The 143,678-nt window shown below is 54.3% G+C and overlaps 2 protein-coding genes across 5 annotated transcripts in view; both read right to left on the reverse strand.

Annotated features, from left to right (window-relative positions):
- Positions 1-31,335, reverse strand: part of TTC7B (tetratricopeptide repeat domain 7B) — a 127,460-nt gene extending 96,125 nt beyond the window's left edge. For all 4 annotated transcript variants that reach the window (XM_075330195.1, XM_075330194.1, XM_075330193.1 and 1 more), the window contains exons 1-3: positions 31,126-31,335; positions 23,171-23,328; positions 214-382 (exon numbers count right to left, since the gene is read on the reverse strand). In XM_075330195.1, the coding sequence (XP_075186310.1) occupies positions 214-382; positions 23,171-23,328; positions 31,126-31,246 (448 nt within the window). In that variant the 5' untranslated portion in view covers positions 31,247-31,335. The remainder of the gene's footprint in view (positions 1-213; positions 383-23,170; positions 23,329-31,125) is intronic.
- Positions 31,336-52,733: 21,398 nt separating this feature from the next.
- RPS6KA5 (ribosomal protein S6 kinase A5) lies at positions 52,734-115,454 on the reverse strand. Its single transcript, XM_075330594.1, has 17 exons — positions 115,275-115,454; positions 95,142-95,213; positions 92,070-92,288; positions 88,716-88,831; positions 86,897-87,004; positions 85,913-85,996; positions 80,679-80,782; positions 80,208-80,358; positions 78,051-78,212; positions 64,175-64,300; positions 62,868-63,001; positions 61,957-62,050; positions 60,895-61,065; positions 60,009-60,200; positions 58,631-58,790; positions 58,288-58,451; positions 52,734-56,436 (listed from the first exon to the last, which is right to left on the reverse strand). The coding sequence occupies exons 1-17, from the start codon at positions 115,330-115,332 to the stop codon at positions 56,203-56,205; spliced, it is 2,349 nt and encodes a 782-aa protein (XP_075186709.1). The 5' UTR covers positions 115,333-115,454; the 3' UTR covers positions 52,734-56,202.
- Between the last annotated feature and the right edge of the window lie 28,224 nt (positions 115,455-143,678).

Genomic DNA, 143,678 nt, shown 5'->3' on the forward strand with positions numbered 1-143,678 from the left:
GAACAATTGATCCCTGCGGCCGGGGAAAGGGTTAATTTAGTCCTGGTGCTAAACAATTCAGCATTTCTATTCAGATAATAAAGCGGCTGCAGAGCTGGAATCATGCACTGGAATGTGGATCAGACTCTCAATGATCTTTTAGTGGCAAAAGAGCAAAAAAAAAAAAAGAAAAAAAAAAAAAAACGTTTTAAAGAGACAGCATAATATTTCTACCTTTGGTTGAGTAAGCTTCAGCGATCATCCGTAACTTGTAAGGAGGAGCCGCCACCAACTGAATGTCATCCAGAGCGACGAGAGCGTAAATACCTAGAGCCTCCTTATACTCGCCCTCCACATAGTCCAGTTTGGCCATTATCATATTGGCTTCTTGAATCAGGTCTGACTGTAAATAAAAGAAAAAATACTTTAATTCAGCCGACAAGATCAACTCTAAAGCACTAACATTGTAGTATACAACTACAAGTATTATACTCCAGAGCTGCACTCACTATTCTGCTGGTGCAGTCACTGTGTACATACATTACTGATCCTGAGTTACCTCCTGTATTATACTCCAGAGCTGCACTCACTATTCTGCTGGTGCAGTCACTGTGTACATACATTACTGCTCCTGAGTTACCTCCTGTATTATACTCCAGAGCTGCACTCACTATTCTGCTGCTGCAGTCACTGTGTACATACATTACTGATCCTGAGTTACCTCCTGTATTATACTCCAGAGCTGCACTCACTATTCTGCTGGTGCAGTCACTGTGTACATACATTACATTACTGATCCTGAGTTACTTCCTGTATTATACTCCAGAGCTGCACTCACTATTCTGCTGGTGCAGTCACTGTGTACATACATTACTGATCCTGAGTTACCTCCTGTATTATACTCCAGAGCTGCACTCACTATTCTGCTGGTGCAGTCACTGTGTACATACATTACTGATCCTGAGTTACCTCCTGTATTATACTCCAGAGCTGCACTCACTATTCTGCTGGAGCAGTCACTGTATACATACATTACTGATCCTGAGTTACCTCCTGTATTATACTCCAGAGCTGCACTCACTATTCTGCTGGTGCAGTCACTGTATACATACATTACATTACTGATCCTGAGTTACCTCCTGTATTATACTCCAGAGCTGCACTCACTATTCTGCTGGTGCAGTCACTGTGTACATACATTACTGATCCTGAGTTACCTCCTGTATTATACTCCAGAGCTGCACTCACTATTCTGCTGATTGCTATTGGAAACAGTCAGTCTTCTTTACACGTCCTGTATATTAGCCGGCTGAGCTTTTGCCTCAGAGCTGTCATTTTCTCTCTACATGTGATGATTTTACCATCTCTGATGATTACACTGGTCACACAGAACTCTCATCAGTAGGTGATGTGTGTTGTATGGAGTGTGATGCGCGGATTCCATACATCTGCTCGGTTTCGCTCTATCGCATAAAGCTTCGGAGATGGAAGTATTTTTGTTATTTCTGCATTCTCATTGTGTGTGGATTTTCCGGTAATTCCCATTTCTTTGCTTGTCTTACGTAATTGTGAATTTTCTTACAGGGACATCAGTAAAGGATTTAGTGAGTTTTATGGGACGTTTTATTGACAGCGCGGTCAGCCAATGACTTTTTTTTGTCAAACTGAAAGGCTTTTCTACAAAAAACAAACACAAGATTAATTACCCTGAATGTGAATCTGCGAGTAGGCCAGCTCCACATGATGGGACCCTGCCGTTTCTTGCACCACCGCTGTCTGGATTGTATGAAAATGAAGTAGAATATGAGGACTCTGGAGGTGAAGCTACCGACGAATACATGGAGACCTCAAGTCACGATGAGTCCGTACCTGATGGAGCAGCCAGAACGCTTTACTCAGCATCAATGATCTCATCCGAGACCTTTCATTGTCAGAAGATAAAGCTGAACTTGAAACAGAAGACTCTTCTTCATGATGTAGTCAAAGTGTGTTATTACCGAAACAGAAGTAACACTTTCACACAATTTTTCACAGTTGATGGAGCAATGGTGCACTGCAACTATGTGAATGGCCTCTTTGAAGAACTGAATCAAGAGTATCTTTTTTGCAGATTGGAATTTGTTTATTGACTTATCCCAGAGAAGTGTGTGAAAGCCGTGTTACTTCACAATGGAAATATCAAACCATCAATCCCTATTGCTCACTCCTGTCATCTAAAGGAAAGTGAGGGAAATCTGACAGTTGTTTTGGATGCGATGCAATATGGGATATGTGTGGAGATGCGACAGTGATTGCTCTGCTAATGGCAATGTGAGGAGGTTTCACACAATATTGCTGCTTCTTATGGGACAGTAGAAATCCAGTAGAGCTTTGTGTCCCTCGTGATCGGGGACAGAGGAACGTCTCTGCTCCAGGTACAGACGATCTGCAGCACAATCCTTTATTGCTCCAACAATCATTTTTCTTCCTCCGCTACAGAGAAAGTTGGGCTTGATTAAAACTTTGTGAAATCCAAAGACAAATCCACAAAATTCCAGAACAATTCAAAGATATTCTTCAGCAAAGGTTTTGTTTCTATTTTGCGTCTATAAAACCTGTTTGTTAGGTGAGGCCTCGTCTTCTGATCTGTGGATCACGGTTTTCTTAAAGTCGCCAGTATATCTCCTATACCGTATAATAACGACGCTGCTCCATGGACACGATCCGCGCTGCAGAGAATCTCTACACATGAAATCCGGACAAAGAGAGGATTCAGAAAAGCAGAGTCACCGGCGAGGAATCCAAAAATAGATTTTATTGTAGATAATATAAGAATATTTATTAATTTATATAGCGCTATTAATTCCGCAGCGCTTTACGTACATCAGCAATACTGTCCCCATTGGGGCTCACAATTCTAAATTCCCCTATCTGTATGTTTTTGTAGTGTGGGAGGAAACCGGAGAACCCGGAGGAAACCCGAGCAAACACGGGGAGAACATACAAACTCCTTGCAGATGTTGTCCTCAGTGGGACTAGAACCCAGGACCCCAGCGCTGCAAGGCTGCAGTGCTAACCACTGAGCCACCACAAGACTGCAGTGCTAACCACTGAGCCACCACAAGACTGCAGTGCTAACCACTGAGCCACCACAAGACTGCAGTGCTAACCACTGAGCCACAACAAGACTGCAGTGCTAACCACTGAGCCACCACAAGACTGCAGTGCTAACCACTGAGCCACCACAAGACTGCAGTGCTAACCACTGAGCCACCACAAGACTGCAGTGCTAACCACTGAGCCACCACAAGACTGCAGTGCTAACCACTGAGCTACCACAAGACTGCAGTGCTAACCACTGAGCCACCACAAGACTGCAGTGCTCACCACTGAGCCACCGCGTCGCCCGATCTTTGTTATTTGACTTTACCTAGAATGCAAATATCCAGAGCCTGGAGTTTTGTGCAGACACTGGCCATTCAGGGAATGCTGGGAGATTTCTGCTCTGCAGCATGCTACATTCTGACATGTGGGTCAGTAATAAATAACCCCTTTCTGCCGATATTATAAGTGCAGGATACAGGTTATTTATTCTTTTCTTCGTGTAACTCTTTCATGGTCAGGAAGGGGTTAACAGGCGGCAGCAGAAGTGCAGGAACAATTAGATTAATGAGTCTGTGATTTGGGCTGCGGCCAGTTGTTTAATACCATAATGACTGCGGACAGATGGCAGCTCTGAGGCTCCAGACCCCGGGATTATACCCCCTATACCACATCTGTGCACAGCCAATCACAAGGAAGACCAGTGACCATGTGACCTCAGGTGTGCCCTTTACCTCCCTCACCTGTAGAGCCCCATTCACACTCACCAGGACTTCCATGTCTGTCATTTGTCGCTGTTCATGACTGAACAAAAAGCTGAAAACAACGTCAGCAGAGAGCTCAGAAACAAGCATGTGCGGCCGCAACAACAGCTTGCTGACTGTTTCCAGGTAGCTGAACTGTGAATAAAGCTCTGGAGCATAAAAGAGGACGTAACTCAGGATTAGCAATATATGTACACAGTGACTGCACCAGCAGAATAGTGAGTGCAGCTCTGGAGTATAATACAGGAGGTAACTCAGGATCAGTAATGTAATGTATGTACACAGTGACTGCACCAGCAGAATAGTGAGTGCAGCTCTGGAGTATAATACAGGAGGTAACTCAGGATCAGTAATGTATGTACACAGTGACTGCAGCAGCAGAATAGTGAGTGCAGCTCTGGAGTATAATACAGGAGGTAACTCACGATCAGTAATGTATGTACACAGTGACTGCACCAGCAGAATAGTGAGTGCAGCTCTGGAGTATAATACAGGAGGTAACTCAGGATCAGTAATGTATGTACACAGTGACTGCACCAGCAGAACAGTGAGTGCAGCTCTAGAATATAATACAGGAGGTAACTCAGGATCAGTAATGTAATGTATGTACACAGTGACTGCACCAGCAGAATAGTGAGTGCAGCTCTAGAATATAATACAGGAGGTGACTCAGGATCAGTAATGTATGTACACAGTGACTGCACCAGCAGAATAGTGAGTGCAGCTCTGGAGTATAATACAGGAGGTAACTCAGGGTAAGTACAGGATATGTAATGAATTATATGAACGGAGTTCAGCTCTGCAGTATAATGGGGCTCTGCAGCGAGTCTTTCCCTCCCGGCTGTGTACGGAGCTGCAGGCTGTGGACTCGGGGCTCTCTATTGTCTCCAGTAGTGATATTTCGGGGGCTCTGGGGCGGAGGCGGCTCATTTTGCTGATCACAGGAGGATCGTTCTGTCGGAAGCCAGAAGATAATAACGACCTCAGCAAATGAGAGAATCTGTCACCAGCAAAGTCATGTGACCGAGCGCAAGATAATGTGGAGCGGCGTCCCCGGAGCTGTATACACTGCAGAAACGTATATCCTCCCTCCAGTGCCGTCCCCGGAGCAGTATACAGTGCAGAAACGTATATCCTCCCTCCAGTGCCGTTCCCGGAGCAGTATACACTGCAGAAACGTATATCCTCCCTCCAGTGCCGTCCCCGGAGCAGTATACACTGCAGAAACGTATATCCTCCCTCCAGTGCCGTCCCCGGAGCAGTATACACTGCAGAAGCGTATATCCTCCCTCCAGTGCCGTCCCCAGAGCAGTATACACTGCAGAAGCGTATATCCTCCCTCCAGTGCCGTCCCCAGAGCAGTATACACTGCAGAAGCGTATATCCTCCCTCCAGTGCCGTCCCCAGAGCAGTATACACTGCAGAAGCGTATATCCTCCCTCCAGTGCCGTCCCCAGAGCAGTATACACTGCAGAAGCGTATATCCTCCCTCCAGTGCCGTCCCCAGAGCAGTATACACTGCAGAAACGTATATCCTCCCTCCAGTGCTGTCCCCGGAGCAGAATACACTGCAGAAGCGTATATCCTCCCTCCAGTGCCGTCCCCGGAGCAGCATACACTGCAGAAGCGTATATCCTCTCTCCAGTGCCGTCCCCGGAGCAGCATACACTGCAGAAGCGTATATCCTCTCTCCAGTGCCGTCCCCGGAGCAGTATACACTGCAGAAGCGTATATCCTCCCTCCAGTGCCGTCCCCAGAGCAGAATACACTGCAGAAACGTATATCCTCCCTCCAGTGCCGTCCTCTGAGCAGTATACACTGCAGAAGCGTATATCCTCCCTCCAGTACCGTCCCCGGAGCAGTATACACTGCAGAAGCGTATATCCTCCCTCCAGTGCCGTCCCCGGAGCAGTATACACTGCAGAAACGTATATCCTCCCTCCAGTGCCGTCCCCAGAGCAGTATACACTGCAGAAGCGTATATCCTCCCTCCAGTGCCGTCCCCAGAGCAGTATACACTGCAGAAACGTATATCCTCCCTCCAGTGCCGTCCCCAGAGCAGTATACACTGCAGAAGCGTATATCCTCCCTCCAGTGCCGTCCCCAGAGCAGTATACACTGCAGAAGCGTATATCCTCCCTCCAGTGCCGTCCTCGGAGCAGTATACACTGCAGAAACGTATATCCTCCCTCCAGTGCCATCCCCGGAGCAGTATACACTGCAGAAGCGTATATCCTCCCTCCAGTGCCGTCCCCGGAGCAGCATACACTGCAGAAGCGTATATCCTCTCTCCAGTGCCGTCCCCGGAGCAGCATACACTGCAGAAGCGTATATCCTCTCTCCAGTGCCGTCCCCGGAGCAGCATACACTGCAGAAGCGTATATCCTCTCTCCAGTGCCGTCCCCGGAGCAGTATACACTGCAGAAGCGTATATCCTCCCTCCAGTGCCGTCCCCAGAGCAGAATACACTGCAGAAACGTATATCCTCCCTCCAGTGCCGTCCTCGGAGCAGTATACACTGCAGAAACGTACATCCTCCCTCCAGTGCCGTCCCCGGAGCAGTATACACTGCAGAAACGTATATCCTCCCTCCAGTGCCGTCCTCTGAGCAGTATACACTGCAGAAGCGTATATCCTCCCTCCAGTGCCGTCCCCGGAGCAGTACACACTGCAGAAATGTATATCCTCTCTCCAGTGCCGTCCTCGGAGCAGTATACAGTGCAGAAACGTATATCCTCCCTCCAGTGCCGTCCCTGGAGCAGTATACACTGCAGAAGCGTATATCCTCCCTCCAGTGCCGTCCTCTGAGCAGTATACACTGCAGAAGCGTATATCCTCCCTCCAGTGCCGTCCCCCGAGCAGTATACACTGCAGAAACGTATATCCTCCCTCCAGTGCCGTCCTCAGAGCAGTATACACTAGAGAAATGTATATCCTCCCTCCAGTGCCGTCCCCGGAGCAGTATACACTGCAGAAACGTATATCCTCCCTCCAGTGCCGTCCCCGGAGCAGTATACACTGCAGAAAATTATATCCTCCCTCCAGTGCCGTCCTCAGAGCAGTATACACTGCAGAAACGTATATCCTCCCTCCAGTGCCGTCCCCGGAGCAGTATACACTGCAGAAACGTATATCCTCCCTCCAGTACCGTCCTTGGAGCAGTATACACTGCAGAAACGTATATCCTCCCTCCAGTGCCGTCCCCGGAGCAGCATACACTGCAGAAGCGTATATCCTCCCTCCAGTGCCGTCCTCAGAGCAGTATACACTGCAGAAACGTATATCCTCCCTCCAGTGCCGTCCCCGGAGCAGTATACACTGCAGAAACGTATATCCTCCCTCCAGTGCCGTCCCCGGAGCAGTATACACTGCAGAAGCGTATATCCTCCCTCCAGTGCCGTCCTCAGAGCAGTATACACTGCAGAAACGTATATCCTCCCTCCAGTGCCGTCTTCAGAGCAGTATACACTGCAGAAACGTATATCCTCCCTCCAGTGCCGTCCCCGGAGCAGTACACACTGCAAAAACGTATATCCTCCCTCCAGTGCCGACCCCGGAGCAGTATACACTGCAGAAACGTATATCCTCCCTCCAGAGCCGTCCTCGGAGCAGTATACACTGCAGAAACGTATATCCTCCCTCCAGTGCCGTCCCCAGAGCAGTATACACTGCAGAAACGTATATCCTCCCTCCAGTGCCGTCCCCGGAACAGTATACACTGCAAAAGCGTATATCCTCCCTCCAGTGCCGTCCTCGGAGCAGAATACACTGCAGAAACGTATATCCTCCCTCCAGTGCCGTCCCCGGAGCAGTATACACTGCAGAAACGTATATCCTCCCTCCAGTGCCGTCCCCGGAGCAGTATACACTGCAGAAACGTATATCTTCCCTCCAGTGCGGTCCCCGGAGCAGTACACACTGCAGAAACGTATATCCTCCCTCCAGTGCTGTCCCCGGAGCAGTACACACTGCAGAAGCGTATATCCTCCCTCCAGTGCCGTCCTCGGAGCAGTATACACTGCAGAAACGTATATCCTCCCTCCAGTGCCGTCCCCGGAGCAGTATACACTGCAGAAACGTATATCCTCCCTCCAGTGCCGTCCCCGGAGCAGTATACACTGCAGAAACGTATATCTTCCCTCCAGTGCTGTCCCCGGAGCAGTACACACTGCAGAAACGTATATCCTCACTCCAGTGCCGTCCTCTGAGCATTATACACTGCAGAAACGTATATCCTCCCTCCAGTGCTGTCCCCGGAGCAGTACACACTGCAGAAGCGTATATCCTCCCTCCAGTGCCGTCCTCGGAGCAGTATACACTGCAGAAACGTATATCCTCCCTCCAGTGCCGTCCCCGGAGCAGTATACACTGCAGAAACGTATATCCTCCCTCCAGTGCCGTCCCCGGAGCAGTATATACTGCAGAAACATATATCATCCCTCCAGTGCCGTCCCCGGAGCTGTATACACTGCAGAAACGTAAATCCTCCCTCCAGTGCCGTCCTCAGAGCAGTATACACTGCAGAAACGTATATCCTCCCTCCAGTGCCGTCCTCGGAGCAGTATACACTGCAGAAACGTATATCCTCCCTCCAGTGCCGTCCCCGGAGCAGTATACACTGCAGAAGCGTATATCCTCCCTCCAGTACCGTCCTTGGAGCAGTATACACTGCAGAAACGTATATCCTTCCTCCAGTGCCGTCCTCGGAGCAGTATACACTGCAGAAACGTATATCCTCCCTCCAGTGCCGTCCCCGGAGCAGTATACACTGCAGAAGCGTATATCCTCCCTCCAGTGCCGTCCCCGGAGCAGTATACACTGCAGAAACGTATATCCTCCCTCCAGTGCCGTCCTCTGAGCAGTATACACTGCAGAAACGTAAATCCTCCCTCCAGTGCCGTCCTTGGAGCAGTATACACTGCAGAAACGTATATCCTCCCTCCAGTGCCGTCCTCGGAGCAGTATACACTGCAGAAACGTATATCCTCCCTCCAGTGCCGTCCTCGGAGCAGTATACACTGCAGATATGTATAGCCTCCCTCCAGTGCTGTCCTCAGAGCAGTATACACTGCAGAAACGTATATCCTCCCTCCAGTGCCGTCCTCAGAGCAGTATACACTGCAGAAACGTATATCCTCCCTCCAGTGCCGTCCTCAGAGCAGTATACACTGCAGAAACGTATATCCTCCCTCCAGTTCCGTCCCCGGAGCAGTATACACTGCAAAAGCGTATATCCTCCCTCCAGTGCCGTCCTCGGAGCAGTATACACTGCAGATATGTATAGCCTCCCTCCAGTGCTGTCCTCGGAGCAGTATACACTGCAGAAACGTATATCCTCCCTCCAGTGCCGTCCTCGGAGCAGTATACACTGCAGAAACATATATCCTCCCTCCAGTGCCGTCCCCGGAGCAGTATACACTGCAAAAGCGTATATCCTCCCTCCAGTGCCGTCCTCGGAGCAGTATACACTGCAGATATGTATAGCCTCCCTCCAGTGCTGTCCTCGGAGCAGTATACACTGCAGAAACGTATATCCTCCCTCCAGTACCGTCCCCGGAGCAGTATACACTGCAGAAACGTATATCATCTCTCCAGTGCCGTCCTCTGAGCAGTATACACTGCAGAAACGTATATCCTCCCTCCAGTGCTGTCCCCGGAGCAGTATACACTGCAGAAACGTATATCCCCCCTCCAGTGCCGTCCCCGGAGCAGTATACACTGCAGAAGCGTATATCCTCCCTCCAGTACCGTCCTTGGAGCAGTATACACTGCAGAAACGTATATCCTCCCTCCAGTGCCGTCCTCGGAGCAGTATACACTGCAGAAACGTATATCCTCCCTCCAGTGCCGTCCCCGGAGCAGTATACACTGCAGAAGCGTATATCCTCCCTCCAGTGCCGTCCCCGGAGCAGTATACACTGCAGAAACGTATATCTTCCCTCCAGTGCTGTCCCCGGAGCAGTACACACTGCAGAAACGTATATCCTCACTCCAGTGCCGTCCTCTGAGCATTATACACTGCAGAAACGTATATCCTCCCTCCAGTGCTGTCCCCGGAGCAGTACACACTGCAGAAGCGTATATCCTCCCTCCAGTGCCGTCCTCGGAGCAGTATACACTGCAGAAACGTATATCCTCCCTCCAGTGCCGTCCCCGGAGCAGTATACACTGCAGAAACGTATATCCTCCCTCCAGTGCCGTCCCCGGAGCAGTATATACTGCAGAAACATATATCATCCCTCCAGTGCCGTCCCCGGAGCTGTATACACTGCAGAAACGTAAATCCTCCCTCCAGTGCCGTCCTCAGAGCAGTATACACTGCAGAAACGTATATCCTCCCTCCAGTGCCGTCCTCGGAGCAGTATACACTGCAGAAACGTATATCCTCCCTCCAGTGCCGTCCCCGGAGCAGTATACACTGCAGAAGCGTATATCCTCCCTCCAGTACCGTCCTTGGAGCAGTATACACTGCAGAAACGTATATCCTCCCTCCAGTGCCGTCCTCGGAGCAGTATACACTGCAGAAACGTATATCCTCCCTCCAGTGCCGTCCCCGGAGCAGTATACACTGCAGAAGCGTATATCCTCCCTCCAGTGCCGTCACCGGAGCAGTATACACTGCAGAAACGTATATCCTTCCTCCAGTGCCGTCCTCTGAGCAGTATACACTGCAGAAACGTAAATCCTCCCTCCAGTGCCGTCCTTGGAGCAGTATACACTGCAGAAACGTATATCCTCCCTCCAGTGCCGTCCTCGGAGCAGTATACACTGCAGAAACGTATATCCTCCCTCCAGTGCCGTCCTCGGAGCAGTATACACTGCAGATATGTATAGCCTCCCTCCAGTGCTGTCCTCAGAGCAGTATACACTGCAGAAACGTATATCCTCCCTCCAGTGCCGTCCTCAGAGCAGTATACACTGCAGAAACGTATATCCTCCCTCCAGTGCCGTCCTCAGAGCAGTATACACTGCAGAAACGTATATCCTCCCTCCAGTTCCGTCCCCGGAGCAGTATACACTGCAAAAGCGTATATCCTCCCTCCAGTGCCGTCCTCGGAGCAGTATACACTGCAGATATGTATAGCCTCCCTCCAGTGCTGTCCTCGGAGCAGTATACACTGCAGAAACGTATATCCTCCCTCCAGTGCCGTCCTCGGAGCAGTATACACTGCAGAAACGTATATCCTCCCTCCAGTGCCGTCCCCGGAGCAGTATACACTGCAAAAGCGTATATCCTCCCTCCAGTGCCGTCCTCGGAGCAGTATACACTGCAGATATGTATAGCCTCCCTCCAGTGCTGTCCTCGGAGCAGTATACACTGCAGAAACGTATATCCTCCCTCCAGTACCGTCCCCGGAGCAGTATACACTGCAGAAACGTATATCATCTCTCCAGTGCCGTACCCGGACCAGTATACCATGCAGAAACGTATATCCTCCCTCCAGTGCTGTCCCCGGAGCAGTATACACTGCAGAAACGTATATCCCCCCTCCAGTGCCGTCCCCGGAGCAGTATACACTGCAGAAACGTATATCCTCTCTCCAGTGCCGTCCCCGGAGCAGTATACACTGCAGAAACGTATATCCTCCCTCCAGTGCCGTCCTCGGAGCACTATACACTGCAGAAACGTATATCCTCCCTCCAGTGCCGTCCCCGAAGCAGTATACACTGCAGAAACGTATATCCTCCCTCCAGTGCCGTCCTCGGAGCAGTATATACTGCAAAAACGTATATCCTCCCTCCAGTGCCATCCTCAGAGCAGTATACACTGCAGAAACGTATATCCTCCCTCCAATGCCGTCCCCGGAGCAGTATACACTGCAGAAACGTATATCCTCCCTCCAGTGCCGTCCCCGGAGCAGTATACACTGCAGAAACGTATATCCTCCCTCCAGTGCCGTCCTCGGAGCAGTATACACTGCAGAAACGTATATCCTCCCTCCAGTGCCGTCCTCGGAGCAGTATACACTGCAGAAACGTATATCCTCCCTCCAGTACCGTCCTTGGAGCAGTATACACTGCAGAAACGTATATCCTCCCTCCAGTGCCGTCCTCGGAGCAGTATACACTGCAGAAACGTATATCCTCCCTCCAGTGCCGTCCCCGGAGGAGTATACACTGCAGAAATGTAAATCCTCCCTCCAGTGCCGTCCTCAGAACAGTATACACTGCAGAAACGTATATCCTCCCTCCAGTGCCGTCCTCGGAGCAGTATACACTGCAGAAACGTATATCCTCCCTCCAGTGCCGTCCCCGGAGCAGTATACACTGCAGAAACGTATATCCTCCCTCCAGTGCTGTCCCCGGAGCAGTATACACTGCAGAAACGTATATCCTCCCTCCAGTGCCGTCCTCGGAGCAGTATACACTGCAGAAACGTATATCCTCCCTCCAGTGCCGTCCCCGGAGCAGTATACACTGCAGAAACGTATATCCTCCCTCCAGTGCCGTCCTCGGAGCAGTATACACTGCAGAAATGTATATCCTCCCTCCAGTGCAGTCCTCGGAGCAGTATACACTGCAGAAACGTATATCCTCCCTCCAGTGCCGTCCTCGGAGCAGTATACACTGCAGAAACGTATATCCTCCCTCCAGTGCAGTCCTCGGAGCAGTATACACTACAGAAACGTATATCCTCCCTCCAGTGCCGTCCTTGGAGCAGTATACACTGCAGAAATGTATATCCTCTCTCCAGTGCCGTACCCAGAGCAGTATACACTGCAGAAACGTATATCGTCCCTCCAGTGCCGTCCCCGGAGCAGTATACACTGCAGAAACGTATATCCTCCCTCCAGTGCCGTCCTCGGAGCAGTATACACTGCAGAAACATATATCCTCCCTCCAGTGCCGTCCTCTGAGCAGTATACACTGCAGAAACGCATATCCTCCCTCCAGTGCCATCAATGGAGCAGTATACACTGCAGAAACATATATCCTCCCTCCAGTGCCGTCCCCAGAGCAGTATACACTGCAGAAACATATATCCTCCCTCCAGTGCCGTCCTCGGAGCAGTATACACTGCAGAAACGTATATCCTCCCTCCAGTGCCGTCCCCGGAGCAGTATACACTGCAGAAACATATATCCTCCCTCCAGTGCCGTCCTCGGAGCAGTATACACTGCAGAAGCGTATATCCTCCCTCCAGTGTCGTCCCCGGAGCAGTATACACTGCAGAAACGTATATCCTCTCTCCAGTGCCATCCCCGGAGCAGTATACACTGCAGAAGCGTATATCCTCCCTCCAGTGCCATCAACGGAGCAGTATACACTGCAGAAGCGTATATCCTCCCTCCAGTGCCATCCCCGGAGCAGTATACACTGCAGAAGCGTATATCCTCCCTCCAGTCCCGTCCCCGGAGCAGTATACACTGCAGAAACGTATATCCTCCCTCCAGTCCCGTCCCCGGAGCAGTATACACTGCAGAAACGTATATCCTCCCTCCAGTGCCGTCCCCGGAGCAGTATACACTGCAGAAACGTATATCCTCCCTCCAGTCCCGTCCCCGGAGCAGTATACACTGCAGAAACGTATATCCTCCCTCCAGTGCCGTCCCCAGAGCAGTATACACTGCAGAAACGTATATCCTCCCTCCAGTGCCGTCCTCGGAGCAGTATACACTGCAGAAACGTATATCCTCCCTCCAGTGCCGTCCCCGGAGCAGTATACACTGCAGAAACGTATATCCTCCCTCCAGTGCCGTCCCCAGAGCAGAATACACTGCAGAAACGTATATCCTCCCTCCAGTGCCGTCCCTGGAGCAGTATACACTGCAGAAACATATATCCTCCCTCCAGTGCCGTCCTCGGAGCAGTATACACTGCAGAAACGTATATCCTCCCTCCAGTGCCATCAACGGAGCAGTATACACTGCAGAAACGTATATCCTCTCTCCAGTGCCGTCCCCAGAGCAGAATACACTGCAGAAACGTATATCCTCCCTCCAGTGCCGTCCTCGGAGCAGTATACACTGCAGAAACGTATATCCTCCCTCCAGTGCCATCCCCGGAGCAGTATACACTGCAGAAACGTATATCCTCCCTCCAGTGCCGTCCCCGGAGCAGTATACACTGCAGAAACGTATATCCTCCCTCCAGTGCCGTCCCCAGAGCAGTATACACTGCAGAAACGTATATCCTCCCTCCAGTGCCGTCCCCGGAGCAGTATACACTGCGGAAACGTATATCCTCCCTCCAGTGCCGTCCCCGGAGCAGTATACACTGCAGAAGCGTATATCCTCCCTCCAGTGCCGTCCCCGGAGCAGTATACACTGCAGAAACGTATATCCTCCCTCCAGTGCCGTCCCCGGAGCAGTATACACTGCAGAAACGTATATCCTTCCTCCAGTGCCGTCCCCAAAGCAGTATACACTGCAGAAACGTATATCCTCCCTCCAGTGCCGTCCCCGGAGCAGTATACACTGCGGAAACGTATATCCTCCCTCCAGTGCCGTCCCTGGAGCAGTATACACTGCAGAAGCGTATATCCTCCCTCCAGTGCCGTCCCTGGAGCAGTATACACTGCAGAAGCGTATATCCTCCCTCCAGTGCCGTCCTCAGAGCAGTATACACTGCAAAAACGTATATCCTCCCTCCAGTGCCGTCCTCGGAGCAGTATACACTGCAGAAACGTATATCCTCCCTCCAGTGCCGTCCTCGGAGCAGTATACACTGCAGAAGCGTATATCCTCCCTCCAGTGCGGTCCCCGGAGCAGTACACACTGCAGAAGCGTATATCCTCCCTCCAGTGCTGTCCCCGGAGCAGTATACACTGCAGAAACGTATATCCTCCCTCCAGTGCCGTCCCCGGAGCAGTATACACTGCAGAAACGTATATCCTCCCTCCAGTGCCGTCCCTGGAGCAGTATACACTGCAGAAACGTATATCCTCCCTCCAGTGCCGTCCCTGGAGCAGTACACACTGCAGAAACGTATATCCCCCCTCAAGTGCCATCAACGGAGCAGTTTACACTGCAGAAGCGTATATCCTCCCTCCAGTGCCGTTCCCGGAGCAGTATACACTGCAGAAGCGTATATCCTCCCTCCAGTGCCGTCCCCGGAGCAGTATACACTGCAGAAACGTATATCCTCACTCCAGTGCTGTCCCCGGAGCAGTATACACTGCAGAAACGTATATCCTCTCTCCAGTGCTGTCCCCGGAGCAGTATACACTGCAGAAACGTATTATCCTCCCTCCAGTGCCGTCCTCGGAGCAGTATACAGTGCAGAAACGTATATCCTCCCTCCAGTGCCGTCCCCGGAGCAGTATACACTGCAGAAACGTATATCCTCCCTCCAGTGCCGTCCTCGGAGCAGTATACACTGCAGAAGCGTATATCCTCCCTCCAGTACCGTCCTCGGAGCAGTATACACTGCAGAAACGTATATCCTCCCTCCAGTGCTGTCCCCGAAGCAGTATACACTGCAGAAACGTATATCCTCTCTCCAGTGCTGTCCCCGGAGCAGTATACACTGCAGAAACGTATTATCCTCCCTCCAGTGCCGTCCTCGGAGCAGTATACAGTGCAGAAACGTATATCCTCCCTCCAGTGCCGTCCCCGGAGCAGTATACACTGCAGAAACGTATATCCTCCCTCCAGTGCCGTCCTTGGAGCAGTATACACTGCAGAAGCGTATATCCTCCCTCCAGTACCGTCCTCGGAGCAGTATACACTACAGAAACGTATATCCTCCCTCCAGTGCCGTCCCCGGAGCAGTATACACTGCAGAAACGTATATCCTCCCTCCAGTGCCGTCCCCGGAGCAGTATACACTGCAGAAACGTATGTCCTCCCTCCAGTGCCGTCCCCAGAGCAGTATACACTGCAGAAATGTATATCCTCCCTCCAGTGCCGTCCCCAGAGCAGTATACACTGCAGAAATGTATATCCTCCCTCCAGTGCCGTCCCCAGAGCAGTATACACTGCAGAAATGTATATCCTCCCTCCAGTGCTGTCCCCGGAGCAGAATACACTGCAGAAGCGTATATCCTCCCTCCAGTGCCGTCCCCAGAGCAGTATACACTGCAGAAGCGTATATCCTCTCTCCAGTGCTGTCCCCGGAGCAGTATACACTGCAGAAACATATATCCTCCCTCCCAGTGCCGTCCCCAGAGCAGTATACACTGCAGAAGCGTATATCCTCTCTCCAGTGCCGTCCCCAGAGCAGTATACACTGCAGAAGCGTATATCCTCTCTCCAGTGCCGTCCCCAGAGCAGTATACACTGCAGAAGCGTATATCCTCACTCCAGTGCCGTCCCCAGAGCAGTATACATTGCAGAAGCGTATATCCTCCTCCTCCAGTGCCGTCCTCGGAAGCAGTATACACTGCAGAAACGTATATCCTCCCTCCAGTGCCGTCCCCGGAGCAGTATACACTGCAGAAACGTATATCCTCCCTCCAGTGCCGTCACCGGAGCAGTATACACTGCAGAAACGTATATCCTCCCTCCAGTGCCGTCCCCGGAGCAGTATACACTGCAGAAACGTATATCCTCTCTCCAGTGCCGTCCCCAGAGCAGTATACACTGCAGAATCGTATATCCTCCCTCCAGTGCCCGTCACCGGAGCAGTATACACTGCAGAAACGTATATCCTCTCTCCAGTGCCGTCCCCAGAGCAGTATACACTGCAGAATCGTATATCCTCCCTCCAGTGCCGTCACGTCTCCGCATTTGATGCAGATAGTGGGTCTCATTGATTTCTGTACCCCCCCTCCCATTACCTGCTGAGTCAGAGCAACGCCACGGCCGCAGTCAGTGAGATTGGAAACCCGATGATCGCAATAAAGGAAAAGCCGGATCAGATCGTTTCAGGAGAATTACACTTCGTTACGTGACGTCCTCAGTTATAGGATTATGTACAGGGACTCTCCATAGAAACAGCGGGTGGAGTAATATACAGTCATGGCTGAAAGTGTTGGCGCCCTTGAAATTGTTCCAGAAAATGAAGTATTTCTCCCAGAAAATTGTTTACAATTCCAGGTTTTGTCATTCACATGGATTATTTCCATTGTTTATTGGAACAAGACAAAAACATAGAAAAAAAGGCAAAACGGGAGAAAAATCCACACAAAACCCCCAACAATGGGAAACACCAACTTATTGTCCCCTCAGCTCAATGTATGGTCTCCTGCGCTTGGAATAATCCCTTCCATCAGTCGTCCTCCTGTCCCCGTCAACTCAGCTTCTTCCTCCTCTCACCTTGGAAGTCTACGGACTCCCTCTTTATAGAACAATCTCCAGGTCTCTCATATCTGAAGGCGTCCGCAGTCTCCTCGTCCTCTCTCCTCTTCCCCTCTCCTCTTCCCCTCTCCTCTTCCCCTCTCCTCTTCCCTCTCTCCTCTTCCCCTCGTCCTCTTCCCCTCTCCTCTTTCCCCTCTCCTCTTCCCCTCGTCCTCTTGCCCGCTGCTCCTCTTCCCCTCTCCTCTTCCCTCTCCTCTTCCCCTCTCCTCTTCCCCTCTCCTCTTCCCCTCTCCTCTTCCCCTCGCGTCCTCTTCCCCTCTCCACTTCCCCTCTCCTCTTCCCCTCTCCTCTCCCCTCTCCTCTCCCCTCTCCTCTCCCTCTCCGTCCTCTCCCTCTCCTCTCCCTCTCCTCCTCTCCCTCCTCTCCTCTCCTCTCCCTCTTCCTCTCCTCTCTCTCCTCTCCTCCCTCTTCCTCTCCCTCTCCTCTCCCTCTCCTCTTCCTCTCCTCTTCCTCTCCTCTTCCTCTCCCTCTCCTCTTCCTCTCCTCTTCCTCTCCCTCTCCTCTTCCTCTCTCCTCTCCCTCTCCTCTCCCTCTCCTCTCCCTCTCCTCTTCCCTCTCCTCTCCCTCTCCTCTCCTCTCCCTCTCCTCTCCCCTCTCCTCTCCCTCTCCTCTCCCTCTCCTCTCCCTCTCCTCTCCCTCTCCTCTTCCTCTCCTCTTCCTCTCCTCTCCCTCTCCTCTCCCCTCTCCTCTTCCTCTCCTCTTCCTCTCCTCTTCCTCTCCTCTTCCTCTCCCTCTCCTCTTCCTCTCCCTTCTCCTCTTCCTCTCCCTCTCCTCTTCCTCTCCCTCTCCTCTTCCTCTCCCTCTCCTCTTCCTCTCCCTCTCCTCTTCCTCTCCCCTCTCCTCTTCCTCTCCCTCTCCTCTCCCTCTCCTCTCCTCTCCCTCTCCTCTCCTCTCCCTCTCCTCCTCCTCTCCTCTCCCTCTCCTCTCCCCTCTCCTCTTCCTCTCCTCTCCTCTCCCTCTCCTCTTCCCTCTCCTCTCCCTCTCCTCTTCCTCTCCTCTTCCTCTCCTCTTCCTCTCCTCTTCCTCATCCTCTTCCTCTCCTCTTCCTCTCCTCTTCCTCTCCCTCTCCTCTCCTCTCCCTCTCCTCTTCCTCTCCTCTTCCTCTCCCTCTTCCTCTCCCTCTCCTCTTCCTCTCCCTCTCCTCTTCTCTCCTATCCTCTTGCTTCTCCTCTTCCACCTCTCCTCTCTCCTCCTCTCCCTCTCCTCTCTCTCCCCTCTCCTCTTCCTCTCCCTCTCCTCTTCCTCTCCCTCTCCTCTTCTCTCCCTCTCCTCTTCTTTTCCCTCTCCTCTTCCTTTCCCTCTCCTCTTCCTTTCCCTCTCCTCTTCCCTCTCACCTCTCCTCTCCTCTCTCTCTTCCTCTTCCTCTTCCTCTCCTCTTCTCTCCTCTCTCCTCTTCCTCTCCTCTTCCTCTCCTCTTCCTCTCCTCTCCACTACTCTTCCTCTCCACTACTCTCCTCCTCTTCCTCTTCCTCTTCTCTCCTCTTCCGATCTCTCCATAGTGTGAATGGGGTTTAGATCCAGACTCATTGCAGCCTCTTCAGAACTCTCCAGCGCTTTTGTTTCCATCCATTTCTGGGGTTCTTGAAGTGTTTGAGGTCATTGTCCTTCCTGGAAGACCCCTGACCCAAGATGCATCCCCAGATTTGTCACACTGGGGCTCTATATTGCCACCAGAATCCTCTGGTAATCTTCAGATTTCATGATGTCTTGCGAAGTCAAGACACCCAGTGCCAGAGGCAGCAGAAACAATCCCAAACATCTCTGACCTCCACCATGTATGACTGTAGGTGCTGTGCTCTTTACAATGTAGGCCTCATTACGTTTTCGGTAAACAGTAGAATGATTTGCTTCACCAAAAAGCTCTTAAGCCTGCTTTAACACGGTACGATCTATCGTGCAATTTCACGATCGATCGTACCTGCCCCCCGTCGTTTGTGCGTCACGGGCAATTAGTTGCCCCGCGGCGCACAAAGTCGTTAACCCCCGTCACACGCACTTACCTGCCTGTGCGACGTTGCTGTGGGCTGGCGAACATCCTCTTCCTGAAGGGGGAGGGACGTTCGGCGTCACAGTGACTTCACACAGCGACCGGCCAATAGAAGCAGAGGGGCGGAGATGAGCGGGATGTAAACATCCCGCCCACCTCCTTCCTTCCGCATAGCCAGCGGGTTGCGTGCGACGGAGGTAAGCTGCTGTTCATCGTTCCCGGGGTGTCACACGGAGCGGCGTCGTGTGCTACCCCGGGAACGATGAGCAACCGGCGCCATTTTAATTAAACGAGATTATGAAACCGAGCGACGAGTCACGATTTGTGAGCGATACTGCGTCGCTAGGAGGTGTCACACAGCCCGAAGTCGCAAGCGATGCCGGATGTGCGTCACAAAACCGTGACCCCCGACGATCTATCACACGATAGATAGTCTCGTGTCAAGCAGCCTTTAGTCTCATCTTTCCACAAGACTATTTGCCAGAAGGATTTTGGTTAATCACGTACATTTTGGCTTTTTTATGTCTCTGTGTCAGTAGTGGGGTCCTCCTGGGTCTCTTCCATAGCGTTTCATGTCATTCAGATGTGGACGGATAGTTTGTGCTGACACTGATGCCCCGGAGCAGCAGGACAGACTGAATTTCTTTGGAACTGGATTGAGGCTTATCCACCATCCGGACCATCCTGCGTTACAGCCTTTCCTCAGTTGTTCTCTGCCGTCCACATCCACGGAGATTAGCTGCAGCGCCATGGGATGTAACCTTCTGGACTATGTTGTACATCGTGGACAATAACAAAGCCAATTCTCTGCAAGCAACAAGTTGTGCCCTAAAGTCCATTTAATGAATAATACAAAGCCAGGACTAAAATAGAACTTTTACTAAATATCATTAAAATCATCAAATAACATAAAAAGTGCAGCGCATAAATATAAAGTGCAAGTGCACAACGTGCTCACGATCTCCCCCGATCCTTCACCACGAGTGGACACACCGACGAGAAACTCCAAGGAGGAACAAATGCTGCAAATCCGGGGGGAGAAATGTAAGAACTAGCCCCTGTCCTGCCCCATGTATAGCGTCCGCCCTGACACTGTGGTAGCTGCACCCAAAAATATAGATCAGGCCCTGCCGACGCGCTTCCCTCTCACGTATGAGAGTTCATCAGAGGAGATAAGAGAAAGCATCAACCTGCAGCGGCTACTGCACGAATGGGCAGCACAAACTGCGCACAAACAGCGTCAGTCCTGGACAAAGAAACATCAAGATCTCTGGAGATGAACTGTAACATTGAAATTGTGGATATTTTTCAACAATTTTGGTTCTCAAGTTCTCAGACAGTTCTCTTCTTTCTGTTCTGCATGCTTAATGTGACACACACAGACACAATGCAGAGATGGAGGAAACTTCTCCCCTTTTTATCCCTTTTCCCCCTTTTACTGATCCTAAATTACCTCCTGTGTTATACTCCAGAGCTGCACTCACTATTCTGCTCCTGCAGTCACTGTGTACATACATTACATTACTGATCCTGAGTTACCTCCTGTATTATCCTCCAGAGCTGCACTCACTATTCTGCTCCTGCAGTCACTGTGTACATACATTACATTACTGATCCTGAGTTACCTCCTGTATTATACTCCAGAGCTGCACTCACTGTTCTGCGGGTGCAGTCACTGTGTACATACATTACATTACTGATCGGGAGTTACCTCCTGTATTATACTCCAGAGCTGCACTCACTGTTCTGCGGGTGCAGTCACTGTGTACATACATTACATTACTGATCCTGAGTTACACCTCCTGTATTATCCTCCAGAACTGCACTCACTATTCTGTTGGTGCAGTCACTGTGTACATACATTACATTACTGATCCTGAGTTACACCTCCTGTATTATCCTCCAGAGCTGCACTCACTATTCTGTTGGTGCAGTCACTGTGTACATACATTACATTACTGATCCTGAGTTACACCTCCTGTATTATCCTCCAGAGCTGCACTCACTATTCTGCTGGTGCAGTCACCGTGTACATACATTACATTACTGATCCTGAGTTACCTCCTGTATTATACTCCAGAGCTGCACTCACTATTCTGCTGGTGCAGTCACTGTGTACATACATTACTGATCCTGAGTTACCTCCTGTATTATACTCCAGAGCTGCACTCACTATTCTGCTGGTGCAGTCACTGTGTACATACATTACTGATCCTGAGTTACCTCCTGTATTATACTCCAGAGCTGCACTCACTATTCTGCTGGTGCAGTCACTGTGTACATACATTACTGATCCTGAGTTACCTCCTGTATTATCCTCCAGAGCTGCACTCACTATTCTGCTGGTGCAGTCACTGTGTACATACATTACTGATCCTGAGTTACCTCCTGTATTATACTCCAGAGCTGCACTCACTATTCTGCTGGTGCAGTCACTGTGTACATACATTACATTACTGATCCTGAGTTACCTCCTGTATTATACTCCAGAGCTGCACTCACTATTCTGCTGGTGCAGTCACTGTGTACATACATTACTGATCCTGAGTTACCTCCTGTATTATACTCCAGAGCTGCACTCACTATTCTGCTGGTGCAGTCACTGTGTACATACATTACTGATCCTGAGTTACCTCCTGTATTATACTCCAGAGCTGCACTCACTATTCTGCTGGTGCAGTCACTGTGTACATACATTACTGATCCTGAGTTACCTCCTGTATTATACTCCAGAGCTGCACTCACTATTCTGCTGGTGCAGTCACTGTGTACATACATTACTGATCCTGAGTTACCTCCTGTATTATCCTCCAGAGCTGCACTCACTATTCTGCTGGTGCAGTCACTGTGTACATACATTACTGATCCTGAGTTACCTCCTGTATTATACTCCAGAGCTGCACTCACTATTCTGCTGGTGCAGTCACTGTGTACATACATTACATTACTGATCCTGAGTTACCTCCTGTATTATACTCCAGAGCTGCACTCACTATTCTGCTGGTGCAGTCACTGTGTACATACATTACTGATCCTGAGTTACCTCCTGTATTATACTCCAGAGCTGCACTCACTATTCTGCTGGTGCAGTCACTGTTTACATACATTACTGATCCTGAGTTACCTCCTGTATTATACTCCAGAGCTGCAATCACTATTCTGCTGGTGCAGTCACTGTATACAATGTTCCTGTGTTACTTTTTGGCTACTTTTTTTCTGCAGCCAAAACCTGATCAGGGTTTGATCTCTTGGCAGTAAAAAGCTGCAGCCAAATTCAGTTTTGCTGCTTTTCTTGCCCCGTTTTTCAGGATCCTACCAGGGTAATCAGGAAGAGCCGGATAAAGTTCTGAGATTGTCACATCCGATGGATGCGACAATCTTGGGCGGCTGCAGGCTGCTATTTTTAGGCTGGGGGGGCTTAATAACCATGGGTCCCCCAGACTGAAAATGACAGCTCCCAGTGGTCGGCTTTATCATGGCTGGGTATCAAAATTGGAAAGAACTGAACAGGGTTTTTGAAAAACTATTTATTTAAATTATTTAAAAAAAAAAAATAAAAATCTGCATGCGTTTCTTCCTATTTAGATGCCCAGCCAAGATAAAGCAGAGCTGGGGGCTGCAGCCTTTATCTCTACTGGTATCAGAATACGGGGGGACGCTACGCCAGTTGTTTTATTTATTTTTACACCAATCTAGACAGCGCCTGTGATTGGTTGCAGTCAGACGCGGTCACTCAGGCTGGGGGGGCATCTGACCCCAACCAGAGACGCCAGGATGGCCAGTGGGCGGGGAAAGCAGTGCATATGCATGAGCTTAATGAGCGGCCCAGGAAGTAGCGTTAGAGCCGTGCTGGAGACCGGTAAGTACAAAGAGGTGGCCGTATTCTTATTTTCTTACCCGGGTGGCCGGATCCAGATCGTTACTCAGAGATTCCGGAGAGTTCCAGGGTCAGGGTCAGGATTCTTTTGAACCCGCGCGGATCCGTACTTTACAGTTCGGATCAGCCATTCAGTAGATAAGAGTGAGATTGCAGCCTGGCCCTCGCAGGCCTCCGTACAATCACCCAGCTGATATACTATAACATGTAGCCGGAGTCATATAACCCCCGCCCTCCGTACCTTCAGGTTCCCTCGGTCCAGGGCCGCAGTCAGGTGCTTCCGGACGTCCGTCAGCTTCGGGCGCGGCCCTCGAGGACTCGCTCCTCCCTGCTTTAAGGGGTTTTCCTTCAGATACTGCTCGAGTTTGGCTTCTCCAAGAAGCAGCTCAGCCATATCATCTGTGGGCAGAAGGGACAGTGATGAACTGAGCGTATATGTAAGGTATAGAGACAGTGGCATGCAAATGTTTGGGCACCCCTGCTGAAACTTACTGATCTTGTGAACAGTTCAGCAAGTTGAAGATGAAATGATCACTAAAAGGCAGAAAAGTTACACGACACATTTCCTTTGTATTTTAGCAAAAAAAAAATACACATTTTTTTTTCATTTTAAAAAGTTTGCAAAAGTTTGTACACCCTGTATGGTTAGTACCTAATCTAAGCAGTGTCCCCTTTGGATGTATCACAGCTTGTAAACACTTTGTGTAGCAGCCAAGAGTCTTTCAATACTTGTTTGAAAGATTTTCCTCCATTATTCCTTGTAGACGTCTTCCAGTTCTGTGAGATTCCTGACTCGTCTTGCATGCTCTGCTCTTCCTTGTAGACGTCTTCCAGTTCTGTGAGATTCCTGGCTCGTCTTGCATGCTCTGCTCTTCCTTGGAGACGTCTTCCAGTTCTGTGAGATTCCTGGCTCGTCTTGCATGCTCTGCTCTTCCTTGGAGACGTCTTCCAGTTCTGTGAGATTCCTGGCTCGTCTTGCATGCACTGCTCTTCCTTGGAGACGTCTTCCAGTTCTGTGAGATTCCTGGCTCGTCTTGCATGCTCTGCTCTTCCTTGGAGACGTCTTCCAGTTGTGTGAGATTCCTGGCTCGTCTTGCATGCACTGCTCTTCCTTGGAGACGTCTTCCAGTTCTGTGAGATTCCTGGCTCGTCTTGCATGCTCTGCTCTTCCTTGGAGACGTCTTCCAGTTCTGTGAGATTCCTGGCTCGTCTTGCATGCACTGCTCTTCCTTGGAGACATCTTCCAGTTCTGTGAGATTCCTGGCTCGTCTTGCATGCACTGCTCTTCCTTGGAGACGTCTTCCAGTTCTGTGAGATTCCTGGCTCGTCTTGCATGCACTGCTCTTCCTTGGAGACATCTTCCAGTTCTGTGAGATTCCTGGCTCGTCTTGCATGCACTGCTCTTCCTTGGAGACATCTTCCAGTTCTGTGAGATTCCTGGCTTGTGTTGCATGCTCTGCTCTTCCTTGGAGATGTCTTCCAGTTCTGTGAGATTCCTGAGTCGTCTTGCATGCACTGCTCTTCCTTGGAGACGTCTTCCAGTTCTGTGAGATTCCTGGCTCGTCTTGCATGCTCTGCTCTTCCTTGGAGACGTCTTCCAGTTCTGTGAGATTCCTGGCTCGTCTTGCATGCTCTGCTCTTCCTTGGAGATGTCTTCCAGTTCTGTGAGATTCCTGGCTCGTCTTGCATGCACTGCTCTTCCTTGGAGACGTCTTCCAGTTCTGTGAGATTCCTGGCTCGTCTTGCATGCTCTGCTCTTCCTTGGAGACGTCTTCCAGTTCTGTGAGATTCCTGGCTCGTCTTGCATGCACTGCTCTTCCTTGGAGACGTCTTCCAGTTCTGTGAGATTCCTGGCTTGTCTTGCTTGCTCAGCTTTTTTGAGGTCTTGCCACATATTTTCAGTGTTGTTCAGATCAGGGGACTGTGAGGCCGCTGTAAAACCTTCAGTTTGCGCCTTTTGAGGTCGTCTATTGTGGCTTTTGATTCAGGTTTAGGATCATTATCTCTTTTTAGAAGCCGTTCTCTTTTCTCCTTTTTCCTCCTTCAGCTTCTTTACAGATGGTGTTATTTTTTTTATCAAGAATTTGTTGACATTTCATTGAATCCATTCTTCCCTCTACCCGTGAAATGTTCCCCGTGTCATTGGCTGCAGCACAACCCCAAAGCATGATTAATCCACCCCCATGCTTAATGGTTGGCGAGATATTCTTATCCTGAAATTTTCTGCCCTTTTTTCTACACACACACACCTTTGTTTATTTTGCCCAGAGTTCTATTTTATCCTCATCGGTCCTCAGGACTTGTTTCCGGAATACATTAGTCTTGCTTAGATCTTCTTTTGCAGACGTCTGATGCTGAATTTTATGGTGAGGACGCAGGAGAGGTTTTCTTCTGACGACTCTTCCATGAAGGCCATATTTGTGCAGGTGTCTATGAACAGGAGAACCATGTACCACAACTCCAGACTCTGCTGAATCCTCCTGAAGGTCTTTTGCAGTCACGCAGGGGCTCTGTTTTGCCTCTAGCAATTCTACCAGCAGCTCTCACAGAGATTTTGCTTGCTCTTCCAGACCTGATCTTGACCTTCACTGTTCCTGGTATCGGACATTTCTTAATTACATTTCACACTGAGGAAAGGACAACGTCAAAAAGCTTTTCTATCTTCTTATAGCTTTCTCCTGCTTTGTGGCCTCCACCATTTTCAGAGTGCTAGGCAGCTGCTTAGAAGAACCCATGGCTGCTGGTTTGTGGCACAAGGTTAGAGGAGGCCGGGTGTTTATAAAGCTGTGACATTTGCATCCCCTGATGATAGTGAATACGACATAACCCCAACAGGATAATGAAGGGTTGATAACTTGGTCAGTTTTCTGAGCACACAAATCTCTAAGGGTGCACAAACTTTTACATTGGCCCAGTTTCCTTTTCTGTTCATTTAAAAATATAAAATATATATTCATATTTTTTATGCCTAAAATACAAAGGCAATTGTCACCTGTAACTTTCTGCCTTTTAGAGATCATTTCATGTTCAGCTTGCCGAACTGGTCACAATGACAGGAATTCTGACCAGGGGTGCACAAACTTTTACATGCCACTGTACTTAGTGTATACAGGGCAATATATAGGGGAAGCACTGTGTAAGGGGGGTGTATATATTCAGTGTATACAGGAGGAACACTGTGTAAGGGGGGGGTGGTATCTACTCAGTGTATATAGGGGGGGTGCACTGTGTAGGGGGTGTATATACTCAGTGTATATAGGGGGTGCACTGTGTAGGGCAGAGGTCTCAAACACGCGGCCCGCATGCGGCCCTTCAGGTGGCTTCTTGCGGCCCGCAGACCCGTGGACCTGGTAAAGATGGCGACCGGTGCAGGGTCCGCAGCTGCCAGTTATTTATTTCAGCCTACAGTTTTGTCTTTGCCGCGCACAGTGAAGTTCTCGCTGCAGAACGCAATAACAGCCGCCTGCCAATCAGAGGCAAGCACCTGCTGCATATGACCTCAGATGATTGCCTGTGATTGGCCAGTGGCTGTTGTGCAGTGAGAACTGCTCTGCACGCGCTGGCCGAAAGTTCAGCGATGACAGCAGCTGTGATCATTACCGGGTCCACGTGCCTGCGTGCCGCTGACAGCAGGTGAGAAGAATGTTTTCGTGTGTGTGGGGTTCTGTGTTGCTGGCTGAGGCTGCACTGTGTGTGTGTGTGTGTGGTAGCTGAGGCTTCACCGAGTCCACGTGCCTGCATGACGCTGACCGCAGGTGAGAAGAATGTTTTCGTGTGTGTGTGTGTGTGTGTTTCTGTTGCTGGCTGAGGCTGCACAGAGTGTGTGTGTGTGTGTGTGTGTGTGTGTGTGTGTGAGCTGAGGCTGCACAGAGTGTGTGTGTGTGTGTGTGTGTGTGTGTGTGTGTGTGTGTGTGTGTGTGTGTGTGTGTGTGTGTGAGCTGAGGCTGCACAGGGTGGGGGTGTGTGTGTGTGAGCTGAGGCTCCACAGGGTGTGTGTGTGTGTGAGCTGAGGCTGCACAGGGTGTGTGTGTGTGTGAGCTGAGGCTGCACAGGGTGTGTGTGTGTGTGTGAGCTGAGGCTGCACAGGGTGTGTGTGTGTGTGTGAGCTGAGGCTGCACAGGGTGTGTGTGTGTGTGAGCTGAGGCTGCACAGGGTGTGTGTGTGTGTGAGCTGAGGCTGCACAGGGTGTGTGTGTGTGTGTGTGAGCTGAGGCTGCACAGGGTGTGTGTGTGTGTGAGCTGAGGCTGCACAGGGTGTGTGTGTGTGTGAGCTGAGGCTGCACAGGGTGTGTGTGTGTGTGTGTGAGCTGAGGCTGCACAGGGTGTGTGTGTGTGTGAGCTGAGGCTGCACAGGGTGTGTGTGTGTGTGAGCTGAGGCTGCACAGGGTGTGTGTGTGTGTGTGTGAGCTGAGGCTGCACAGGGTGTGTGTGTGTGTGTGTGTGTGAGCTGAGGCTGCACAGGGTGTGTGTCTGTGTGTGTGTGTGAGCTGAGGCTGCACAGGGTGTGTGTCTGTGTGTGTGTGTGAGCTGAGGCTGCACAGGGTGTGTGTCTGTGTGTGTGTGTGTGTGTGAGCTGAGGCTGCACAGGGTGTGTGTGTGTGTGTGTGTGTGAGCTGAGGCTGCACAGGGGTGTGTGTGTGTGTGTGTGAGCTGAGGCTTCACAGGGTGGGGGGGGTGAGCTGAGGCTGCACAGGGTGGGGGGGGGGGGTGAGCTGAGGCTGCACAGGGTGGGGGGGGGGTGATCTGAGGCTGCACAGGGTGGGGGGGGGGTGAGGGTGGGTGTGTGTGTGTGTGTGTGAGGCTGCACAGGGTGGGTGTGTGTGTGTGTGTGAGCTGAGGCTGCACAGGGTGTGTGTGTGTGTGTGTGAGCTGAGGCTTCACAGGGTGGGGGGGGGTGAGCTGAGGCTGCACAGGGTGGGGGGGGGGTGAGCTGAGGCTGCACAGGGTGGGGGGGGGTGAGGGTGGGTGTGTGTGTGTGAGGCTGCACAGGGTGGGTGTGTGTGTGTGTGTGTGTGAGCTGAGGCTGCACAGGGGGGGGGGGTGAGGGTGGGTGTGTGTGTGTGAGGCTGCACAGGGGTGTGTGTGTGTGTGTGTGAGCTGAGGCTGCACGGGGGGGGGGGGGGTGAGGGTGGGTGTGTGTGTGTGAGGCTGCACAGGGTGGGTGTGTGTGTGTGTGTGAGCTGAGGCTGCACAGGGTGTGTGTGTGTGTGTGTGAGCTGAGGCTTCACAGGGTGGGGGGGGGTGAGCTGAGGCTGCACAGGGTGGGGGGGGGGGGTGAGCTGAGGCTGCACAGGGTGGGGGGGGGTGAGCTGAGGCTGCACAGGGGGGTGGGGGGGGTGAGCTGAGGCTGCACAGGGGTGGGGGGTGAGCTGAGGCTGCACAGGGGGGGGGGGTGAGCTGAGGCTGCACAGGGGGGGGGGGGTGAGCTGAGGCTGCACAGGGGGGGGGGGTGAGCTGAGGCTGCACAGGGGGGGGGTGAGCTGAGGCTGCACAGGGGGGGGGGGAGCTGAGGCTGCACAGGGGGGGGGGGGAGCTGAGGCTGCACAGGGGGGGGGGGAGCTGAGGCTGCACAGGGGGGGGGGAGCTGAGGCTGCACAGGGGGGGGGGGGGAAGCTGAGGCTGCACAGGGGGGGGGGAAGCTGAGGCTGCACAGGGGGGGGGGAGCTGAGGCTGCACAGGGGGGGGGGAGCTGAGGCTGCACAGGGGGGGGGGAGCTGAGGCTGCACAGGGGGGGGGGGGGGAGCTGAGGCTGCACGGGGGGGGGGAGCTGAGGCTGCACGGGGGGGGGGGGGAGCTGAGGCTGCACAGGGGGGGGGGGTGAGCTGAGGCTGCACAGGGTGGGGTGTGTGTGTGTGTGTGTTAGCTGAGGCTGGGGCACATTGCTACAAGGGGACAAGGATGCACACATTTTTACAGAATGGGAAACAGGATGGGGCACATTACTACAAGATGTTGGCCAAAATTACTATGCGGTGGTTATTGTAAAACTGTATTACTTACAAAAAGGGGAAAAATGTAAAAAAAAGTGTGTATGTAGAGATTATATAGATATAAAACACACACACACTTGTTATAATGGACAAATGAAAAATGTTCAAAAACAGTGATTCAAGGGTGTATAGAAAGAAAAAATGGTACCACTACCAATGTCACTTTGTCCTGAAAGGAATGCGGCCCCTCAAATTATTTTTTTCCTGTGTGCGGCCCATACACCCAGCCGAGTTTGAGACCCCTGGTGTAGGGGGTGTATATACTCAGTGTATATAGGGGGTGCACTGTGTAGGGGGTGTATATACTCAGTGTATATAGGGGTGCACTGTGTAGGGGGTGTATATACTCAGTGTATATAGGGGAAGCACTGTGTAAGGCGGGTGTATATACTCAGTGTATATAGGGGGTGCACTGTGTAGGGGGTGTATATACTCAGTGTATATAGGGGAAGCACTGTGTAAGGCGGGTGTATATACTCAGTGTATATAGGGGGTGCACTGTGTAGGGGGTGTATATACTCAGTGTATATAGGGGAAGCACTGTGTAAGGCGGGTGTATATACTCAGTGTATATAGGGGTGCACTGTGTAGGGGGTGTATATACTCAGTGTATATAGGGGAAGCACTGTGTAAGGCGGGTGTATATACTCAGTGTATATAGGGGGTGCACTGTGTAGGGGGTGTATATACTCAGTGTATATAGGGGAAGCACTGTGTAAGGCGGGTGTATATACTCAGTGTATATAGGGGGTGCACTGTGTAGGGGGTGTATATACTCAGTGTATATAGGGGAAGCACTGTGTAGGGGGTGTATATACTCAGTGTATATAGGGGAAGCACTGTGTAAGGCGGGTGTATATACTCAGTGTATATAGGGGGTGCACTGTGTAGGGGGTGTATATACCCAGTGTATATAGGGGGTGCACTGTGTAGGGGGTGTATATACTCTGTATATAGGGGGTGCACTGTGTAGGGGGTGTATATACTCAGTGTATATAGGGGAAGCACTGTATAAGGCGGGTGTATATACTCAGTGTATATAGGGGTGCACTGTGTAGGGGGTGTATATACCCAGTGTATATAGGGGGTGCACTGTGTAGGGGGTGTATATACTCTGTATATAGGGGGTGCACTGTGTAGGGGGTGTATATACTCAGTGTATATAGGGGGGAGCTGTGTAGGGGTGTATATACTCAGTGTATATAGGGGGGAGCTGTGTAGGGGGTGTATATACTCAGTGTATATAGGGGGAGCTGTGTAGGGGGTGTATATACTCAGTGTATATAGGGGGAGCTGTGTAGGGGGTGTATATACTCAGTGTATATAGGGGGGAGCTGTGTAGGGGGTGTATATACTCAGTGTATATAGGGGGAGCTGTGTAGGGGGTGTATATACTCAGTGTATATAGGGGGAGCTGTGTAGGGGGTGTATATACTCAGTGTATATAGGGGGGAGCTGTGTAGGGGGTGTATATACTCAGTGTATATAGGGGGGAGCTGTGTAGGGGGTGTATATACTCAGTGTATATAGGGGGAGCTGTGTAGGGGGTGTATATACTCAGTGTATATAGGGGGAGCTGTGTAGGGGGTGTATATACTCAGTGTATATAGGGGGGAGCTGTGTAGGGGGTGTATATACTCAGTGTATATAGGGGGGAGCTGTGTAGGGGGTGTATATACTCAGTGTATATAGGGGGAGCTGTGTAGGGGGTGTATATACTCAGTGTATATAGGGGGAGCTGTGTAGGGGGTGTATATACTCAGTGTATATAGGGGGAGCTGTGTAGGGGGTGTATATACTCAGTGTATATAGGGGGAGCTGTGTAGGGGGTGTATATACTCAGTGTATATAGGGGGAGCTGTGTAGGGGGTGTATATACTCAGTGTATATAGGGGGAGCTGTGTAGGGGGTGTATATACTCAGTGTATATAGGGGGGAGCTGTGTAGGGGGTGTATATACTCAGTGTATATAGGGGGGAGATGTGTAGGGGGTGTATATACTCAGTGTATATAGGGGGGAGCTGTGTAGGGGGTGTATATACTCAGTGTATACAGGGGGTGAGCTGTGTAGGGGGTGTATATACTCAGTGTATACAGGTTGGTGATGACGTCAGCCCCCCGTTCTGTTGTAGGACACGTGACCCCTGCTCCAGACCCGACACCTGGAGGCCGCAGTCGCATCCCCGGCCTTTCCTGACGGCTCGTACCGTTGGAGATGAGCTTAGCGGAGAGCTGCTTGACGAGCTCATGGATCCGGTCCCACAGGCACTCGGAGCGGCAGCGCTCGATCTCCACCTCCAGCCGGGATCCGGCCTTCTTAGCAGCCATGTCTGACAGCAGCGGCCGGACCGGAACACGGGCGCCGGGAGAGACAGCCGCCGCCGGCCGGACACTGACAGCGGCTGCGCCCCCTGCTGGGAGGACGAGGGCAAGTGCAGCCAGAGAAAACAGCGCCACCTCCTGGGGAACACAGGGAACTGCAGACCTGATGACAGCGCCACCTCGTGGGGAACACAGGGAACTGCAGACCTGATGACAGCGCCACCTCGTGGGGAACACAGGGAACTGCAGACCTGATGACAGCGCCACCTCCTGGGGAACACAGGGAACTGCAGACCTGATGACAGCGCCACCTCGTGGGGAACACAGGGAACTGCAGACCTGATGACAGCGCCACCTCGTGGGGAACACAGGGAACTGCAGACCTGATGACAGCGCCACCTCCCGGGGAACACAGGGAACTGCAGACCTGATGACAGCGCCACCTCGTGGGGAACACAGGGAACTGCAGACCTGATGACAGCGCCACCTCGTGGGGAACACAGGGAACTGCAGACCTGATGACAGCGCCACCTCCTGGGGAACACAGGGAACTGCAGACCTGATGACAGCGCCACCTCCCGGGGAACACAGGGAACTGCAGACCTGATGACAGCGCCACCTCCCGGGGAACACAGGGAACTGCAGACCTGATGACAGCGCCACCTCCCGGGGAACACAGGGAACTGCAGACCTGATGACAGCGCCACCTCCCGGGAAACACAGGGAACTGCAGACCTGATGACAGCGCCACCTCCCGGGGAACACAGGGAACTGCAGACCTGATGACAGCGCCACCTCCCGGGGAACACAGGGAACTGCAGACCTGATGTCAGCGCCACCTCCTGGGGAACACAGGGAACTGCAGACCTGATGACAGCGCCTCTTCCTGGGGAACACAGGGAACTGCAGACCTGATGACAGCGCCACCTCGTGGGGAACACAGGGAACTGCAGACCTGATGACAGCGCCACCTCCTGGGGAACACAGGGAACTGCAGACCTGATGACAGCGCCACCTCCCGGGGAACACAGGGAACTGCAGACCTGATGACAGCGCCACCTCCCGGGGAACACAGGGAACTGCAGACCTGATGACAGCGCCACCTCCCGGGGAACACAGGGAACTGCAGACCTGATGACAGCGCCACCTCCTGGGGAACACAGGGAACTGCAGACCTGATGACAGCGCCACCTCCCGGGGAACACAGGGAACTGCAGACCTGATGACAGCGCCACCTCCCGGGGAACACAGGGAACTGCAGACCTGATGACAGCGCCACCTCCTGGGGAACACAGGGAACTGCAGACCTGATGACAGCGCCACCTCGTGGGGAACACAGGGAACTGCAGACCTGATGACAGCGCCACCTCCCGGGGAACACAGGGAACTGCAGACCTGATGACAGCGCCACCTCCCGGGGAACACAGGGAACTGCAGACCTGATGACAGCGCCACCTCGTGGGGAACACAGGGAAATGCAGACCTGATGCCAGCGCCACCTCCCGGGGAACACAGGGAACTGCAGACCTGATGACAGCGCCACCTCCTGGGGAACACAGGGAACTGCAGACCTGATGTCAGCGCCACCTCCTGGGGAACACAGGGAACTGCAGACCTGATGCCAGCGCCACCTCCTGGGGAACACAGGGAACTGCAGACCTGATGTCAGCGCCACCTCCTGGGTAACACAGGGAACTGCAGACCTGATGTCAGCGCCACCTCCTGGGGAACACAGGGAACTGCAGACCTGATGCCAGCGCCACCTCCTGGGGAACACAGGGAACTGCAGACCTGATGTCAGCGCCACCTCCTGGGGAACACAGGGAACTGCAGACCTGATGCCAGCGCCACCTCCTGGGGAACACAGGGAACTGCAGACCTGATGTCAGCGCCACCTCCTGGGGAACACAGGGAACTGCAGACCTGTCAGCGCCACCTCCTGGGAAACACAGGGAACTGCAGACCTGATGACAGCGCCACCTCCTGGGGAACACAGGGAACTGCAGACCTGATGACAGCGCCACCTCCCGGGGAACACAGGGAACTGCAGACCTGATGCCAGCGCCACCTCCTGGGGAACACAGGGAACTGCAGACCTGATGTCAGCGCCACCTCCTGGGGAACACAGGGAACTGCAGACCTGATGTCAGCGCCACCTCCTGGGGAACACAGGGAACTGCAGACCTGAGGACAGCGCCACCTCCCGGGGAACACAGGGAACTGCAGACCTGATGCCAGCGCCACCTCCTGGGGAACACAGGGAACTGCAGACCTGATGTCAGCGCCACCTCCTGGGGAACACAGGGAACTGCAGACCTGATGACAGCGCCACCTCCTGGGGAACACAGGGAACTGCAGACCTGATGCCAGCGCCACCTCCTGGGGAACACAGGGAACTGCAGACCTGATGACAGCGCCACCTCCTGGGGAACACAGGGAACTGCAGACCTGATGACAGCGCCACCTCCTGGGGAACACAGGGAACTGCAGACCTGATGTCAGCGCCACCTCCTGGGGAACACAGGGAACTGCAGACCTGATGTCAGCGCCACCTCCTGGGGAACACAGGGAACTGCAGACCTGAGGACAGCGCCACCTCCCGGGGAACACAGGGAACTGCAGACCTGATGCCAGCGCCACCTCCTGGGGAACACAGGGAACTGCAGACCTGATGTCAGCGCCACCTCCTGGGGAACACAGGGAACTGCAGACCTGATGACAGCGCCACCTCCTGGGGAACACAGGGAACTGCAGACCTGATGCCAGCGCCACCTCCTGGGGAACACAGGGAACTGCAGACCTGATGACAGCGCCACCTCCTGGGGAACACAGGGAACTGCAGACTTGATGACAGCGCCACCTCCTGGGGAACACAGGGAACTGCAGACCTGATGTCAGCGCCACCTCCTGGGGAACACAGGGAACTGCAGACCTGATGTCAGCGCCACCTCCTGGGGAACACAGGGAACTGCAGACCTGATGACAGCGCCACCTCCTGGGGAACACAGGGAACTGCAGACCTGATGACAGCGCCACTTCCTGGGGAACACAGGGAACTGCAGACCTGATGACAGCGCCACCTCCTGGGGAACACAGGGAACTGCAGACCTGATGTCAGCGCCACTTCCTGGGGAACCGCAATGATGACAGCGCCACCACGTGGCACACACAGCTCGGATCATTATTTGACACTAGATGGTGGCCGGATTCTACGCATCGGGTATTCTAGAATTTACGTATTGTGTAGTTAATGTATGATTTTTGTTATATATATATATATATATATATATATATAGATGTTGTGTGTAGTTACCAAGTGTTTGTGTAGGGGCTGTACATGTTCTGGGTGTTGTCTGGGTGTGGCGGGGGGTGAGAGCGGTGTTGTATGTGTGTTGCGTTGTTTGTGGAGCGCTGTGTGTCTGTCGCGTTGTGTGTGTTGCGCGGTTTGTGTGTGTGTGGTGTGTTTTGGGGGGAGGTATGTTTTGTGCAATGTGTGTGTTGTGCGGTATGTGCGTATATTTGTGTGTGCCGCGGTGTTTGTGTGTTGGGTGTTGTGTGTGTGCAGCGTTGTCTGTGTAGGGCAGTTGTTTGTGGTTCCCAGTGTGTGTGTGTGGTGTGTTGTGCAGTGCACGCGCGTGTGTGTGTGTGTGTGTGTGTGTTGGGGGGAGGTGTGCACTTCCCATCGTGCTCCATCCCCCATGCAGCGCACTCCCCATCGTGCTCCATCCCCCATGCTGCGCACTCCCAAACGTGCTCCATCCGCCATGCTGCGCACTCCCAAACGTGCTCCATCCGCCATGCTGCGCACTCCCAAACGTGCTCCATCCGCCATACTCCGCATTCCCCATCGTGCTCCATCCCCCATGCAACGCACTCCCCATCGTGCTCCATCCCCCATGCAACGCACTCCCCATCGTGCTCCATCCCCTATGCTGCGCACTCCCCATCGTGCTCCATCTCCCATGCTGCGCACTCCCAAAAGTGCTCCATCCGCCATGCTGCGCACTCCCAAACGTGCTCCATCCGCCATGCTGCGCACTCCCAAACGTGGTCCATCCGCCATGCTGCGCACTCCCAAACGTGCTCCATCCGCCATACTCCGCACTCCCCATCGTGCTCCATCCCCCATGCAGCGCACTCCCCATCGTGCTCCATCCCCTATGCTGCGCACCCCCCATCGTGCTCCATCCGCCATGCTGCGCACTCCCAAACGTGCTCCATCCGCCATGCTGCGCACTCCCAAACGTGCTCCATCCGCCATGCTGCGCACTCCCAAACGTGCTCCATCCGCCATGCTGCGCACTCCCAAACGTGCTCCATCCGCCATGCTGCGCACTCCCAAACGTGCTCCATCCGCCATGCTGCGCACTCCCAAACGTGCTCCATCCGCCATGCTGCGCACTCCCAAACGTGCTCCATCCCCCATGCTGCGCACCCCCCATCGTGCTCCATCTCCCATGCTGCACCAGCATCAGCCTCTCTACCCGCAGCATCAGCCTCTCTGCCCGCAGCATCAGCCTCTCTGCCCGCAGCATCAGCCTCTCTGCCCGCAGCATCAGCCTCTCTACCCGCAGCATCAGCCTCTCTCCTCCCAGCATCAGCCTCTCTGTCCCCAGCATCAGCCTCTCTCATCCCAGCATCAGCCTCTCTCCTCCCAGCATCAGCCTTTTCTGTCCCCAGCATCAGCCTCTCTCCTCCCAGCATCAGCCTCTCTCCTCCCAGCCTACCCCAGCCTCAGCCTCCCCCAGCATCAGCCTCTCTCCTCCCAGCATCAGCCTCTCTCCTCCCAGCATCAGCCTTTTCTGTCCCCAGCATCAGCCTCTCTCCTCCCAGCCTCCCCAGCATCAGCCTCCCCCAGCATCAGCCTCTCTCCTCCCAGCATCAGCCTTTTCTGTCCCCAGCATCAGCCTCTCTCCTCCCATCCTACCCCAGCCTCAGCCTCCCCCAGCATCAGCCTCTCTCCTCCCAGCATCAGTCTCTCTCCTCCCAGCATCAGCTTTTTCTGTCCCTAGCATCAGCCTCTCTCCTCCCAGCATCAGCCTCTCTCCTCCCAGCATCAGCCTCTCTCCTCCCAGCCTACCCCAGCCTCAGCCTCTCCCCTTCCAGCATCAGCCTCTCTCCTCCCAGCATCAGCCTCTCTCCTCCCAGCATCAGCCTTTTCTGTCCCCAGCATCAGCCTCTCTCCTCCCAGCCTACCCCAGCCTCAGCCTCCCCCAGCATCAGCCTCCCCCAGCATCAGCCTCTCTCCTCCCAGCATCAGCCTCTCTCTTCCCAGCATCAGCCTCTCTCCTCCCAGCCTACCCCAGCCTCAGCCTCCCCAGCATCAGCCTCTCTCCTCCCAGCATCAGCCTCTCTCCTCCCAGCATCAGCCTCTCTCCTCTCAGCCTACCCCAGCCTCAGCCTCCCCCAGCATCAGCCTCTCTCCTCCCAGCATCAGCCTTTTTGGTCCCCAGCATCAGCCTCTCTCCTCCCAGCCTACCCCAGCCTCAGCCTCCCCCAGCATCAGCCTCTCTTCTCTCAGCTTCCCCATCCCAGCCTTACCCAGGATCAGCCTCTCTCCTCCCAGCCTCCTCCAGCACGCCGTGCTCCTCTGCCGACACTCACAGATCCGATCGCATACACTCACACACACCTGATCGCATACACTCACACACACCCGATCGCATACACTCACACACACCCGATCGCATACACTCACACACATTGACGATATTGCACATACGCGCTCACACTCACAACATCCGGAGATACCACATGCTTTTGGCCATGTGATCCTCCGGCAGGTCCTGGAAGTTCACAGCACAGTATCACCGCCGAGAAGCAAGCGATATCCCAGGATGTTGTGAGTATGTGGATGCGATGTGATGTGTGTGTGAGAGTGAGTGTGATCTGATGTGTGTGTGTGTGTGCTGTTATGTGTGTGTGTGCGTGTGTGTATGTTCCGCCGCTGCAGGACCTTGATGCGCTGGTAACTATGCTACCATGGTTACCAGCGTATCTCGTCCCCCGCTCGCACGGGAGCCCACACCAGCATACGCCGGCCAGCCCCAGCAATGCGAGGGTATGTGTCGGCTGGTTTGGCGGCGTACGCTGATGTGGGCTCCCGGGGGTACAGTACTCACCTGGTAGTCGTGGCTCCGTGACCGTGTCGGTTCGGGTAATGCGTGGGGGGGGGGGGGCGGGGCGTGGCCGAGTTGCCAATGCCTGCAGGGTGCCGGGGCGAGAGGCCAATCTGTGGGGGGGGCGGAGCCTGGGCGAGCGGCCGGCCAATCCGTGTGGGGGCGCAGCCTGGGCGAGCGGCCAATCCGTGCGGGGGGCGGGGCCATGGCGAGCCCAGCGGCCAATCAGCTTTGTGTCACCGTAAGGACACAATTTTGGAGCAAGACAGACAGACAGAATAAGGGAATTATATATATAGATTTGCTTTATATTTACTTTTTTCATATTCGTTTTTGGTGAGGGATCAACTTTTATTTAATTTCTTTTTTTTTTTTTAATGCTACAGAAACTTATGTTTATCTGTTTAAAACAGTATACAAAGTGGATGATAGATTTGTATATGCATTACTAGAAGGGATCTCTCTGCCTAGCGATTTATACACTAGAGGGAGCTCCCTACATTGGGGTTTATACAGTCACCACTAGAGGGAGCTCCCTACATTGGGGCTTATACAGTCACCACTAGAGGGAGCTCCCTACATTGGAGTTTATACAGTCACCACTAGAGGGAGCTCCCTACATTGGGGCTTATACAGTCACCACTAGAGGGAGCTCCCTACATTGGGGTTTATACAGTCACCACTAGAGGGAGCTCCCTACATTGGGGTTTATACAGCCACCACTAGAGGGAGCTCCCTACATTGGGGTTTATACAGTCACCACTAGAGGGAGCTCCCTACATTGGGGCTTATACAGTCACCACTAGAGGGAGCTCCCTACATTGGGGCTTATACAGTCACCACTAGAGGGAGCTCCCTACATTGGGGTTTATACATTCACCACTAGAGGGAGCTCCCTACATTTGGGTTTATACATTCACCACTAGAGGGAGCGCGTTACATTGGGGTTTATACAGTCACCACTAGAGGGAGCTCCCTACATTGGGGTTTATACAGTCACCACTAGAGGGAGCTCACTACATTGGGGTTTATACAGTCACCACTAGAGGGAGCTCCCTACATTGGGGTTTATACATTCACCACTAGAGGGAGCTCCCTACATTGGGGTTTATACGGTCACGACTAGAGAGGGAGCTCCCTACATTGGGGCTTATACAGTCACCACCAGAGGGCGCTCCCTACATTATTCTAGCTATATTTATTCCATGGAGCTTTACATATGAAAAGGGGTATTCATAATAGGGACAAGTACAATAATCATGAAAAATACAAGGCACAGACAGGTACAGGAGGATAGAGGACCCTGCCCGTGAGGGCTCACAGTCTACAAGGGATTGGTGAGAATATAGTAGGTGAGGGTAGAGCTGATTGTGCGGCGTTGTATCAGACAGAGTTACGGCAGGTTGTAGGCTTATGAGAAGAGGTGGGTCTTCAGGTTCCTCTTGAAGCTTTCCATAGTGGGCGAGAGTCTGATGTGTTGTGGTAGAGCGTTCCAGAGTATGGGGGATGCACGGGAGAAATCTTGGATGCGAGGGTGGGAAGAGGAGATAAGAGGGGAGTAGAGAAGGAGATCTTGTGAGGATCGAAGGTTACGTGTAGGTAAGTACCGGGAGACTAGGTCACAGATGTAGGGAGGAGACAGGTTGTGGATGGCTTTGTAGGTCATGGTTAATGTTTTGAGCTGGAGTCGTTGGGCAATGGGAAGTCAGTGAAGGGATTGGCAGAGTGGCGGGGCTGGGGAGTAGCGGGGGGGGCAGGTGGATTAAGCAGGCCGCAGAGTTTAGGATAGATTGTAGGGGTGCGAGAGTGTTGGAAGGGAGGCCACAGAGCAGGAGGTTGCAGTAGTCCAGGTGGGAGATAATAAGGGCATGTACTAGGAAACCTACAGGAAAAACACTGAAACGCATACTGTAAAAACAATAATTTTTATTATTGAATAATTTTTAGAATAATTGGGATTACAAAAGAGAAATAAGGAAAAAAGGGAGAAGGAAATAAAACAGTGATTGTACAAAATGACCCCCAGTTGGTCACCCAAAACTTGTAAACGGATAATATAGAAGATCAATGCAGAGTATCAATTAGTATACCTATGGAGTGATGTGAAATGAATCAGTCCATGCAAATAGATGTGATCTAAAACCTATATGTAGCAAAAAATCTAGATATATAGGTAATAAGAGTAGCGTATATAATTAATCATATAAGGTCTAGGTTACAACAGACAGGTGTCCAAAAAATGGGGTTGAATACACCTGACTAAGAATAGATGGACTTTACTATATACGTAGACAAATTCAATTACATGAAACCGAATGTAATATAAGATTATAAAGAGAGAGCTCAATGCCCTGGACTGATAGAAAATATTAGTAAAGTTCCTATATGTAGACTAAATAAAGGAAACTTGTGAGTATAGATCACATCAAAGTCATTTAGTAATATATAAAACAACAGTATAATCTCAATGTCAAAGGAGTAGAGATGGAGTATAACAAACATATAAATTAGATACGGTTAAGGCCTGAGATGGCAAGTAAAAAGCCATTGCTTTAATGTGTGAATGGTCAATTTGACTAGCACAAATATATACAATATAGGCAAATATATATATATATATGAGAACTCCATGTGTACTCTATTTGACCAGAGAACTTACATCAATCATTTAAAACAGATATATAGTACGCTCAACAAGGATGTTAATCCAGAGCGTAGTATATAGAAATTAGGAGTAAAGATAAGTATAACCAGGTAGATAACTAGTTAAATATAAAGTGCCCAGTGCACTAGTTATTACAAAAGAGCCTATAGCTTGAAGGCACATATATATGCCTTGTAGGTTATGGATAAACACTATCTGAGGAGTAGAGATGGAGTATATCAAATGATTACATGTGTAAGGACTCCATATATATTCCGTTTGTCCAGAGAATTTTGCATCAATCATTTACAGCAGACATGAGGTGTGCTCAGCATATGTGCTCATCCAAAGCAAGGTACATATCAATCAAGAATAGAAGTATATATAACCAAATAGGTGTTTAATTAGGTATAAAGTGCCCAATGCACCAGATGTTGCAAAATAGCCTATAACTATGAATTACACATATATATCCTATGAGCCAAGGATGAACAGATATGCTGGTGAGAGTATCATGCCTAGAACACTCCAAGGCATACATTTGTATATAGATGCATCATATATCATTCAAAAGAAGTACTTACAAGTAGGGGGACCACTGGGAGGCTTCCCAACGCGCGTTTCGCCGTCTTTATCAAGGGAAACGTCAAAGGGTTTTTCCAGCTTCTTGGGAGAGGAATGTACGGATCCGGGAGATATTTTTGCGTTGTAGTCTGCATGAGGTGAAGAGGGCTTGGATGTGTGGCTTGAAAGAGAGATCAGAGTCGAGGGTTACTCCAAGACAGCGAGCACGTGGGACCGGGGAGAATGAGCAGCCATTGACATTGATGGGTAGCTTTGTTGGAGGAGATGAGTGAGGAGGAGGAAAGACAATGAACTCTTTTGTCCATGTTAAGCTTTAGGAATCGCGCAGAGAAGAAGGATGAAATAGCAGACAGACATTGTGGGATTCTGGTTAGTAGGGAGGTAATGTCAGGTCCAGAGAGGTAGATCTGTGTGTCATCGGCATAGAGATGATACTGAAAGCCGTGGGACTCTATGAGCTGTCCCAGGCCGAAGGTGTAGATAGAGAACAGCAGGGGTCCAAGAACTGAGCCTTGGGGCTCACCAACGGATAGAAGGTGGGATGAGGAGGTGGTGTGAGAGTGGGAGATGATGAAAGTTCGGTCGGTTAGGTATGAGGAGATCCAAGATAGGGCCAAATCTGTGATGCCCAGAGATGCGAGAATCTGTAGTAGGAGGGAATGGTCTACTGTGTCAAATGCAGAGGACAGGTCTTGGAGAAGGAGGACAGAGTAGTGTAGAGGGCAGAGGACAGGTCTAGGAGGAGGAGGACAGAGTAATGTAGAAGGCAGAGGACAGGTCCAGGAGGAGGAGGACAGAGTAATGTAGAAGGCAGAGGACAGGTTCAGGAGGAGGAGGACAGAGTAATGTAGAAGGCAGAGGACAGGTCCAGGAGGAGGAGGATAGAGTAGTGTCGCTTGGCTTTTGCGGTTAGTCGGTCGTTAGTGACTTTGGTTAGGGCAGTTTCAGTAGAGTGATGCGGTCGGAAGCCAGATTGTAGCCGGTCTAAGAAGGAGCAGGAGGAGAGGTATGAGGACAATTCAAGATGGACATGCTGTTCCAGTAGTTTTGAGGCATATGGGAGATGGGATATGGGACGGTAGCTAGAAACAGAGGCTGGGTAAAGAGAGGGCTTTTGGAGGATGGGTGTGATGGAGGCATGTTTAAAGCATGAAGGGAATACACCAGTTGTTAGTGATAGGTTGAAGAGATGGGTTAGGGCTGGGATGAGGACTGCGGTGATGTTGGGAATGAGGTGGGACCGGAGTGGGTCAAGCGGACAGGTGGTTAGATGTGATCTTTAGAGTAGAGTGGAAAGATGATCTGTCATAGTGGAGAAGCTGGATTTGGAGGACGAGGGATGAGTAGTGATGATGAGGGTCTGTGGGGATTATTGGGCCAAAGATTGCTCTGATGTTGTCAATCTTCTGCTTGAAGAAAGAGGCAAAGTCTTCATCTGAGATGAGAGGAGACGGAGGTGGTGCTGGAGGACGGAGGAGAGGAGAGGGAGGTGGTGCTGGAGGACGGAGGAGAGGAGAAGGAGGTGGTGCTGGAGGACGGAGGAGAGGAGAGGGAGGTGGTGCTGGAGGACGGAGGAGAGGAGAGGGAGGTGGTGCTGGAGGACGGAGGAGAAAAATGAAAAGTGTTGAATAGCTGTTTAGGGTTGTGAGAGGATATGAGAGATGAGCAGTCTGTTTTGCAGCAGTGACTGTGGACTTGAAAGTGGTGAGCTTCACTTCACAAGAAAAAAAAGGTTGGCACTCACCCAGATTGCTTGGTTTCTATTGCTTTATTTTATCCAGGGGTAAAAACACAAAGGGAGAGGGGGATGCGGTGTGATGGGTGGACGACGGCCGTTTCACGCAGGCAGATGCGCTTACACGGGACCTGATGGACCTGTTGAAGTGTGCTGCGACACACTAAACTGCCGTCGTCCATTTTATTGTTACAGCTACCTCGTACTTCCCTTTTCCTTTTCATACTTTTTTTAAGATGAATTTGTGAATAAAGAATTGACTTTTTTAAGGACGTTGAGTGCTACTCCTTTTTGCGCTGTTTAGATCTTGGATTATTATTCTGTTTGGAGTTACAGAACCTGAATTCTGAAGAGTCTGTGGGGATGTCTGTTTTCCACTAATGACCAGCATGTGAGTAATGCCGGATTTTCTTTTTTTTTTAATTCCTCTTCCATCTCTGCTCAGCAACCCTGGAGGCATTTCTCAGTTCTTTAGTCAGGCTAGTATGCCAAGGTTGCCTGTCAGATGTGCATGTTTTGGTGTGCGTGAGGGGAGCTGTAGTTATTGTGGTGTTATATAAAGTGGCAGCAGCATCTGCGTCATGTAAAGAAGCAATGCCTCCGAGAGGGTGAACGGACTGAGAAAGTGAATGTAAATCAAGGTGGTTGAGTGCTAGGAGAAGAGAAGGAAGAGAATGCGAGTAGGTTGTGGTCAGGTTTGAAAAGTTAGATAGGGAACAGAGGTGGGTGAAGATGAGGTCCGGCGTGTGGCCATCTTTGGGAGTAGCTGTGGAGGACCATTGGTGGGGAGGGGGGGGAGGGCGTAAATGACAGCCAGTCGAAGGGAGAATAGATGTGGACAGAGTGCACCTCAATAAAGGGGAGAGTAACAGAGTGGAAGTGGAATTGGGGTGAAGGTGCAGTGATTGGACAGGAGAAAACCATCTCTTCTACCGTGCCTGTTACTGGGGCAGGGGGTGTGAGACTGATGGAGACCACCATAAGAAAGTGCAGCAGGCGAGGCAGAGTCAGAGGGGGTGAGCCAGGAGAGGCAGCGTCAGAGGGGGTGAGCCAGGAGAGGCAGCATCAGAGGGGGTGAGCCAGGAGAGGCAGCGTCAGAGGGGGCGAGCCAGGAGAGGCAGCGTCAGAGGGGGCGAGCCAGGAGAGGCAGCGTCAGAGGGGGCGAGCCAGGAGAGGCAGCGTCAGAGGGGGCGAGCCAGGAGAGGCAGCGTCAGAGGGGGCGAGCCAGGAGAGGCAGCGTCAGAGGGGGCGAGCCAGGAGAGGCAGTGTCAGAGAGGATGAGTCGGGAGAGGCAGTGTCAGAGGGGATGAGCCAGGAGAGGCAGTGTCAGAGGGGGCGAGCCAGGACAGGCAGTGTCAGGGAGGATGAGCCGGGAGAGGCAGTATGAGAGGGGATGAGCCAGGGAGAGGCAGTGTCAGAGGGGATGAGCCAGGGGAGGCAGTGTTAGAGGGGGTGAGCTAGGAGAGGCAGTGTCAGAGGGGATGAGCCAGGAGAGGCAGTGTCAGAGGGGAGGAGCCAGCCAGGAGAGGCAGTGTCAGAGGGGATGAGCCAGCTAGGAGAGGCAGTGTCAGAGGGGATGAGCCAGCCAGGAGAGGCAGCGTCAGAGGTGGCGAGCCAGGAGAGGCAGCGTCAGAGGGGGCGAGCCAGGAGAGGCAGCGTCAGAGGGGGCGAGCCAGGAGAGGCAGTGTCAGAGAGGATGAGCCAGGAGAGGCAGTGTCAGAGAGGATGAGCCAGGAGAGGCAGTGTCAGAGAGGATGAGCCGGGAGAGGCAGTGTCAGAGGGGATGAGCCGGGAGAGGCAGTGTCAGTGGGGGCGAGCCAGGAGAGGCAGTGTCAGAGAGGATGAGTCGGGAGAGGCAGTGTCAGAGGGGATGAGCCGGGAGAGGCAGTGTCAGTGGGGGCGAGCCAGGAGAGGCAGTGTCAGAGAGGATGAGTCGGGAGAGGCAGTGTCAGAGGGGATGAGCCAGGAGAGGCAGTATCAGAGGGGGCGAGCCAGGACAGGCAGTGTCAGGGAGGATGAGCCGGGAGAGGCAGTATCAGAGGGGATGAGCCAGGGAGAGGCAGTGTCAGAGGGGATGAGCCAGGGGAGGTAGTGTCAGAGGGGGTGAGCTAGGAGAGGCAGTGTCAGAGGGGATGAGCCAGGAGAGGCAGTGTCAGAGGGGATGAGCCAGCCAGGAGAGGCAGTGTCAGAGGGGATGAGCCAGGAGAGGCAGTGTCAGAGGGGAGGAGCCAGCCAGGAGAGGCAGTGTCAGAGGGGGATGAGCCAGGAGAGGCAGTGTCAGAGGGGGTGAGCCAGCCAGGAGAGGCAGTGTCAGAGGGGATGAGCCAGGAGAGGCAGTGTCAGAGGGGATGAGCCAGGAGAGGCAGTGTCAGAGGGGGTGAGCCGGGAGAGGCAGTGTCAGAGGGGATGAGCCAGGAGAGGCAGTGTCAGAGGGGATGAGCCAGGAGAGGCAGTGTCAGAGGAGGTGAGCCAGGTTTCAGTGATGCCAAGGAAGGAAAGTTTGTTAGTGATGGAAAAATCATGAATGTAGTAAAGTTTATTGCAGACAGAGCGAGCGTTCTATAGAGCTCCTGTTAGGAGGACTGGGGGAGCGGGGACTGGGTGAATGGGTATAAGGTTAGAAGGGTTGCAGACATTTCTGATAGCTCATGAAAGGGGGATAGAAGTGACAGTGGGCATGTGATGAGGAGGACCAGGATTTGGAGAGATATCACCAGAAATGGGAAAGAGCAGCGAGAGTGTTAGTAGGTAGGAGCAGGAGAGGCCATGAGATGGTTGTGTGTGGCTGGAGACAGATCTGAGAAGGTGAGATGAGTGGAGAGGATGGAGGGAGAGATGAGTGGAGAGGATGGAGAGGGAGATGGGTGGAGAGGATAGAGGGGGAGATGGGTGGAGAGGGAGATGGGTGGAGAGGATAGAGGGAGAGCTGGGTGGAGAGGGAGATGGGTGGAGAGGATAGAGGGAGAGCTGGGTGGAGAGGGAGATGGGTGGAGAGGATAGAGGGAGAGATGGGTGGAGAGGATAGAGGGAGAGATGGGTGGAGAGGGAGATGGGTGGAGAGGATAGAGGGAGAGATGGGTGGAGAGGGAGATGGGTGGAGAGGATAGAGGGAAGAGATGGGTGGAGAGGGAGATGGGTGGAGAGGATAGAGGGAGAGATGGGTGGAGAAGGAGATGGGTTGAGAGAATAGAGGGAGAGATGGGTGGAGAGGGAGATGGGTGGAGAGGATAGAGGGAGAGATGGGTGGAGAAGGAGATGGGTGGAGAGGATAGAGGGAGAGCTGGGTGGAGAGGGAGATGGGTGGAGAGGATAGAGGGAGAGCTGGGTGGAGAGGGAGATGGGTGGAGAGGATAGAGGGAGAGATGGGTGGAGAGGATAGAGGGAGAGATGGGTGGAGAGGGAGATGGGTGGAGAGGATAGAGGGAGAGATGGGTGGAGAGGGAGATGGGTGGAGAGGATAGAGGGAAGAGATGGGTGGAGAGGGAGATGGGTGGAGAGGATAGAGGGAGAGATGGGTGGAGAAGGAGATGGGTTGAGAGGATAGAGGGAGAGATGGGTAGAGAGGGAGATGGGTGGAGAGGATAGAGGGAGAGATGGGTGGAGAAGGAGATGGGTGGAGAGGATAGAGGGAGAGATGGGTGGAGAGGGAGATGGGTGGAGAGGATAGAGGGAGAGATGGGTGGAGAGGGAGATGGGTGGAGAGGATAGAGGGAGAGATGGGTGGAGAAGGAGATGGGTGGAGAGGATAGAGGGGGAGATGGGTGGCGAGGATAGAGGGAGAGATAGGTGGAGAAGGAGATGGGTGGAGAGGATAGAGGGAGAGATGGGTGGAGAAGGAGATGGGTGGAGAGGATAGAGGGAGAGATGGGTGGAGAGGGAGATGGGTGGAGAGGATAGAGGGAGAGATGGGTGGAGAGGGAGATGGGTGGAGAGGATAGAGGGAGAGATGGGTGGAGAGGATAGAGGGAGAGATGGGTGGAGAGGGAGATGGGTGGAGAGGATAGAGGGAGAGATGGGTGGAGAAGGAGATGTGTGGAGAGGATAGAGGGAGAGATGGGTGGAGAGGGAGATGGGTGGAGAGGATAGAGGGAGAGATGGGTGGAGAGGGAGATGGGTGGAGAGGATAGAGGGAGAGATGGGTGTAGAGGGAGATGGGTGGAGAGGATAGAGGGAGAGATGGGTGGAGAGGATAGAGGGAGAGATGGGTGGAGAGGGAGATGGGTGGAGAGGATAGAGGGAGAGATGGGTGGAGAAGGAGATGTGTGGAGAGGATAGAGGGAGAGATGGGTGGAGAGGGAGATGGGTGGAGAGGATAGAGGGAGAGATGGGTGGAGAGGGAGATGGGTGGAGAGGATAGAGGGAGAGATGACCAGTTCATTACTGGGTGTAAGGATCAGGGGGGTAAGTACAAAGTGAAGTATTATAGGGGTGAAAGTGAAGAGAAACACATTATTTAGTGTCTATGTATCCGTTATCTTCTGGACCAATTCTGGCCTAATCCATTGCAGTACACTTATAGAGGCACGTGCCGACTTGTCTATGGGCCCAATATATAGTGTTAGAAATGCACTCAGGTGGATCGCAGAGGAACGGGCCGGGACTCATCCTGATTACTTACATCAAAGCTGGGCCCAGATGTGGAGTAGCAAAGGCAGAGTAAACAAGGGGGGCATAAAAAGGAGTGGGGGTGGGTCATTGAGGGGTCAGTTACAAACATACCATAATTTTTGGTAAAGAGGAGTAGTCCTCATCAGAGGGTGCTCCCTACAGTGGGATTTATACAGTCACCACTATGGGAACTCTGTACACTGGGATTTATACAGCCACCACTAGAGGGAGCTCTATACACTGGGATTTATACAGTCACCACTAGAGGGAGCTCTGTATACTGGGATTTATACAGCCACCACTAGAGGGAGCTCTGTATACTGGGATTTATACAGCCACCATTAGAGGGAGCTCTGTACACTGGGATTTATACAGTCACCACTAGGGGGAACTCTCTACACTGGAATGTATACAGTCACCACTAGAGGGAGCTCTGTACACTGGAATGTATACAGTCACCACTAGGGGGACCTCTGTACACTGGGATTTATACAACCACCAGTAGGGGGAGCTCTGTACACTGGAATGTATACAGTCACCACTAGGGGGACCTCTGTACACTGGAATGTATACAGTCACCACTAGAGGGACCTCTGTACACTGGGATTTATACAGTCAACACTAGAGGGAGCTCTGTACACTGGGATTTATACAGTCACCACTAGAGGGAGCTCTGTACACTGGGATTTATACAGCCACCACTAGAGGGAGCTCTGTATACTGGGATTTATAGTCACCACTAGAGGGAGCTCTGTACACTGGGATTTATACAGCCACCACTAGAGGGAGCTCTGTACACTGGGATTTATACAGTCACCACTAGAGGGAGCTCTGTACACTGGGATTTATACAGTCACCACTAGAGGGAGCTCTGTACACTGGGATTTATGCAGTCACCACTAGAGGGAGCTCTGTACACTGAGATTTATACAGCCACCACTAGAGGGAGCCCTGTATACTGGGATTTATACAGTCACCACTAGAGGGAGCTCTGTACACTGGGATTTATACAGTCACCACTAGAGGGAGCTCTGTACACTGGGATTTATACAGTCACCACTAGAGGGAGCTCTGTACATTGGGATTTATGCAGTCACCACTAGAGGGAGCTCTGTACACTGAGATTTATACAGCCACCACTAGAGGGAGCTCTGTACACTGGGATTTATACAGTCACCACTAGAGGGAGCTCTGTACACTGGGATTTATGCAGTCACCACTAGAGGGAGCTCTGTACACTGGGATTTATACAGTCACCACTAGAGGGAGCTCTGTACACTGGGATTTATACAGCCACCACTAGAGGGAGCTCTGTACACTGGGATTTATACAGTCACCACTAGAGGGAGCCCTGTATACTGGGATTTATACAGTCACCACTAGAGGGAGCTCTGTACACTGGGATTTATACAGCCACCACTAGGGGGAGCTCTGTATACTGGGATTTATACAGTCACCACTAGAGGGAGCTCTGTACACTGGGATTTATACAGTCACCACTAGAGGGAGCTCTGTACACTGGGATTTATACAGCTACCACTAGGGGGAGCTCTGTACACTGGGAGGTATACAGCCACCACTAGAGGGAGCTCTGTACACTGGGATTTATACAGTCACCACTAGAGGGAGATCTGTACACTGAGATTTATACAGCCACCACTAGAGGGAGCTCTGTACACTGGGATTTATGCAGTCACCACTAGAGGGAGCCCTGTATACTGGGATTTATACAGTCTCCACTAGAGGGAGCTCTGTGCACTGCTATTTATACAGCCACCAGTAGAGGCAGCAGAACTTTGACAGCAGCTCTGGATGCAAATGGAGAACCCATGAAATTGCAAAAGAATAAAAAGTCACAACGATTTTGGAGACACAGAGAAAATAATAGACGTGAGGAGGTTTTCTTTGCAATGTGATGATTTAATAGTTGTATTATACTTGCTCACACAAAGCTTTGCACAATATAATCCATTTCTTCCGCAGACCTCCCCTCCCCCGCCCCGTCAGTCATCATGCATCGTAAAAGCAGCCACAAGCAGCCGCCGATTTCTTCTTTATTATTAAAATTCTCTGGTTTTACAAGTTGATGCAACTCATTCTAGAAATCCCTTCACACAAAGGGACGTGAACACGTGTAAAATATGGAATAGACATCTGATATATAGATCGCTCTTCATCTGTTACCAAAAATCTTTACATTCTCAATAAATATCCAATAGAAATTCCCTTATTTAAAAAAATAATAAAATAGAGACGATGACGGCGCCGTTCACCGCGCACATCCGGCAAAGCCAACGCACAGAACAAGAGCCCCGGATATCACCGGAGGGGAAGGGGTCAGGGTATTGCTGGTGGAGACGCTCCGACTCCGCAGAGACAACGAAAATAGTGCTGGAGACTCCAGGATATGGAGGTTGTCAGATCTTACACTGTCAGAGCAGTTGTCAGGGATGAGATAAAGGAGAATAAAGCAACTAATGATATAACGGGGGCCCTGAAAGACTCTGGGGACAGCGGGGCCGGGGGCGAGCGTGCACATCTGCAGGAGGGATCGCCCTGCTCAAATGCTGCAATGCCATACGCCACCAACTGCACCCAGAATCTCAAGGGTTAAAGCACTGCAACATTTTAGTAACTGATAACAGAGAGCAACTGACTGTATTCCCCCTCCCCCAAAGTCACCTTTCTCCAGTAATGGCTGATAACAGCAAGTAATAGACACTTATAATGAACTGTCCTACAGTCTCCTCTCCCCAGGAATGGCAGATAACAGGGAGTAATAGATTGTAGTCACCTATCCCCTACAGTGGCTGATAACAGAGAGTAATAGATAGTAATCACCTGTCCTACAGTCTCCTCCCCCATAATGGATGATAACAGGAAGTAATATATTGTTCTCACCTGTCCTAGTCTCCTCCCCCAGTAATGGCTGATAACAGGGAATAATAGATTGTAGTCACCTGTCCTACAGTCTCCTTCCCCAGTTATGGCTGATAACAGGAAGTAATAGCCTGTACTGACCTGTCCTACAGTCTCCCAGTCTCCTCCCGCAGTAATGGCTGATAACAGGGAGTAATAGATTGTAATCACCTGTCCTACAGTTGTCTTTTACCAGTAATGGCTGATAACAGGAAGTAGTAGAGTGTACTCACCTGTCCTACAGTCTCCTCCCTCAGTAATGGCTGATAACAGGGAGTAATAGATTGTAATCACCTGTCCTACAGATGTCTTTTACCAGTAATGGCTGATAACAGGGAACAATACATTTTAGTTTTCACTACTCACAATCGCAGCAGCTGTAAAGTGATATTCTCTCTTTTCTGTCATCTGCTGACATCTAGTGGTCGATGTGAGAACTGCAACACTTCATTAATGTATTAAATGTTTTTCAGTCTAATGAAAAAAAAATAGAAATCAGCAAATCTAAAAAGTCCCTTTAATGATCCCGCATTCATTCTGGACCTGACGATCTCCGGTACGGCGTTTCTAGAAGAACGCAGCAGGAATTCCCAAGTAGTAATAACGTCTGTAATTCCCCTCCCCCGCCCCTCCCTACTGACTGTTACCAGCAACGTCCCTTATAAGACAAAACATAAGAAGATGTAAGACAGAAGGTAAAAGCGTTAAGGAACGCTCGCCGCCGGCTTCTGTCCCAAAAACTAATCGCCGATAGGTGGGGGACTCCGGGGGCGCTCGGCCCCCAGTCCCACCATGACGAGAGATTGCTATAAAAAGAGGGGCCGCATGATTAGCATTTTTTTCCACGCGTCCCTCTATTCCCTACGTAGCCCCCAATGGAGGGTTACTGCTCCATGTACCTTACACGATTAATATTATTATTGCAAGACGCAAAATATTAAAAAGGCGCTGAAAGTTACGCCAAAGTTGTAAAAATGTAGTCTATGGATGAGATGTACATCTCCTGACCGCTCTAGTCACATCCAAAGCTGCGTCCACTGTCCTCCTGAATGATATACAGGAGCGGAGAAGAAGGAGAGATTAATCTTTCCGTCTTCTCCATTGTCTGTCCCTGTATATGATGACACCCGAGCGCCGTCCGCTGTCACACGCACCATAGACTTGTATGGGAGCGCGGGATCCGATTTTCCGCCATTATTTTTTCATTCCAGTCAGTAAACAGTCGCCGCTCTGCTCGGCCTCAACGACTAACATTGATGCAATGTGAGACTTTCTGGCGCTGCACTCGCCCAATTCATACACCAATGTGAGCGAGGCCTAAAACTGGTCTGACAGGAGAGAGTAGACACTAATGAGCGCAGCTCTGGAGGGGACTGGAGTATAAGAGGACACAACTGGAGGTCGGAAGCCAAGAATCTGCAGAGCTCCTCCAAATTGTCTGTAGATTCCAAGAAAAGTAACAATGATCCTCTGTATTCTCATCTAAAAGGCTGATGCCAGAAAACAACAGCTTGACAGCTCTAATGCTGGACTGGCTGACTCTAATAACAATAAACATCCTCTATGTGAGGGGCGCCCTGGGCTGAAGAGTCCGAGGGGCGCCCTGGGCTGAAGAGTCCGAGGGGCGCCCTGGGCTGAAGAGTCCGAGGGGCACACGCCACGACACCGACAGATGACTGCCACTATAAAAAACCACCCGAATGAAAAATGGGACAAAAAAGGACAATACATGAGAATGTGGCTCCAAGACGCCCGTCCCGTCCACATTGTGCCCCGCATTAGCCCATCCTCCTACGCCCCATCTTGCTCCAGTTTGGCCCACCCTCCTCTGCTCCGCTTTAGTCCCCCCCTTCTATGGCCCAGTCTTGCTCCTCTTTTTTTAATCAGATACATTTTTTATTTTTCACCAAGTATACAAAACGTGTTATATTTTCAGCAATAATGAGCAGAACTACAAACTTTCAGTCTTGCTCTGCTTTGGCCCACCCTCCTCCGTCCCACTCCTCTTTAGCTCACCCTCCTCCGTCCCGCTCCTCTTTAGCTCACCCTCCTCCGTCCCGCTCCTCTTTAGCTCACCCTCCTCCGTCCCGCTCCTCTTTAGCTCACCCTCCTAATCCCCCCATCTTGCTCCACTTTGGCCCACCCTCCTCTGTTCCGCTTTGGCCCACCCTTATCTGGCCCCGTCTTGCTCCACTTTTGGCCCTTGCTCCACCCTTCTTTGGCCTTGCTCCTCTTTGGCCCACAATCCTCCGCCCCATCTTGCTCCTCTTTGGCTCACTCTCCTCCACCCCTGTCTTGCTCCACTTTGGCCCACCCTCCTCTGTTCCGCTTTGGCCCACCCTTATCTGGCCCCGTCTTGCTCCACTTTTGGCCCTTGCTCCACCCTTCTTTGGCCTTGCTCCTCTTTGGCCCACAATCCTCCGCCCCATCTTGCTCCTCTTTGGCTCACTCTCCTCCACCCCTGTCTTGCTCCACTTTGGCCCATCCTCTTCTGCCCCATCTTGCTCTGCTTTGGCCCCCTCCATCACCCTGCTCTGTTTTGGACCCCCTTCGCCTCAGCATCCCTCTGCTTTGGCTCCCCCCCTTCCTCCACCCTGCTTTGGCCCCCCTCTGCGCACATCTTGCTCCACTTTGGCCCACAATCCTCCGCCCCGTCTTGCTCTTCTTTGGCCCACCCTCCTCCACCCACATCTTGCACCGCTTTGGCCCACCCTTCTCTGGCCCCGTCTTGCTCCGCTCCGGCCCACCCTCCTATGCCCCAGTCTTGTTTTGACCCACCCTCCGCCACTCCGGCCCACCCTCCTACGCCCCAGTCTTGTTTTGACCCACCCTCCGCCACTCCGGCCCACCCTCCTACGCCCCAGTCTTGTTTTGACCCACCCTCCGCCGCTCTGGCCCACCCTGCACGGTCAGCCTTCTGCAGGCAGGCAATAATAAACAATCCGTCTCCTGCCGGCTGCCTCACTGCTGCAGTTCTGTATGGTGGATAGAGCGCCCCCTGCACTCCACTCCTAAAACTGCAAGAAGCCTGGAATCGGCTCCCGTCTAAACTATTAAAAATCAGATCACAATATAATAAAATATTAATAAAATATTCTGACACTTTCATTATCACGTTATTACCAAATTCAAAACCTCTGCATGTTGTCAATAAAGGGAACCAATCTGGTGAACACCCAGACCTTAAAAGGGAGTGTGTCAGCCCAAATGGAGGGGACACGAGGCGCACGGCTCATAGGGGAGACCGGCCATATAAAACTAATCGCTGTCTCACCAGACACGCTAATTACAGGATTGGTGCATCCTGGGTGTGGCCAACAGGCTCAGCATGATGCCACACCCCCTAGATTTGCATGCCCCGCCTCCCTCACTTGTGAATGACAGCGCTGCCTCATCTGACGTACTGTCTGCAGAGAAAACTCAGGCAAAGCAGCCCTGTCCGTCATCAGCGAGAGAGGCGGGTTATGCAAAACAAGGAGGAGGAGCACTGCAAAGCCTTCTGGCCACGCCTAGAGTGCACCACACGGCCTAATTAGCATATTTAAGTGCTTTAGTCATTGACAGCAAGCAGAGATCCTGAACAGTGGGAAATTGAGACACTTCCGGCCCGATTCATTATTTGTGCATTTTAAGTTTCAATGTTAAAAAATAAATAAATAATAAAGTAAAATACATTTTTTTGCATAAAATTTTCCATAATGGGGTAAAAGGTTCACTAATTTTGTGCACAAAAAAAATAATTTTTCCCCAATTTTGGGCCTTTTTACAGCAAAAAGTCACTTGTTCCACTGAAATGTTGCAAAATTTGCACAAAAGGTTGTGGTGGCGGTAAAATCCCTCCAGCGAGGGCGACGGGGAAGAGAGCGGGTCCAAGCGAACATTGTGCCAAAGTTTAAAAGGTCACAATTAGAAACAAGATTCACGGCCAAAACGTAAAAAACAAATAAAAAAACAAAACACAAAAAAAGGAGGAAAAACCCCCCCATATAAAACATACAGTAAAAATGGCGCAAACAACAGAAAATACAGGAGTGAATGCAATAATGAATCGGGCCGCGTGTCTATGAGACGCTTTATAGAGGCGCGTTCAGACCGAGCCGCAGAATTCACTACATAATCGGATCATTTCTACTCTCGTCTAAGAATCAACAATTTTCTATAAAAAATATATTATTATTATTATTTTCCGCACGGATTTCAGCTCCTCTCTGTACATCTGTATAAAACTACAAAGATTAAAAACCGCAAAGAGACACAAACCGCGCAGAGACCGCGCTGCGACCGGGGTACAGGGGCCCGGCCTTGTGTCGCCCCCTGTAGAATAAAGAAAGCAGCGCGGCACACAACAAAGGCTACCACAATATACATCTGGAGAGAAGGGTGTGACCCCCGCTATGTGCCCCCCTCAAAAAAGCAATCAGATGTGGGGGGGTGGGCAAACAGCAGGTGCGGCACATCACCCGGGCGAACAGGACTGTACTGGTCACAGCAGGATATCTGAACATAGTGCAAACTAGATCCCCCCCTCACCCCCCACCAATATTGGAGGGGTCTCCAGGAGCCCAATCAATCACGGATAATCCAATAATTCACCCAACTCTCCCCAATCTCATATCAATTCTTGCTGTTTCTTTGCATAGTAAAAATTTCTGCAACTTTTTTTTCCTATCATTTTTTTTTATTTTTTAATTCTTCTCACCGTCTCTGCTTGCTGTCACTGAACGAAAACTTCCTCCCCTTTAATTGCTGGAGATTAGTTCTCCCCAAAAAAGAAAAAAAAAAAAAGCTAAAATGTGCATATCCATTTGCCTGGCATACAAGTCTCTGCATCCAGCGCCCCCCACTCCCGGCCCGATCCACACTGGTGGGAGCAGAACAAGGTGCGCAGCCTCCGATGAGCTGTTCCCATTCACTGACAGCAAGCAGGGATCTTAAGAGTTGCAGAACTTGGGTCTCTCCCGGTGACAGAGGAGGCACCTCCTTGCATAGTTGTATGCAACCAAATCTCTACCTAAAAATGGACTGGGCGCTCCAAAGTCACATGACAAAGCAAGCCACACCTCCTAACTGTGCACCCATGACCCCTGCAATCATGGCAGCCGCTGCTCCAACCGCGTGACGTCACAAAAGTGCCAATAAAAGGAGCAGAAATGCAAAATCCGTGCTCTTTTCTAACGAATCAGTTACAATAAAGCACGAGGCGGACTGACCCCCCCCAACCAAATACAAATGGCGTTTTGCAAAAAGCTACGATTGGGGATCGAAAACGCCAGGATGCACGGACTATTTCTCTGCAAAGCCTGAAGGGGGGGCTAAAAACATAAACGATGGGACAAGACGCACGGGGGGCCGGCAGGAGGCGCCGAGCACCCGCTATTTGAGCGGCCGACGCTCCGCTACAGTACAAAAGCTTCAAGTCTGATTCATGTATAAAAAGAGGCGGGATGGGGCCATGTCCTGCAGGTGGGGGCCACGTCCTGCAGGTGGGGGCCACGTCCTGCAGGTGGGGGCCACGTCCTGCAGGTGGGGGCCACGTCCAGCAGATGGGGGCCACGTCCAGCAGATGGGGGCCACGTACTGCAGATGGGGGCCACGTCCTGCCGGTGGGGCCACGACCTGCACTCTGACAACAAGCCCCCCTCATAACTAGTGCAGTAAATTCACAGTGGAAAATTCTCCGGACCATAAAAACCAGCGTCGCCACAAGCCTCCAGAATGTTTCGGTTTTTCACGGCTTCTAAAAACCAAGCACAAATTTCACAGAAAGCAATTAAAAGAAAGGATAAAACACTGCTCCCTGCGAGCGCCGGCGGGCTAAAGCCGAACCGCGTCTAGCGTGTTCCCGTAATCAACAGCACAACAAGCGTTACGTGCTGAAAATGCGCAAGTCCGGGCGCTACTTGAAATGAAGGACTATGACAGGCTGAGCACAAAGGATTGAAGACAGCGCCCCCCTATACGGGAAGGTCAGATGAACCAGAAGTCTCAGCATGGCCCCAGCTCACCGGTTGCATAGGCCTGCTGTGTCATATACGCAAATAAAAGATAACTTGGTCTCGGCAGGCAAAACCTTTTTGGGATAAATGGCGGCACTCCCAGTAGCCGTGGGGTTAATTAAGGCGAGAGATGCGATTGTTTGCAGCAGCCCTTAAACTCCTCAGGAAAATGGAAAGGGGGGTACTCCCAGCACCGCTCTCTAGAGCTTCAATGCCACAGTTGTGCAATCCCCACCCCACTCCCACAAGCCCTTGCAGCACCAAATAGTTCTTATTAAATGGCTAATTGCTGGCAAGCCCACGAGTGGGTTCTGCGGCACGGCGCCCACCGCGCCCCCGACACTTTTGGGAAGTCTCTAGTCCGTGAACTGGAAGATGGTGTCGGGGTTATTGCTGTCGCTGTGACCGGCTGGCTGCACAGTCTTTGTCGGAGAGGTTTTACCGTGGGAGTGGGAGGAGTGGGAGCTCTCGCTGGAGCTGCTCCGCGTCTCTGTGCTCGTGCTGGTCTTTTTCATCTTCCGGCGCTTGGCCAGAGGGGCCTTGTCCACGTTCTGGAGGAGGAAACCTTCCCGCTTGTACTTGTTGAAGGCCTGAGGAGACAAACGAGTTTAGTACCTTGATGAGATTAACATTTCCGGAGCGGCAGAGCCCAAAGCAGGTGGCACGGACAACAAAGCAGACCTGCTGCAGATCACGCAGGCGGCACAGACCACAAAACAGACGTGCTGCAGATCACGCAGGCGGCACAGACCACAAAACAGACGTGCTGCAGATCACGCAGGCAGCACAGACCACATAACAGACATGCTGCAGATCACGCAGGCAGCACAGACAACAAAGCAGACATGCTGCAGATCACGAAGGCGGCACGGACAACAAAGCAGACATGCTGCAGATCACGAAGGCGGCACGGACAACAAAGCAGACATGCTGCAGATCACGCAGGCGGCACAGACCACAAAACAGACATGCTGCAGATCACGCAGGCGGCACAGACAACAAAGCAGACATGCTGCAGATCACGAAGGCGGCACGGACAACAAAGCAGACATGCTGCAGATCACGCAGGCGGCACAGACCACAAAACAGACGTGCTGCAGATCACGCAGGCGGCACAGACCACAAAACAGACGTGCTGCAGATCACGCAGGCAGCACAGACCACAAAACAGACATGCTGCAGATCATGCAGGCGGCACAGACAACAAAGCAGACATGCTGCAGATCACGAAGGCGGCACGGACAACAAAGCAGACATGCTGCAGATCACGCAGGCGGCACAGACCACAAAGCAGACGTGCTGCAGATCACGCAGGCGGCACAGACCACAAAGCAGACATGCTGCAGATCACGCAGGCGGCACAGACCACAAAGCAGACATGCTGCAGATCACGCAGGCGGCACAGACCACAAAGCAGACGTGCTGCAGATCACGCAGGCAGCACGGACAACAAAGCAGACATGCTGCAGCTCACGCAGGCGGCACGGACAACAAAGCAGACATGCTGCAGCTCACGTAAGCGGCACAGACAACAAAGCAGACATGCTGAAGATCACGCAGGCGGCACGGACAACAAAGCAGACATGCTGCAGATCACGCAGGCGGCACGGACAACAAAGCAGACATGCTGCAGATCACGCAGGCGGCACGGACAACAAAGCAGACATGCTGCAGATCACGCAGGCGGCACGGACAACAAAGCAGACATGCTCCTGATCACACAGGCGGCACGGACAACAAAGCAGACATGCTCCAGATCACACTGGCGGCACGGACAACAAAGCAGACGTACTGCAGATCACGCAGGCGGCACAGACATGCTGCAGATTACGCAGGCGGCACGGACAACAAAGCAGACATGCTGCAGATCACGCAGGCGGCACGGACAACAAAGCAGACGTGCTGTAGATCACGCAGGCAGCACGGACAACAAAGCAGACATGCAGCTCACGCAGGCGGCACGGACAACAAAGCAGAATGCTGCCGCTCACGCAGGCGGCACGGACAACAAAGCAGACGTGCTCCAGATCACACAGGCGGCACGGACAACAAAACAGACGTGCTGCAGATCACGCAGGCAGCACGGACAAGAAAGCAGACGTACTGCAGATCACGCAGGTGGCACGGACAACAAAACAGGCGTGCTGCAGATCACGCAGGTGGCACGGACAACAAAGCAGATGTGCTGCAGATCACGCAGGCGGCACAGACCACAAAACAGACGTGCTGCAGATCACGCAGGCGGCACAGACAACAAAACAGACATGCGTCCTCCTGCAAGCAAACCCTGTAGACCCCTCGCTCTCCACACCCAAATCCCACGATACCCTAAAGCCGCCCATTTGCCCTTGGTCCATCCAGTGCAAAATATCTGCAAATATTCCAGTATCCGGCATGGCTGACCGTCTGCTAAAGTCCCTTAAGAGGGAAGGTAATCTTACATGAAACGTGGCTTTAACATGCGTGTGCACCGACGCTCCGGCTGAGCCCAGGATATCCGGCGTCATCAGAGGGTTGGAAGATAACTGGCTGCCGTTCTGAAGCCACTCATTGTATCTCAGGGTGGACATCTTTATTCTTTTATTCGGATCTACAGTAAGAAGCCCTAAGAAAAAAAACAAACGTGAAGCAGCGTAAGCAGCATCCGGCTGGTGCAAAACTACAAATCCCAGCAAGCCGCGATGGCTGCAGAGCTTAGCACCAGACATATGTCCAGTGGCTGCACCAGGGGATCACTGCGCCCCCTGGAGGCATTTTGAGACCAGAAAGACGCCGGATTTGTACCTTGTATTAAATCCTTTGCCTCTTGAGAGACATTTTTCCAGCTTTCGCCTTCGAAAGAGAAGTCGCCTTGCTTTATTTTCCTCATGATGTCCTCGGCGCTGGCGCACATCAGGGTCTTCTCGTGACACTGGAAAGGCACCTGCCCCGACAGCATCGTGTACTGCGAGGGATGATCAGTGCAATTCATTATCACATTCTCACAGCATTGTCTAATAAAAGTGGCTACAGATAGGGGGTGCACAAACTTTCTAAGTACATGGGCCGTATCGTCAGGTGATGGTGCCCGAGGGGGCCTACAATAACACTCCACATTCTATATTGTCCTGAAAAATGTCATAGGGTGAAAATACCCCAATAACAGTGTCCGTGAGGTTCCCTCCAGTACAGGTGCCCCTCGGGGGGTCCCTCCATTACAGGTGCTTCTCGGGGGGTCCCTCCATTACAGGTGCCCCTCGGGGGGTCCCTCCATTATAGGTGCCCCTCGGGGGGTCCCTTCATGACAGGTGCCCCTCGGGGGGTCCCTTCATGACAGGTGCCCCTCGGGGGGTCCCTCTATTACATGTGCCCCTCGGGGGTGTTCCTCCATTACAGGTGCCCCTCGGGGGGTCCCTCCATTATAGGTGCCCCTCGGGGGGTCCCTCCATTATAGGTGCCCCTCGGGGGGTCCCTTCATTACAGGTGCCCCTCCATTACAGGTGCCCCTCGGGGGGTCCCTCTATTACATGTGCCCCTCGGGGGTGTTCCTCCATTACAGGTGCCCCTCAGGGGGGTCCCTCCATTACAGGTGCCCATCAGGGGGGGGTCCCTCCATGACAGGTGCCCCTCCATGACAGCTGCCCCTCGGGGGTGTCCCTCCATGACAGGTGTCCCTCGGGGGTGTTCCTCCATTACAGATGCCCCTTGGGGAGTCCCCTCCCATTACAGCTGCACCTCGGGGGGACCCTCCATTACAGGTGCCCCTCGGAGGTATCCCTCCATTACAGGTGCCCCTTGGAGGTGTCCCTCCATTACAGGTGCCCCTCGGGGGGTCCCTCCATTAAAGGTGCCCCTCTGGGAATCCCCCCCCATTACAGCTGCACCTCGGGGGGACCCTCCATTACAGGTGCCCCTCGGGGGGTCCCTCCATTACAGGTGCCCCTCGGGGGGGTCCCTCCAGTACAGGTGCCCCTCGGGGGGTCACTCCAGTACAGGTGCCCCTCGGGGGGTCACTCCAGTACAGGTGCCCCTCGGGGGGTCACTCCAGTACAGGTGCCCCTCGGGGGGGTCCCTCCATTAAAGGTGCCCCTCGGGGGGTCCCTCCATTAAAGGTGCCCCTCGGGGGGTCCCTCCAGTACAGGTGCCCCTCGGGTTGCCCCCCTGCTGTGAACTTTCCACTTACTAGAATGACCCCGAGGCTCCAGAGGTCGCAGGACTCGTCGTAGCCGTTGGCGTTCAGCAGCTCCGGCGCGGCGTAATGCAGGGTGAAGCACGGGGTCTTAAGCGGCTGATTATCCGGGGGCTTTAACCGTGCAAACCCAAAATCTATGATTTTTATTTCTGAATTATCGCTTTCATCTGTGAATAAGAAATTCTGGAGACAAAAGAAAAAAAACAATGTTCAAATCAATACGAACAATATAAAACATCAATAGATACTTGGTGCATGATGGGAGTTGTAGTGCTGCAACATAGGAAGTGATTTCAATCGGAGGAGGACCGCGAGCCGCCCCTACCTTCCGCCACGCTCCCCTCTAGCACCGCCTGGGCCCGGCATTCTGCCACTAGGTGGCAGCACAGTCACTGACATACATTAGGTCATCAATCATGGATACATCCATACAATATCTATGGCGGGCGACCCCCAATACCTGGCAGAGAGGACAGCCTCCCAAATACCTTGTTCCCAACTTCAGCCAAATCACTTTTACTTTCCCCCTTCCTAAGCAGCCACCTGCCCCCCACCCCATAGAGCCCTTTATTTCCATTGCCATATAGTCTTATTAACACTTTATGCGTCCCCCCTCCAATGCCCCTACTATTGGTGGTCATCTGTGGTCCTCTCTACCCCCACAGACCCCCTGTAGTCGGCCTTTTGTGTTCTACGACCTCAACCCTCCTCCCAAAACGTCTTGACACCTTAAAATCCCCCAAGTGCAGCCCCCAGTCCAGTGAAGTGTATGGATAATGAGGCAGTCAGGATCTGGTGAGGGTCTCCACAACGTCTATCACTGGGGGTCCCTTGCTCCCGTCTGAGATGATCCCCGTCACTGACATTTGGGCCGTACCTCCGGCTTCAGGTCGCGGTGTACGACCCCCACGTCGTGCATGTGGCTGACGGCTGACACCAGCTTGCGCATGATGTGGCTCGCCTCCGACTCGCTGAACGATTTCTTCTTCTTGATTCGCTCAAACAATTCCCCTCCTTTCAGTAATTCCATCACGAGAAACGTGTGAAGCTGAGAAAATGTACAGAAAAAGTGAGAAAAACACGAAAAACGCTGCGAGGGAGGAAGCAGATGTCACAGGGACAATATACAAAGAAGGGTGAGAAGATGAAAAACAAATGGTATCTATTATTCTCTGTTATCAGCCATTATTAGGGAGGGGGGGAGGTGACTGTAGGACAGATGACTATGATGCATTACTCCCTGTTATCAGCCATTTCAATTTAGCCAATATGGATGTTTCTACTCCATTTCTATCAATAAGGCCTCTTTCACACGACCGTGAAAATCACGCACGTTTTTCACGAACGTGTCAAAGGTGCGTATTGCCCTAGGTGTGCGATGTGTATGGCACACGTGTGTTCTCCGTGTGTTACCCGTGATAACACACGGAGAACGGGAACTTTCTACTCACCTGTCCCTGGCGTCGCTGTCCGTGGTGCTGATCTTCGGCCTCCGGTCCTGCCAACTCCCCGCTGCTGCTGCCTCCGGCCCACAGTGGAATGAATATGCAATGAGCATAATGAGCGGGGTTCGGAAGCAAGTGACAGCAGCGGCAGAGACAGCAGCGCTGGAGAAGGTGAGTAAAGGTTTTTTTTTTTCTCACAGACACATGTCTTGTCTCTGGTGCGTGTCACTCGGAACACATCCGTGTGGTCCGGTTGCATTACGTGTGACACCCGTGATGCCGGACAGAAAACAGACATGCCGGTGTGAGAAACACACGGACACACGTAAGTATGGAACGGACACACGTTCCGTGCGAAAATACATACGTGTGTCCAAAACCATAGGAATACATAGGTCTACGTGTGTACGTGTCTCCGGTACGTGAGAAAACTGCCAAACATGTACCGGAGGCACAGACGTGTGAAAGAGGCCTAAGAGACAATATTCGCTCACCTGGTCATGATATATGTCGTGTAACTTCACTATATTCGGATGCCCCTCGCACAACCTCATCGCTGCTATTTCTTTCTGGGTATTACTCTCCATTCTACATAAAGAAACAAAGAAGATGAAAAAAGGAGTTATTATATAACTAACATTACAGAACTGATCCTGAGTTACCTCCTGTATTTTACTCCAGAGCTGCACTCACTATTCTGCTGGTGCAGTCACTGTGTGCATACATTACAGAACTGATCCTGAGTTACCTCCTGTATTTTACTCCAGAGCTGCACTCACTATTCTGCTGGTGCAGTCACTGTGTACATACATTACAGTACTATTCTGGAGTTACCTCCTGTATTTTACTCCAGAGCTGCACTCACTATTCTGCTGGTGCAGTCACTGTGTACATACATTACATTACTGATTCTGAGTTATCTCCTGTATTATACTCCAGAGCTGCACTCACTATTCTGCTGGTGCAGTCACTGTGTACATACATTACTGATCCTGAGTTACCTCCTGTATTATACTCCAGAGCTGCACTCACTATTCTGCTGGTGCAGTCACTGTGTACATACATTACATTACTGATCCTGAGTTACCTCCTGTATTATACTCCAGAGCTGCACTCACTATTCTGCTGGTGCAGTCACTGTGTACATACATTACATTACTGATCCTGAGTTACCTCCTGTATTATACCTCAGAGCTGCACTCACTATTCTGCTGGTGCAGTCACTGTGTACATATATTACATTACTGATCCTGAGTTACCTCCTGTATTATACTCCAGAGCTGCACTCACTATTCTGCTGGTGCAGTCACTGTGCACAGCTTCGCAGTGCTCATGCCTAGCCTATGATTGTGGGGTACGGGGCTCCCCTTTATGAATGGAGTGTTACAGCGTTCGGGCCATGTACCGTTTGCTGATGATCTTCACGGCGTACTCCTGGTTGTTTTTCTTGTGCAGACATTTTCTACAGATGGAGAAACTGCCTTCGCCCAGCGGCTTCTCCTTCAGATCCAGCTCGTAGTGTTGATAAAAGGGGGAGTCCTGCCGGGAAACGGACAGCACAAGGATCACACATTATCACTTGATAAAAAATAAATACAGTGGAACTTCGCTTAACGAGTAACCCAGTTAACGAGAATTTCGCTTATCAAGCAAAGCTTTCTGTAAATTTGTAACTGTTTACGAGAAAGCTTTACCGTACGAGCAAAATCCTCACCGCACACACTTCCGGTTCCTTACATCCACCGCGCTCTGACCGGCTCTTGCATCCACACAAACACACACATGTACGCACAAACACACGCAAACAAACACGCACGCACACACATACAGTATTATGCTCACCTAACCTTCTGTTCCACCGCCGGCCTCATGGTTCTTGTAGTCCGCCGGTACATCGCGGCGAACTACAAGATCCAGGAGGCTGGCGATGGAACGGAAGGTTAGGTGAGCATATTATGTGTACCTTCCGTTCCATCGCCGGCCTCCTGGGTCCTGTAGTCCGCCGGTATAGGCTGTGTATCGGCACTCGGCAGGCATCGCTACGAAGCAGGAACTTCCTCTGTCACCGCTACTCAAAGGCAGCGCGCTGACCAATCAGAGGCAAGCGGCTCCTGCCTTTGACGTCAGCGCTCTGGCAGCTGAAGTTCCTCCCTCGTCGTTATGGTAACCCGATACACAGCCCGTACCGGCGAACTGCAAGTCCCAGGAGGCCGGCAATGGAACGGAAGGTAAGGTGAGCATAATATGTGCGTGCGTGCGTGTTTGCGTGCGTGCTTGTGTGTGTTTGTGCATGTGTGGAATGGCACAATAGGGGACCAGTATGGGACAATTCACAAGTTGTGGAAGGAATTGTCTATATTGCAATGGTTTCCTATGGGAAATCTTGCTTTGCTGAACGAGTAACTTGGTTAACAAGCGCAGACCCAGAACGGATTGTTCTCATTAAGCAAGGATCCACTGTATCTGAATGTGCATTGCAGAAAAATAAGAAATTATTATAGAGGCTGCAAGAAGGAAAAATCAGCGTAAGGAGGAGAGTGCTGCTCTGGGGGCTGTGGACGGATTTACAGACCCCGGCGTCACAAATCTGCTGCAGCGACTGCTTTCTAATGCAATGCTGAAATTTGCTTTTTTGCAATTAGTCACTGATGTAAAACGCCACATCCTCTTCAGAAAGAGGTTCTGCAGCAGCTGAGGTGTGTGCACTCGTACCTTCATCATGGCACTCCTCGCAATGTTTGTGACTCCCGGACGCTCCGTTCCCAGGTGATATTGCACAGTGTCTGCGATGGCAGCGTTCGGCTTGAAGAGGATGGACGGAGCAACAAAAGAGTAACCCTGCGAGAAACAATACAGAACCCCGACACAATCAGAATACACTGATATATATATATATATATATATATATATATATATATATATATATATATATATATATATAAATATATAAAATGTGCACGCACAATACAGGGGGCAGGGGTCCGGGGACGCACAGCGCACGCTGTAATCATCACATGGGCAAACATGGCACAGACGATAAAAATAAAAAGGATAAAAATACTCTGCAGCTGTTCCTGCACTTGTGTAAACGTTCCGATGTCTCCAGAGATGCCAAATACTGAGGAAATACAGAGCAATGAGGCTTCCACATCAGCGAGCGATGCAACCACTTCTCATGCCAAGGAGCGAGCGTCCGAGACGTGTCTCCTCCAGCACAATGTAACCCAATACAGCAAATGAGGAAGCGGGAGGGTTACCTCCACTCACCAGAGCGAAGCGGAGACCTCCACACAGCCCCTCACTGTACTGCGCAGTGCCCACCGGAAAGCACAACGCCATAGAAAACTTCTCATAAGGATCTCATTCACATCATCAGAGGATTACAAGACTTAACCTGCACTGATCCAGAGTTATATTCTGTATTACACTCCAGAGCTGCACTCACTAGTCTTTTGGTGCAGTCACTGTGTACATACATTACTGATCCTGAGTTACCTCCTGTATTATACTCCAGAGCTGCACTCACTACTATTTTGGTGCAGTCACTGTGTACATACATTACTGACCCTGAGCTACCTCCTGTATTATACTCCAGAGCTGCACTCACTATTCTACTGGTGCAATCACTGTGTACATACATTACAATACTGATCCTGAGTTACCTCCTGCATTATACTTCAGAGCTGCACTCACTATTCTGCTGGTGCAGTCACTGTGTACATAAATTACTGATCCTGAGTTACCTCCTGTATTATACTCCAGAGCTGCACTCACTATTCTGCTGGTGCAATCACTGTGTACATACATTACAATACTGATCCTGAGTTACCTCCTGTATTATCCTCCAGAGCTGCACTCACTATTCTGCTGGTGCAGTCACTGTGTACATACATTACTGATCCTGAGTTACCTCCTGTATTATACTCCAGAGCTGCACTCACTATTCTGCTGGTGCAGTCACTGTGTACATACATTACACTACTAATCCTGAGTTATCTCCTGTATTATACTCCAGAGCTGCACTCACTATTCTGCTGGTGCAGTCACTGTGCACATATAGTGTAGGGGTTTGCATTCTTTGGCATACAGTATTTTTTACATAGGCTAAAGGTATCTCTGTCCAAACTGGCAGATTTATTAAAGGTCATAAACCTTCACCATATTCCAAACAGCAGTTTGGCTCAGGCGGTCACAGGACGCAGTTTGGCTCAGGCGGTCACATGACGCAGTTTGGCTCAGGCGGTCACATGACGCAGTTTGGCTCAGGCGGTCACAGGACGCAGTTTGGCTCAGGCGGTCACAGGACACAGTTTGGCTCAGGCGGTCACAGGACGCAGTTTGGCTCAGGCGGTCACAGGACGCAGTTTGGCTCAGACGGTCACATGACGCAGTTTGGCTCAGGCGGTCACAAAACGCAGTTTGGCTCAGGCGGTCACAGGACGCAGTTTGGCTCAGGCGGTCACAGGACGCAGTTTGGCTCAGGCGGTCACAGGACGCAGTTTGGCTCAGGCGGTCACAGGACGCAGTTTGGCTCAGGCGGTCACAGGACGCAGTTTGGCTCAGGCGGTCACAGGACGCAGTTTGGCTCAGGCGGTCACAGGACGCAGTTTGGCTCAGGCGGTCACAGGACGCAGTTTGGCTCAGGCGGTCACAGGACGCAGTTTGGCTCAGGCGGTCACAGGACGCAGTTTGGCTCAGGCGGTCACAGGACGCAGTTTGGCTCAGGCGGTCACAGGACGCAGTTTGGCTCAGGCAGTCACAGGACGCAGTTTGGCTCAGGCAGTCACAGGACGCAGTTTGGCTCAGCCGGTCACAGGACGCAGTTTGGCTCAGCCGGTCACAGGACGCAGGGTTTAGCCTGACTCTGATCAGGACTGACCAGCACAAATCTTTCCACCTGTCCTCCAAGACCCCTCCTGAGAAAGCTCAGCCTCCTTGTAAATGACCTGAAAAGCCTGGATCGGAGGTATGTAATGACCAGGCCCACTCAGCTCTTGCGGTTATTCCTAAAACCCAGACCCCAAATCCAAATCCATAAAAAAAATACCTTACAGCATTACATGTGCTGGAGCCTGCTTCTCCAGGTCCTATATCACCAAGGCTTGCCACGACGGTGACGCATACCTCCTGTCTATGACCTGTCCGGCTGCAACCTTACATAGCCTCCCTCCGCCCACAATTGGGGGGCTTGGTACCTTCTGCCCCCATACAATGCACCTTTGACAGGACATTCACGTTCCCGTGCTGCTTCCTGGGCCTACGTTCTACGTGGAAGCTAAAATGCTTAAATGCTAGAAACCACCTGGTAACCCTGTCATGGTCTCCCTTCTTCTCACGCATCCACCTCGGTGGGGCAGGGTCTGAGACTGACCTATATTTTCTGCTTAATAGGCAACATATTAAGCCGGTCAAAGAACCGATCTCCACGATGGAGTAATTCTTCTCGCAGGAAGCCAGTTTCTATCTTAGGTACATTATTGGGTGTTCTACGCCTTTCAATTCTTGAGAGAGGACAACACCTAACCGACCTGTGACGCATCCATCAGGACCACAAATTTCTTAGAGAAGTTTGGTGCCACCATCACCAGTTGATTACACAGGGCATCCTGGAATGATGTCTCTGCGTCTGGAGACCACTTGGCTGTAGCCGAGTTTGGACCCTTAAGGAGGTTGGTCAGGGGTGCAGGGATCATGGCAAAGTTAGGGATGAACAAACAGTAGTAGCCCACATTGGACAGAAATGCTCTGACCTGCTTCCTTAAGAGCAGTTCTGGATCGCGTCCACCTTATTTACTTGGGGCTTGATCTCACCCCTGCCCAAGATGTAGTGTAATTATCTGGCTTCTTCCTTCTCGATGGCACATTTATTTGGGTTGATGAAAACCCCCGCCTTCCTTAAAGCATCAGATATCGCCTGGACCTTGCCCACATGGCTTCCCCAATCCTGGCTGAAGATCACGATGTCATCCAGGTAGGCCACTGCAAACGTTTTGTGGGCAGCTAGGATTCAGTGCATAGGTTTTTGGAAGGTGGCTGGAGCGCCTTACAACCCAAATGGCCTCCGGACATCCTGGAGACACCTAACTGGCATTGAAAAGGCGTCTTCTTCTTGACTTCTTTGGATAGGGGAATATGACAATACCCTTTCATGAGGTCCAGGCTCATAATGTACTGGGCTTCCCCTAACCTCTCCGTCAGCTCGTTGACTCGGGGCATCAGATGTGTACTAAACTTAGAAACCTCGCTCAGCTTTCTGTAGTCGTTGCAAAACCAACATTCTCAATCTCGTTTTAGCACCAGGACAATAGGACTGGACCAGCGACTCGGACTCCTCAGTCACTCCTAGGTCTAACATCAGCTTAACGTCCTTCAAGATGACCTCATGGCGAGCCTCAGGAATCTGGTAAGGGGTGAAACTCACTTGGACATGAGGTTCCATGAGAATCTCTTGGTCTATGACCTGGTTACAACCTGGCAATTTTGAGAACAAGTCTCTGTTGCTATGAAGCAATTCTTGGCTCTGCTGCTTTTGGGCAGGTGATAGCGTCTCTGCCACCTCGACGTCTTTCACATCGGCTTTGGCCTGAGCCACCAAACACTGGGCTTTCTCAGGTTCCTTATCTCTCCAATGGCTTGATCAAATGGACATTGATGTGGTAGACTTGGTAAGGCTTCGTTCTCCCTGGTTGGTGGACTTTATAAGTAACCTCGCCGATTTGTTTGAGCACGTTGTAGGAGCCTTGCCACTTGTCGAGAAATTTGATTTCTACCATGGGTATCAACACCAGCACCAGATCCCTAGGGCTAAACGATCTAAAGGCTACTTTACACACTGCGATATCGGTCCCGATATCGCTAGTGTGGGTACCCGCCCCAATCTGTTGCGCGACACGGGCATATCGCTGCCCGTGCCGCACAATATCGCCCAGAGCCGTCACACATACTCACCTGTCCCGCGACGTCGCTGTGACCGGCGAACCGCCTCCTTTCTAAGGGGGCGGTCCGTGCGGCGTCACAGCGACGTCACTGAAACGTCACTGAACCGCCGCCCAATAGCAGCGGAGGGGCGGAGATGAGCGGGACGTAACATCCCGCCCACCTCCTTCCTTCTGCATAGCAGCCGGGAGTCAGGTAAGGAGAGCTTCCTCGTTCCTGCGGTGTCACACGGAGCGATGTGTGCTGCCGCAGGAACGAGGAACAACTTCGTTACTGCTGCAGTAACGATTTTTAAGAATGGACCCCCATGTCGCCGATTAGCGATTTTGCACGTTTTTGCAACGATGCAAAATCGCTTATCGGTGTCACAAACAATGGCATCGCTAATGCGGCCGGATGTGCGTCACAAATTCCGTGACCCCAACGACTCCGCATTAGCGATGTCACAGCGTGTAAAGCCCCCTTTACTCTTGCTGACCGATTGTACACCTTTGCGTGTCTTGTGCCTGGAGGGGGTGCTCTCTGATGATGGGAATCACTCTAGTCATCCTCTCGTGCACTTGGGCCACATGGTCAATTACAGTCCTGTAGGTTGCAGTCTCCATGTCCCCGGTGTCTGCTATATCCAGGAGTCCACCGGGTGTCGGCTGTATAGCAATTCAAAGAGAAGCCTTTTGGGTGTCAGCCCCTCATTGGAAACCCCAAAAAGTTGACCTTACCCCTCCTTGACCTCGCAGGGAATCCTCAACCGCCTGGTACATCTCCACTGGGCCAACCAGGTCATTTGCGTTCTGCGGAGCTCCCTGGGCAACCCAGGACTGAACCGGTCCCAGCAGAGAGTGGATAAACTGATCCACTGCCACGCTCTCCACCATCTGGGCTGAGGAACAAGTCTCTGGCTGTAGCAATTTTTGTATCAACTGCAGGAGGTCACACGTCTGGGACAGAGGAGGCTCATCCATGTGATAACCCAACTGATGCACACATTGGCCAGGGTTATACCTAGACAAGCCAAGATCTATGCCTGGAGCTTGCCGTACTCCTTGGTGTTCTGAAGGGTCAAATAATAAAAGGTCTGAGGTTCTCCAAACAAATCTGGCACCAGAATCTCTGTCCACTGCTCCGGATGCAGTCTCTCTGGCTCCGTAACCGTCTTGAAGATCGTCAGGAACGTCTTGACGTCATCTCCCAGAGTCATCTTTTACAACACCCATCTTACTGTCTTCCTCACCTGGGTCTCGCCCCTCTTGCTGTCTTCCTCACGTGGGTCTCACCCATCTTGCTGTCTTCCTCACATGGGTCGCACCCCTCTTGCCGTCTTCCTTGCCTGGGTCGCACCCCTCTTGCTGTCTTCCTCACCTGGGTCGCACCCCTCTTGCTGTCTTCCTCACCTGGGTCTCGCTCCCTTACTGTCTTCCTCACCTGGGTCTCGCCCCTCTTACTGTCTTCCTCACCTGGGTCTCGCCCCTCTTGCTGTCTTCCTCAGATGGGTCTCGCCCCTCTTGCTGTCTTCCTCAGATGGGTCTCGCCCATCTTGCTGTCTTCCTCAGATGGGTCTCGCCCATCTTGCTGTCTTCCTCGCCTGGGTCGCACCCCTCTTGCTGTCTTCCTCACCTGGGTCGCACCCCTCTTGCTGTCTTGCTCACCTGGGTCTCGCCCCTCTTACTGTCTTCCTCACCTGGGTCGCACCCCTCTTGCTGTCTTTCTCACCTGGGTCTCGCTCCCTTACTGTCTTCCTCACCTGGGTCTCGCCCCTCTTACTGTCTTCCTCACCTGGGTCGCACCCCTCTTGCTGTCTTCCTCACCTGGGTCTCGCTCCCTTACTGTCTTCCTCACCTGGGTCTCTCCCCTCTTACTGTCTTCATCACCTGGGTCTCGCCCCTATAACTGTCTTCCTCACCTGGGTCTCGCCCCTCTTGCTGTCTTCCTCACCTGGGTCTCGCCCCTCTTGCTGTCTTCCTCACCTGGGTCTCGCCCCTCTTACTGTCTTCCTCACCTGGGTCTCGCCCCTCTTGCTGTCTTCCTCACCTGGGTGTTGCCTCTCTTACTGTCTTCCTCACCTGGGTCTCGCCCCTCTTACTGTCTTCCTCACCTGGGTCTCGCCCCTCTTGCTGTCTTCATCACCTGGGTCTCGCCCCTCTTGCTGTCTTCCTCACCTGGGTCTCGCCCCTCTTACTGTCTTCCTCACCTGGGTCTCGCCTCTCTTGCTGTCTTCCTCACCTGGGTCTCGCCCCTCTTGCTGTCTTCCTCACCTGGGTGTCGCCCCTATTACTGTCTTCCTCACCTGGGTCTCGCCCCTCTTACTGTCTTCATCACCTGGGTCTCGCCCCTCTTGCTGTCTTCCTCACCTGGGTCTCGCCCCTCTTGCTGTCTTCCTCACCTGGGTCTCGCCCCTCTTGCTGTCTTCCTCACCTGGGTCTCGCCCCTCTTACTGTCTTCCTCACCTGGGTCTCGCCCCTCTTGCTGTCTTCCTCACCTGGGTCTCGCCCCTCTTGCTGTCTTCCTCACCTGGGTCTCGCCCCTCTTGCTGTCTTCCTCAGATGGGTCTCGCCCCTCTTGCTGTCTTCCTCAGATGGGTCTCGCCCCTCTTGCTGTCTTCCTCACCTGGGTCTCGCCCCTCTTGCTGTCTTCCTCAGATGGGTCTCGCCCCTCTTGCTGTCTTCCTCAGATGGGTCTCGCCCATCTTGCTGTCTTCCTCACATGGGTCGCACCCCTCTTGCTGTCTTCCTCGCCTGGGTCGCACCCCTCTTGCTGTCTTCCTCACCTGGGTCGCACCCCTCTTGCTGTCTTGCTCACCTGGGTCTCGCCCCTCTTACTGTCTTCCTCACCTGGGTCGCACCCCTCTTGCTGTCTTTCTCACCTGGGTCTCGGCCCTCTTACTGTCTTCCTCACCTGGGTCTCGCCCCCTTACTGTCTTCCTCACCTGGGTCTCGCCCTTCTTGCTGTCTTCCTCACCTGGGTCTCGCCCCTCTTGCTGTCTTCCTCAGATGGGTCTCGCCCCTCTTGCTGTCTTCCTCACCTGGGTCTCGCCCCTCTTGCTGTCTTCCTCACCTGGGTCTCGCCCTTCTTGCTGTCTTCCTCACCTGGGTCTCGCCCCTCTTGCTGTCTTCCTCAGATGGGTCTCGCCCCTCTTGCTGTCTTCCTCACCTGGGTCTCGCCCCTCTTGCTGTCTTCCTCACCTGGGTCTCGCCCCTCTTGCTGTCTTCCTCACCTGGGTCTCGCCCCTCTTGCTGTCTTCCTCACCTGGGTCTCGCCCCTCTTGCTGTCTTCCTCACCTGGGTGTCGCCTCTCTTACTGTCTTCCTCACCTGGGTCTCGCCCCTCTTACTGTCTTCCTCACCTGGGTCTCGCCCCTCTTACTGTCTTCATCACCTGGGTCTCGCCCCTCTTGCTGTCTTCCTCACCTGGGTCTCGCCCCTCTTACTGTCTTCCTCACCTGGGTCTCGCCTCTCTTGCTGTCTTCCTCACCTGGGTCTCGCCCCTCTTGCTGTCTTCCTCACCTGGGTGTCGCCCCTATTGCTGTCTTCCTCACCTGGGTCTCGCCCCTCTTACTGTCTTCATCACCTGGGTCTCGCCCCTCTTGCTGTCTTCCTCACCTGGGTCTCGCCCCTCTTGCTGTCTTCCTCACCTGGGTCTCGCCCCTCTTACTGTCTTCCTCACCTGGGTCTCGCCCCTCTTACTGTCTTCCTCACCTGGGTCTCGCCCCTCTTACTGTCTTCCTCACCTGGGTCTCGCCCCTCTTGCTGTCTTCCTCAGATGGGTCTCGCCCCTCTTGCTGTCTTCCTCAGATGGGTCTCGCCCCTCTTGCTGTCTTCCTCAGATGGGTCTCGCCCCTCTTGCTGTCTTCCTCACCTGGGTCTCGCCCCTCTTGCTGTCTTCCTCAGATGGGTCTCGCCCCTCTTGCTGTCTTCCTCAGATGGGTCTCGCCCATCTTGCTGTCTTCCTCACATGTGTCGCACCCCTCTTGCTGTCTTCCTCGCCTGGGTCGCACCCCTCTTGCTGTCTTCCTCACCTGGGTCGCACCCCTCTTGCTGTCTTGCTCACCTGGGTCTCGCCCCTCTTATTGTCTTCCTCACCTGGGTCGCACCCCTCTTGCTGTCTTTCTCACCTGGGTCTCGGCCCTCTTACTGTCTTCCTCACCTGGGTCTCGCCCCTTACTGTCTTCCTCACCTGGGTCTCGCCCCTCTTGCTGTCTTTCTCACCTGGGTCTCGGCCCTCTTACTGTCTTCCTCAGATGGGTCTCGCCCCTCTTGCTGTCTTCCTCACCTGGGTCTCGCCCCTCTTACTGTCTTCCTCACCTGGGTCTCGCCCCTCTTACTGTCTTCCTCATCTGGGTCTCGCCCCTCTTACTGTCTTCCTCACCTGGGTCTCGCCCCTCTTACTGTCTTCCTCACCTGGGTCTCGCCCCTCTTACGGTCTTCCTCACCTGGGTCTCGCCCCTCTTACGGTCTTCCTCACATGGGTCTCGCCCCTCTTGCGGTCTTCCTCACCTGGGTCTTGCTCCTCTTGCTGTCTTCCTCACCTGGGTCTCGCCCCTCTTACTGTCTTCCTCATCTGGGTCTCGCCCCTCTTACTGTCTTCCTCATCTGGGTCTCGCCCCTCTTACTGTCTTCCTCATCTGGGTCTCGCCCCTCTTACTGTCTTCCTCATCTGGGTGTCGCCCCTCTTACTGTCTTCCTCACCTGGGTCTCGCCCCTCTTGCTGTCTTCCTCAGATGGGTCTCGCCCCTCTTGCTGTCTTCCTCAGATGGGTCTCGCCCCTCTTGCTGTCTTCCTCAGATGGGTCTCACCCCTCTTGCTGTCTTCCTCACCTGGGTCTCGCCCCTCTTGCTGTCTTCCTCAGATGGGTCTCGCCCCTCTTGCTGTCTTCCTCACCTGGGTCTCGCCCATCTTGCTGTCTTCCTCACATGGGTCGCACCCCTCTTGCTGTCTTCCTCGCCTGGGTCGCACCCCTCTTGCTGTCTTCCTCACCTGGGTCGCACCCCTCTTGCTGTCTTGCTCACCTGGGTCTCGCCCCTCTTACTGTCTTCCTCACCTGGGTCGCACGCCTCTTGCTGTCTTTCTCACCTGGGTCTCGGCCCTCTTACTGTCTTCCTCACCTGGGTCTCGCCCCCTTACTGTCTTCCTCACCTGGGTCTCGCCCCTCTTGCTGTCTTCCTCACCTGGGTCTCGCCCCTCTTGCTGTCTTCCTCAGATGGGTCTCGCCCCTCTTGCTGTCTTCCTCAGATGGGTCTCGCCCCTCTTGCTGTCTTCCTCAGATGGGTCTCGCCCCTCTTGCTGTCTTCCTCAGATGGGTCTCGCCCCTCTTGCTGTCTTCCTCAGATGGGTCTCGCCCCTCTTGCTGTCTTCCTCACCTGGGTCTCGCCCCTCTTACTGTCTTCCTCACCTGGGTCTCGCCCCTCTTACTGTCTTCCTCACCTGGGTCTCGGCCCTCTTACTGTCTTCCTCACCTGGGTCTCACCCCCTTACTGTCTTCCTCACCTGGGTCTCGCCCCCTTACTGTCTTCCTCACCTGGGTCTCGCCCCTCTTACTGTCTTCCTCACCTGGGTCTCGCCCCTCTTACTGTCTTCCTCACCTGGGTCTCGCCCCTCTTACTGTCTTCCTCACCTGGGTCTCGCCCCTCTTACTGTCTTCCTCACCTGGGTCTCGCCCCTCTTACGGTCTTCCTCACCTGGGTCTCGCCCCTCTTACGGTCTTCCTCACCTGGGTCTCGCCCCTCTTGCGGTCTTCCTCACCTGGGTCTCGCTCCTCTTGCTGTCTTCCTCACCTGGGTCTCGCCCCTCTTACTGTCTTCCTCATCTGGGTCTCGCCCCTCTTACGGTCTTCCTCACCTGGGTCTCGCCCCTCTTACTGTCTTCCTCATCTGGGTCTCGCCCCTCTTACTGTCTTCCTCACCTGGGTCTCGCCCCTCTTGCTGTCTTCCTCAGATGGGTCTCGCCCCTCTTGCTGTCTTCCTCACCTGGGTCTCGCCCCTCTTACTGTCTTCCTCAGATGGGTCTCGCCCCTCTTGCTGTCTTCCTCAGATGGGTCTCGCCCCTCTTGCTGTCTTCCTCACCTGGGTCTCGCCCCTCTTGCTGTCTTCCTCAGATGGGTCTCGCCCCTCTTGCTGTCTTCCTCAGATGGGTCTCGCCCCTCTTGCTGTCTTCCTCACCTGGGTCTCGCCCCTCTTGCTGTCTTCCTCAGATGGGTCTCGCCCCTCTTGCTGTCTTCCTCAGATGGGTCTCGCCCCTCTTGCTGTCTTCCTCAGATGGGTCTCGCCCCTCTTGCTGTCTTCCTCAGATAGGTCTCGCCCCTCTTACTGTCTTCCTCAGATGGGTCTCGCCCCTCTTGCTGTCTTCCTCAGATGGGTCTCGCCCCTCTTGCGGTCTTCCTCACCTGGGTCTCGCCCCTCTTGCGGTCTTCCTCACCTGGGTCTCGCCCCTCTTGCTGTCTTCCTCAGATGGGTCTCGCCCCTCTTGCTGTCTTCCTCACCTGGGTCTCGCCCCTCTTGCTGTCTTCCTCAGATGGGTCTCGCCCCTCTTGCTGTCTTCCTCACCTGGGTCTCGCCCCTCTTACTGTCTTCCTCACCTGGGTCTCGCCCCTCTTACTGTTTTCCTCACCTGGGTCTCGGCCCTCTTACTGTCTTCCTCACCTGGGTCTCGCCCCCTTACTGTCTTCCTCACCTGGGTCTCGCCCCTCTTACTGTCTTCCTCACCTGGGTCTCGCCCCTCTTACTGTCTTCCTCACCTGGGTCTCGCCCCTCTTACTGTCTTCCTCACCTGGGTCTCGCCCCTCTTACTGTCTTCCTCACCTGGGTCTCGCCCCTCTTACGGTCTTCCTCACCTGGGTCTCGCCCCTCTTGCGGTCTTCCTCACCTGGGTCTCGCTCCTCTTGCTGTCTTCCTCACCTGGGTCTCGCCCCTCTTACGGTCTTCCTCACCTGGGTCTCGCCCCTCTTACTGTCTTCCTCATCTGGGTCTCGCCCCTCTTACTGTCTTCCTCACCTGGGTCTCGCCCCTCTTGCTGTCTTCCTCAGATGGGTCTCGCCCCTCTTGCTGTCTTCCTCACCTGGGTCTCGCCCCTCTTACTGTCTTCCTCAGATGGGTCTCGCCCCTCTTGCTGTCTTCCTCAGATGGGTCTCGCCCCTCTTGCTGTCTTCCTCACCTGGGTCTCGCCCCTCTTGCTGTCTTCCTCAGATGGGTCTCGCCCCTCTTGCTGTCTTCCTCAGATGGGTCTCGCCCCTCTTGCTGTCTTCCTCACCTGGGTCTCGCCCCTCTTGCTGTCTTCCTCAGATGGGTCTCGCCCCTTTTGCTGTCTTCCTCAGATGGGTCTCGCCCCTCTTGCTGTCTTCCTCAGATGGGTCTCGCCCCTCTTACTGTCTTCCTCAGATGGGTCTCGCCCCTCTTGCTGTCTTCCTCAGATGGGTCTCGCCCCTCTTGCTGTCTTCCTCACCTGGGTCTCGCCCCTCTTGCGGTCTTCCTCACCTGGGTCTCGCCCCTCTTGCTGTCTTCCTCAGATGGGTCTCGCCCCTCTTGCTGTCTTCCTCACCTGGGTCTCGCCCCTCTTGCTGTCTTCCTCAGATGGGTCTCGCCCCTCTTGCTGTCTTCCTCACCTGGGTCTCGTCCCTCTTGCTGTCTTCCTCACCTGGGTCTCGCCCCTTTTGCTGTCTTCCTCAGATGGGTCTCGCCCCTCTTGCTGTCTTCCTCACCTGGGTCTCGCCCCTCTTACTGTCTTCCTCACCTGGGTCTCGCCCCTCTTACTGTTTTCCTCACCTGGGTCTCGGCCCTCTTACTGTCTTCCTCACCTGGGTCTCGCCCCCTTACTGTCTTCCTCACCTGGGTCTCGCCCCTCTTACTGTCTTCCTCACCTGGGTCTCGCCCCTCTTACTGTCTTCCTCACCTGGGTCTCGCCCCTCTTACTGTCTTCCTCACCTGGGTCTCGCCCCTCTTGCTGTCTTCCTCACCTGGGTCTCGCCCCTCTTGCTGTCTTCCTCACCTGGGTGTCGCCCCTCTTACTGTCTTCATCACCTGGGTCTCGCCCCTCTTACTGTCTTCCTCACCTGGGTCTCTATCTATCTGCTTGTTGAGCCAGTACAGAGCAGGCACAGACCGCTCCTATCGGATATAATGGCTTTATTAACAAAGCCGAGGTTTCTTTTCCATTCTGCTCTGTAGATGGGGTGTCACAGCCGATGTCATGCTGACTGACAGCCGGCTCTCCGCTGCCTAACTGGGGAGTCGGCTGTCAATCAGTGTGATGTTGTCCTAACCGCCCGTCTACAGAGCAGAGCGGATGAGAAGCTGCCACTCTGCTGTCACCATATCAGCGGAAGCTGCTGAATCGCCGGCACCAGCCGTATGACCACTCCGTGTCGGTGAAGACCGGTGCGGACACGGAGCGGCACTCAGGCACATATTTTTCCATATCTACCCTTTAAAGGTCAAAAGCCTCAACTATAAACAAATGTACAACCTTCCGGCATAGAGAAGAAAGAAAGCAAAAATATCCATACATCAATCTGGCTCAGCCGCTCACATGACACCGGGATTAGTCCAACGCTGATCAGGACTGACCGGAACAACAGGTCCTTCCACCGGTCCTCACAGACCCCTCCTGAGGAAGCTCAGCTGCAATGCCTGGATAGGAGGCATGGAGTAACCACTCCCACCCCGCTCTTCTGACAGTTACTAAAACTCTGACCCAAAATCCAAGTCCACAAAAATATAAAACAAACATCTACCAGCACTATATGTACTGCAGTCTGCTTCTCCAGGTCCTACATCACTGCGGATTGCTACGTCAGTGACACATACCTCCCATCCAGGACCTGTCAGGCTGCAACCTCACAATAGATTACATTACTGATCCTGAGGTTACCGCCTGTATTATACCCCAGAGCTGCACTCACTATTCTGCTGGTGCAGTCACTGTGTACATACATTACATTACTGATCCTGAGTTACCTCCTGTATTATACTCCAGAGCTGCACTCACTATTCTGCTTGTGCAGTCACTGTGTACATATATTACTGATCCTGAGTTACCGCCTGTATTATACTCCAGAGCTGCACTCACTATTCTCCAGACCTCAGAGCTGAAATCCTCCACCACTCCCTGCTTGTTCATAGTCTGCACACAGTTTTCCATCTAGATTTATGTTCTGGCGTCATCTTCAGGTTTGGCTCCTTATGTTCTCCGGATGTAGACACCGCTAGGTGCACCGCAGGCGCTCGGATGGTTTGGGTGGTGTCCGCTCCTTGTTGCTGCTCACATGATCACAGTTCCTCTGTACATTGCTCCCCCGTGTGTGTGCACTCCTATATACTGTGAGGCAGAACGTCTGAGTATACATTGCTCTGCTGCTGTGTATCTTGGACACTAACATCAAAACTCAAGGTCTCCACCATCTGCGGCCACCACATTGAGCGGCGGCAGCTTTAGCTCCTAATATAATAATCCACTTGTGCCCTTGTTATAACCAGAGATGTATCGGGTGTTATATAAGGGAGGGCTCCGCTGAATACTGTGCCGCCATCCGGACGTCTCACTCTGCAGCTCGTTACAAGGAAACCTCGACCTGTGACTCGGCCGAGCACATTGTGTAATAGGAGGATTAGCCCCGAGGGTGAAGAGACCCCCTGAACCGGCAGCCGCGCCAGGCACCGGCCCCCTCACCTGGAAAATGCGGTCGGCGTTCATGGGCAGAGCGGCCGGAGAGTACGTGGGATCCATCTCTGTAAACTCTTCTGCAAAATTCCCCACGTCCAGCTCATCCTTGATCACCGGCTTAAATGGAGCAGGAACTTTCTTTGCTGCCAAATCCTCCCAATCCAGGGTCTGAAATGTAAGAAGGGCAACAGCATGTATAAGGCAGAGGAGGGATCGCAGCAAGGGGAAGGGGAGCCGAGAGCCCCGAGGAAAGGGGAGCAGAGAGCCCCGAGGAAAGGGGAGCCGAGAGCCCAGAGGAAAGGGGAGCCGAGAGCCCAGAGGAAAGGGGAGCCGAGAGCCCAGAGGAAAGGGGAGCCGAAAGCCCCGAAAAAAGGGGAGCCGAGAGCCCCGAAAAAAGGGGAGCCGAGAGCCCCGAAAAAAGGGGAGCCGAGAGCCCCGAGGAAAGGGGAGCAGAGAGCCCAGAGGAAAGGGGAGCCGAAAGCCCAGAGGGAAGGGGAGCCGAGAGCCCAGAGGGAAGGGGAGCCGAGAGCCCAGAGGAAAGCGGAGCCGAGAGCCCCGAAAAAAGCGGAGCCGAGAGCCCCGAGGAAAGGGGAGCCGAGAGCCCCGAGGAAAGGGGAGCCGAGAGCCCAGAGGAAAGGGGAGCCGAGAGCCCAGAGGAAAGGGGAGCCGAGAGCCCAGAGGAAAGGGGAGCCGAGAGCCCAGAGGAAAGGGGAGCCGAGAGCCCAGAGGAAAGGGGAGCCGAGAGCCCAGAGGAAAGGGGAGCCGAGAGCCCAGAGGAAAGGGGAGCCGAGAGCCCAGAGGAAAGGGGAGCCGAGAGCCCAGAGGAAAGGGGAGCCGAGAGCCCAGAGGAAAGGGGAGCCGAGAGCCCAGAGGAAAGGGGAGCCGAGAGCCCAGAGGAAAGGGGAGCCGAGAGCCCAGAGGAAAGGGGAGCCGAGAGCCCAGAGGAAAGGGGAGCCGAGAGCCCAGAGGAAAGGGGAGCCGAGAGCCCAGAGGAAAGGGGAGCCGAGAGCCCAGAGGAAAGGGGAGCCGAGAGCCCAGAGGAAAGGGGAGCCGAGAGCCCAGAGGAAAGGGGAGCCGAGAGCCCAGAGGAAAGGGGAGCCGAGAGCCCAGAGGAAAGGGGAGCCGAGAGCCCAGAGGAAAGGGGAGCCGAGAGCCCAGAGGAAAGGGGAGCCGAGAGCCCAGAGGAAAGGGGAGCCGGAGAGCCCAGAGGAAAGGGGAGCCGGAGAGCCCAGAGGAAAGGGGAGCCGGAGAGCCCAGAGGGAAGGGGGACCGGGGAGCCCAGAGGGAAGGGGGACCGGGGAACCCAGAGGGAAGGGGGACCGAGGAACCCAGAGGGAAGGAGGGAAGGGGACCCAAGAACATAGAGGGAAGGAGGACCGGGGAGCCCAGAGGGAAGGAGGACCGGGGAGCCCAGAGGGAAGGAGGACCGGGGAGCCCAGAGGGAAGGAGGACCGGGGAGCCCAGAGGGAAGGAGGACCGGGGAGCCCAGAGGGAAGGAGGACCGGGGAGCCCAGAGGGAAGGAGGACCGGGGAGCCCAGAGGGAAGGAGGACCGGGGAGCCCAGAGGGAAGGAGGACCGGGGAGCCCAGAGGGAAGGAGGACCGGGGAGCCCAGAGGGAAGGAGGACCGGGGAGCCCAGAGGGAAGGAGGACCGGGGAGCCCAGAGGGAAGGAGGACCGGGGAGCCCAGAGGGAAGGCGGACCGGGGAGCCCAGAGGGAAGGCGGACCGGGGAGCCCAGAGGGAAGGGGATCGGGGGAGCCCAGAGGGAAGGGGATCGGGGGAGCCGAGAGGGGTAGATGTGAGACAGGTCCAAAGAGGAAAAATAGGCAAATGTGTTGAAGGGGGAGATCAAAACACGACCAAGCCTGGTGTAACTGAGCACGTTAGGGGAAATGTTGGGAGAGATGCTCATTAGCAGAGCCAGAATCCTGCCTGAAAATCATTTATGGATAATTTATTCAGAAAAGCACTATCAAATATACAAAGGGTAAAATCACTAAAGCCAATAAATCAGCAGCGCATGTGAATACATGACCCTGGCTGTGGCCTGTAGTTTTCTCCTCCTTGTACGGTACTGGGGTAATAATATGCAGGGAGGGGGGGGATGCAGCTGCAGCTTCTGCCCTGTCAGTGGAGACATCGAATCAGTATGAGAAACTCACCTGGAAGAAAGGATGTTTCCTTATTTCCTCGCAGCCGGTGGGGCCGCAGCCGAGCCGCTTGTTGGGGTCCTTCATCAGCAGACATCTAATGAGATCTTTCACCAGCTCGCTCATCTCTGGGGGGTAGGGAGGGTCGCTTTTTAATATTCTCCTTCAAAGAAAAAAAAAATTCCATTACTATAAGTACTTTACTGAAGAGACATTAATAAAAATGTCAGTTAAAAAGCAGCACAGAGGATTAGAGCAGGGTCCCCATCAGCAAATAGTATTTTATGGTTTTATGGGAGGAGAGGGACACAGAGTTATAGAAGGGGAAGAAAAGCGGCCCCAGCAGAGCAGAGTATTTCAGGAGAGGGGAGTGCGGATCTAGTGACATGAGTTACATAGCCTCACAGCAGCACAGAGTATTTACAGGGATGAGGATAGTCAGGACACCTGACACTATTAGGATCATATTCCTGAAGGACGTACTTAGAGATTTCTGCTTGGGAATTTTTCTCCCCGTCTACGGTGAATGGTGACGCTCCGGTCAGCAGCTCGTACATCAGGACGCCCAAACTCCACCAGTCGACAGCCTGAAACACGACAATGGCAGAAAGTCTTATCCCAAAAAAACAAAACCATAGAACACGTTACATAATTTAAAGTAATGAAAGCGTCTAACACTTATACTCAAATACTCCTGACAATTCTAACCTCTCTGCTTACTGACAGTGAATGGTATGCAAATGTCATCACTGAGAACACCTCCTATCCATCACCAGAGATCAGCGGTGACATCACTGAGAACACCGCCTATCCATCACCAGAGATCAGCAGTGACATCACTGAGAACACCTCCTATCCATCACCAGAGATCAGCGGTGACATCACTGAGAACACCTCCTATCCATCACCAGAGATCAGCGGTGACATAACTGAGAACACCGCCAATCCATCACCAGAGATCAGCAGTGACATCACTGAGAACACCGCCTATCCATCACCAGAGATCAGCGGTGACATCACTGAGAACACCTCCTATCCATCACCAGAGATCAGCGGTGACATCACTGAGAACACCTCCTATCCATCACCAGAGATCAGCGGTGACATCACTGAGAACACCTCCTATCCATCACCAAAGATCAGCGGTGACATCACTGAGAACACCTCCTATCCATCACCAGAGATCAGCGGTGACATCACTGAGAACACCTCCTATCCATCACCAGAGATCAGCGGTGACATCACTGAGAACACCTCCTATCCATCACCAGAGATCAGCAGTGACATCACTGAGAACATCACCTATCCATCACCAGAGATCAGCAGTGACATCACTGAGAACACCACCTATCCATCACCAGAGATCAGCAGTGACATCACTGAGAACACCGCCTATCCATCACCAGAGATCAGCAGTGACATCACTGAGAACACCTCCTATCCATCACCAGAGATCAGCAGTGACATCACTGAGAACAGCTCCTATCCATCACCAGAGATCAGCGGTGATATCACTGAGAACACCACCTATCCATCACCAGAGATCAGCAGTGACATCACTGAGAACACCTCCTATCCATCACCAGAGATCAGCAGTGACATCACTGAGAACACCTCCTATCCATCACCAGAGATCAGCAGTGACATCACTGAGAACACCTCCTATCCATCACCAGAGATCAGCAGTGACATCACTGAGAACACCACCTATCCATCACCAGAGATCAGCAGTGACATCACTGAGAACACCGCCTATCCATCACCAGTGATCAGCAGTGACATCACTGAGAACACCTCCTATCCATCACCAGAGATCAGCAGTGACATCACTGAGAACACCTCCTATCCATCACCAGAGATCAGCGGTGACATCACTGAGAACACCTCCTATCCATCACCAGAGATCAGCAGTGACATCACTGAGAACACCTCCTATCCATCACCAGAGATCAGCGGTGACATCACTGAGAACACCGCCTATCCATCACCAGAGATCAGCGGTGACATCACTGAGCACACCGCCTATCCATCACCAGAGATCAGCGGTGACATCACTGAGAACACCTCCTATCCATCACCAGAGATCAGCGGTGACATCACTGAGAACACCTCCTATCCATCACCAGAGATCAGCGGTGACATCACTGAGAACACCGCCTATCCATCACCAGAGATCAGCAGTGACATCACTGAGAACACCTCCTATCCATCACCAGAGATCAGCGGTGACATCACTGAGAACACCTCCTATCCATCACCAGAGATCAGCGGTGACATCACTGAGAACACCTCCTATCCATCACCAGAGATCAGCGGTGACATCACTGAGAATACCTCCTATCCATCACCAGAGATCAGCGGTGACATCACTGAGAACACCTCCTATCCATCACCAGAGATCAGCAGTGACATCACTGAGAACACCTCCTATCCATCACCAGAGATCAGCAGTGACATCACTGAGAACACCTCCTATCCATCACCAGAGATCAGCAGTGACATCACTGAGAACACCTCCTATCCATCACCAGAGATCAGCAGTGACATCACTGAGAACACCTCCTATCCATCACCAGCGATCAGCAGTGACATCACTGAGAACACCTCCTATCCATCACCAGAGATCAGCGGTGACATCACTGAGAACACCTCCTATCCATCACCAGAGATCAGCGGTGACATCACTGAGAACACCTCCTATCCATCACCAGAGATCAGCGGTGACATCACTGAGAACACCTCCTATCCATCACCAGAGATCAGCGGTGACATCACTGAGAACACCGCCTATCCATCACCAGAGATCAGCGGTGACATCACTGAGAACACCTCCTATCCATCACCAGAGATCAGCAGTGACATCACTGAGAACACCTCCTATCCATCACCAGAGATCAGCGGTGACATCACTGAGAACACCTCCTATCCATCACCAGAGATCAGCGGTGACATCACTGAGAACACCTCCTATCTATCACCAGAGATCAGCGGTGACATCACTGAGAACACCTCCTAGCCATCACCAGAGATCAGCGGTGACATCACTGAGAACACCTCCTATCCATCACCAGAGATCAGCGGTGACATCACTGAGAACACCTCCTATCCATCACCAGAGATCAGCAGTGACATCACTGAGAACACCTCCTATCCATCACCAGAGATCAGCGGTGACATCACTGAGAACACCTCCTATCCATCACCAGAGATCAGCGGTGACATCACTGAGAACACCTCCTATCCATCAGAGATCAGCAGTGACATCACTGAGAACACCTCCTATCCATCACCAGAGATCAGCAGTGACATCACTGAGAACACCTCCTATCCATCACCAGACATCAGCAGTGACATCACTGAGAACACCGCCTATCCATCACCAGAGATCAGCAGTGACATCACTGAGAACACCTCCTATCCATCACCAGAGATCAGCGGTGACATCACTGAGAACACCTCCTATCCATCACCAGAGATCAGCGGTGACATCACTGAGAACACCTCCTATCCATCACCAGAGATCAGCGGTGACATCACTGAGAACACCTCCTATCCATCACCAGAGATCAGCGGTGACATCACTGAGAACACCTCCTATCCATCACCAGAGATCAGCGGTGACATCACTGAGAACACCTCCTATCCATCACCAGAGATCAGCGGTGACATCACTGAGAACACCTCCTATCTATCACCAGAGATCAGCGGTGACATCACTGAGAACACCTCCTAGCCATCACCAGAGATCAGCGGTGACATCACTGAGAACACCTCCTATCCATCACCAGAGATCAGCGGTGACATCACTGAGAACACCTCCTATCCATCACCAGAGATCAGCGGTGACATCACTGAGAACACCTCCTATCCATCACCAGAGATCAGCGGTGACATCACTGAGAACACCTCCTATCCATCACCAGAGATCAGCGGTGACATCACTGAGAACACCTCCTATCCATCAGAGATCAGCAGTGACATCACTGAGAACACCTCCTATCCATCACCAGAGATCAGCAGTGACATCACTGAGAACACCGCCTATCCATCACCAGAGATCAGCGGTGACATCACTGAGAACACCTCCTATCCATCACCAGACATCAGCAGTGACATCACTGAGAACACCGCCTATCCATCACCAGAGATCAGCAGTGACATCACTGAGAACACCTCCTATCCATCACCAGAGATCAGCGGTGACATCACTGAGAACACCTCCTATCCATCACCAGAGATCAGCAGTGACATCACTGAGAAAACCGCCTATCCATCACCAGAGATCAGCAGTGACATCACTGAGAACACCTCCTATCCATCACCAGAGATCAGCGGTGACATCACTGAGAACACCTCCTATCCATCACCAGAGATCAGCAGTGACATCACTGAGAACACCTCCTATCCATCACCAGAGATCAGCGGTGACATCACTGATAACACCTCCTATCCATCACCAGAGATCAGCGGTGACATCACTGAGAACACCTCCTATCCATCACCAGAGATCAGCGGTGACATCACTGAGAACACCTCCTATCCATCACCAGAGATCAGCGGTGACATCACTGAGAACACCTCCTATCCATCACCAGAGATCAGCGGTGACATCACTGAGAACACCTCCTATCTATCACCAGATATCGGTGATGACATCACTGAGAACGCCGCCTATACATCACCAGAGATCAGCAGTGACATCACTGAGAACACCTCCTATCCATCACCAGAGATCAGCGGTGACATCACTGAGAACACCTCCTATCCATCACCAGAGATCAGCGGTGACATCACTGAGAACACCGCCTATCCATCACCAGAGATCAGCGGTGACATCACTGAGAACACCTCCTATCCATCACCAGAGATCAGCGGTGACATCACTGAGAACACCTCCTATCCATCACCAGAGATCAGCGGTGACATCACTGAGAACACCTCCTATCCATCAGAGATCAGCAGTGACATCACTGAGAACACCTCCTATCCATCACCAGAGATCAGCGGTGACATCACTGAGAACACCTTCTATCCATCACCAGAGATCAGCGGTGACATCACTGAGAACACCTCCTATCCATCACCAGAGATCAGCAGTGACATCACTGAGAACACCTCCTATCCATCACCAGACATCAGCAGTGACATCACTGAGAACACCGCCTATCCATCACCAGAGATCAGCAGTGACATCACTGAGAACACCTCCTATCCATCACCAGAGATCAGCGGTGACATCACTGAGAACACCTCCTATCCATCACCAGAGATCAGCGGTGACATCACTGAGAACACCTCCTATCCATCACCAGAGATCAGCGGTGACATCACTGAGAACACCTCCTATCTATCACCAGATATCGGTGATGACATCACTGAGAACGCCGCCTATACATCACCAGAGATCAGCAGTGACATCACTGAGAACACCTCCTATCCATCACCAGAGATCAGCAGTGACATCACTGAGAACACCTCCTATCCATCACCAGAGATCAGCGGTGACATCACTGAGAACACCTCCTATCCATCACCAGAGATCAGCGGTGACATCACTGAGAACACCTCCTATCTATCACCAGATATCGGTGATGACATCACTGAGAACGCCGCCTATACATCACCAGAGATCAGCAGTGACATCACTGAGAACACCTCCTATCCATCACCAGATATCGGTGATGACATCATTACACAGCACATATAGATCATGGTACCTTGTTGTGTCCAGAATCCCCTCCTCGGACGATCTCCGGTGCCATATATTCGATGGTCCCACAGAAGGAATAGGCTCGCTCATTCTAGAAGTAAAGAAATGGATCATTCCATGTAGAATAAGACACAGAATATTATATACGCGGTTGGTGTAGATAGCAGTGTCGCTGTGCGGTGCGCCGCACTCACATTGCTGAAAACAATACTGTATTTTATGGCAATAAGCATATTGCAGAGGGTCACATTAGGGGAGGATTTACTTCTGCTCCTGTATACAGGCTGCCACATTCCCAGTTATGATTCCAGGGATTATTGAGGTGAATGCAGCACCTCAATCCCTGAATGACACAAATTAGCCTTCATGGTGTATGCACTACTTTCCCCGCCCACTGGTGTCTGTGATTGGTTGCAGTCAGACGCGCCCCCACTCTGAGTGACAGATTGTCTGAGGCTTCCAATCACAGACGCCGATCTGCGGGTCTATAGCGTACAGTAAAAATAAATAATTGTCATAGTGTCCCCCATATTAGGATACTCAGCACAGATAAAGCATACGGCTGAAGGCTGCAGCCCCCAGCTGTGCACCTATTTTGGGCTGCGTATCAAAAAAAGGAGAAACCACATGCAGCTTTTATTTATTTTAAATTATTGAAATGATTAATAAACCCCCCCAATTTTGATACCTAGTTAAGATAAAGCTGTGGGCTGGTATTCTTAGACTGGAGTAACCCATGGTTATTGCCCCCCCCAGTCTGAAAATAGCAGCCTGCAGCCGCCCAGGATTGTCGCATCCATTAGATGTGATAATCCCGGGAACTTTACCCGGCTCTTCTGGACTGCCCTGGTACAGTGGCAATTGGGGTAGTAAGGGGTTAATGGCAGCTCAAACCTGCTACTAAGCCCTAGATTAGTGATTGGAAGTTTTTTTTGTTTGATTGTATTTTTTTTTTTTTTTTTAAGTGTAAAGACCCATGCAAGTCACTTACCTCATCTGATAGAAACTCCTTACTAAGACCAAAATCGGTTAGGACCACGTGGCCGCTGGAGTCCAGGAGGATATTTTCGAGTTTGATATCCCGGTATATTATCCCTAGCTGCAAGTGAAGGAAAAAGTTAAGGAGATTATCATTTCAGTGACATCTTACAGCGAGGACTGGGCAGGGAAGCGGCTGCGGATAAGTCAGGCATCCGGGACATAAACAGCAATAAATCCTCCCAGAGGATTTACGAGGGCGAGAGAAACTCTGAAGAAGAAGAATGCACCCGGCCCCGCCGGGATTCTCTCCCATCCTGAAAGTCTGCAACAATGTATCAGGAAAAATGCAAGTCTGGTGCCCAGAGGATAGTGCAGAGAGGATATAACGGTCCCCTCATCTGTTATACTAGTATATCACAAGAGCCCGTTCACTTACAGCAAGCAGAGATGTGTCGGAAGTGAAACACGAAGTATTGTAGAAAGTTGTAGAACTTTTTTATTATGCATTAAGCATTCTATACTTAAAATCAGACCCCTCCTCCACGCGGAAGATCTCCTTCACATTTCACTCTTGTTTGCATTGTTTAGACTACATCTATCCAGAACGGAGGAGATAAACTAAACCGCGAAGGGGGAAGAGAGGTCGCGGGTCCCCCCCCCCCCAGAATAAAGACTCTGCCTCCACTATGTGCAATCCAATAGTAATAATAATAATAATAATTTTATTCATTTATATAGCGCTGTTAATTCCACAGCGCTTTACATACATTGGTAACACTGTCCCCATTGGGGCTCACAATCTAGTCCCTGTCTGTATGTCTTTGGTGTGTGGGAGGAAACCGGAGAGCCCAGAGGAAACCCACACAAACACGGGGAGAAGATACAAACTCCTTGCAGATGGTGTCCTTGGTGGAATTTGAACCCAGGACCCCAGCGCTGCAAGGCTTCAGTGCTAACCACTGAGCCACCACAAGACTGCAGTGCTAACCACTGAGCCACCAGAGTGCAGTGCTAACCACTGAGCCACCGTGCCGCCCAGTAATAATAATACATCAACAAATGCAAAATGTGACTTTACCAGGACCCTGAAAGTATCCCCCCCCCACTCCACTACCCTCTCTTACTGCCCCCCAACCTGTGGTGCTGAGAAAAAAACGTCATTTCTGCAGCTTTATTGTATACTTTATCTGCTTACATCACTGCATGTTCTGTGATTTGTGCCAATGCTGCATGAATCCTCACTGAGCGCTATGTAGCTGGAAAAATGGAAGGCAGAAGCGTTACAAAAACGCTTCTGTCTTCTCCCCAGGGTCTGAGTCCACACCTGCTATGTAGAAGGACCCGAGCTTAAACCTTTACGTCTTTGCAGCGATTATGATGAAATCATTACAAAACTCTAAGACATTTGCAAAATAAAAAACATCTTCTGATCACATCGTATGGATGTGCTGCCGCAGAACTAGGCACAATGGCTAATCAGGATCCCAGGAAAGCTGGGTACCAGTCCCTCTGATGGCGGTGAAGGTTTCCATATTGGTTGTCATCCAGCTTTCCTAGAATGACCGATCCCTCCCATTACACCAGTAAGGTTTCTGGTTTTATTTGAAGGCGGTGACGAGATCCTGGAATTATGCTCTAAGTTTCTGCATTTATGAGCTCTTAACGCGAGAGACATGAAAAACACGGAAACAACAAAATCAGTGTTTCGGCAGCCACTCATCCCCCGGCTCCCCGCAGTGCACCCCACCTCTGCGCCACCTTATGGTACCCCTAACCACTAAAGCCGCCATCCTTCCTGAGCCACGTACGGCTGCCACAAAGGAGCTGACCTTGTGCAGGTGCTCGAGGGCCAGGACGATCTCCCCGATGTAGAGCTGCACTTCACTCTCTGTGAACTTCTCCCTCTGGGACAAATGCGTAAAGAGCTCGCCTCCATTAATGTAATCTGCAAAATCAAAGATAGAAGGGAAAGTCAAGACCACGTCTTATCAAAGGCAGAGTAAAAGTGTGGACGTGTGGTCCTGCTGCCACCATCCGCACAGGAAGGTTACACCACTCACAGATGCACAGGAGCGGTCACGATTATCATAATCACTCACTTGCCATCCATTGATATTTATTTCCTTCTCATGAGCATTCAGCCAGCACTATATCCACCCCTATACAGAGACAAAACCCCGCCCCCGCTCACCAGAGACAAAGACCCGCCCCCGACCAGAGACAAAGACCCATCCCTGCTCACCAGAGACAAAGACCCACCCCCGCTCACCATACAGAGACAAAAACCCGCCCCCGCTCACCAGAGACAAAGACCCGCCCCCGACCAGAGACAAAGACCCATCCCTGCTCAGAGACAAAGACCCACCCCCGCTCACCATACAGAGACAAAAACCCGCCCCCGCTCACCAGAGACAAAGACCCGCCCCCGCTCACCAGAGACAAAGATCTGCCCCGCTCACCATACAGAGACAAAGAACTGCCCCCGCTCACCATACAGAGACAAAAACCCGCCCCCGCTCACCAGAGACAAAGACCCACCCCCGCTCACCAGAGACAAAGACCCACCCCCACTCACCATACAGAGACAAAGACCCGCCCTCCTGCTCATCATACAGAGACAAAGACCCGCCCTCCTGCTCATCATACAGAGACAAAGAACTGCCCCCGCTCACCATACAGAGACAAAGAACTGCCCCGCTCACCATAGAGATAAAGACCTGCACCCGCTCACCGTATAAAGATAAAGACCCGCCCCACTCACCAGAGATAAAGACCCGCCCCCCATACAGAGATAAAAACCCGCCCCCACTCACCATACAGAGACAAAGACCCGCCCCCACTCACCATACAGAGACAAAGACCCGCCCCCACTCACCATACAGAGACAAAGACCCGCCCCCACTCACCATACAGAGACAAAGATCTGCCCCGCTCACCATACAGAGACAAAGAACTGCCCCGCTCACCATACAGAGACAAAGAACTGCCCCCGCTCACCATACAGAGACAAAGAACTGCCCCGCTCACCATACAGAGACAAAGAACTGCCCCCGCTCACCATACAGAGACAAAGAACTGCCCCCGCTCACCATACAGAGACAAAGACGCACCCCCGCTCACCATAGAGATAAAGACCTGCACCCGCTCACCGTATAAAGATAAAGACCCGCCCCACTCACCATACAGAGACAAAGACCTGCCCCCGCTCACCATACAGAGACAAAGAACTGCCCCGCTCACCATACAGAGACAAAGAACTGCCCCGCTCACCAAAGAGATAAAGACCTGCACTCGCTCACCGTATAAAGATAAAGACCCGCCCCACTCACCAGAGATAAAGACCCGCCCCCCATACAGATATAAAAACCCGCCCCCACTCACCATACAGAGACAAAGACCCGCCCCCACTCACCATACAGAGACAAAGACCCGCCCCCACTCACCATACAGAGACAAAGACCCGCCCCCACTCACCATACAGAGACAAAGACCTCCCCCTGATCACCATATAGAGACAAAGACCTGCCCCCGTTCATCATACAGAGACGAAGACCTGCCCCGGCTCACCATACAGAGACAAAGACAAGACCCACCTTCGCTCACCATACAGAGACAAAGACGCGCCCCCGCTCCCCAGAGACAAAGACCTGTCCCCGCTCACCATACAGAGACAAAGACCTGTCCCCGCTCACCATACAGAGACAAAGACCTGCCCCCACTCACCATACAGAGACAAAGACCTGTCCCCGCTCACCATACAGAGACAAAGACCCGCCCCCGCTCACCATACAGCGACAAAGACCCACCTTCGCTCACCAGAGACCAAGACCTTCCCCCGATCACCATACAGAGACAAAGACCCGCCCCCGCTCACCATACAGAGATAAAGACCTGCCCCCGCTCACCATACAGAGATAAAGACCTGCCCCCGCTCACCATACAGAGATAAAGACCTGCCCCTGCTCACCATACAGAGACAAAGACCCGCCCCCGCTCACCATACAGAGATAAAGACCTGCCCCCGCTCACCATACAGAGATAAAGACCTGCCCCCGCTCACCATACAGAGATAAAGACCTGCCCCCGCTCACCATACAGAGATAAAGACCTGCCCCTGCTCACCATACAGAGACAAAGACCCGCCCCCGCTCACCATACAGAGATAAAGACCTGCCCCCGCTCACCAGAGACAAAGACCCGCCCCCGCTCACCATACAGAGACACAGACCTGCCCCTGCCTACTGTAATTTGTTTCGATGTCTTTCTCGTTACTATACTTATTAACAAGCAGTAGAGTTACACAGAAGTGAGACACTTAAAGAGGTTATTACGATGATCCTATCCCAATATGTAACAGGCATATTAATATTAGCAAATTTCTGTAATTAAAAATGCAGTTTACATCTACTGATATAGTCATGTCTCTTACCTCATGTGCAGGGCATTGCAGCTTAGGTATCCATGGCTATGAGCAACTAACTGTCACTATATGAGTGCTTGTACCCATGGATACCTAACCTGCAATGCCCTGCACATGAGGTAAGAGACATTGCTATATCAGGAGAACTATACTACATTTCTAATTGGAGTCATTTGCTAAAATTATTAATAAGCCTATTGCATATTGGGATAGGATCTTGGAATAACTATTATGCCGGCACGGTGGAAGACATTTTTGGACTGAAGATGTGATTTTGGATAAAGTAGCGACAGACTTTATATTGATCCCGTCTTCAGTCTCTCAGCTCCGTAATGCTGAGGCTTTGTTTTAGCTTCTGGTGACCGTCCAGCTCCCGCACTCCCCAATTCCAAATTGTTCTCTTAAACGTTACACCTAGAAATCTCATCCATCCTCTCCAGACATTAATATCCAACCTGTAAACTCGTTAGTGACAAGAGGCAGATAACGCGATCGAGCACTTGCGCCTCCGAGCCCCAGATGCCCCCGGCAGCGAGCGTCTCTGCCCGGGTTAATGTACGGCGGGCGGGGAACCTGGTGAGAATATATCCCCTCTCCCCATTTCGGGATCGGTCATTCCCCTCCCTGCTCTCCTGGAGCTGGCACCATTCCCAGATAAGAGCCCCTCTGCCTCTTGCACGGTGAACCCCGCGTCACCCATTGGAGAATACATTGTTACATCTTATATTAATGAACCATTAAACAATAACGTATCAATTCTTACCCAAAATGAGATGAAGTTTTGTGTCCGTCTGGAAGGCGTAATGAAGTGTAACGAGGAATGGAGACTGGCGGATGTGCTCCAGCACCTGCCGCTCCGTCCGCGTGTGCTCCGCCGTCTTGGCTTTCTGGATTATAGTCGCCTTCTTTAATACTTTCATGGCATAGAGCTTCCCGGAGTCATGGCCGCTGATCTTCCGCACCAGGAACACTTTGCCGTAAGCTACAAAGAAACAGACAGCGGTAAGAGCTATCCTTCCATAATGGATTCCGGCCGACGTCCTCGGCACACGGCGTAAGAACCGCAGTGGCTTACTATTAGCAATTGTTCGCTCATCCACAGCGGTGGCATCGCAGGCCGTGTGCTGGCCGAGCGTAGACCCCTGCTGTACTGTGCCGCCGCCTACCCAACTCCGCTGCAAGTCTCTATCCGGAAAAGTAGAGGCCATTAATCCTCATTTTTTCTCTGCAAGGACACCGGCGCCCAATAAAAATGCTATGAGGTGCTGCCGTTTTCAGCAGCTCTTCGATTGGGCTAAAAAAGGGAGATCCAAACCTAGTCACCTGCCCAATTCTGTTACCCACATCCGGAGACAGACTATAGTAAGACCCCACTAGACCGTCCAACTTTCTCCCTTTTCCTATTTCACTTTTTTTCATTTTTCTTTTAGAAGGACAAAATCTGCACCAAAAACCACAAACAGATGAAGGAAGAGATGTCCAAATATCTGACGGGCCGGACAGCATTTCCCCTCCGCCGCCGAGGTTGGGTAACACCACAGTGCTCTGCAGCCACAATGACACACCTAATTTTGTGCTGTGCACCCTGATCCCGCCGCAGACTGTGCCGCCATTAATACGAGGTGTGTGACTACAGACCCCCATCACACATATGTCACCCCCTATGGGCAAAGCATGGCGGGGGGATGTCTATATAACAAGGATATGCTGTGTTTACTCGATGCCCCCCATCAAGGGCTGGCGGTAGTTCTGATACGCACCTAGATCTGGACAAGTGGCGTTCACCGACGGGTATTGTGTTGCACACTTGGAGATATTCGTTGGATGATTTTCCAGCGATACCTCCTGTGAATGCCACTTATTGGCTCCAGATTAAAAAATCTATACCATATTTTTCGGATTATAAGACGCACTTTTGTGCGCAGTCTGCGGCGGGCGGTTGTGCGGGGTCTGGGGCGTCTGTATGGGGTCTCCGGTGGCTGGACTGGCACTGCGGGGCGGGCGTTGAGGACTTCATATAATGCCGCCGGGAATTGGCGCGTGCACAGATGGAGCTCTCGGCTGAAGCTCTCATCTGCGCATGCGACGCCTCTGGCTCATTAATCTCCCAGACCCAGACTTAAGGAAAATGGCAGCCGGAGGTGGTGCTTGCGCAGATCTGCACGAACTCCGGGCACAATTTCTTTGAAGCCCGCACCGCCCGCCGCAGCCCGAGCCCCAGCACAGCTACTGAAGTCTCTGTCACAGCCCCAGCACAGCCTACAGTTTCAGGGACACCCACCGCCCCTGTCTCCTGTGACCCCTCTCCACCACCATTGCTGCCCCCTCCGGTAAGGCTGCTTTCACACATCCGGCTTGAGCAGTGCGGCTCAATCCGGCTGTGCAAGCTATGCAACGGATGCGGTGAAAACACCGCATCCTTTGCATAAGTTTTTCCGATGCGGCCCGTCCGTTTTTTGCCGCTTGCGGCATGCTACTGAGCATGCGCAGTGGCAAAAACCGCATGCGGCGTCCGGATGCGGTTTTTGCCGCATTGCGCCGCCATAGGCATGCATTGAAAAATGCACTGCATCGGCTGGATGCAGCGTGATGCGGTTTTTTTTTTGCCGCACGAAAAAACGTGCCAGGCAACGTTCCATCCGGCCGCCGCATCGGCTAAATCTGCCGCATGCGGCAAAAACCGGATGGAACGCAAGGCCATGCGGCACAATGCAGCACTACTTAAAGTCCATGCAGTAAAAATGCAACCGGCAGCAAAAAAAAAAAAAAAACAGTTGCGATTTTCCTGCAAAGTGCCGGATTGTGCCGCATTGCAGAAACCGGAGGTGTGAAAGCAGCCTTAGGCACCACCGGATTGATTATAAGACGGACCCCATTTTTATTTTCCACTTTTTTTTATTCTGCATTTGGGGTGTGTCTTATAAACTGAAAAATACGGTATATACATGAAAACTGCAGCAGACTCCGCTATCCCATAAAGCTGGAAACGTACAATATACCGCCATATACAAGCCTTGTATACCGCCATATACTAGCTCTATAGGCCCCTCCTTTTAACCTCTGCCTTATGAATACATAGTGTACGAGCCACAAGTCAAAGGTTCACTGCTTCATCACACCTTCTGTTTCCATTTCTTACTATTTGCAAGATCTCTGCTTGCTGACAGTGAATGGAAACAATCTTAAGGACCTCTTTATAAGCTATGACAGACTAACAAAGCCGATCCAGGCAGGTGGGACATATCCGCTCTGTATGGACCCCCTTGTGCTGCCTCTACGTGGAAGCCACAATGCCCACAGCAAGCAGAGATCTTGCTAATAGTGAATAATGCAAACCCAAAATCTATTAGAGAAGTGCAGAATTTGTCATTGATGCAGAATCATTGCAGGAAGTTCTTTGTGCACATAAAGTGGTGCATTACATTGATGGATTCGGCCCGGAAAGTCATTGGTGAATTTTCCTAGATATTTCGCGTCATTGATGGAAGGATGAAGTGAACGAGCCGCCCCCAGAGAGAAGCTCGATATATGGAGGTGTGAGCTACAGGGAAATGTCAGGATGAGGGCGGCCGAGAGCGGTAAAGCTGCACATGGTACCCCGAGGTTGTACCTAGAGGTCATAGGGCGGCACACGGAGGCCTCTGTGCCCATCGGTGCTGCCTGTGCAGATCCGTCCCCCCGCATTACCTCGTTATATACGGCATCCGCTGAATCGCGCGCTGCAGAGGTGACAGCGGAGGCCTCAGCTGATATTCACACGTCGCAGTTTTTGCAAAATATTGCTGAAAAGTGCAAAATTCTCATGTGAAAAATGGCTTTAGTTTAAGTGACCTACCTCCCGTGCCCAGGACCTTGAGGAGCTCGAAGTTCTCGATTCCGACCTTCTCCGCGTGGCCCGTCAAGTTTGCTATAAAAGAAATTCATCAGATGTAACGAGGCCAAAAGGTAATTAATGAATGAAGGAGGAGGAGGACGGCTGTGCATCCTCTCCCAGCACTGATTATTATGGGGTCAGAGGGGCACAGGTAATCAAAGGGATCGATCTCATAAAAGATGGATTCATTAATATAAAAATGGGTTATTGCCGAGTCTGAGTCAGCCGGACAGATAATTACTCATGGATGCGGGCCATCATCATCATCATCATCATCCCTCAGCGGCCACCTAATACCCCACCAGTGATTACCCCAATACCCTGTATAATGGCCGGGAACAGGCCGCTCGGAGGATGTATATACGGATCGGGGGGTGACACACGGGTGCCATTAATGATGCCACAGCTGCTGTTTATGTGGCTTTATCACCTTTGTGACCCTTCCACATCCTATAAGGGCAGTAATGTGTCAGAGGAGCCTCATCCGGCAACATTAGATACAAACAGCGAGCACAGACACTATGTATACAGGGGGCGCACAGCTCCATATACACCAGGTATACAGAGAGCGTACAGGGAGCACCGCCTCGTATCCACCTAATAAGAAGCGTCCGGGGCAATGACACATCATTACCAGCACATTATAGGGAGAGGACAGTGTGTGCTGCTGCGACAGGGACATGTGCAATCAGCAGAAAGCCATTATCTATTACAATAACCGAGGATGTCCCAATAATTTATTACTGCAATTATACAATAGAATCCAACAGCTCCAGAAGGAATACACTCATCACAACAAAGGAGTAACCCCCGGACAGCAAGAGCCGAACCCCACACCGGGATCCATTGTAATTACACGAATCCTGTATTATCCTCCAGAGCTGCACTCACTATTCTGCTGCTGCAGTCACTGTGTACATACATTACATTACTGATCCCGAGTTACCTCCTGTATTATGCTCCAGAGCTGCACTCACTATTCTGCTGGTGCAGTCACTGTGTACATACATTACATTACTGATCCTGAGTTACCTCCTGTATTATACTCCAGAGCTGCACTCACTATTCTGCTGGTGCAGTCACTGTGTACATACATTACATTACTGATCCTGAGTTACCTCCTGTATTACACTCCAGAGCTGTACTCACTATTCTGCTGGTGCAGTCACTGTGTACATACATTACATTACTGATCCTGAGTTACCTCCTGTATTATACTCCAGAGCTGCACTCACTATTCTGCTGGTGCAGTCACTGTGTACATACATTACATTACTGATCCTGAGTTACCTCCTGTATTATACTCCAGGGCTGCACTCACTATTCTGCTGGTGCAGTCACTGTGTACATACATTACATTACTGATCCCGAGTTACCTCCTGTATTATACTCCAGAGCTGCACTCGCTATTCTGCTGGTGCAGTCACTGTGTACATACATTACATTACTGATCCTGAGTTACCTCCTGTATTATACTCCAGAGCTGCACTCACTATTCTGCTGGTGCAGTCACTGTGTACATACATTACTGATCCTGAGTTACCTCCTGTATTATACTCCAGAGCTGCACTCACTATTCTGCTGGTGCAGTCACTGTGTACATACATTACTGATCCTGAGTTACCTCCTGTATTATACCCCAGAGCTGCACTCACTATTCTGCTGGTGCAGTCACTGTGTACATACATTACTGATCCTGAGTTACCTCCTGTATTATACTCCAGAGCTGCACTCACTATTCTGCTGGTGCAGTCACTGTGTACATTACATTACTGATCCTGAGCTATATCCTATAATATACTCCAGAGCTGCACTCACTATTCTACTGTGTACAGTCATATGAAAAAGTTTGTGCACCCCTATTAATGTTAACCTTTTTCTTTATAACAATTTGGGTTTTTGCTATTTCAGTCTCATATATCTAATAACTGATGGACTGAGTAATATTTCTGGATTGAAATGAGGTTTATTGTACTAACAGAAAATGTGCAATCCGCATTTAAACAAAATTTGACCGGTGCAAAAGTATGGGCACCTCAACATAAAAGTGACATTAATATTTTGTAGATCCTCCTTTTGCAGAAATCACAGCCTCTAGTGGCTTCCTGTAGCTGTTAATGAGTTCCTGGATCCTGGATGAAGGTAGATTTGACCATTCCTGTTTACAAAACAATTCCAGTTCAGGTAAGTTTGATGGTCGCTGAGCATGGACAGCCGCTTCAAATCATCCCACAGATGTTCAATGATATTCAGGTCTGGGGACTGGGATGGCCATTCCAGAGCATTGTAATTGTTCCTCTGCATGAATGCCTGAGTAGATTTGGAGCGGTGTTTTGGATCATTGTCTTGCTGAAATATCCATCCCCTGCGTAACTTCAACTTCGTCACTGATTCTTGCACATTATTGTCAAGAATCTGCTGATACTGAGTTGAATCCATGCGACCCTGAACTTTAACAAGATTCCCGGTGCCGGCATTGGCCACACAGCCCCAAAGCATGATGGAACCTCCACCAAATTTCACTGTGGGTAGCAAGTGCTTTTCTTGGAATGCCGTGTTTCTTGCCTCCATGCATAACGCCTTTTTGTATGACCAAACAACTCAATCTTTGTTTCATCAGTCCACAGGACCTTCTTCCAAAATGTATCTGGCTTGTCCAAATGTGCTTTTGCATACCTCAGGCGACTCTGTTTGTGGCGTGCTTGCAGAAACGGCTTCTTTCTCATCACTCTCCCATACAGCTTCTCCTTGTGCAACGTGCGCTGTATTGTTGACCGATGCACATTGAAACCATCTGCAGCAAGATGATGCTGCAGGTCTTTGGAGGTGGTCTGTGGATTGTCCTTGACTGTTCTCACCATTCTTCTTCTCTGCCTTTCTGATATTTTTCTTGGCCTGCCACTTCTGGGCTTAACAAGAACTGTACCTGTGTTCTTCCATTTCCTTACTATGTTCCTCACAGTGGAAACTGACAGTTTAAATCTCTGAGACAACTTTTTGTACCTTCCCCCGAACAACTATGTTGAATAATCTTTGTTTTCAGATCATTTGAGAGTTGTTTTGAGGAGCCCATGATGCCTCTCTTCATAGGAGATTCACATAGAAGAACAACTTAAAGTGGCCACCTTAAATACTGTATTTTTCGCTTTATAAGGCGCACCGGATTAGAAGACGCATCCCAAATTTAGACATAAAAAAGGTAAAAAAAAGAAAAAAAAAAGAAAAATGGGGTCAGTCTTATACTCCGGTGTTCTCTTACCTTAGGGTGGCAGCAGTGGTGGTGAAGCGGGGTCACAGGAGGCACAGGTTGTGCTGGCAGGCGTGGCAGGTCAGTGGCAGGGGGTCCGTGGTGGCGGCAGCAGCGGCGGCGGGTGAGTCATGCAGCAGGCCGGTGCAGTGAGTGTCCCAGTGTCCGCAGTCCCAGTTCAAATGATGGCTCAGTAGTGGCAGCGGCGGTGACGGCTCAGTGGTGGCAGCGGCGGTGACGGCTCAGTGGTGGCAGCGGCGGTGACGGCTCAGTGGTGGCAGCGGCGGTGACGGCTCAGTGGTGGCAGCGGCGGTGACGGCTCAGTGGTGGCAGCGGCGGTGACTGCTCAGTGGTAGAGCAGACCGATGCCGTGTTTTCCCAGTGTGTCCGCGGTCCCGATTCAAGTGATGGCGCCCGGAGCGACGCATGCGTACATGGAGCTCTCATCCAAGGGCTCAATCTGCGCACGCGCCCGCTCCCGGCGCCATCATTTGAAAGTGGGACCGCGGACAAACTGGGTAGCTTGCTGCACAGCCGCCCGCCCCGCACGCAGAGAGTGGCAGCCAGCAGGCTGCCCGCCCACCCTGCATGCAAGCGGCCAGGTACCTGTGCTTGCGTGCGTGCGGCAGCCAGGTGCCTGTGTGAGGGCGGCAGCTGTCAGCCGCCCGCACGGGCACCCGACCGCACACAGCGCCCGGCCGTACACAGCGCCCGGCCGCACACAGCGCCCGGCCGCACACAGCCACGGGTACCCGGCTGCCACTGCACGCAAGCACAGGTACCCGGCCGCTTGCACGCAGCCACAGGCACCCGGCCGCCCGATCGCCGCACAGACAGGACCCCCAGGTACCGCTATATTCGGATTATAAGACGCACCCCCATTTTCCTCCCAAATTTTTGGGAGGAAAAGTGCGTCTTATTAAGCGAAAAATACGGTAACTTTTCTCATGATTGGATGCACCTGCCTATGAAGTTCAAAGCTCAATGAGGTTACAAAACCAATTTAGTGCTTTAGTAAGTCAGTAAAAAGTAGTTAGGAGTGTTCAAATCAAGAAATTGATAAGGGTGCCCATACTTTTGCACCGGTCAAATTTTGTTTAAATGCGGATTGCACATTTTCTGTTAGTACAATAAACCTCGTTTCAATACAGAAATATTACTCAGTCCATCAGTTATTAGATATATGAAACCGAAATAGCAAAAACCCAAATTGTTATAAAGAAAAAAGGTTAACATTAACAGGGGTGCCCAAACTTTTTCATATGACTGTATATACATCACATTACTGATCCTGAGTTACCTCCTGTATTATACTCCTGAGCTGCACTCACTATTCTGCTGGTGCAGTCACTGTGTATATAAATTACATTGCTGATCCTGAGTTACCGCCTGTATTATACTCCTGAGCTCCACTCACTATTCTGCTGGTACAGTCACTGTGTACATACATTACATTACTGATCCTGAGTTACCTCCTGTATTATACTCCAGAGCTGCACTCACTATTCTGCTGGTGCAGTCACTGTGTATATAAATTACATTGCTGATCCTGAGTTACCGCCTGTATTATACTCCTGAGCTCCACTCACTATTCTGCTGGTGCAGTCACTGTGTATATACATACATTACTGATCCTGAGTTACCGCCTGTATTATACTCCAGAGCTGCACTCACTATTCTGCTGGTGCAGTCACTGTGTATATACATACATTACTGATCCTGAGTTACCGCCTGTATTATACTCCAGAGCTGCACTCACTATTCTGCTGGTGCAGTCACTGTGTATATACATTACATTGCTGATCCTGAGTTACCGCCTGTATTATACTCCTGAGCTCCACTCACTATTCTGCTGGTGCAGTCACTGTGTATATACATACATTACTGATCCTGAGTTACCGCCTGTATTATACTCCAGAGCTGCACTCACTATTCTGCTGGTGCAGTCACTGTGTACATACATTACATTACTGATCCTGAGTTACCTCCTGTATTATACTCCTGAGCTGCACTCACTATTCTGCTGGTGCAGTCACTGTGTATATACATTACATTGCTGATCCTGAGTTACCTCATGTATTATACTCCAGAGCTGCACTCACTATTCTGCTGCTGGTGCAGTCACTGTGTATATACATTACATTACTGATCCTGAGTTACGTCCTGTATTATACTCCAGAGCTGCGCTCACTATTCTGCTGGTGCAGTCACTGTGTACATACATTACTGATCCTGAGTTACCTCCTGTATTATACTCCAGAGCTGCACTCACTATTCTGCTAGTGCAGTTACTGTGTACATACATTACATTACTAATCCTGAGTTACCCCCTGTATTATACTCCAGAGCTGCACTCACTATTCTGCTGGTGCAGTTACTGTGTACATACATTACATTACTAATCCTGAGTTACCTCCTGTATTATACTCCAGAGCTGCACTCACTATTCTGCTGGTGCAGTCACTGTGTACATACATTACATTACTGATCCTGAGTTACACCCTGCATTATAATCCAGAGCTGCACTCACTATGTTGCTAGTGGTGGTAAACTTACAGAGGAGACCTAGGATGGAGATGTGGAGCTACGTAGCAATTAGGATGTAGCAGTGGAGTAACGCAGCAGAGCTAGGATGTAGCAGTGGAGTAACGCAGCAGAGCTAGGATGGAGCCGTGGAGTAACGCAGCAGAGCTAGGATGGAGCCGTGGAGTAACGCAGCAGAGCTAGGATGGAGCTGTGGAGTAACACAGCAGAGCTAGGATGTAGCAGTGGAGTAACGCAGCAGAGCTAGGATGTAGCAGTGGAGTAACGCAGCAGAGCTAGGATGGAGCCGTGGAGTAACGCAGCAGAGCTAGGATGGAGCCGTGGAGTAACGCAGCAGAGCTAGGATGGGGCAGTGGAGTAACGCAGCAGAGCTAGGATGTTGGCGTGGAGTAACGCAGCAGAGCTAGGATGGAGCCGTGGAGTAACGCAGCAGAGCTAGGATGGAGCCGTGGATTAACGCAGCAGAGCTAGGATGGAGCCGTGGAGTAACGCAACAAAGCTGGGATGGAGCCGTGGAGTAACGCAGCAGAGCTAGGATGGAGCCGTGGAGTAACGCAGCAGAGCTAGGATGGAGCCATGGAGTAACGCAGCAGAGCTAGGATGGAGCCATGGAGTAACGCAGCAGAGCTAGGATGGAGCCGTGGAGTAACGCAGCAGAGCTAGGATGGAGCCGTGGAGTAACGCAGCAGAGCTAGGATGGAGCCGTGGAGTAACGCAGCAGAGCTAGGATGGAGCCATGGAGTAACGCAGCAGAGCTAGGATGGAGCCGTGGAGTAACGCAGCAGGGATGAAGCCATGGATTAACGAAGCGGAGCTAGGATGGAGCCGTGGATTAACGCAGCAGAGCTAGGATGGAGTAGTGGGGTAACGCAGCAGAGCTAGGATGTAGCAATGGAGTAATGCAGCAGAGCTAGGATGTAGCAGTGGAGTAACGCAGCAGAGCTAGGATGTAGCAATGGAGTAATGCAGCAGAGCTAGGATGGACCTGTGGAGTAACGCAGAAGAGCTAGGATGTTGGCGTGGAGTAACGCAGCAAAGCTAGGATGTAGCAATGGAGTAACGAAGCAGAGCTAGGATGTAGCAATGGAGTAACGAAGCAGAGCTAGGATGTAGCAATGGAGTAACGAAGCAGAGCTAGGATGGAGCTGTGGAGTAACGCAGCAGAGCTAGGATGGAGCCATGGAGTAACGCAGCAGAGCTAGGATGGAGCCATGGAGTAACGCAGCAGAGCTATGATGGAGCCATGGAGTAACGCAGCAGAGCTAGGATGGAGCCATGGAGTAACGCAGCAGAGCTATGATGGAGCCATGGAGTAGCGCAGCAGAGCTAGGATGGAGCCATGGAGTAACGCAGCAGAGCTAGGATGGAGCTGTGGAGTAACGCAGGAGAGCTAGGATGGAGCAGTGGAGTAACGCAGCAGAGCTAGGATGTAGCAGTGGAGTAAAGCAGCAGAGCTAGGATGGAGCTGCGGAGTAACGCAGCAGAGCTAGGATGGAGCCATGGAGTAACGCAGCAGAGCTAGGATGGAGCCATGGAGTAACGCAGCAGAGCTAGGATGGAGCTGTGGACTAACGCAGCAGAGCTAGGATGGAGCTGTGGACTAACGCAGCAGAGCTAGGATGGAGCAGTGGAGTAACGCAGCAGAGCTAGGACAGTGGCGTGGAGTAACGCAGCAGAGCTAGGATGCAGCCATGGAGTAACGCAGCAGAGCTAGGATGGATCTGTGGAGTAACGCAGCAGAGCTAGGATGGAGCAGTGGAGTAACGCAGCAGAGCTAGGACAGTGGCGTGGAGTAACGCAGCAGAGCTAGGATGGAGCCGTGGAGTAACGCAGCAGAGCTAGGATGGAACCGTGGAGTAATGCAGCAGAGCTAGGATGGAGCCGTGGAGTAACGCAGCAGAGCTAGGATGGAGCTGTGGACTAACGCAGCAGAGCTAGGATGGACCTGTGGAGTAACGCAGCAGAGCTAGGATGGAGCAGTGGAGTAACGCAGCAGAGCTAGGACAGTGGCGTGGAGTAACGCAGCAGAGTTAGGATGGAGCCGTGGAGTAACGCAGCAGAGCTAGGATGCAGCCATGGAGTAACGCAGCAGAGCTAGGATGGATCTGTGGAGTAACGCAGCAGAGCTAGGATGGAGCAGTGGAGTAACGCAGCAGAGCTAGGATGGATCTGTGGAGTAATGCAGCAGAGCTAGGATGGAGCAGTGGAGTAATGCAGCAGAGCTAGGATGGAGCTGCGGAGTAACGCAGCAGAGCTAGGATGGAGCCGTGGAGTAATGCAGCAGAGCTAGGATGGAGCCGTGGAGTAACGCAGCAGAGCTAGGATGGAGCTGCGGAGTAACGCAGCAGAGCTAGGATGGAGCCGTGGAGTAATGCAGCAGAGCTAGGATGGAGCCGTGGAGTAACGCAGCAGAGCTAGGATGCAGCCATGGAGTAACGCAGCAGAGCTAGGATGGATCTGTGGAGTAATGCAGCAGAGCTAGGATGGAGCAGTGGAGTAATGCAGCAGAGCTAGGATGGAGCTGCGGAGTAACGCAGCAGAGCTAGGATGGAGCCGTGGAGTAATGCAGCAGAGCTAGGATGGAGCCGTGGAGTAACGCAGCAGAGCTAGGATGGAGCTGCGGAGTAACACAGCAGAGCTAGGATGGAGCCGTGGAGTAATGCAGCAGAGCTAGGATGGAGCTGCGGAGTAACGCAGCAGAGCTAGGATGGAGCCGTGGAGTAACGCAGCAGAGGTAGGATGGAGCCGTGGAGTAACGCAGCAGAGCTAGGATGGAGCCGTGGAGTAATGCAGCAGAGCTAGGATGGAGCCGTGGAGTAACGCAGCAGAGCTAGGATGCAGCCATGGAGTAACGCAGCAGAGCTAGGATGGATCTGTGGAGTAATGCAGCAGAGCTAGGATGGAGCAGTGGAGTAATGCAGCAGAGCTAGGATGGAGCTGCGGAGTAACGCAGCAGAGCTAGGATGGAGCCGTGGAGTAATGCAGCAGAGCTAGGATGGAGCCGTGGAGTAACGCAGCAGAGCTAGGATGGAGCTGTGGAGTAACACAGCAGAGCTAGGATGGAGCCGTGGAGTAATGCAGCAGAGCTAGGATGGAGCTGTGGAGTAACGCAGCAGAGCTAGGATGGAGCTGCGGAGTAACGCAGCAGAGCTAGGATGGAGCCGTGGAGTAACGCAGCAGAGGTAGGATGGAGCCGTGGAGTAACGCAGCAGAGGTAGGATGGAGCCGTGGAGTAACGCAGCAGAGGTAGGATGGAGCCGTGGAGTAACGCAGCAGAGCTAGGATGATCACTATCAGAGGGTCCTAAGTACGGGGGGCACCATGTACCGTAGCGCAGTGCTCTGGTCGCTGGGGTCCTGCCGGCTTCTCCGTGCATCTTCCTTCTGTCGCTGCAGGATGACAGATGTGCCGGGCACATGAATGCCGCAGACGTGCGCTCTCCTGTGAATAATATCGCCAAACGCTGCCTAATGCCTGAAAACATCTCCATGATTTACTGTCGCCTACACAAGCTCCGGACTGAGGAGGGAGAGAAGCTGTCACCGCGGTAAGGAGATCCCGGGCTGTCACTGCCGCACAGAAGATCCCGGGCTGTCACCGCGGTAAGGAGATCCCGGGCTCTCGCTGCCGCACAGAAGATCCCGGGCTCTCGCTGCCGCACACAAGATCCCGGGCTCTCGCTGCCGCACAGAAGATCCCGGGCTCTCGCTGCCGCACAGAAGATCCCGGGCTCTCGCTGCCGCACAGAAGATCCCGGGCCCTCGCTGCCGCACAGAAGATCCCGGGCTCTCGCTGCCGCACAGAAGATCCCGGGCTCTCGCTGCCGCACAGAAGATCCCGGGCTCTCGCTGCCGCACAGAAGATCCCGGGCTCTCGCTGCCGCACAGAAGATCCCGGGCTCTCGCTGCCGCACAGAAGATCCCGGGCTGTCACTGCCGCACAGAAGACCACGGGCTCTCACTGCTGCACATGTAAGGAGATCCTGGGCTCTTGCTGCCGCACAGAAGATCCCGGGCTCTCACTGCCGCATATGTAAGGAGATCTTGAGCTCTCACTGCCGCACATGTAAGGAGATCCCGGGGTCTCGCTGCCGCACAGGTAAGGAGATCCCGAGCTCTCACTGCCGCACATGTAAGGAGATCCAGAGCTCTCACTGCCGCACATGTAAGGAGATCCCGGGCTCTCGCTGCCGCACAGGTAAGGAGATCCCGGGCTCTCGCTGCCGCACATGTAAGGAGATCCCAGGCTGTCACTGCCGCACATATAAGGAGATCCCGGGCTGTCACTGCCGCGCATGTAAGGAGATCCCGGGCTCTCACTGCCGCACAAAAGATCCCGGGCTCTCACTGCCGCACATGTAAGGAGATCCCGGGCACTCACTGCCACACAGAAGATACCGGGCTCTCACTGCCGCACATGTAAGGAGATCCCGGGCTCTCGCTGCCGCACAGGTAAGGAGATCCCGGGCTCAAGCTGCCGCACATGTAAGGAGATCCCGGGCTCTCACTGCCGCACAGGTAAGGAGACCCCGGGCTCTCACTGCCGCACATGTAAGGAGACCCCGGGCTCTCGCTGCCGCACAGGTAAGGAGATCCCGGGCTCTCACTGCCGCACATGTAAGGAGATCCTGGGCTTTCACTGCCGCACATGTAAGGAGATCCCGGGCTCTCGCTGCCGCACAGAAGATCCCAGGCTCTCGCTGCCGCACAGAAGATCCCGGGCTCTTGCTGCCGCACATGTAAGGAGATCCCGGGCTCTCGCTGTTGCACAGAAGATCCCGGGCTCTCGCTGCCGCACATGTAAGGAGATCCTGGGCTTTCACTGCCGCACATGTAAGGAGATCCTGGGCTCTCACTGCCGCACATGTAAGGAGACCCCGGGCTCTCACTGCCGCACATGTAAGGAGATCCTGGGCTTTCACTGCCGCACATGTAAGGAGATCCCGGGCTCTCGCTGCCGCACAGAAGATCCCAGGCTCTCGCTGCCGCACAGAAGATCCCGGGCTCTTGCTGCCGCACATGTAAGGAGATCCCGGGCTCTCGCTGTTGCACAGAAGATCCCGGGCTCTCGCTGCCGCACATGTAAGGAGATCCCGGGCTCTCGCTGCCGCACAGGTAAGGAGATCCCGGGCACTCACTGCCGCACAGGTAAGGAGATCCCGGGCTCTCACTGCCGCACAGGTAAGGAGATCCCGGGCTCTCGCTGCTGCACATGTAAGGAGATCCCGGGCTCTCGCTGCCGCACAGGTAAGGAGATCCCGGGCTCTCGCTGCAGCACAGGTAAGGAGATCCCGAGCTCTCACTGCCGCACAGGTAAGGAGATCCCGGGCTCTCACTGCCGCACAGGTAAGGAGATCCCGGGCTCTCGCTGCCGCACAGGTAAGGAGATCCCGGGCTCTCGCTGCCGCACAGGTAAGGAGATCCCGGGCTCTCGCTGCAGCACAGGTAAGGAGATCCCGGGCTCTCGCTGCTGCCGCTGCCATTTCCTTATTTTCTTTATTTATTTCTTTGCCACTAAAATCCTTTCTAATGAAAGCTTCCCCTCCATCTGGAGAAACATCATTTCGTGCCTTCCTGCTGAGCTAAATGCAGTACACAAATGTATTCAGAGATGCAAGAAAAGGGCATGGATCCAGAACCGCGGCAAGACATCAGCGGAGGGGGAGAACTACAGGTCCCAGCGAGCCCCAGATCACCTGCTGTGCCCCCTCCCCACCCCCACAATGCCCGGCTGAGGGGCTACAAGCCATGAGGTGAAGAAGCGTCTCGCCCGATCCGGGGACATCTGCTGGATTAATTCCTGAACACGCTCAATCTTGGCTCGGAGCTTTGCAGATAAGCAGCAGATTAGAGAGAGCTGCAGAGCACAGGACTGCGGAGCTGCCGGGTATATACTATATACTCCTCTTCTGATATATCCATGGTGAAGGGCTGTCCGCTGAGGTTGGGCCCAATGACCTGACGATCAATGCACAGACACCCAAACTCTGCGGGGCAGATCGCCCTGCTGTACGATCAGTGCGGACCCCCGGCAGCAGAATGAATGGACTACAGTACCAGAACCTCAGCGGAGCAGAACTACAGGTGGCAGCCTCAGAAGTGGTTCTCCGCACAGCGCCTTATGCCCAGGTGCGGCACATTACAGTTTCCGGATTATCAGGAGCTGCAGACTGCATTATGTCACTGCCAGGCATCTTACTTTACGACATTCGATGTAAAAAGGTGGCCGAGGACCCGCAGCCAGAGCGGAGATGATGCTGATCAAGCGTCGGACTGAAAGATTGGGATTTTATCTGTTGTATGCTGGATTAGCAGCGTTTCCAGATTATCAGGTGACAGATTTATGGAAGGACACATATTGCATAGTCCAGGGATATAAATCCGACAGCCATTGCCACAAGTACAGCGCTGTCTAATGCTCCTGTGTCTGGACTTGCTCCTGTTTACATTCCTGAACAACCAGGTGCTCTAAGAAAAGTGTTCTTCACCTCTTCTTACTGTGCATGAATAGAACCCTGTTCAGACGCAGGGATACAACAACGCTCATCGTAAAGCTGGGCTTCTTACAACTACCGTATATCCATTGACGATCCCCTCGACTCCAGACTCATCCATTGCAACTGCCGGCGGACTCCAGACTGATCCATTCTAACTGCCGGCGGACTCCAGACTGATCCATTCTAACTGCCGGCGGACTCCAGACTGATCCATTCTAACTGCCGGCGGACTCCAGACTGATCCATTCTAACTGCCGGCGGAATCCAGACTGATTCATTCTAACTGCCGAGGGACTCCAGACTGATCCATTCTAACTGCCGGCGGAATCCAGACTGATCCATTCTAACTGCCGGCGGAATCCAGACTGATCCATTCTAACTGCCGGCAAACTCCAGACTGATCCATTCTAACTGCCGACGGACTCCAGACTGATACATTGTAACTACCAGCGGACTCCAGACTGATCCATTCTAACTGCCGGCGGACTCCAGACTGATCCATTCTAACTGCCGGAGGACTCCAGACTGATACACTGTAACTACCAGCGGACTCCAGGCTGATACATTGTAACTACCAGCGGACTCCAGGCTGATACATTGTAACTACCAGTGGACTCCAGACTGATCCATTGTAACTACCAGCGGACTCCACACTGATACATTGTAACTGCCGGAGGACTCCAGGCTGATCCCTTCTAAGTGCCGACACTTGTAGCCAATGTGCTCAGATCTGCAGCCCTTGGTGCAGAAACGATGGGAAAGTAGTGCCGTGCGTTACAATATTTGTCTCGTCAAATTGAGCAAGACCACAACCGACTCGGTGGTTTCCATTTTCAACCATGATGCAGATGTGAATAGAGCCTTGGCTACACTTGTCAGCCTTGGCTGCAACTGGAACAAACTCTCCGCAGTGAAAAAGTATCAGCTTTGCTGAATCTGGATCTAAAGCACGTCGTCTTTCACTGCAGCGCGCACAGCGTATGCTCACTATGGAGTAAATAAGCAATGCTGTGCAGATGTCAGTCTGTATTGCAGGTCTGTCATTCCGTTCATGCACAAGGAAGCGCAGAATGAACAATGAGTACACCAGTCCTCCGTGCTGCAATCTATGAGGCCCCCTGGAATAGCCCTTTAAATCTGGACTTGTGCAGCCAACACTGGCTGCAGAGCAGCGTGCATAGTTCTGCAGTCTGCGCTCAGCATCGGACCGCCAGATGTCAACATTAAGCGTTCCAAGCTCCTAATCCTCCCCAAAGAACGTGTGCGGAAAAACATAAAACTTCTGAGAAGAGACAGAACAAAAGCAGCTGATTATAAAGATGGGAAAACAAGACGAGTAGTCACCCGGGGTCCTGCAGCTCAGGCCACGTTATAGGGGGGTGCTTATATAATGTCCACTAGTGACGCCAAAAACATGGCGGAGCGATAGAAACCATTCATCCCGGGGCACATGAGGATAAAAGAGTGAACAGATGGGGAGATGGGGCGAGTCTGGGTGTACACACACACACACGCATGGCACGCCTGACATCAATGTGCTCGCTGCACAGCACGGAGCCAGGCGCTGGAAACGCTCCAAGAGAGCAGACCGTCGCAGCAGAGACGCTCGCGCACTCAGAGGGGAAAACAGATCCCGCTCACACAACAAACGGCGCATGAATCCTCCGTGAACTCCGCGGTGGAGCAAACGCCGTGCACGGAAAAGGCAGGACAAGCCGAGAGATTGAATATATGCACGGGATATAAAAAGTCTACACACCCCTGTGAAATTCCAGGTTTATGTCACGCAAAAAAAAAAAAATTCTATGAAATGTTTTCAGGAGGAAAGGGAAAAATAAAAAAAGCAATACAATGGGGGTTGCATAAATCTACACACCCTTACACCGATACTTTGCTGACATTCTGGCTGCGATTTCTTTTTTGGGGGTTGGAATCTATCATACGGCACATCTAGAATGGTAGATCTTCGCCCCTCTCCTCCTTGCAGTGTCTCCTGTGTACAGCGCCCTCTTCAGGTCACCACAGATTTTCCCTCAGACTCAGGTCTGGGCTCGGGATTGGCCGTTTAATAACTCCCATCTTCTTCTGGTGAAGCTTTTCTTTTGCGGATTTGGAGGTCGCTTAGGGTCGATGTTCTGAAAGGTGAAATTCCTCTTCAACTACAGATTTTTATCAGAGGCCTATAGGTTCGATGTAAAATTGACTGATACTTGTTCTGTCCATAATAAAGCCCCAGTTACGACTGCCAAAAAACAGCCCGAAAGCCGAATGCCTCCAGCATGCTTCACTGTGGGTAGGGGGATCGACTGGTGATGCACAGTGGTGACTTTGCACATTTTGGAATTATGGCTAAAAAAAGTTCCACCCTGATCTCGTCAGACCAGAACACTTTCCCGCAGGCTTTTAAAAGACGTGGTTTAGGTTTTGGCAAAGCATAGCCGGGCTTGGATGCCTTTCTTTGTAAGATCGTGCTGCCTGACCAGACAGGCCGGACATATGAAGAATACGAGAAATTACTGTCAAATGCAGGACCTAACCAGGAGCAGCCAGAAATTCCTGCAGCTTTTCTACTGTTACTGTCGGCTTTTTGGCAGCCTCCGTGACCAATGTTGGAGGGACATCCGGTTCTCGGTAATTTCACTTTTGTGCTAAATTCAGCCACTTCTTCAGAGTTTCATGGTAGATCTAATGCCTTGGACGTGTCTTTGTCCCAATCTCCTAACTTTCCACAGCCCTTTGCTGTGTTGTCAGCTGTTTACAGACCAGAAAATGTCAGGAAATTTAACTTTCTAGGGGCATAATCAGAATTTCTGTAAATGACTGAAACTAGGTAACATGGGGAAAATGTGACTGTCTGATTCTGAACACACAACCACATCCCAATTATAAGAGGGTGTTCACACTTATGCAACCACATCATTTCAGTTTTATTTTTATTTCCCCCTTAAAATGATTTGTACAAATTATTGGAGACACTAAGGTGGAAACAATTCTGAAATTACTCTTCTTGGTAGGATTTTTTCTACATGAGAAAACCCCTGAATTTTAACAGGGGTGTGTAGACTTTTTATATCAACTGTATATTACATGGTGGAAAACACAGAAACAACCTCAAGACGCACTGTATACAACACAAGTCAGTTCTAGTTTTACTAAGTCTAAAAGTCCTACAATCTTTAACACACTAATTCTTCAGCATTTTCAAGATGTCTGCTTGCTGACAGTGAATAGAAATATTTGTATTTAGAGGCTGAGAACAGAGATCTGATGCTTCTCACAGCTGAGGATTTGCTGCAATGTATCAGTGCAGGTATGAGCCATCATTGCAGGACCCTGGTCCAACGGACACGTCAGAAGTGCCGGAACCACGCAAACCTTCCTGCGGGCATCCCTGATTACTAGGCCCAATGTAACGACATGACTGCATCAATCTAGGGTCTAAACCTGAATAAGAATGTCCCCATTCATTGACAGCAAGCACATGATACAAAAAACAAAATCAGGGATGAAATCTCCAGGTATTGATGATGTTAAAAAGACGACGAGGTACAGCGGTAATGCAAATGGAAACGGCAGCGTGAAAAGACAGAAAGCTGCCGAGCTGTCAGACACTGTGCCGAGGGCGAACCAAGCACACGGGCACTGCAGGCGGACAGTATACGGGACAGATAGAAAGCACATACACAACTACTGAGCAGACAGACAAGGGATCAATCCCTGATAGACTGCAATGGGTTAAATACAGGCGCTCTGTTCATGGGCAGGCAGTAACTGCAGGGCGGCAGGGTGCGGGGCGATACTCTGCAGGGTACGGGTCACTGTGACATGTTCTAGGTAGATACTGAGAAAGGGGCAGGTAGAGATCAGCTACAGAGGAAAAAGGATGAGGCTGAGCTGGTAAATAAGTAAGGAAGGGATCAGTAACAAGGTGCAGGACACCGGAGACAGCGTGCAAGGGAAACACGAGGTCAGGGGATGGGGTGCACACAAGGCACGAGGAGGTCAGGGGATGGGGTGCACACAAGCCACGAGGAGGTCAGGGGATGGAGTGCACACAAGCCACGAGGAGGTCAGGGGATGGAGTGCACACAAGGCACGAGGAGGTCAGGGGATGGGGTGCACACAAGGCACGAGGAGGTCAGGGGATGGGGTGCACACAAGGCACGAGGAGGTCAGGGGATGGGGTGCACACAAGGCAAGAGGAGGTCAGGGGATGGGGTGCACACAAGGCAAGAGGAGGTCAGGGGATGGGGTGCACACAAGGCACGAGGAGGTCAGGGGATGGGGTGCACACAAGGCACGAGGAGGTCAGGGGATGGAGTGCACACAAGGCACAAGGAGGTCAGGGGATGGGGTCCACACAAGGCACGAGGAGGTCAGGGGATGGGGTCCACACAAGGCACGAGGAGGTCAGGGGATGGGGTGCACACAAGGCACGAGGAGGTCAGGGGATGGGGTCCACACAAGGCACGAGGAGGTCAGGGGATGGGGTGCACACAAGGCATGAGGAGGCCAGGGGATGGGGTGCCCACAAGGCACGAGGAGGCCAGGGGATGGGGTGCACACAAGGCACGAGGAGGCCAGGGGATGGGGTGCACACAAGGCACGAGGAGGCCAGGGGATGGAGTGCACAAAAGGCACAAGGAGGTCAGGGGATGGGGTGCACACAAGGCACGAGGAGGTCAGGGGATGGAGTGCACACAAGGCACAAGGAGGTCAGGGGATGGGGTGCACACAAGGCACGAGGAGGTCAGGGGATGGGGTGCACACAAGGCACAAGGAGGTCAGGGGATGGGGTGTACACAAGGCACGAGGAGGTCAGGGGATGGAGTGCACACAAGGCGGTCAGGGGATGGGGTGCACACAAGGCACAAGGAGGTCAGGGGATGGGGTGTACACAAGGCACAAGGAGGTCAGGGGATGGAGTGCACACAAGGCACGAGGAGGTCAGGGGATGGAGTGCACACAAGGCACAAGGAGGTCAGGGGATGGAGTGCACACAAGGCACGAAGAGGTCAGGGGATGGGGTGCACACAAGGCACGAGGAGTCCAGGGGATGGAGTGCACACAAGGCACGAGGAGGTCAGGGGATGGAGTGCACACAAGGCACGAGGTGGTCAGGGGATGGAGTGCACACAAGGCACGAGGTGGTCAGGGGATATAGTGCGCACAAGGAGGTCAGGGGATATAGTGCACACAAGGCACGAGGAGGCCAGGGGATGGAGTGCACACAAGGCACGAGGAGGTCAGGGGATGGAGTGCACACAAGGCACGAGGAGGTCAGGGGATGGAGTGCACACAAGGCACGAGGAGGTCAGGGGATGGAGTGCACACAAGGCACGAGGAGGTCAGGGGATGGAGTGCACACAAGGCATGAGGAGGTCAGGGGATGGAGTGCACACAAGGCACGAGGAGGTCAGGGGATGGAGTGCACACAAGGCACGAGGAGGTCAGGGGATGGAGTGCACACAAGGCACGAGGAGGTCAGGGGATGGAGTGCACACAGGGCACGAGGAGGCCAGGGGATGGAGTGCACACAAGGCACGAGGAGGTCAGGGGATGGAGTGCACACAAGGCATGAGGAGGCCAGGGGATGGGGTGCACACAAGGCACGAGGAGGTCAGGGGATATAGTGCGCACAAGGCACGAGGAGGTCAGGGGATGGAGTGCACACAAGGCACGAGGAGGTCAGGGGATGGAGTGCACACAAGGCATGAGGAGGCCAGGGGATGGGGTGCACACAAGGCACGAGGAGGTCAGGGGATGGAGTGCACACAGGGCACGAGGAGGTCAGGGGATGGAGTGCACACAAGGCACGAGGAGGTCAGGGGATGGAGTGCACACAGGGCACGAGGAGGTCAGGGGATGGAGTGCACACAAGGCACGAGGAGGTCAGGGGATGGAGTGCACACAAGGCACGAGGAGGTCAGGGGATGGAGTGCACACAAGGCACGAGGAGGTCAGGGGATGGAGTGCACACAAGGCATGAGGAGGCCAGGGGATGGAGTGCACACAAGGCACGAGGAGGCCAGGGGATGGGGTGCACACAAGGCACGAGGAGGTCAGGGGATGGAGTGCACACAGGGCACGAGGAGGTCAGGGGATGGAGTGCACACAAGGCACGAGGAGGTCAGGGGATGGGGTGCACACAAGGCACGAGGAGGTCAGGGGATGGAGTGCACACAAGGCACGAGGAGGCCAGGGGATGGAGTGCACACAAGGCACGAGGAGGTCAGGGGATGGAGTGCACACAAGGCATGAGGAGGCCAGGGGATGGAGTGCACACAAGGCACGAGGAGGCCAGGGGATGGGGTGCACACAAGGCACGAGGAGGTCAGGGGATGGAGTGCACACAGGGCACGAGGAGGTCAGGGGATGGAGTGCACACAAGGCACGAGGAGGTCAGGGGATGGGGTGCACACAAGGCACGAGGAGGTCAGGGGATGGAGTGCACACAAGGCACGAGGAGGTCAGGGGATGGGGTCCACTGGACATGTCAAAAGGAAGGGAAGTGATGTGCATTGGGGGTCGGTTCTGTATATGGTGATAAGGAAGTCACTCCTGTATATGGGGGGGTCTGTCCTGTATATTTGGGGGGAGGGAAATCGCTCCTGTATATGGGGGGCATAGTTCCTGTATACGGGAGCACTGCTGTGTGGAGGGTTCGCAGTGCTGCCGTGTTTGGGGGGCTTACACTGCAGTGTGTGGGGGGAATCACACTGCTATTGTGTGTCGGGGGCTTACACTGCAGTGTGTGGGGGGAATCACACTGCTATTGTGTGTCGGGGGGCTTACACTGCCGTATGTGGGGGCTCGCAGTGCTGCTGTGTGTGAGTGGGGGGCTGACAAAGCTGCCATATGTGGGGAGACTTACACTGCCGTGTATGAGGGGCTCTCACTGCTATTGTGTGTGAGGGGGAGCTTGTATTGCCCTGTGTGTGGGGGGCTCGCACTGCCCTGTGTGTGGGGGGAGCTCGCACTGCCCTGTGTGGGGGGGAGCTCGTATTGCTGTCGTGTGTGTGGGGGGGGCTCGTATTGCTGCCGTGTGTGGGGGGCTCGTATTGCTGCCGTGTGTGGGGGGCTCGCAGTGCTGTTGTGTGGGGGGGGGCTCGTATTGCTGCCGTGTGTGGGGGGCTCGCAGTGCTGTCGTGTGGGGGGGCTCGCAGTGCTGTCGTGTGTGAGGGGGGGGCTCGTATTGCTGCCGTGTGTGGGGGCTCGCAGTGCTGTTGTGTGTGGGGGCTCGCAGTGCTGTTGTGTGTGGGGGGCTCGCAGTGCTGCCGTGTGTGAGGGGCTCGCAGTGCTGTCGTGTGGGGGGGCTCGCAGTGCTGTCGTGTGTGAGGGGGGGGCTCGTATTGCTGCCGTGTGTGGGGGGCTCGCAGTGCTGCCGTGTGTGGGGGGCTCGCAGTGCTGTCGTGTGTGGGGGGCTCGTATTGCTGCCGTGTGTGGGGGGCTCGTATTGCTGCCGTGTGTGGGGGGCTCGCAGTGCTGTTGTGTGTGGGGGGCTCGCAGTGCTGTCGTGTGGGGGGGCTCGTATTGCTGCCGTGTGTGGGGGGCTCGCAGTGCTGTTGTGTGTGGGGGGCTCGCAGTGCTGTCGTGTGTGGGGGGCTCGTATTGCTGCCGTGTGTGGGGGGCTCGCAGTGCTGTTGTGTGTGGGGGGCTCGCAGTGCTGTTGTGTGTGGGGGGCTCGCAGTGCTGTCGTGTGGGGGGGCTCGTATTGCTGTCGTGTGTGAGGGGGGGGGGGCTCACATGCCGTGTGTGATGGGCTCGCACTACTCTCCTGATGTGACACTACCCGTGCAGCACTCACCGCTCCGGAGCTCATGGGTCACAGTGAGCAGGTCACCTTCCCGGGAGGGCCCCTCCATGCCGCAGTACACAGACACTGAGCGCACGGGTAGAGGTGTCGGAGTCCGCGCCGTGTCCCCGCAGCGCTGCCCGCTCCCTCCCTCTCGCACCCCGGGCGCCGCTCTGCCCCCCGCCCCGGACCACTACGGCACAGTGCAACCCATCTCACTGCCAACCAGCGCTACCTAACCTGGGCAGCTAGTCGCACGCTCATTGGCTGGCGCATGGAAGAAGAAGGCGGAGCCCGACGCGCCCCAGAGATTCCCTTCCTCACTCCCTCATAGTTGACTGACAGATTGGGCGGAGCAACATGCGCGTCAACAAACCCGGCGACCAATCAGGCGCCAGAATGTCCCTCTACTACCAACAGCCTGCTCGATATTGATTGGCCAGTTCACCCGGCTGAAAGCGTGTTGATTGGTTGGCAAAACTTGTATGTTCGTGAGACGTGCTCCCGCCTTTTTCATGTCTTCGCTGAAGCAGAATCTTGTCAGACGCGGTCCTGTCCGCCGTGAGGTGACTGCTCCCTCCTCACAGGATGGCGGTGTGCTCTGTACTGTCCGCCGTGAGGTGACTGCTCCTTCCTCACAGGATGGCGGTGTGCTCTGTACTGTCCGCCGTGAGGTGACTGCTCCCTCCTCACAGGATGGCGGTGTGCTCTGTACTGTCCGCCGTGAGGTGACTGCTCCCTCCTCACAGGATGACTGTGTGCTCTGTACTGTCCGCCGTGAGGTGACTGCTCCCTCCTCACAGGATGACGGTGTGCTCTGTACTGTCCTCTGTGAGGTGACTGCTCCCTCCTCACAGGATGGCGGTGTGCTCTGTCCTGTCCGCCGTGAGGTGACTGCTCCCTCCTCACAGGATGGCGGTGTGCTCTGTACTGTCCTCTGTGAGGTGACTGCTCCCTCCTCACAGGATGGCAGTGTGCTCTGTACTGTCCGCCGTGAGGTGACTGCTCCCTCCTCACAGGATGGCGGTGTGCTCTGTCCTGTCCGCAGTGAGGTGACTGCTCCCTCCTCACAGGATGGCGGTGTGCTCTGTACTGTCCTCTGTGAGGTGACTGCTCCCTCCTCACAGGATGGCAGTGTGCTCTGTACTGTCCGCCGTGAGGTGACTGCTCCCTCCTCACAGGATGGCGGTGTGCTCTGTCCTGTCCGCCGTGAGGTGACTGCTCCCTCCTCACAGGATGACGGTGTGCTCTGTACTGTCCGCCGTGAGGTGACTGCTCCCTCCTCACAGGATGGCGGTGTGCTCTGTACTGTCCTCTGTGAGGTGACTGCTCCCTCCTCACAGGATGGCAGTGTGCTCTGTACTGTCCGCCGTGAGGTGACTGCTCCCTCCTCACAGGATGGCGGTGTGCTCTGTACTGTCCTCTGTGAGGTGACTGCTCCCTCCTCACAGGATGGCGGTGTGCTCTGTACCGTCCTCTGTGAGGTGACTGCTCCCTCCTCACAGGATGGCGGTGTGCTCTGTACTGTCCGCCGTGAGGTGACTGCTCCCTCCTCACAGGATGGCGGTATTCTCCGTCCTGAACGCCGTGAGGTGACTGCTCCCTCCTCACAGGATGGCGGTGTGCTCTGTACTGTCCTCTGTGAGGTGACTGCTCCCTCCTCACAGGATGGCGGTGTGCTCTGTCCTGTCCGCCGTGAGGTGACTGCTCCCTCCTCACAGGATGGCGGTGTGCTCTGTACTGTCCGCCGTGAGGTGACTGATCCCTCCTCACAGGATGGCGGTGTGCTCCGTCCTGTCCGCCGTGAGGTGACTGCTCATTCACAGGATGGCGGTGTGCTCCGTCCTGTCCGCCGTGAGGTGACTGCTCCCTCCTCACAGGATGGCGGTGTGCTCCGTCCTGTCCGCCGTGAGGTGACTGCTCCCTCCTCACAGGATGGCGGTGTGCTCCGTCCTGTCCGCCGTGAGGTGACTGCTCCCTCCTCACAGGATGGCGGTGTGCTCCCTCCTGTCCGCCGTGAGGTGACTGCTCCCTCCTCACAGGATGGCGGTGTGCTCTGTCCTGTCCTCTGTGAGGTGACTGTTCCCTCACAGGATGGCGGTGTGCTCCGACCTGTCTGCCGTGAGGTGACTGCTCCCTCCTCACAGGATGGCGGTGTGCTCTGTACTGTCCTCTGTGAGGTGACTGCTCCCTCACAGGATGGCGGTGTTCTCTGTCCTGTCCGCCGTGAGGTGACTGCTCCCTCCTCACAGGATGGCGGTGTGCTCCGTTCTGTCCTCTGTGAGGTGACTGCTCCCTCACAGGATGGCGGTGTGCTCCGTCCTGTCCGCCGTGAGGTGACTGCTCCCTCCTCAGAGGATGGCGGTGTGCTCTGTCCTGTCCGCCGTGAGGTGACTGCTCCCTCCTCACAGGATGGCGGTGTGCTCCCTCCTGTCCGCAGTGAGGTGACGGTTCCCTCCTCACAGGGTGGCGGCGTGCTCCGTCCTCACAGGATGGCGGCGTGCTCCGTCCTCACAGGATGGCGGCGTGCTCCGTCCTCACAGGATGGCGGCGTGCTCCGTCCTCACAGGATGGTGGCGTGCTCCGTCCTCACAGGATGGTGGCGTGCTCCGTCCTCACAGGATGGCGGCGTGCTCCGTCCTCACAGGATGGCGGCGTGCTCCGTCCTCACAGGATGGCGGCGTGCTCCGTCCTCACAGGATGGCGGCGTGCTCTGTACTGTCCGCCGTGAGGTGACTGCTCCCTCCTCACAGGATGGCGGTGTGCTCCGTCCTGTCCACCGTGAGGTGACTGCTCCCTCCTCACAGGATGGCGGTGTGCTCCGTCCTGTCCTCTGTGAGGTGACTGTTCCCTCACAGGATGGCGGTGTGCTCCGACCTGTCTGCCGTGAGGTGACTGCTCCCTCCTCACAGGATGGCGGTGTGCTCCGACCTGTCCACCGTGAGGTGACTGCTCCCTCCTCACAGGATGGCGGTGTGCTCCATCGTGTCCGCCGTGAGGTGACTGCTCCCTCCTCACAGGATGGCGGCGTGCTCCGTCCTCACAGGATGGCGGCGTGCTCTGTACTGTCCGCCGTGAGGTGACTGCTCCCTCCTCACAGGATGGCGGTGTGCTCTGTACTGTCCGCCGTGAGATGACTGCTCCCTCCTCACAGGATGGCGGTGTTCTCTGTCCTGTCCTCTGTAAGGTGACTGCTCCCTCCTCACAGGATGGCGGTGTGCTCTGTCCTGTCCTCTGTAAGGTGACTGCTCCCTCACAGGATGGCGGTGTGCTCTGTACTGTCCGCAATGAGGTGACTGCTCCCTCCTCACAGGATGGCGGTGTGCTCTGTACTGTCCGCCGTGAGGTGACTGCTCCCTCCTCACAGGATGGCGGTGTGCTCGGTACTGTCCGCCGTGAGGTGACTGCTCCCTCCTCACAGGATGGCGGTGTGCTCTGTACTGTCCGCCGTGAGGGGACTGCTCCCTCCTCACAGGATGGCGGTGTGCTCCGTCCTGTCCTCTGTGAGGTGACTGCTCCCTCACAGGATGGCGGTGTGCTCCGTCCTGTCCTCTGTGAGGTGACTGCTCCCTCACAGGATGGCGGTGTTCTCCGTCCTGTCCGCCGTGAGATGACTGCTCCCTTCTCACAGGATGGCGGTGTTCTCTGTCCTGTCCGCCGTGAGGTGACTGCTCCCTCCTCACAGGATGGCGGTGTGCTCCGTCCTGTCCTCTGTGAGGTGACTGCTCCCTCACAGGATGGCGGTGTGCTCTGTACTGTCCGCCGTGAGGTGACTGCTCCCTCCTCACAGGATGGCGGTGTGCTCCGTCCTGTCCTCTGTGAGGTGACTGTTCCCTCACAGGATGGCGGTGTGCTCCGACCTGTCTGCCGTGAGGTGACTGCTCCCTCCTCACAGGATGGCGGTGTGCTCTGTACTGTCCTCTGTGAGGTGACTGCTCCCTCACAGGATGGCGGTGTGCTCTGTCCTGTCCGCCGTGAGGTGACTGCTCCCTCCTCACAGGATGGCGGTGTGCTCCGTCCTGTCCGCCGTGAGGTGACTGCTCCCTCCTCAGAGGATGGCGGTGTGCTCCCTCCTGTCCGCAGTGAGGTGACGGTTCCCTCCTCACAGGGTGGCGGCGTGCTCCGTCCTCACAGGATGGCGGCGTGCTCCGTCCTCACAGGATGGCGGCGTGCTCCGTCCTCACAGGATGGCGGCGTGCTCCGTCCTCACAGGATGGCGGCGTGCTCCGTCCTCACAGGATGGCGGCGTGCTCCGTCCTCACAGGATGGCGGCGTGCTCCGTCCTCACAGGATGGCGGCGTGCTCCGTCCTCACAGGATGGCGGCGTGCTCCGTCCTCACAGGATGGCGGCGTGCTCCGTCCTCACAGGATGGCGGCGTGCTCTGTACTGTCCGCCGAGAGGTGACTGCTCCCTCCTCACAGGATGGCGGTGTGCTCTGTACTGTCCGCCGAGAGGTGACTGCTCCCTCCTCACAGGATGGCGGTGTGCTCCATCGTGTCCGCTGTGAGGTGACTGCTCCCTCCTCACAGGATGGCGGTGTGCTCCGCCCTGTCCTCTGTGAGGTGACTGTTCCCTCACAGGATGGCGGTGTGCTCCGACCTGTCCACCGTGAGGTGACTGCTCCCTCCTCACAGGATGGCGGCGTGCTCCGTCCTCACAGGATGGCGGCGTGCTCTGTACTGTCCGCCGTGAGGTGACTGCTCCCCCCTCACAGGATGGCGGTGTGCTCTGTACTGTCCTCTGTGAGGTGACTGCTCCCTCACAGGATGGCGGTGTTCTCTGTCCTGTCCTCTGTAAGGTGACTGCTCCCTCCTCACAGGATGGCGGTGTGCTCTGTCCTGTCTGCCGTGAGGTGACTGCTCCCTCACAGGATGGCGGTGTGCTCTGTACTGTCCGCCGTGAGGTGACTGCTCCCTCCTCACAGGATGGCGGTGTGCTCCGTCCTGTCCTCTATGAGGTGACTGTTCCCTCACAGGATGGCGGTGTGCTCCGACCTGTCTGCCGTGAGGTGACTGCTCCCTCACAGGATGGCGGTGTGCTCTGTCCTGTCCGCCGTGAGGTGACTGCTCCCTCCTCACAGGATGGCGGTGTGCTCCGTTCTGTCCTCTGTGAGGTGACTGCTCCCTCCTCACAGGATGGCGGTGTGCTCTGTCCTGTCCGCCGTGAGGTGACTGCTCCCTCCTCACAGGATGGCGGTGTGCTCTGTACTGTCCGCCGTGAGGTGACTGCTCCCTCACAGGATGGCGGTGTGCTCCGTCCTGTCCGCCGTGAGGTGACTGCTCCCTCCTCAGAGGATGGCGGTGTGCTCTGTCCTGTCCGCCGTGAGGTGACTGCTCCCTCCTCACAGGATGGCGGTGTGCTCCCTCCTGTCCGCAGTGAGGTGACGGTTCCCTCCTCACAGGGTGGCGGCGTGCTCCGTCCTCAGGATGGCGGCGTGCTCCGTCCTCACAGGATGGCGGCGTGCTCCGTCCTCACAGGATGGCGGCGTGCTCTGTACTGTCCGCCGTGAGGTGACTGCTCCCTCCTCACAGGATGGCGGTGTGCTCCGTCCTGTCCACCGTGAGGTGACTGCTCCCTCCTCACAGGATGGCGGTGTGCTCCGTCCTGTCCTCTGTGAGGTGACTGTTCCCTCACAGGATGGCGGTGTGCTCCGACCTGTCTGCCGTGAGGTGACTGCTCCCTCCTCACAGGATGGCGGTGTGCTCCGACCTGTCCACCGTGAGGTGACTGCTCCCTCCTCACAGGATGGCGGTGTGCTCCGTCCTCACAGGATGGCGGCGTGCTCTGTACTGTCCGCCGTGAGGTGACTGCTCCCTCCTCACAGGATGGCGGCGTGCTCCGTCGTCACAGGATGGCGGCGTGCTCTGTACTGTCCGCCGTGAGGTGACTGCTCCCTCCTCACAGGATGGCGGTGTGCTCTGTACTGTCCTCTGTAGGGTGACTGCTCCCTCACAGGATGGCGATGTGCTCTGTACTGTCCGCCGTGAGGTGACTGCTCCCTCCTCACAGGATGGCGGTGTGCTCGGTACTGTCCGCCGTGAGGTGACTGCTCCCTCCTCACAGGATGGCGGTGTGCTCTGTACTGTCCGCCGTGAGGGGACTGCTCCCTCCTCACAGGATGGCGGTGTGCTCCGTCCTGTCCTCTGTGAGGTGACTGCTCCCTCACAGGATGGCGGTGTGCTCCGTCCTGTCCGCCGTGAGGTGACTGCTCCCTCCTCAGAGGATGGCGGTGTGCTCCCTCCTGTCCACAGTGAGGTGACGGTTCCCTCCTCACAGGGTGGCGGCGTGCTCCGTCCTCACAGGATGGCGGCGTGCTCCGTCCTCACAGGATGGCGGCGTGCTCCGTCCTCACAGGATGGCGGCGTGCTCCGTCCTCACAGGATGGCGGCGTGCTCTGTACTGTCCGCCGTGAGGTGACTGCTCCCCCCTCACAGGATGGCGGTGTGCTCTGTACTGTCCTCTGTGAGGTGACTGCTCCCTCACAGGATGGCGGTGTTCTCTGTCCTGTCCTCTGTAAGGTGACTGCTCCCTCCTCACAGGATGGCGGTGTGCTCTGTCCTGTCTGCCGTGAGGTGACTGCTCCCTCCTCACAGGATGGCGGTGTGCTCTGTACTGTCCTCTGTGAGGTGACTGCTCCCTCACAGGATGGCGGTGTGCTCTGTACTGTCCGCCGTGAGGTGACTGCTCCCTCCTCACAGGATGGCGGTGTGCTCCGTCCTGTCCTCTGTGAGGTGACTGTTCCCTCACAGGATGGCGGTGTGCTCCGACCTGTCTGCCGTGAGGTGACTGCTCCCTCACAGGATGGCGGTGTGCTCTGTCCTGTCCGCCGTGAGGTGACTGCTCCCTCCTCACAGGATGGCGGTGTGCTCCGTTCTGTCCTCTGTGAGGTGACTGCTCCCTCCTCACAGGATGGCGGTGTGCTCTGTCCTGTCCGCCGTGAGGTGACTGCTCCCTCCTCACAGGATGGCGGTGTGCTCCGTCCTGTCCGCCGTGAGGTGACTGCTCCCTCCTCAGAGGATGGCGGTGTGCTCCCTCCTGTCCGCAGTGAGGTGACGGTTCCCTCCTCACAGGGTGGCGGCGTGCTCCGTCCTCACAGGATGGCGGCGTGCTCCGTCCTCACAGGATGGCGGCGTGCTCCGTCCTCACAGGATGGCGGCGTGCTCCGTCCTCACAGGATGGCGGCGTGCTCCGTCCTCACAGGATGGCGGCGTGCTCCGTCCTCACAGGATGGCGGCGTGCTCCGTCCTCACAGGATGGCGGCGTGCTCCGTCCTCACAGGATGGCGGCGTGCTCTGTACTGTCCGCCGAGAGGTGACTGCTCCCTCCTCACAGGATGGCGGTGTGCTCCATCGTGTCCGCTGTGAGGTGACTGCTCCCTCCTCACAGGATGGCGGTGTGCTCCGCCCTGTCCTCTGTGAGGTGACTGTTCCCTCACAGGATGGCGGTGTGCTCCGACCTGTCCACCGTGAGGTGACTGCTCCCTCCTCACAGGATGGCGGCGTGCTCCGTCCTCACAGGATGGCGGCGTGCTCTGTACTGTCCGCCGTGAGGTGACTGCTCCCCCCTCACAGGATGGCGGTGTGCTCTGTACTGTCCTCTGTGAGGTGACTGCTCCCTCACAGGATGGCGGTGTTCTCTGTCCTGTCCTCTGTAAGGTGACTGCTCCCTCCTCACAGGATGGCGGTGTGCTCTGTCCTGTCTGCCGTGAGGTGACTGCTCCCTCCTCACAGGATGGCGGTGTGCTCTGTACTGTCCTCTGTGAGGTGACTGCTCCCTCACAGGATGGCGGTGTGCTCTGTACTGTCCGCCGTGAGGTGACTGCTCCCTCCTCACAGGATGGCGGTGTGCTCCGTCCTGTCCTCTGTGAGGTGACTGTTCCCTCACAGGATGGCGGTGTGCTCCGACCTGTCTGCCGTGAGGTGACTGCTCCCTCACAGGATGGCGGTGTGCTCTGTCCTGTCCGCCGTGAGGTGACTGCTCCCTCCTCACAGGATGGCGGTGTGCTCCGTTCTGTCCTCTGTGAGGTGACTGCTCCCTCCTCACAGGATGGCGGTGTGCTCTGTCCTGTCCGCCGTGAGGTGACTGCTCCCTCCTCACAGGATGGCGGTGTGCTCTGTACTGTCCGCCGTGAGGTGACTGCTCCCTCACAGGATGGCGGTGTGCTCTGTCCTGTCCGCCGTGAGGTGACTGCTCCCTCCTCACAGGATGGCGGTGTGCTCCCTCCTGTCCGCAGTGAGGTGACGGTTCCCTCCTCACAGGGTGGCGGCGTGCTCCGTCCTCAGGATGGCGGCGTGCTCCGTCCTCACAGGATGGCGGCGTGCTCCGTCCTCACAGGATGGCGGCGTGCTCTGTACTGTCCGCCGTGAGGTGACTGCTCCCTCCTCACAGGATGGCGGTGTGCTCCGTCCTGTCCACCGTGAGGTGACTGCTCCCTCCTCACAGGATGGCGGTGTGCTCCGTCCTGTCCTCTGTGAGGTGACTGTTCCCTCACAGGATGGCGGTGTGCTCCGACCTGTCTGCCGTGAGGTGACTGCTCCCTCCTCACAGGATGGCGGTGTGCTCCGACCTGTCCACCGTGAGGTGACTGCTCCCTCCTCACAGGATGGCGGTGTGCTCCGTCCTCACAGGATGGCGGCGTGCTCTGTACTGTCCGCCGTGAGGTGACTGCTCCCTCCTCACAGGATGGCGGCGTGCTCCGTCGTCACAGGATGGCGGCGTGCTCTGTACTGTCCGCCGTGAGGTGACTGCTCCCTCCTCACAGGATGGCGGTGTGCTCTGTACTGTCCTCTGTAGGGTGACTGCTCCCTCACAGGATGGCGATGTGCTCTGTACTGTCCGCCGTGAGGTGACTGCTCCCTCCTCACAGGATGGCGGTGTGCTCGGTACTGTCCGCCGTGAGGTGACTGCTCCCTCCTCACAGGATGGCGGTGTGCTCTGTACTGTCCGCCGTGAGGGGACTGCTCCCTCCTCACAGGATGGCGGTGTGCTCCGTCCTGTCCTCTGTGAGGTGACTGCTCCCTCACAGGATGGCGGTGTGCTCCGACCTGTCCACCGTGAGGTGACTGCTCCCTCCTCACAGGATGGCGGTGTGCTCCGTCCTCACAGGATGGCGGCGTGCTCTGTACTGTCCGCCGTGAGGTGACTGCTCCCTCCTCACAGGATGGCGGTGTGCTCTGTACTGTCCGCCGTGAGATGACTGCTCCCTCCTCACAGGATGGCGGTGTTCTCTGTCCTGTCCTCTGTAAGGTGACTGCTCCTTCCTCACAGGATGGCGGTGTGCTCTGTCCTGTCCTCTGTAAGGTGACTGCTCCCTCACAGGATGGCGATGTGCTCTGTACTGTCCGCCGTGAGGTGACTGCTCCCTCCTCACAGGATGGCGGTGTGCTCGGTACTGTCCGCCGTGAGGTGACTGCTCCCTCCTCACAGGATGGCGGTGTGCTCTGTACTGTCCGCCGTGAGGGGACTGCTCCCTCCTCACAGGATGGCGGTGTGCTCCGTCCTGTCCTCTGTGAGGTGACTGCTCCCTCACAGGATGGCGGTGTGCTCCGTCCTGTCCTCTGTGAGGTGACTGCTCCCTCACAGGATGGCGGTGTGCTCCGTCCTGTCCTCTGTGAGGTGACTGCTCCCTCACAGGATGGCGGTGTTCTCCGTCCTGTCCGCCGTGAGATGACTGCTCCCTTCTCACAGGATGGCGGTGTTCTCTGTACTGTCCTCTGTGAGGTGACTGCTCCCTCACAGGATGGCGGTGTGCTCTGTCCTGTCCGCCGTGAGGTGACTGCTCCCTCCTCACAGGATGGCGGTGTGCTCCGTCCTGTCCGCCGTGAGGTGACTGCTCCCTCCTCAGAGGATGGCGGTGTGCTCCCTCCTGTCCGCAGTGAGGTGACGGTTCCCTCCTCACAGGGTGGCGGCGTGCTCCGTCCTCACAGGATGGCGGTGTGCTCCGTCCTCACAGGATGGCGGCGTGCTCCGTCCTCACAGGATGGCGGCGTGCTCCGTCCTCACAGGATGGCGGCGTGCTCCGTCCTCACAGGATGGCGGCGTGCTCCGTCCTCACAGGATGGCGGCGTGCTCCGTCCTCACAGGATGGCGGCGTGCTCTGTACTGTCCGCCGTGAGGTGACTGCTCCCTCCTCACAGGATGGCGGTGTGCTCCGTCCTGTCCACCGTGAGGTGACTGCTCCCTCCTCACAGGATGGCGGTGTGCTCCATCGTGTCCGCCGTGAGGTGACTGCTCCCTCCTCACAGGATGGCGGTGTGCTCCGTCCTGTCCTCTGTGAGGTGACTGTTCCCTCACAGGATGGCGGTGTGCTCCGACCTGTCTGCCGTGAGGTGACTGCTCCCTCCTCACAGGATGGCGGTGTGCTCCGTCCTCACAGGATGGCGGCGTGCTCTGTACTGTCCGCCGTGAGGTGACTGCTCCCTCCTCACAGGATGGCGGTGTGCTCTGTCCTGTCTGCCGTGAGGTGACTGCTCCCTCCTCACAGGATGGTGGTGTGCTCTGTACTGTCCTCTGTGAGGTGACTGCTCCCTCACAGGATGGCGGTGTGCTCCGTCCTGTCCGCAGTGAGGTGACGGTTCCCTCCTCACAGGGTGGCGGCGTGCTCCGTCCTCACAGGATGACGGCGTGCTCCGTCCTCACAGGATGACGGCGTGCTCCGTCCTCACAGGATGACGGCGTGCTCCGTCCTCACAGGATGGCGGCATGCTCCGTCCTGTCCGCCGTGAGGTGACTGCTCCCTCCTCACAGGATGGCGGTGTGCTCCGTCTTGTCCGCAGTGAGGTGACGGTTCCCTCCTCACAGGGTGGCGGCGTGCTCCGTCCTCACAGGGTGGCGGCGTGCTCCGTCCTCACAGGGTGGCGGCGTGCTCCGTCCTCACAGGGTGGCGGCGTGCTCCGTCCTCACAGGGTGGCGGCGTGCTCCGTCCTCACAGGGTGGCGGCGTGCTCCGTCCTCACAGGGTGGCGGCGTGCTCCGTCCTCACAGGGTGGCGGCGTGCTCCGTCCTCACAGGGTGGCGGCGTGCTCCGTCCTCACAGGGTGGCGGCGTGCTCCGTCCTCACAGGATGGCGGCGTGCTCTGTACTGTCCGCCGTGAGGTGACTGCTCCCTCCTCACAGGATGGCGGTGTTCTCTGTCCTGTCCTCTGTAAGGTGACTGCTCCGTCCTCACAGGATGGCGGTGTGCTCCGTCCTGTCCGCAGTGAGGTGACGGTTCCCTCCTCACAGGGTGGCGGCGTGCTCCGTCCTCACAGGATGGCGGCGTGCTCCGTCCTCACAGGATGGCGGCGTGCTCCGTCCTCACAGGATGGCGGCGTGCTCCGTCCTCACAGGATGGCGGCGTGCTCCGTCCTCACAGGATGGCGGCGTGCTCCGTCCTCACAGGATGGCGGCGTGCTCCGTCCTCACAGGATGGCGGCGTGCTCTGTACTGTCCGCCGTGAGGTGACTGCTCCCTCCTCACAGGATGGCGGTGTGCTCTGTACTGTCCTCTGTGAGGTGACTGCTCCCTCCTCACAGGATGGCGGTGTGCTCTGTCCTGTCCTCTGTAAGGTGACTGCTCCCTCCTCACAGGATGGCGGTGTGCTCTGTCCTGTCCTCTGTGAGGTGACTGCTCCCTCACAGGATGGCGGTGTTCTCCGTCCTGTCCGCCGTGAGATGACTGCTCCCTCCTCACAGGATGGCGGTGTTCTCTGTCCTGTCCGCCGTGAGGTGACTGCTCCCTCCTCACAGGATGGCGGTGTGCTCCGTCCTGTCCTCTGTGAGGTGTCTGCTCCCTCACAGGATGGCGGTGTGCTCTGTACTGTCCGCCGTGAGGTGATTGCTCCCTCCTCACAGGATGGCGGTGTGCTCCGTCCTGTCCTCTGTGAGGTGACTGTTCCCTCACAGGATGGCGGTGTGCTCCGACCTGTCTGCCGTGAGGTGACTGCTCCCTCCTCACAGGATGGCGGTGTGCTCTGTACTGTCCTCTGTGAGGTGACTGCTCCCTCACAGGATGGCGGTGTGCTCTGTCCTGTCCGCCGTGAGGTGACTGCTCCCTCCTCACAGGATGGCGGTGTGCTCCGTTCTGTCCTCTGTGAGGTGACTGCTCCCTCACAGGATGGCGGTGTGCTCCGTCCTGTCCGCCGTGAGGTGACTGTTCCCTCCTCAGAGGATGGCGGTGTGCTCTGTCCTGTCCGCCGTGAGGTGACTGCTCCCTCCTCACAGGATGGCGGTGTGCTCCCTCCTGTCCGCAGTGAGGTGACGGTTCCCTCCTCACAGGGTGGCGGCGTGCTCCGTCCTCACAGGATGACGGCGTGCTCCGTCCTCACAGGATGGCGGCGTGCTCCGTCCTCACAGGATGGCGGCGTGCTCCGTCCTCACAGGATGGCGGCGTGCTCCGTCCTCACAGGATGGCGGCGTGCTCCGTCCTCACAGGATGGCGGCGTGCTCCGTCCTCACAGGATGGCGGCGTGCTCCGTCCTCACAGGATGGCGGCGTGCTCAGTCCTCACAGGATGGCGGCGTGCTCAGTCCTCACAGGATGGCGGCGTGCTCAGTCCTCACAGGATGGCGGCGTGCTCAGTCCTCACAGGATGGCGGCGTGCTCCGTCCTCACAGGATGGCGGCGTGCTCCGTCCTCACAGGATGGCGGCGTGCTCCGTCCTCACAGGATGGCGGCGTGCTCCGTCCTCACAGGATGGCGGCGTGCTCCGTCCTCACAGGATGGCGGCGTGCTCTGTACTGTCCGCCGTGAGGTGACTGCTCCCTCCTCACAGGATGGCGGTGTGCTCCGTCCTGTCCACCGTGAGGTGACTGCTCCCTCCTCACAGGATGGCGGTGTGCTCCATCGTGTCCGCCGTGAGGTGACTGCTCCCTCCTCACAGGATGGCGGTGTGCTCCGTCCTGTCCTCTGTGAGGTGACTGTTCCCTCACAGGATGGCGGTGTGCTCCGACCTGTCTGCCGTGAGGTGACTGCTCCCTCCTCACAGGATGGCGGTGTGCTCCATCGTGTCCGCCGTGAGGTGACTGCTCCCTCCTCACAGGATGGCGGTGTGCTCCGTCCTGTCCTCTGTGAGGTGACTGTTCCCTCACAGGATGGCGGTGTGCTCCGACCTGTCTGCCGTGAGGTGACTGCTCCCTCCTCACAGGATGGCGGTGTGCTCCGACCTGTCTGCCGTGAGGTGACTGCTCCCTCCTCACAGGATGGCGGTGTGCTCCGTCCTGTCCTCTGTGAGGTGACTGTTCCCTCACAGGATGGCGGTGTGCTTCGACCTGTCTGCCGTGAGGTGACTGCTCCCTCCTCACAGGATGGCGGTGTGCTCTGTACTGTCCTCTGTGAGGTGACTGCTCCCTCACAGGATGGCGGTGTGCTCCGTCCTGTCCGCCGTGAGGTGACTGCTCCCTCCTCAGAGGATGGCGGTGTGCTCTGTCCTGTCCGCCGTGAGGTGACTGCTCCCTCCTCACAGGATGGTGGTGTGCTCACTCCTGTCCGCAGTGAGGTGACGGTTCCCTCCTCACAGGGTGGCGGCGTGCTCCGTCCTCACAGGATGACGGCGTGCTCCGTCCTCACAGGATGGCGGCGTGCTCCGTCCTCACAGGATGGCGGCGTGCTCCGTCCTCACAGGATGGCGGCGTGCTCAGTCCTCACAGGATGGCGGCGTGCTCAGTCCTCACAGGATGGCGGCGTGCTCAGTCCTCACAGGATGGCGGCGTGCTCAGTCCTCACAGGATGGCGGCGTGCTCAGTCCTCACAGGATGGCGGCGTGCTCAGTCCTCACAGGATGGCGGCGTGCTCAGTCCTCACAGGATGGCGGCGTGCTCAGTCCTCACAGGATGGCGGCGTGCTCAGTCCTCACAGGATGGCGGCGTGCTCAGTCCTCACAGGATGGCGGCGTGCTCAGTCCTCACAGGATGGCGGCGTGCTCAGTCCTCACAGGATGGCGGCGTGCTCAGTCCTCACAGGATGGCGGCGTGCTCAGTCCTCACAGGATGGCGGCGTGCTCAGTCCTCACAGGATGGCGGCGTGCTCAGTCCTCACAGGATGGCGGCGTGCTCAGTCCTCACAGGATGGCGGCGTGCTCAGTCCTCACAGGATGGCGGCGTGCTCAGTCCTCACAGGATGGCGGCGTGCTCAGTCCTCACAGGATGGCGGCGTGCTCAGTCCTCACAGGATGGCGGCGTGCTCAGTCCTCACAGGATGGCGGCGTGCTCAGTCCTCACAGGATGGCGGCGTGCTCAGTCCTCACAGGATGGCGGCGTGCTCAGTCCTCACAGGATGGCGGCGTGCTCCGTCCTCACAGGATGGCGGCGTGCTCTGTACTGTCCGCCGTGAGGTGACTGCTCCCTCCTCACAGGATGGCGGTGTGCTCCGTCCTGTCCACCGTGATGTGACTGCTCCCTCCTCACAGGATGGCGGTGTGCTCCATCGTGTCCGCCGTGAGGTGACTGCTCCCTCCTCACAGGATGGCGGTGTGCTCCGTCCTGTCCTCTGTGAGGTGACTGCTCCCTCACAGGATGGCGGTGTGCTCCGTCCTGTCCGCCGTGAGGTGACTGTTCCCTCCTCAGAGGATGGCGGTGTGCTCTGTCCTGTCCGCCGTGAGGTGACTGCTCCCTCCTCACAGGATGGCGGTGTGCTCCCTCCTGTCCGCAGTGAGGTGACGGTTCCCTCCTCACAGGGTGGCGGCGTGCTCCGTCCTCACAGGATGACGGCGTGCTCCGTCCTCACAGGATGACGGCGTGCTCCGTCCTCACAGGATGACGGCGTGCTCCGTCCTCACAGGATGGCGGCGTGCTCAGTCCTCACAGGATGGCGGCGTGCTCAGTCCTCACAGGATGGCGGCGTGCTCAGTCCTCACAGGATGGCGGCGTGCTCAGTCCTCACAGGATGGCGGCGTGCTCAGTCCTCACAGGATGGCGGCGTGCTCAGTCCTCACAGGATGGCGGCGTGCTCAGTCCTCACAGGATGGCGGCGTGCTCAGTCCTCACAGGATGGCGGCGTGCTCAGTCCTCACAGGATGGCGGCGTGCTCAGTCCTCACAGGATGGCGGCGTGCTCAGTCCTCACAGGATGGCGGCGTGCTCAGTCCTCACAGGATGGCGGCGTGCTCAGTCCTCACAGGATGGCGGCGTGCTCAGTCCTCACAGGATGGCGGCGTGCTCAGTCCTCACAGGATGGCGGCGTGCTCAGTCCTCACAGGATGGCGGCGTGCTCCGTCCTCACAGGATGGCGGCGTGCTCTGTACTGTCCGCCGTGAGGTGACTGCTCCCTCCTCACAGGATGGCGGTGTGCTCCGTCCTGTCCACCGTGAGGTGACTGCTCCCTCCTCACAGGATGGCGGTGTGCTCCATCGTGTCCGCCGTGAGGTGACTGCTCCCTCCTCACAGGATGGCGGTGTGCTCCGTCCTGTCCTCTGTGAGGTGACTGTTCCCTCACAGGATGGCGGTGTGCTCCGACCTGTCTGCCGTGAGGTGACTGCTCTCTCCTCACAGGATGGCGGTGTGCTCCGTCCTGTCCTCTGTGAGGTGACTGTTCCCTCACAGGATGGCGGTGTGCTTCGACCTGTCTGCCGTGAGGTGACTGCTCCCTCCTCACAGGATGGCGGTGTGCTCTGTACTGTCCTCTGTGAGGTGACTGCTCCCTCACAGGATGGCGGTGTGCTCCGTCCTGTCCGCCGTGAGGTGACTGCTCCCTCCTCAGAGGATGGCGGTGTGCTCTGTCCTGTCCGCCGTGAGGTGACTGCTCCCTCCTCACAGGATGGTGGTGTGCTCCCTCCTGTCCGCAGTGAGGTGACGGTTCCCTCCTCACAGGGTGGCGGCGTGCTCCGTCCTCACAGGATGACGGCGTGCTCCGTCCTCACAGGATGGCGGCGTGCTCCGTCCTCACAGGATGGCGGCGTGCTCCGTCCTCACAGGATGGCGGCGTGCTCCGTCCTCACAGGATGGCGGCGTGCTCCGTCCTCACAGGATGGCGGCGTGCTCCGTCCTCACAGGATGGCGGCGTGCTCAGTCCTCACAGGATGGCGGCGTGCTCAGTCCTCACAGGATGGCGGCGTGCTCAGTCCTCACAGGATGGCGGCGTGCTCAGTCCTCACAGGATGGCGGCGTGCTCAGTCCTCACAGGATGGCGGCGTGCTCAGTCCTCACAGGATGGCGGCGTGCTCAGTCCTCACAGGATGGCGGCGTGCTCAGTCCTCACAGGATGGCGGCGTGCTCAGTCCTCACAGGATGGCGGCGTGCTCCGTCCTCACAGGATGGCGGCGTGCTCCGTCCTCACAGGATGGCGGCGTGCTCTGTACTGTCCGCCGTGAGGTGACTGCTCCCTCCTCACAGGATGGCGGTGTGCTCCGTCCTGTCCACCGTGATGTGACTGCTCCGTCCTCACAGGATGGCGGTGTGCTCCATCGTGTCCGCCGTGAGGTGACTGCTCCCTCCTCACAGGATGGCGGTGTGCTCCGTCCTGTCCTCTGTGAGGTGACTGTTCCCTCACAGGATGGCGGTGTGCTCCGACCTGTCTGCCGTGAGGTGACTGCTCCCTCCTCACAGGATGGCGGTGTGCTCTGTACTGTCCTCTGTGAGGTGACTGCTCCCTCACAGGATGGCGGTGTGCTCCGTCCTGTCCGCCGTGAGGTGACTGCTCCCTCCTCAGAGGATGGCGGTGTGCTCTGTCCTGTCCGCCGTGAGGTGACTCCTCCCTCCTCACAGGATGGTGGTGTGCTCCCTCCTGTCCGCAGTGAGGTGACGGTTCCCTCCTCACAGGGTGGCGGCGTGCTCCGTCCTCACAGGGTGGCGGCGTGCTCCGTCCTCACAGGATGGCGGCGTGCTCCGTCCTCACAGGATGGCGGCGTGCTCCGTCCTCACAGGATGGCGGCGTGCTCCGTCCTCACAGGATGGCGGCGTGCTCCGTCCTCACACGATGGCGGCGTGCTCCGTCCTCACAGGATGGCGGCGTGCTCCGTCCTCACAGGATGGCGGCGTGCTCCGTCCTCACAGGATGGCGGCGTGCTCTGTACTGTACTGTCCGCCGTGAGGTGACTGCTCCCTCCTCACAGGATGGCGGTGTGCTCCGTCCTGTCCGTCGTGAGGTGACTGCTCCCTCCTCACAGGATGGCGGTGTGCTCCATCGTGTCCGCCGTGAGGTGACTGCTCCCTCCTCACAGGATGGCGGTGTGCTCCGTTCTGCCCTCTGTGAGGTGACTGCTCCCTCACAGGATGGCGATGTGCTCCGTCCTGTCCGCCGTGAGGTGACTGCTCCCTCCTCAGAGGATGGCGGTGTGCTCTGTCCTGTCCGCCGTGAGGTGACTGCTCCCTCCTCACAGGATGGCGGTGTGCTCCCTCCTGTCCGCAGTGAGGTGACGGTTCCCTCCTCACAGGGTGGCGGCGTGCTCCGTCCTCACAGGGTGGCGGCGTGCTCCGTCCTCACAGGATGGCGGCGTGCTCCGTCCTCACAGGATGGCGGCGTGCTCCGTCCTCACAGGATGGCGGCGTGCTCCGTCCTCACAGGATGGCGGCGTGCTCCGTCCTCACAGGATGGCGGCGTGCTCTGTACTGTCCGCCGTGAGGTGACTGCTCCCTCCTCACAGGATGGCGGTGTGCTCCGTCCTGTCCTCTGTGAGGTGACTGTTGCCTCACAGGATGGCGGTGTGCTCCGACCTGTCTGCCGTGAGGTGACTGCTCCCTCCTCACAGGATGGCGGTGTGCTCCGTCCTGTCCTCTGTGAGGTGACTGTTCCCTCACAGGATGGCGGTGTGCTCCGACCTGTCTGCCGTGAGGTGACTGCTCCCTCCTCACAGGATGGCGGTGTGCTCCGTTCTGTCCTCTGTGAGGTGACTGCTCCCTCACAGGATGGCGGTGTGCTCTGTCCTGTCCGCCGTGAGGTGACTGCTCCCTCCTCACAGGATGGCGGTGTGCTCCCTCCTGTCCGCAGTGAGGTGACGGTTCCCTCCTCACAGGGTGGCGGCGTGCTCCGTCCTCACAGGGTGGCGGCGTGCTCCGTCCTGTCCGCCGTGAGGTAACTGCTCCCTCCTCACAGGATGGCGGTGTGCTCCGTCCTGTCCACCGTGAGGTGACTGCTCCCTCCTCACAGGATGGCGGTGTGCTCCATCGTGTCCGCCGTGAGGTGACTGCTCCCTCCTCACAGGATGGCGGTGTGCTCCGTCCTGTCCTCTGTGAGGTGACTGTTCCCTCACAGGATGGCGGTGTGCTCCGACCTGTCTGCCGTGAGGTGACTGCTCCCTCCTCACAGGATGGCGGTGTGCTCCGTCCTGTCCTCTGTGAGGTGACTGTTCCCTCACAGGATGGCGGTGTGCTTCGACCTGTCTGCCGTGAGGTGACTGCTCCCTCCTCACAGGATGGCGGTGTGCTCTGTACTGTCCTCTGTGAGGTGACTGCTCCCTCACAGGATGGCGGTGTGCTCCGTCCTGTCCGCCGTGAGGTGACTGCTCCCTCCTCAGAGGATGGCGGTGTGCTTTGTCCTGTCCGCCGTGAGGTGACTGCTCCCTCCTCACAGGATGGTGGTGTGCTCCCTCCTGTCCGCAGTGAGGTGACGGTTCCCTCCTCACAGGGTGGCGGCGTGCTCCGTCCTCACAGGATGACGGCGTGCTCCGTCCTCACAGGATGACGGCGTGCTCCGTCCTCACAGGATGGCGGCGTGCTCCGTCCTCACAGGATGGCGGCGTGCTCCGTCCTCACAGGATGGCGGCGTGCTCAGTCCTCACAGGATGGCGGCGTGCTCAGTCCTCACAGGATGGCGGCGTGCTCAGTCCTCACAGGATGGCGGCGTGCTCAGTCCTCACAGGATGGCGGCGTGCTCAGTCCTCACAGGATGGCGGCGTGCTCAGTCCTCACAGGATGGTGGCGTGCTCAGTCCTCACAGGATGGCGGCGTGCTCAGTCCTCACAGGATGGCGGCGTGCTCCGTCCTCACAGGATGGCGGCGTGCTCCGTCCTCACAGGATGGCGGCGTGCTCCGTCCTCACAGGATGGCGGCGTGCTCCGTCCTCACAGGATGGCGGCGTGCTCCGTCCTCACAGGATGGCGGCGTGCTCCGTCCTCACAGGATGGCGGCGTGCTCTGTACTGTCCGCCGTGAGGTGACTGCTCCCTCCTCACAGGATGGCGGTGTGCTCCGTCCTGTCCACCGTGATGTGACTGCTCCCTCCTCACAGGATGGCGGTGTGCTCCATCGTGTCCGCCGTGAGGTGACTGCTCCCTCCTCACAGGATGGCGGTGTGCTCCGTCCTGTCCTCTGTGAGGTGACTGTTCCCTCACAGGATGGCGGTGTGCTCCGACCTGTCTGCCGTGAGGTGACTGCTCCCTCCTCACAGGATGGCGGTGTGCTCCGTCCTGTCCTCTGTGAGGTGACTGTTCCCTCACAGGATGGCGGTGTGCTCCGACCTGTCTGCCGTGAGGTGACTGCTCCCTCCTCACAGGATGGCGGTGTGCTCTGTACTGTCCTCTGTGAGGTGACTGCTCCCTCACAGGATGGCGGTGTGCTCCGTCCTGTCCGCCGTGAGGTGACTGCTCCCTCCTCAGAGGATGGCGGTGTGCTCTGTCCTGTCCGCCGTGAGGTGACTGCTCCCTCCTCACAGGGTGGCGGCGTGCTCCGTCCTCACAGGATGGCGGCGTGCTCCGTCCTCACAGGATGGCGGCGTGCTCCGTCCTCACAGGATGGCGGCGTGCTCCGTCCTCACAGGATGGCGGCGTGCTCCGTCCTCACAGGATGGCGGCGTGCTCCGTCCTCACAGGATGGCGGCGTGCTCTGTACTGTACTGTCCGCCGTGAGGTGACTGCTCCCTCCTCACAGGATGGCGGTGTGCTCCGTCCTGTCCATCGTGAGGTGACTGCTCCCTCCTCACAGGATGGCGGTGTGCTCCATCGTGTCCGCCGTGAGGTGACTGCTCCCTCCTCACAGGATGGCGGTGTGCTCCGTCCTGTCCTCTGTGAGGTGACTGTTCCCTCACAGGATGGCGGTGTGCTCCGACCTGTCTGCCGTGAGGTGACTGCTCCCTCCTCACAGGATGGCGGTGTGCTCTGTACTGTCCTCTGTGAGGTGACTGCTCCCTCACAGGATGGCGGTGTGCTCTGTCCTGTCCGCCGTGAGGTGACTGCTCCCTCCTCACAGGATGGCGGTGTGCTCCGTCCTGTCCGCCGTGAGGTGACTGCTCCCTCCTCAGAGGATGGCGGTGTGCTCTGTCCTGTCCGCCGTGAGGTGACTGCTCCCTCCTCACAGGATGGCGGTGTGCTCCCTCCTGTCCGCAGTGAGGTGACGGTTCCCTCCTCACAGGGTGGCGGCGTGCTCCGTCCTCACAGGGTGGCGGCGTGCTCCGTCCTCACAGGGTGGCGGCGTGCTCCGTCCTCACAGGATGGCGGCGTGCTCCGTCCTCACAGGATGGCGGCGTGCTCCGTCCTCACAGGATGGCGGCGTGCTCCGTCCTCACAGGATGGCGGCGTGCTCCGTCCTCACAGGATGGCGGCGTGCTCCGTCCTCACAGGATGGCGGCGTGCTCTGTACTGTCCGCCGTGAGGTGACTGCTCCCTCCTCACAGGATGGCGGTGTGCTCCCTCCTGTCCGCAGTGAGGTGACGGTTCCCTCCTCACAGGGTGGCGGCGTGCTCCGTCCTCACAGGGTGGCGGCGTGCTCCGTCCTCCCAGGGTGGCGGCGTGCTCCGTCCTCCCAGGGTGGCGGCGTGCTCCGTCCTCCCAGGGTGGCGGCGTGCTCCGTCCTCCCAGGGTGGCGGCGTGCTCCGTCCTCCCAGGGTGGCGGCGTGCTCCGTCCTCCCAGGGTGGCGGCGTGCTCCGTCCTCCCAGGGTGGCGGCGTGCTCCGTCCTCCCAGGGTGGCGGCGTGCTCTGTCCTGTCAGATATATATAATTTATTTATTTTATCAGTTCATGGATGTATATACAATATCGCCACTTGGACATTTTTTGTCCACCTCTCTATAGTTTCTCCTGCAGCACAGTCTGTAAGGACCATCTATTTTTTACATTATTGCTTGATCATTGGTTCGTATCCCACTTAGCAAAAACTGGAAATATTGAATAATATATATAAATCTTATTATTCAGTATTTCCAGTTTTTGCTAATTGAAGGTTTTATTAGCTTTATATTCTGTGTCCTGTGAATATTGGTTGTAAAATCTTTTTCTATTTATTTACATACTTGTGGATTTTGTGGCGTGGTAGACCGAGATTAGATGTAGGGCTGTGCAGCACTGTGGAGAGGATGGGTAGAGTGGTAGACAGATAAGGAGGAGATGTAGGGAGGTGCAGCACTGTGGAGAGGACGGGTAGAGTGGTAGACAGATGAGGAGATGTAGGGCGGTGCAGCACTGTGGAGAGGATGGGTAGAGTGGTAGACAGATAAGGAGGAGATGTAGGGCTGTGCTGCACTGTGGAGAGGACGGGTAGAGTGGTAGACAGATGGAGGAGATGTAGGGCGGTGCAGCACTGTGGAGAGGATGGGTAGAGTGGTAGACAGATAAGGAGGAGATGTAGGGAGGTGCAGCACTGTGGAGAGGATGGGTAGATGAGATGTAGGGCTGTGCAGCACTATGGAGAGGATGGGTAGAGTGGTAGACAGATGAGGAGGAGATGTAGGGAGGTGCAGCACTGTGGAGAGGATGGGTAGAGTGGTAGACAGATGAGGAGGAGATGTAGGGCGGTGCAGCACTGTGGAGAGGATAGGTAGAGTGGTAGATAGATGAGGAGGAGATGTAGGGCGGTGCAGCAGTGTGGAGAGGATAGGTAGAGTGGTAGACAGATGAGGAGGAGATGTAGGGAGGTGCAGCACTGTGGAGAGGATGGGTAGAGTGGTAGACAGATGAGATGTAGGGAGGTGCAGCACTGTGGAGAGGATGGGTAGATGAGATGTAGGGCTGTGCAGCACTATGGAGAGGATGGGTAGAGTGGTAGACAGATGGAGGAGATGTAGGGCGGTGCAGCACTGTGGAGAGGATGGGTAGAGTGGTAGACAGATGAGGAGGAGATGTAGGGCGGTGCAGCACTGTGGAGAGGATGGGTAGAGTGGTAGACAGATGAGGAGGAGATGTAGGGCGGTGCAGCACTGTGGAGAGGATGGGTAGAGTGGTAGACAGATAAGGAGGAGATGTAGGGAGGTGCAGCACTGTGGAGAGGACGGGTAGAGTGGTAGACAGATGAGGAGATGTAGGGCGGTGCAGCACTGTTGAGAGGATGGGTAGATGAGATGTAGGGCTGTGCAGCACTATGGAGAGGATGGGTAGAGTGGTAAACAGATGAGGAGGAGATGTAGGGAGGTGCAGCACTGTGGAGAGGACGGGTAGAGTGGTAGACAGATGAGATGTAGGGAGGTGCAGCACTGTGGAGAGGATGGGTAGATGAGATGTAGGGCTGTGCAGCACTATGGAGAGGATGGGTAGAGTGGTAAACAGATGAGGAGGAGATGTAGGGCGGTGCAGCACTGTGGAGAGGACGGGTAGAGTGGTAGACAGATGAGATGTAGGGCGGTGCAGCAGTGTGGAGAGGATAGGTAGAGTGGTAGACAGATGAGGAGGAGATGTAGGGCGGTGCAGCACTGTGGAGAGGATGGGTAGAGTGGTAGACAGATGAGGAGGAGATGTAGGGAGGTGCAGCACTGTGGAGAGGATGGGTAGAGTGGTAGACAGATAAGATGTAGGGAGGGGCAGCACTGTGGAGAGGATGGGTAGATGAGATGTAGGGCTGTGCAGCACTATGGAGAGGATGGGTAGAGTGGTAGACAGATGAGGAGGAGATGTAGGGAGGTGCAGCACTGTGGAGAGGATGGGTAGAGTGGTAGACAGATGAGGAGGAGATGTAGGGCGGTGCAGCACTGTGGAGAGGATAGGTAGAGTGGTAGATAGATGAGGAGGAGATGTAGGGCGGTGCAGCACTGTGGAGAGGATGGGTAGAGTGGTAGACAGATGAGGAGGAGATGTAGGGCTGTGCAGCACTGTGGAGAGGACGGGTAGAGTGGTAGACAGATGAGATGTAGGGCGGTGCAGCACTGTGGAGAGGACAGGTAGAGTGGTAGACAGATGAGGAGGAGATGTAGGGCGGTGCAGCACTGTGGAGAGGATGGGTAGAGTGGTAGACAGATAAGGAGGAGATGTAGGGAGGTGCAGCACTGTGGAGAGGACGGGTAGAGTGGTAGACAGATGAGGAGATGTAGGGCGGTGCAGCACTGTGGAGAGGATGGGTAGAGTGGTAGACAGATGAGGAGGAGATGTAGGGCGGTGCAGCACTGTGGAGAGGATGGGTAGAGTGGTAGACAGATGAGGAGGAGATGTAGGGCGGTGCAGCACTGTGGAGAGGATGGGTAGAGTGGTAGACAGATGAGGAGGAGATGTAGGGCGGTGCAGCACTGTGGAGAGGATGGGTAGAGTGGTAGACAGATAAGGAGGAGATGTAGGGAGGTGCAGCACTGTGGAGAGGACGGGTAGATGAGATGTAGGGCTGTGCAGCACTATGGAGAGGATGGGTAGAGTGGTAGACAGATGGAGGAGATGTAGGGCGGTGCAGCACTGTGGAGAGGATGGGTAGAGTGGTAGACAGATGAGGAGGAGATGTAGGGCGGTGCAGCACTGTGGAGAGGATGGGTAGAGTGGTAGACAGATGAGGAGGAGATGTAGGGCGGTGCAGCACTGTGGAGAGGATGGGTAGAGTGGTAGACAGATGAGGAGGAGATGTAGGGCGGTGCAGCACTGTGGAGAGGATGGGTAGAGTGGTAGACAGATAAGGAGGAGATGTAGGGAGGTGCAGCACTGTGGAGAGGACGGGTAGAGTGGTAGACAGATGAGGAGATGTAGGGCGGTGCAGCACTGTTGAGAGGATGGGTAGAGTGGTAGACAGATGAGATGTAGGGAGGTGCAGCACTGTGGAGAGGATGGGTAGATGAGATGTAGGGCTGTGCAGCACTATGGAGAGGATGGGTAGAGTGGTAAACAGATGAGGAGGAGATGTAGGGAGGTGCAGCACTGTGGAGAGGACGGGTAGAGTGGTAGACAGATGAGATGTAGGGAGGTGCAGCACTGTGGAGAGGATGGGTAGATGAGATGTAGGGCTGTGCAGCACTATGGAGAGGATGGGTAGAGTGGTAAACAGATGAGGAGGAGATGTAGGGCGGTGCAGCACTGTGGAGAGGACGGGTAGAGTGGTAGACAGATGAGATGTAGGGCGGTGCAGCAGTGTGGAGAGGATAGGTAGAGTGGTAGACAGATGAGGAGGAGATGTAGGGCGGTGCAGCACTGTGGAGAGGATGGGTAGAGTGGTAGACAGATAAGGAGGAGATGTAGGGAGGTGCAGCACTGTGGAGAGGACGGGTAGATGAGATGTAGGGCTGTGCAGCACTATGGAGAGGATGGGTAGAGTGGTAGACAGATGGAGGAGATGTAGGGCGGTGCAGCACTGTGGAGAGGATGGGTAGAGTGGTAGACAGATGAGGAGGAGATGTAGGGCGGTGCAGCACTGTGGAGAGGATGGGTAGAGTGGTAGACAGATGAGGAGGAGATGTAGGGCGGTGCAGCACTGTGGAGAGGATGGGTAGAGTGGTAGACAGATGAGGAGGAGATGTAGGGCGGTGCAGCACTGTGGAGAGGATGGGTAGAGTGGTAGACAGATAAGGAGGAGATGTAGGGAGGTGCAGCACTGTGGAGAGGACGGGTAGAGTGGTAGACAGATGAGGAGATGTAGGGCGGTGCAGCACTGTTGAGAGGATGGGTAGAGTGGTAGACAGATGAGATGTAGGGAGGTGCAGCACTGTGGAGAGGATGGGTAGATGAGATGTAGGGCTGTGCAGCACTATGGAGAGGATGGGTAGAGTGGTAAACAGATGAGGAGGAGATGTAGGGAGGTGCAGCACTGTGGAGAGGACGGGTAGAGTGGTAGACAGATGAGATGTAGGGAGGTGCAGCACTGTGGAGAGGATGGGTAGATGAGATGTAGGGCTGTGCAGCACTATGGAGAGGATGGGTAGAGTGGTAAACAGATGAGGAGGAGATGTAGGGCGGTGCAGCACTGTGGAGAGGACGGGTAGAGTGGTAGACAGATGAGATGTAGGGCGGTGCAGCAGTGTGGAGAGGATAGGTAGAGTGGTAGACAGATGAGGAGGAGATGTAGGGCGGTGCAGCACTGTGGAGAGGATGGGTAGAGTGGTAGACAGATGATGAGGAGATGTAGGGAGGTGCAGCACTGTGGAGAGGATGGGTAGAGTGGTAGACAGATAAGATGTAGGGAGGGGCAGCACTGTGGAGAGGATGGGTAGATGAGATGTAGGGCTGTGCAGCACTATGGAGAGGATGGGTAGAGTGGTAGACAGATGAGGAGGAGATGTAGGGAGGTGCAGCACTGTGGAGAGGATGGGTAGAGTGGTAGACAGATGAGGAGGAGATGTAGGGCGGTGCAGCACTGTGGAGAGGATAGGTAGAGTGGTAGATAGATGAGGAGGAGATGTAGGGCGGTGCAGCACTGTGGAGAGGATGGGTAGAGTGGTAGACAGATGAGGAGGAGATGTAGGGCTGTGCAGCACTGTGGAGAGGACGGGTAGAGTGGTAGACAGATGAGATGTAGGGCGGTGCAGCACTGTGGAGAGGACAGGTAGAGTGGTAGACAGATGAGGAGGAGATGTAGGGCGGTGCAGCACTGTGGAGAGGATGGGTAGAGTGGTAGACAGATAAGGAGGAGATGTAGGGAGGTGCAGCACTGTGGAGAGGACGGGTAGAGTGGTAGACAGATGAGGAGATGTAGGGCGGTGCAGCACTGTGGAGAGGATGGGTAGAGTGGTAGACAGATGAGGAGGAGATGTAGGGCGGTGCAGCACTGTGGAGAGGATGGGTAGAGTGGTAGACAGATGAGGAGGAGATGTAGGGCGGTGCAGCACTGTGGAGAGGATGGGTAGAGTGGTAGACAGATAAGGAGGAGATGTAGGGAGGTGCAGCACTGTGGAGAGGACGGGTAGATGAGATGTAGGGCTGTGCAGCACTATGGAGAGGATGGGTAGAGTGGTAGACAGATGGAGGAGATGTAGGGCGGTGCAGCACTGTGGAGAGGATGGGTAGAGTGGTAGACAGATGAGGAGGAGATGTAGGGCGGTGCAGCACTGTGGAGAGGATGGGTAGAGTGGTAGACAGATGAGGAGGAGATGTAGGGCGGTGCAGCACTGTGGAGAGGATGGGTAGAGTGGTAGACAGATGAGGAGGAGATGTAGGGCGGTGCAGCACTGTGGAGAGGATGGGTAGAGTGGTAGACAGATAAGGAGGAGATGTAGGGAGGTGCAGCACTGTGGAGAGGACGGGTAGAGTGGTAGACAGATGAGGAGATGTAGGGCGGTGCAGCACTGTTGAGAGGATGGGTAGAGTGGTAGACAGATGAGATGTAGGGAGGTGCAGCACTGTGGAGAGGATGGGTAGATGAGATGTAGGGCTGTGCAGCACTATGGAGAGGATGGGTAGAGTGGTAGACAGATGAGGAGGAGATGTAGGGCGGTGCAGCACTGTGGAGAGGACGGGTAGAGTGGTAGACAGATAAGGAGGAGATGTAGGGCTGTGCTGCACTGTGGAGAGGACGGGTAGAGTGGTAGACAGATGAGGAGGAGATGTAGGGAGGTGCAGCACTGTGGAGAGGACGGGTAGGTGATAGACAGATGAATAGATGTAGGGAGGTGCAGCACTGTGGAGAGGATGGGTAGAGTGGTAGACAGATGAGATGTAGGGAGGTGCAGCACTGTGGAGAGGATGGGTAGATGAGATGTAGGGCTGTGCAGCACTATGGAGAGGATGGGTAGAGTGGTAGACAGATGGAGGAGATGTAGGGCGGTGCAGCACTGTGGAGAGGATGGGTAGAGTGGTAGACAGATGAGGAGGAGATGTAGGGCGGTGCAGCACTGTGGAGAGGATGGGTAGAGTGGTAGACAGATAAGGAGGAGATGTAGGGAGGTGCAGCACTGTGGAGAGGACGGGTAGAGTGGTAAACAGATGAGGAGGAGATGTAGGGCGGTGCAGCACTGTGGAGAGGACGGGTAGAGTGGTAGACAGATGAGATGTAGGGCGGTGCAGCACTGTGGAGAGGATGGGTAGAGTGGTAGACAGATGAGGAGGAGATGTAGGGCTGTGGAGAGGATGAGTAGAGTGGTAGACAGATGAGGAGGAGAAGTAGGGCGGTGCAGCACTGTGGAGAGGATGGGTAGAGTGGTAGACAGATGAGGAGGAGATGTAGGGCGGTGCAGCAGTGTGGAGAGGATAGGTAGAGTGGTAGACAGATGAGGAGGAGATGTAGGGCGGTGCAGCACTGTGGAGAGGATGGGTAGAGTGGTAGACAGATGAGGAGGAGATGTAGGGAGGTGCAGCACTGTGGAGAGGATGGGTAGAGTGGTAGACAGATAAGATGTAGGGAGGGGCAGCACTGTGGAGAGGATGGGTAGATGAGATGTAGGGCTGTGCAGCACTATGGAGAGGATGGGTAGAGTGGTAGACAGATGAGGAGGAGATGTAGGGAGGTGCAGCACTGTGGAGAGGATGGGTAGAGTGGTAGACAGATGAGGAGGAGATGTAGGGCGGTGCAGCACTGTGGAGAGGATAGGTAGAGTGGTAGATGGAGGAGATGTAGGGCGGTGCAGCACTGTGGAGAGGACAGGTAGAGTGGTAGACAGATGAGGAGGAGATGTAGGGCGGTGCAGCACTGTGGAGAGGACGGGTAGAGTGGTAGACAGATAAGGAGGAGATGTAGGGCGGTGCAGCACGGTGGAGAGGACAGGTAGAGTGGTAGACAGATGAGGAGGAGATGTAGGGCGGTGCAGCACTGTGGAGAGGACAGGTAGAGTGGTAGACAGATGAGGAGGAGATGTAGGGCGGTGCAGCACTGTGGAGAGGATGGGTAGAGTGGTAGACAGATGGAGGAGATGTAGGGCGGTGCAGCACTGTGGAGAGGATGGGTAGAGTGGTAGACAGATGAGGAGGAGATGTAGGGCGGTGCAGCACTGTGGAGAGGATGGGTAGAGTGGTAGACAGATGAGGAGGAGATGTAGGGCGGTGCAGCACTGTGGAGAGGATGGGTAGAGTGGTAGACAGATAAGGAGGAGATGTAGGGAGGTGCAGCACTGTGGAGAGGACGGGTAGAGTGGTAGACAGATGAGGAGATGTAGGGCGGTGCAGCACTGTTGAGAGGATGGGTAGAGTGGTAGACAGATGAGATGTAGGGAGGTGCAGCACTGTGGAGAGGATGGGTAGATGAGATGTAGGGCTGTGCAGCACTATGGAGAGGATGGGTAGAGTGGTAGACAGATAAGGAGGAGATGTAGGGCTGTGCTGCACTGTGGAGAGGACGGGTAGAGTGGTAGACAGATGAGGAGGAGATGTAGGGAGGTGCAGCACTGTGGAGAGGACGGGTAGGTGATAGACAGATGAATAGATGTAGGGAGGTGCAGCACTGTGGAGAGGATGGGTAGAGTGGTAGACA

Source organism: Anomaloglossus baeobatrachus, chromosome 12, assembly GCF_048569485.1.
Source record: "Anomaloglossus baeobatrachus isolate aAnoBae1 chromosome 12, aAnoBae1.hap1, whole genome shotgun sequence".
NCBI lineage: Eukaryota > Metazoa > Chordata > Amphibia > Anura > Aromobatidae > Anomaloglossus > Anomaloglossus baeobatrachus.

Coding starts and splice junctions, on each gene's coding strand:
- RPS6KA5 (XM_075330594.1), bottom strand. CDS start 115,332: ATGGAGGGGCCCTCCCGGGAAGGTGACCTGCTCACTGTGACCCATGAG. Junction 88,832..92,069: donor AAAACTTCATCTCATTTTGG/GTAAGAATTGAT, acceptor TTGATTTTGCAG/ATTACATTAATGGAGGCGAG. Junction 58,452..58,630: donor GGCAAAGGATTTAATACAAG/GTACAAATCCGG, acceptor TTTTTTTCTTAG/GGCTTCTTACTGTAGATCCG.